Source organism: Protopterus annectens, chromosome 14.part0 (assembly GCF_019279795.1).
Source record: "Protopterus annectens isolate FY-2018-M chromosome 14.part0, PAN1.0, whole genome shotgun sequence".
In the NCBI taxonomy this organism is placed as follows: Eukaryota; Metazoa; Chordata; order Ceratodontiformes; family Protopteridae; genus Protopterus; species Protopterus annectens.
Window position 1 is genome coordinate 1095252567 of NC_056748.1, and position 144179 is coordinate 1095396745.

Consider the following 144179-nt stretch of genomic DNA (forward strand, 5'->3'; position numbering starts at 1 on the left):
TAGCGTAGCAATTGCCTCATGTACATTGACAACCCTCTACTAACAACCCACTCTAGTACCGAATGCAAGAGATGTATCTACACTAAAAATCTTGAATCCTTACTCTCTCACACTCAAACCAGTAGCACTGAAGAGGTTGTCAGCCCACCCACCACTATTCATGCATATAGTACCACTACTCATAGTATGCATCAAACACAAGAAACAACATACGTAGAGGTTCTCTCAAAAAACTTACCAAAACACCAGAGACCCCCAAAACACAAGACTGCTACAACTAACACAGCTCCCACAGCACCCATGACACTTAGCAATGCCAGTGTCTCACCTACCAAGCTTGTAAGGCGCAACACTCAAAAAACAAAATTTCTTGTCATTGCAGACTCCATAGTGAGACACATAGATGTCCCACTCGCCAGGGTGGACAAGGAGAACGTTACGATCAGCTGTCTGCCCAGTGCCAGGATTCATCAGATCATGCATGACCTCAGGTCTCTCAGCAACAAGTACCATTATAACTCTATCATAGTTCATGTTGGAGTGAATGATCTGAGACATACCTCACTGGACTATATGAAGAGAGACATGATTGAGCTCTCTGAGTATGTGTTCCAGGCAGGTATGTTCCTAGCCTTGAGCAGCATACTGTCCTCACCTAGAATGATGCCACAGTGTAAGCAAAAATGATTGATTTCAATAATTGGCTTAGTTTTTGGTGTCATTCAAAGGGGATCCAGTTTCTGTCAGCCTGGGAAGTCATGGTCGACAAACTTCGCTGCTTTGCCAGAGACAGTTTGCACCTGGCACCACTAGGCTTTCAGCTGCTGGCAAAGGCTCTTGCCTCCCCCATAGTGCCTTTTTTAAGCAAGGTCTTGAAAACAAACTTACCAATGTGAAATCTGCCAATCATAACAAAATAAGGGTCATGCTGCTTAATGCTAGGAGCTTAAACCAAAAACTATATACTTTGAAAGCACTTCTATCACTGGAAGATGCAGATGTCTGCACAGTCACAGAAACCTGGTTCAAGGACTTAGAGAGCACCCCGGCTTTGCAAGGCTACATTGCCTTCCACACCTGCAGACTCCAAAATAATCATCTGAGAACCAAAGTAGCCAAGGTGTCTATCTATATTAGAGATAAATTCACATCCTCTAGTTAAACTGGACAACTCCATGGAGTTACTCCAAGTTCAGATTACTGTGATAAGACCCCCCCCCATTCAAGTCATAACCAGTTATAGATCCCCCTCCATGGGTCATGACAAGCATGAAGCCTACTTGACCAAACCTGTGTCAATCCAAATATTCCTGAACACTCTGCTTATGGGGGATTTCAATTATCCCACCATCAACTGGGAAACCTACTCTAACCCAAGCTCGCTAACACAAAAGTTCCTTGATTTTGTTAACTCAAATGCCCCGAAACTAATTGTTCATACCCCAACAAGAGGAACAGACATACTAGATCTGGTCTTCACTAACATGACAAACAGATGCACTGCTGCAACTGTCAGACCCTCATTAGTTAAATCTGACCACAAATCAGTCACCATCGAGGTGGCACTAACAGCAGAACTCATAAATGGCAAAATTAGACTAAAAGACTTTACCAAGGCAAACTATATACTCCTAGGGGAAGGTATAAATGCATTCCAAGGCCCACTCTCAGCTGGAAGTGGTAACTACGCAAAAGCTTACATTAAAGCTCCGTACAATCACTTGCATAGGTGTATAGGCTCGACTGTACCAGAAAGAATCAAAGCTAGAGTCCCAAGTAAAAACAAGCTGCCATGGTGGGCATCCAACATCAACAAACTTTACAACAAATCCAAAAATATGCTGTCCAAGAAAACAAAGGTGAGGCCCCAAGTATGGAAAAGCACCCTCCTCAGCCTCAACAGACAAATAAAACAACATGTCAAATACTCTAAGGGTATCCTTGAGAAAAACTTAGCAAGCACAGCCAAGTATAACCATAAGGCCTTTTGCAGCTACATACATAGCTTAAAAGGTCGGACCCAAGCATGTGCTGAAGTAGTGACTAACGGTATCAAACAAACTGACCCCACAGAGATAGCAAACCTGCTAGTAGATATGTTTGATGAAAATTTCACTCTCTTATCCTCTCCAAACTTTTCACAAACCTTGTCCCAAACTCCCCCCTCTCCCTAACCTACATATCTGAAGATCAGGTCATTAAACTCTCTGAGGGACCATACAGCATCCCAGGCTGCCTTCTTAATAGGCTAAAGCATGAACTAGCATCACCATTAAGTACCCTTTTCAATCAAAGCCTAACCACTGGCTTTGTTCCTGCGGAATGAAAAACAGCAATTGTTATTCCACTTCACAAAAGTGGCCTAGTAACAGTCCTGGGCAATTATAGACCCATAAGTCTGACCAGCTTCATCTGTAAGGCCATGAAACGTATCATTATGGACCTCATAAATATATAGGTGATCTCGAAACCCTGGATCCAACCCAATTCAGCTTCATCAAGTGTAGATCCTGCCTGTTAAATCTGGTGGATTTCTTCAAAAATGTTACTAGGGCCATTGATGAGGGCAAATCTGTGTATACAGCATACCTCGATTTGGCAATAGCTTTTGACACAAACCCACACTCAGGCATTACCGATAAACTTAGCAGACTTAATGTAAACCCCTTTGTTGTAAGATGGGTTGCAAACTGCTCACAAACCGGACACACACTATCAAAGTGAGTGACTCCACATCAGTTAGCAGACCTGTCACCAGTAGGGTGCCACAAGGGTCAGTGCTAGGTCCTCTACTGTTTGGTATATACTTTTCAGAAGTTCAGGCCAAAACTAAGGGGTTGTGGCTGACCAAGTTTGCAGACAACTGCAAACTAGGTGCAATTATTGAATCCCCAAATGATGCCAGTATACTCCAGGAGGGACTTACACAGACCAACGACTGGTGTATTAATCAATGTGTTAAACTGAATGCAAAGAAATGCATCATTATTATCTTCGGCAAAAACAATGTCCCTTCACATTATCAAATCAACAACAATAACCTAAGTACCTATGAAGTGGTAAGGGATCTGGGATCACAAGTTGGCTGCGACCTTAACTTTGACCACCCTGTGTCTAAAGTAGTAAGGAAGGCTTTCTACATAGCACACTTGATTAGTAAAGGCATCACCTCGAGTGCAAAGAAGGTTATAACCCCTCTAAACTCAGCACTAATCTGGCCCATAATTGAGTATAATGCCCCATTCAGCATATATCTTACAAAGCACCTGCAGCCATTGAAGAGACCTCACAGGTTTCTAACTAAGAAGATCAAGGGAGTCCATCACATGCCTGACACAAACTGACTAAAGTTCCTGTCACTATACTCTGTATTATACAGACTTTTTAGAGGAGACTTATGCCTGGTTTACAGAGCAGTCTCAGACCCAAACCTAATGAACTTGCTGCATCTGTCCCATGGACCTAAATATGGTCTGTGACTTAAATAGGACATGCTGGAGGGACAGATCTGTCTGCCAGTGACTGCCATGTCTTTGGAATAGGCTACCAATTCATGTGAAACAGAGTACCTCTATGACACAGGTAAAAAGGAATCTAAACGAGTGGATGCAGCACAATAAATTCTTACCAGGGATAGCACCGGACATGGGCAGTCATTACTAAATGCAATCTTAGGTACTGACAGTGTATCTATGGTATTACATTGGGATGAAACGGCTAGGCTTGAAATGAGCTTGGGTCAATCGTCTAGTAAACTCCTACAATCCTATGATCCTTTTAAACTGAGTTTGTTGTTTGAAGACTTCTGATGATCTGATAAAGCTTCATTTGCAAAACAGATGAAAGTGCTTAACAACTGTAACATATTAAGTGTGCTATGGTTTACAAAATGGTGATTACATTTTTTATTCCCAAACATTGAGTGGTTCATGGTGTTTAATCTTGGTATTCAGCTCTAGCATTTTGATGCTTATTTAAAAGTACAACATCATATACATGTGCAAACGTCTGGGGAGGAATATTTGCAAATTAATGCACCAATTTACATAGTATAATTACTATCTTAAAAACTGTAAGGATGACAAAGAGAAGTTAGAATTTTATTTAAAAAGGCTTGTCATATATCATTAAAAGTTAAATTAATGAGTCACAGTCCATTGACATTGCAATAATTTCAGGTTATAGATATACAAATACATATATTATCATGTGTATATTTGTGTCATGGCTTAAGGCCCATCCAGTTATGAATTATATGCTATGATTTAAGGTCAATTGATAGTACTGGGTAATTTCAATAGCATTACAAATGCTAATGATACAGTTCCTCTGAACTCTCAACATTATTTATTTAAATCTGTCAATAAATAGACAATAAATCTTATCACAGGAAAAGTTTATATATATATTTACACTAAATCCTCATTATTTAAATACATTTGACTATTCACAAAACACACAGAATAATTTTTAGAGTTTTTAATAAAAATTTTCTAAAAAATATTTAGACTGTTTAAATATAATACAGGATGTTACTCTGAATCATCACTGTTTGAAGCCTAATGATTCAAGATAGCAAATGTGCTAAGAAAAGCTCAATTTCTTAAACACAGAATTTTTGAAAATCTGAGAAGGAAGGAAATTAAAGGTTTTGAAAAGATTCATGCATCACTGCCTTAAAGGCCATTCACTTCATGGGATATAGTAGACAGTTTATATACGGTGTCATTTACTGTGGTGACTCTGCATATTATTCACAAAGTGAATGGCTGGAGAAGTTTGCAGAGTGTTGAACTGGCTGAGTGTTTCACAAGTCAGAAGTAGGAAGATGTACTGAGCATGAGGAAGCTGAGTGTGTGTTTCGGATTGTAATGCCAAAAGTTTGGATAGACCAAATGTTGCACATGATGGGGTAGAAATCCTTATATGAGTATTTACTGTTAGAGTAAGAGTAAGTGCTAGGAGAATGGAACATACATCTCAACCTCTTAGAGCAAACAATCTAGACAAAGCCTAAAATGATGAGGGGACAGATAGGGACAGATTATAAATATTGCCGTTACAAACTTAGAAAGTTGATAGAATAATAGGTTTTGCATTAGCATGAATTTTCCGAAGAATGTGGAGTCTTAAACTCAAATGTTTGTCATTATTTAATGACTTCAATCTTCAGCTCTTTGCTAGAAAGGGACAGATTTTAGAGGGAGCACACCAAAAATATGAGGCAAAAATCTGAACATTCTGCGAAAACCTGTGCAGTCGAGAGGTATGGAATGGAAAGATTCAATGTTGTACTGATGTGCTGGTGTAAGTAGTTTTTGTGTTTTTTTAGGGTTAGCATGCATTAGTAAGGTGGTGCAGGGGGGGAAAGTATGTCTGAGTCTGGGGTATGAAGGAAAATACTTATTTCTTTTTGCAGTCTTTATTATGTATGCTGACAGAGATCAGCTGTGTCTTAATGCTTGTGTGTTTTGATAAATTAGCATATACTCATATATATATATATATATATATATATATATATGTGTGTGTGTGTGTGTGTGTGTGTGTGTGTGTGTGTGTGTGTGTGTGTATAAATGTTTACTATCATATTTTCGAAAATGTTTTGTACAAGTACTTACATACTAGAAAAACATTGTTGAAAGTGTACGATAATGACCGATAAAAATAAACAAAAAAATGTCAACAATTCAAAATCGAATTGTTCATATTTTTCAAACTTACCTCCACATCTGGTGTCATGCAATGCCTGCACCCCCATACCCCCTGCTACTTATATATACAAACTCTGAGATCTCACTACAGTGAGGGAAAGGGTACATTTCCCGATCCCAACAATAGCGCGGTCTGCATTTAAAATGTTGAATCCACAACAGTGATTGGTATTGTATATTCGCTGTTGTGACTTCAACATTTTTTTTGGCTCATTTCAAGTGTTGAAAACTTGTTTTCAGGATTACATATTTGCACATTGCAGCTGCAACATTTTGATTGTAACCCATATATATATATATATATATATATATATATATATATAGACTGCAAAGAACTATAAACAAATAGAAATATTATTTAGCTAAGATACAGAAAAAGTGCTTTTTCTTTAAAATGAAAATATATTTCATGTATGAATTCTAATGGGCTACCACAATAATAAGTCACCCAATACAACATTGGTTTTCTTCTACCTACTGTTTAAGTGGAAAACATGCAAACCAGTCTGCTACTTCTTAGGTAGCACATAAAGCTGAAACATATGTTTTGGGCATATTTGCCATAAAATATGCATAAAAAGGCTATTTGTTTTCAGCGTTGTAGTTTGTGTTGTCATAATATAGTAAAGAAAAGAATGTAGAGGCATTTATAAAAAAAAAAAGTTTACCCATATTATAACATTCTTTTTATTGCTGAAGATGTGTTAATATCTGTCAGATTTCTCATATAAGTGACATTCACAGTGTTTTCTAAATGACTAATGGTATGTTATAAACTCAAAGTACTTCATTTAAAAATGGTAACCAACAACATAGAGGCACAAAACTGCACAAACACTGACTTGAAAAACATCAAGTAGAATCCAGAAGTAGGAGCCTCCAAACACCAAACAGAGTTACACAGATAAAAAAACACTGTAATAAGTCACCAGTATAAAAATTGTAGGTCATAAAAAAATAAAAAAAAAGGTTAAGCACTTTCATCCTATACAAATGTCACTTTAGACTTCATCAGAATGATTGGAGGCTCCTACTTAAGGTGTTTTTTATTTAAAAATGGTGGCTATTTAGTTTTTGCAAGACCTTCTAATATTATTTATTTATTTTTATTTATTATTTGTTGACTGGGATAGTCTAATTGGATTTATGTCCATTTTCAGTAGAGTCCCAGGGAGATAAGCTCCAAGAGATTACTAGACTACTAACATACAGGTACTAGTTGTTATACAGTTAACTACTACAAATTTTAAACAGTTCAGGAATCTTCACAGTTTATACAAAAAACATGTTACAAGTGTTAGATAAGATATTTTAGACTTTATGTACAAGACTTCATTAGTAACTGAAAGTAATTGTTACACAAATGCATACTTCAAGTTTCAACAGTTCAGCAATGCTCACAGTTTAAACAATACTTGTTGCCTGCCTTAGGTAGGATGCTTTAGAATTATATGCAGAAGAATTTAACTATAGATAATTTAAAATACCTATTAGAATAAGATATGTTTTTGCCAAGGATAGGCCTTAATCTAAAAAGACACAGATAGAGCAGGAATTAGGTCTTAAGAGAGGGTATTTGGGATATAGTATGAGATTAGTCTGGATTTGTACAGGGACATAATCAATGGGTTTTAAGATAGAGTTTCAGATTGTGTTCAAAAAGTCTAAATGAAGATAGTGATGTAAGTTCATGGGGGAGTTGGTTCCAATACTTTCCAATTGCATTTGAGAACAGAGCATCTCCTGCCATGTTATTAGATTTACATGTTGATACAAGTAGTTTATTAGATGAGCGTAAAGTTGAAAGGTTCTTATATTGGGTAATGAGACTAGCAAGTATTGGGGTATTGGTAGGTTGGAAAAGGGTTTTGTGCGCAATGGTGAGTTGTTTAAAGTGAATCTGATTCAGAAGCTCTAACCAGCCTAATTGTTTCAGATTATGGCAGTGATGGGTCCTAAAGGAGGAAGCAGTAGCAAATCTGACAATGCTATTGTAAGCGTTGGCTAGCTTGTTAAGGTTATTTTTTGAAAAGTTAGTATATATGGAAGAAGCATAAAGAAGTGTGGAGATAACGTGGGAATAGGCAATAGTGGTTTTGGCTAATGGGGAGAGAAAGAGTTTTATCCCATAGAGGGAAGCCAGTTTCCTGTTGACAGTTTTTATGGTGTTGTTGATATGGGTTTCAAAGTTCAGGTTGTTATCAATGGTTACCCCTAGAAGTTTAGTTGTTGGATCAGGAGATATGAGTGTACCATTACTGGATAAGACTGAAAAGTTCATTGGGAGTGATTTACGGGTAGGAGTGAAGAGGAGGAGTTCGTTTTTTGGGGGGTTCAAGAGGAGGCAGCATTGTAGAAACCAATTTTCTGTTTTATTGAACATTGTCTGAGTTAGAGTCTGTAGTTGGGATTGAGATTTATCTGAGCAGATTATTGTCGAATCATCTGTGTATTGCACACAGTTAGTTAAAGGAATAGCTAGGTTGAGGTTATTGATAAATATTGAGAAAAGGAGGGGGCCCAATATAGAGCCCTGAGGAACACGTAGGGTAACTGGGAGATAGGATGAGAGGTTGTTGTCCCATAGCACTGCCTGCTGTCTATTATCAAGGTAGGACTGGAACCATTTTATAGTATTTGTGTCCAGAGACAAGGATTTTAAAATATTGAGAAGTAAGTGGTGGCTGACCATGTCAAATGCGTTTGAAAGGTTGATGAAAAGTGCTGAAGGGAGAAGATTGTTATTACGGTTTTTATTGATTCTGTTAGTGAAGGATAAGAGTGCAGTTGTTGTACTGTGGAAAGGCCTGAAGCCATGTTGAGATTTGGCCAGTAAATTGTTCTGGAGTAGGTGGTCTAGTAACTGTCTGTGGATGCACTTTTACATTATTTTAGCTAATGGGGAAAGTAGAGCTATGGGACGATAGTTAGAATATTCTCTGGAGTTTCCTCCCTTGTGTAGGGGGATAATGTAGGAGATTTTTCAGATGGTGGGAATAGTGCTTTCTTGTATGGTTCAATTTATCAGCAATGATACAGGATAAGCTATGACTTTGGCTTCCTTTTGCAGGTATTTAGCAGGTAGCTGGTCAGCTGAGGGGGTAGTAGGTTTTAGTTTACTTAAGAGGTTGCAGATGAGTGAAGTTGGGACAGGTTGCAGGTTTAGAGTTGGGAGAGAGTTAGTAGTATTGGTTGGAAGGGCAGAGCTATCGGCTGTTAGTTGATTAGCAAGTGTTTGGATGGTCTCAGTGAAGAAGGTATTAAAAGCATTAACAGTTTGCTTTGGATTGCTGGAATTTGATCCTATAGGGGGTGATGTTGTGGATTGGCCTGGTTGAAGTAGTCTGTTTATGCTAGCCCAGAACCTTTGTTGATTATTTTGGTTGGTCTGTTGGAGGTGGAATTAAAAGGTTTTTCTATCTTCGAGTATAGCTTTCTTAGTCTCATTTCTTTTTTGCCTGAATTGTTGTTGGTCTACAGGGTTTTTAGTTGTTCTCCATAGTGCCCAAACTTTATTTCTCTGTTGAATTTTCTGCCTGGTTTTCTTTGTAAGCCATGGGGCGGGTTTAGATTTAATTTTGATGGAACGCTTTGGTGCATGGTGGTTAAGGATTGTTAAGAATTTTGAGTTAAAGTAGTTTGTTGCTTCGTCAAATGGGAGGTATTTTATAGGTGACCAGTCACATTCTTTTAGTTCAGCTTGGAAGTTATTGGGGTTAAAGTTTCTGTTGCTTCTTATTGTTTTATATATGGTTGGGTTGTGTGAGCTCGATCTTTACCTGATTATGTAAGTGAGAGAATGGTCACTTACATCATCAGGGAGGGTCCCTACATTACAGAGTTGTTGGTGATTATTTATTAGAATCCAGTCTAGGATGGATTCTTTGTTATTGGGTTTATTAATTCTGGTTGGGGAGTTAATTGTTTGTGAGAAGCCATTAAGGTTAATATGGGAGGTTGGTGATTCAGTAGAGCAGTCCTTCCAGTCTATATTAAAGTCTCCAAGAATTATTGTCTCTTGGGGAATTTTTGCGGAGAGTTCAGCAAGGATACCTTCCAAAGTGGTGATGTTGTTACCAGGGGGCAAGTAGATACATATTATATTTAGGGGTTTGCTGGGATTAAGTTGAAGTTTGGTGCTAATGATTTCTGCATTGTTTTCAGAAAAGGAACCAAGATCTAGTATAGATATTTGTAGCCGTTCTTTATAGAGGATAGCAACACCCCCTCCTTTCTTTACTTTGCAATCTTTTCTCAAGATGTTGTACCCAGATGGAATAATTTCAACATCTTGTGTAGTGGGTTTTAGCCATGTTTCTGTTAAACAAAGTATATCAAAGGAATGAACATCCAGGAGAGCATGGAGGTGGGCAATTTTATTATTTATGCTGTGAATATTGAGGTGAGCTATATAGAGTGAGTTGGGAGATTTAGATGGGATATTTGGGGTAGCAGGAACATGAATTTGTGGTTCTGTGCTTGTTTTTTGCCCTGGTCCTGGGTTAGGATGAATGTCCCCATCTAGTAAGGAGAGGTGTAATAGTCTGTTTAAGGGATTGTGGAGGTTAAAGTAATGGTGAAGAAGTTTTTTAGGTTTTAGATAGTTGTATGTGATATGGGTCAGTCTGTATAATTTAGCAGGTAAATAGCTAGGTAAAGATGTTATATTGATGTGTTCTGGGGATTTAATTAGAGGTATAGTACTTGTTTGTGCATTAGGGAAGTTCAGCTGTAAATATTTTGACTGTTCATATGAGGTTAGCAGGTAGGTTCCTGTTAGAGAAAGTAGGAGAAAGACAATGATTAGGAGCCTTAGTTGGATTTGGAAAGGTCGTGTTTGCATAGTGACTAATAGGCTTACTGGTGTTCTTTAAAGGGGAGGAGTTATACTAGGGGTGATTAGAGAGATGTGTATATAGAATGTTAACAAGATGACTATTGTGATTGGATTGGAGAGGAAGAGGGTGTGGTGAGGATGTATGAGCTTAGGAATAGTAGGGGTGGGTGGGAATTGGGGGTAGGGGAACTGAGCGGGTAGAGACAAGAGATGTAAGGAACTGAAAAGAACAATCAGTTGAAGCAGGGATTACAGTAGGTAGGTAACCCTAAATACTGGAATAAAGTTAAAAGAGTAGATAATACAGCTATTTGGAGGGTGTGTGAGAGCTAACCATAAAAAGGAATAGATGTTATGGGCTACAGTTTAATAGTAGGTCTGTGGATAAACAGTATATAGTAAAGGTGTAGTACAGGTCAGGAGAAGGCTTCAAGGCCTGGAAGGGACATGTCTGCCACCTGGTGGCCCAAATTAATTTATTGTAAGCAGGGTAAAAAAGGAGGGAGTTTAGGTTCCTAATGCAAGAAAAGGAGTAGTGGTTCTGAGTGTCTTTAAATGGTGGAAAAAGTAGATTAGACTGGTTACAGAGTGGGGAGGGAGAAAAGCTGCTGGTTTTCCTGGCTAGCGCTTTATAACCACCTAGATCTAATAATAAGTTATAAGCTATACTAGCTGTGATAGTTTAGACACATACTTTCATGCTCCCTTTACAGAGAAAGTACAGGGATAGGTTGCTCAGCTGTAGAGACTGAAGGGTGTTTGGACAAGGTCCATGTTCTTCAGGTTGTTAATTTCTGTGTCCTAGAGCAGTGTACTCAGATTGGAGAGCTAGGTTTGTTTTAGGAGGAAAAGAGAGAGAGAAAAATAGTAGAAAAAAGATATTTAGTTTAGCATCAAAGGCATTGTAATTAAACAGAATATTACAAGCATATAATCATGTAGGACTGTACAAAAATGTAGTTCAGGCTATCAAGTTCTCAAGTTGTTTAGAAAGATGCATCACTCCTTACAAGTCTTCTAGGAATTTGGGGCAGGGTAGGGGAGTGAAGCCAAGCATAGTGTGGCTGAGCATGGTGGGCTTCCACATAGATTGGGTGGGAGGGTGGCCTAATGGTTAAGATGTTTGCCTTACAAACACAAGGTGCAGGGTTTGAGTCTCACAAGGGATAATTGGCTAGGCTTAAAATGGCTCACAAGGGCAGTTAGCTTAGTACTAATCCATGAACCTATGATGTTGTTGTTGTTGTTGTGTTTTTCAGCTTTTCCCGGTTAGGGGTCACCACAGCGGAACTCCGGTCCGCTAATGATTGACAGTAGATTTTTATGTGCCAAATTGCCAGCCCTGACGCACAACCTTGCTGGACAGGGGTCCAGGGAAGTAAATAGTGTGGGAAGAAATAGCCAGGGAATTGTTATGGCTAGGCTTGTATAGGCCCTAGGGCTGATAGCCTAGTACCAACCTATGAACCTATGAACCTTCAACGAAGGTACGCCCATTCACACATGTCTCCACATAGAAGACGCTCTAGCTGAGAATTGAACAGGACAACATCTTACTGTGAGGCAACAATGCTACCGCAGCAACACCACCGCAAAATAAGCCAGAAAATTTCTGGTCAAATCTTATTATTCTAACTAGGCTAGGAACAAGACTATAGGAAGCTACAAGGTATATATCCAGTTAGGTAACAATGATAGCTGTAAAGTTATCATTGGCGCTAACACTATAGAGCAATAACTATAACTATAGCTTAACTATAGCTTACATTAATAATGCATTTCACACTTTTTATAAACAGCTCATATATATAAATAAATAATGCAGATAGTAACTATATATGTAAGCCTATATGTGCTTAATGAACATAAGTATTGTAAAAGCATAGCATGGTTAAATAAGCATATACAATTATTCCTGTATGAATGCTATCTGCCAAAACATTTACAATTGTTACAGCACTCCCAATGTTTTTAATCATAGACCTGAAACAATAACCTTAGGTGGACATTGCAGAGAAGTAGATTTCTCTAACTTAATGCAGGGACCTTGGATGTAGTAAATATGTGGGAGCGTTAAGAAAAGTAAAGACTCAAGCATTAAAAATACTACATTAAATGACCACTCATATGGGGCATCTGATTTAAGGCGGTGCAGATTTTACATCAATGTTTAAGACTTAAGAACACCCTTCAGGTAGTGTACTATAAAAACAAATTCACTTAGTAATATTTAAAGTCAGTATGTCTAACGGTACACTAATTCATTGAGGACGAACCTGAATTCTAATGTAGAAGCTGTAGGTGTGGATAATTAGCTAAGACAAAGCTCAGGTTTAGAGTTAGCCTCTCTGTTCATGTTTTCTTTTGTTGTTATCTATATTGGCTAGTTGCGGTGCAGTCTTAGCTTTCTCACATATACCTCTTATCTTTGTTGAAATTTACAAATGCTACTTGTGTAAAAATCAGCCACGTTCGTACATTTCACATTAGATTAGCTAGTAGAGGTGCGGTTAGTGATTACAATAAGCACCTATTACTCTAGATGCAATCTTAAATGTAGGCATTATTATTATTAATCTTGAAAATCAAATATGCAAAACAGTAAGTCAACTAAAAACTTATATTTGACTATATATTTCTATACTTCCTGAAAAGCAAAAAACAGAATGTTACCATTTATTATTTTATCTGGCGAAGATGTTAGGTGCTATTAAACTAATTCTTCTAGACTTGCTTTCTATTCTTTATACATTTTTGCCACGTTATAATCTTTTAAAAATGGAATAAACATATCATGGGTCCCAGTGAAACCATATTTAGTTTTACCACATTATATTAATTTAAAAATAAAGGATGTTTGACTCTACCTTGTATTTATATGTATTTTCAAGCAACTGAACTTAAAAATATATTTCATTAGTTGGATTCAGCATATATAGCACCTTGGAAATATATATGTAAGCACCAGCCTGTACTCAGAGTAAAAAAGATCATTTTCAGTGGCATATATTTTGGCACAGGAAGTTTTGAGAACAATTGGCCTTTCTTTAAAAAAAATGACATAAGTAAATACATTTTACTTTTAAAGTTGCTGACATACATTTGACCATACCTAATTCCAGATTTTAGCTGTTTTTTTTCATAATATCAACAGAAAACACAGCACTAAGCAACTGGTATCTGTATGAATGCAGACTGAGATGTAAAGAGTAGTTTTGTTCCTGTTTTTCAGATAATAATATTCTATTATAGTCACCACAAATACAAGTGTACAAAAACATGTATTTGAGATGTATAGCTAGCATATTCAGTCACAGTCTGTGAAACTAATTGAAAATTAAGAAAACACTTGTGTTGCTCTTAGCTTTTCACTAAAGTGCTAACTGTTTCTGAATACCCCAATTAAAAAAGGACACAAAAACATCATTGGCAAGAATAACAAATCTTTGCAAGCACAAACTAATGCTTACATATGTAGAATTATTATGAAGAAGTAGAAGTAATACCACTCCTACAAAACTAACACTTTTTCGTGCTGACTAAAAAAACAAAACATGATTACTTGCATTACTGCTAAGACAAGCAAATTGCAAGGGTCACAAATAAAATATTCTAACAAATTTTGCTTCCAAATGTACGACTGGTAGGACTTCACTGCATGTAAAAGTATCATCATGTTTTGAGAAACAGATTAGAATGTGTTCAGAGATATGTTCTTCAAGTGAAGAGTACAGCAGGAACAATGAAAACTTAAAGATGCTGAGATATCCAAACGTGTAACTACAAACTGGAACAGCTGCAGTGGTTGAACCTGTTTATTCACAATACAAAAGTACAAAAGATAAAAACGTTACAGATAAAAACTTCAAGAAATATACTTCATGTGTTAAGCACTTTCTTTCCATAAAATATGGGACTTCTTCAGAATAATATACCAAATGTGAAACAAAAAACTATAACCAAAACCAAGAAAACCGGAAACTGATATGAACAAGAACGGAGTACAATACTGTATAAAATACTGAGTTTAATGAACCATTTTAGCGCTTTCATCTCCTAAGAGACTTCATCAGATCTTAGAAAAAGTAGAACACAGGCCTCAATTTGTTCATAAGGTGGGTTATAATATTAAACAACTATTAGAGAATAGAACAGAAAATTTTAGAGAGGTCAACAATGGTACTAGGCCGTGTGGCATGTGTTCATATTGTACATACATAATGAAGGAACCACAGGTTGTGTTAAACAATAGTGTTAGGAGTAAAGTTTTCTTTAAAAAGGGTAATTGCAACACTAGGGGGGTAGTCTATTTGGCTTGGTGTACAACCACTGGACATTTCTATGTAGGCAAGACAGAACGTATGCTTAAACATAGAATTTATGAACACCTAAATGACATTAAAAATAGAAAAACTACCAATGCCCTATATAGACATTCCTTGTGTTGTGATAATTTTGATAAATTCATGTTTGGGATTTTAGATATAGTACATATTAACCCCAGAGGAGGGGACTGGAAAAATATTTTAAAGAAAAAAGAGAGCCAGTGGCAACTTAGACTGGCAGCTATGTTTATGCCAGGTCTTAACGATTATGTTTCCCTGGCACCTATGTTACATGAAAAAGCCAACATTATATAGTTATAATAAAAAATTTTATATAATATAAAATTTTATATATATATATAAAAAAACAGTTTATAAAGTTGTTCCAAGGCTGTTTTATATAATTGAATTGTGTCAGTTATTCGAAAATTTTTTGTGTGTCACTGTCATTTTAAATTGATTAATTGTGATGTCATAGGACATTCAGTATTTAAATGTAAATTGAACAATGTTCTGGTTTTATTTCTGATGAAGACTTCTTCAGAACAAACTGAACTACAAACCCAGCCACTTAAATACATATTCCCGCGGGTGTATAAAACAGTTCCCTTGTAAAATGTGCTTACAGGCTTTACAATGTAGGCATGGATAAGTTCCCTTCTTCTTAATGCCTGAATTTTTAAAATACATAGGTTCTTGACACAAAATATCTTTCACATTTTTATTTCTTTTAAAAATAAATCTAGGTTGTGTCTCTACAACTCTAGTTATATCCTCATCTGTTAAAAGAATTCTCCAGTTGTCTCTAATTATATTACATATACCACCTATAGCATTACTGCATGTTAAACTTATTTTCAAAGCTTTATTAGCTTTTTGAACCTGTGCATCTACCTTATTAGGCCATTTTTTACCTCTATGTAGCCATGGTTTTGCACTTTGCTTTCTATAGAGACTGCTGTTGTCCATTTCCTTTTTCAGCAGATTTTTGCTATAACCTCGTGCTTGAAAATGATTCTTTAAAGAGTCCATTTCCTGTATGAAGGAATTCTCATTCATGCAAAGTCTGGATATTCTACAGACTTGTCCCTTGACTATGTGTTGGAATGCATGTCTAGGGTGTATGCTATCATATCTAAGCATGCTGTTGGCCCAACGAGGCTTCCTATATAGTGGGGTCTCCACCTCCCCATTTTCCTTCTTAATAATACTAACATCCAGGTATTCAATAACTGAACTAGAATAATTCAGTGAAAATCTGAAGAAGCTGGTAGTAGACTCTAGATACTTAACAAAGGATGTTAATTCTGATGTGGTCCCCCCCCACAAAAAGAAAACATCGTCCACAAATCTATTGTAAAAGAGAAGTTTGTCTTTCCAATCATGTGCTGCCTCAAATATCACTATATCTTCCCAGTATGCCAGGAATAGGTTAGCATATGTGTTCGCACAAGGCGTACCCATAGCTATACTTTGTCTCTGGCAATAATACTTTGTTTGACAAAGAAAAACATTGTTCTCTAACACTAGCCTTAATAAGGAACATAACCGTGTATTTTCATCTATATGTATATTCACCTTTTTGTTCAGTATTTCTTCTATGGCAGTAATACCATATTAATTTTCTATGACAGTGAACAAATTCTTTACATCTAGAGTAACAAACATATAGGAAATGCCACTTTTCTCTTGTTCATAGGTTCATAGGTAGGTACAAGGCTATCTGCCTGAAGACATTTATAAGCCTAGCCAGAATGTATTGGCTTTCGCCACCCCCTTAGATTAGTTCCCTGTGCCTCTGTCCAGCAGAGCCATTGAAGTGATCCCCGGAGTAAACTTTCTGTTTTCCATCCACTCGTCAAGGTTTCGCTTGAAGAGTGTTAGTGAGGAGCTCTGCCTAATGTAGATTGGAATCTTGTTCCAAAGCATGGGAAGTCTCTGGGACAGGAATCTATCCCTCCAGCACATCCTATTTATTGTTCTGGTGAGGGTTAGAGCCCTAGAGCGTGTGACCCGAGGGGATATGGTTTTCTTTAGGTGGAGCATGTCCATCAATTCTGGGTTGGACATGGCCTTGTATGTCAGACAGAGATCACCTCTGAGTAGGAAGTATGCAACCGAATACAGCTGGAGTTTCTTCAGGCGAGCTGCATAGGGCATCTGTCTGAGGCCAGTGATCCTCTTGGTGAGGTACTTCTGTGGTCTTTTCAGCTGTTGCAGGTGTCTTGGAAGGTATAGCCCAAATGGGGCATTATACTCTATGATGGGTCTGATGAGTGATGAGTAGAGGGGCACAATGACCTCTTTTGATCTGGATGCAAACCCTTTTGTGATTAGGTGGGCCACACAGAAGGATTTTCTAATCACTTTGGCAATGTGATTATCAAAGGAGAGATTACTATCTACTTGGGTCCCCAGATCCCTTATTACATCTTCCGTATTTAGGGGACTACCACCTATGTGGTAGTTTGTGGGTACTTTGCATTTTCCAAAGGGGATGACTATGCACTTTTTGCCATTTAGATTGAGGCCATAATTTTGACACCAAGTATCCATCTCAGTGAGACCCTTTTGGAGGATGTCTGTGTCAGCCGGAGAGTCAATTATAGCCCCTAGTTTGCAGTCGTCTATGAACTTGGTCAGCCATAGTCCTCCTGTGCTTGCCTGTACCTCTAAGAAGTATATGCCAAACAGAAGGGGTCCTAGGACTGAGCCCTGGGGAACTCCACTTGTAACCAGTTTAGAGTTGGACCTAGCTCCAACAACTCTCACCATGTTGGTTCTGTCCATGAGCCAGTTGGCAACCCATCTTGTGACGTAGGGGTTTATGTTCAGGCTGGTGAGCTTGTCTATAATACCAGAATGGGGAATTGTATTGAAGGCCTTTGCGAGGTCTAGGTAGGCTGTGTATACCACCTTTCCCTTGTCTATAGCCTTGGTAACTGTCTCAAAAAAGTCCACCAGGTTTAGGAGCATGATCTGCCATTAACAAAGCCAAACTAGGTAGGGTCCAGTGTTTGTTCCCAATGTCTCTGTTAATGAGTTCCATGATGATGAGCTCCATAGCCTTGCAGACCAAGCTAGTCAGGCTTATAGGGTGATAGTTCATGGGGTCTGTTGTGGCTCCACCTTTGTGGAGTGGAATAACCATTGCTGTGCACCACTCCATGGGTACATAGCCTGTTGAGAGGCTGAGTTTGAACAGTGTGTTTAGGTGAGGGGTTAGTCCGTCTTTGAGCTAGTGTAGGACGCAGCCTGGGACACCGTCCGGTCCCATTGATGCTGTGTTTTTGGCTTTGGAGTGAGCTGTTTTAGCCTGAGTGTCTGTGATTTCCGGGGCTCTACATTCTTCTGGTATGGTTATGGGCCCTTTGGAAGTTAGAGGGGGGTGAAGTTTGCACTGAACCTGTCTGCCAGGATGTTGGAGATATCGACCGGTTCAGTGTATTTTGTGCCATTCTGCACTAACTCTGAACAGATCTGAGCATTGCCACTTAGATTCTTGACATAGCTAAAGAATGCCTTGTGGTTATCTTTGGAGTCCTTGGCAACTTTTCTTTCGAACCTCGCCTTGGATTATTTTATGAGGGGGTCGTAGTTTCTTGATGATACTGATCAGGGATGTCTTCCTTTCTTGCGATTTTACTCTTTTCTGTACTAGTTTCCTCCTTCTATTGTATAGCTTGTTTATGGCAGGGGTCCACCTGACTGGTTTCCTTTTTTTGGAGGAGTGAGTCTTGGTTTTGCTTCTATAGCACGATCCATGCATTATTGTAGGTGCCCATAGAATGCATTAGTAAAGGATCTTGCAGCTTGGACAGCGTTATCCTTTAGCATGGGGGCTTTGAAACGTCTTAAGTAATGTGAAGTTTGCTTTTGAAAAGTTTTTCACGGTGGTTTCCTTGCCCGGGGGTGGGGGCGGAATGTGGATATCCAGAGTGATTTGTTTATGGTCAGATCTAACCAGCGAGGGGTTGACCTCCGGTGTGGAACACCGGTTGCCCATGTTGGTGATGACCAGGTCCAATATGTTGTCACGTCTGGTGGGAGTGTTGACCAGTTGATCCAGGGCATTTGAGTTTATAAATTCTAGGAAATGTTGGGCAAGGAAGTGAGTACTTGAGTAGTTCTCCCCGTTAACGTTTGGGTAATTGAAATCACTCAATATTAGGGTGTTTGGTAGGACCTTTGTTTTTCCCAGTATTTCCAGAAACCCGTAATGGGGGTCCTGGGACTTGGTAGGAGATCTGTAGCAAGCTACAATTTGAATTGCATTTTTGCCCATTGTTAGTTGCTTGTGGATGATCTCTGAAGCATCGTGCTGTGTCACTAACCTGGAGGTGTGGATTTTTTATTTATTTATTTATTTTATTTTACATTTGTTGACCGGGCTAGTCTAGCTGGATATATGTCCATTTTCAGTAGAGGCCCGGGGAGAAAAGCTCCACACAAAACATAAAAGAACAGACTTGTTAATAAAAACTTACAATAAAATAGAAATAAACATCAACTTGTTAATAAAATCAACATATGTTCTGGAACTCAAACAGTTAGAGATCATACATAAGTTAGATCAGATTCACAATAATTTTACCTAGCACATAAAAGGATGTACAATGTAGCAATTGCAATAGTGAATAAAGGTTTAAGCTCGGAGGGGTAGAGAAGTAGAAGGAAAAAGTGAGATAAATAATAGTGATGGGACAGGAGTCAGGATTGAGAGAGACAGTTAAGAGGAGGTGAGAGAGAAAGGTAGGACAGCAGGGGTGAAGAAGTAGGGTAGCAGCTAAATATTAAGCAAACAGAAGGGTTAAAGGTACAGAGTGGATGGGGAGAGGGAAGTTACCCTGGAGTAGTACAGGAACAAAGCCAGTGGTTATGGAAGTACAGTTTGATTTGTTTTTTGAAGAGAGGTAGAGATGAGATTGAAGTTAAGTCTTTAGGCAGCAAATTCCATGCCCTACCAACAGTGTTTGTGAAAAGGGAGTCACCAGCTACGTTATGGGCCTTTATGGGTTTGGTCATAAGTTTAGGACTTATGAATTTTGGTGAGATTGTTATGAATTAAGTATAAGTTGTGATAGAATAGGAGTGTTATTAGGTTGGTACAGTAGTTTGTGGGCTATTGTGAGTTGGAAAAGAACCTGAAAGAATATCTCAAGACACTATGGCTATGCCCTTGTCCTGAACCTGATTAATCTAATATATCATACCTTCACACCTTCACACCAAATCCATCCAGTCCCCATCTCCTAATTCTTGTTCCCTTATCACTTATCTTGAAATACATTTTTACCACAAATATAAGATGGTGACTCTTGAACTTGATATACTCTATTAGTATATAACATTTCCCTGTCATGTTTTACCAGACGAATGATCTTTGTCTCATTATACTTCTATGTAAATTGACTTTTTTTACTAACCTTGTAAATGTACAACGTCTACTTTTTTATACTTTTTGTAACTTGTATTTTTATAACCTGTATTTCTTTATATAACTTGTTTTGATATTTTGTGTTTGAAGATTATGATTGGAGCTTTTCTCCTCGGGCCCCTACTGAAAAAGGATATGCATCCAGTTGGACCAGCCCGGTTAACAAATGTAAAATAAATAAATAAATAAATAAGGTTATGAAAAGAACACAATGCACTGTACAAGCATATAGAATTACATAGTGATCATGTATTTGACTTTATGGTTATCTGTGTTGTAAATAGAAGTCAAAGAATGGGTGACTTGTATAATGAAACTGAATATAAAGAGATGCAATGGATTCTTAGAATGGGAGCTGACAAAGCCCCAGGCTTAAATGATGTTGTCCGTTTAAAACCAGCTCTAGCAAAAAGGAGGGTAAACTATTGATTTTCATTGGCTGTGTTGTACTATATTAGATACTATGTTTTATAATCTGATGAAGGGATTTACCCAAAAGCACTTATGATACTGCTTTTATTGTTTTAATAAAGTGAAGTTGCTTCATATACAGCGTGGTAGTACTTGCCTTACTTTTGGATTTACCCTTGAATTATATGCCATGGATCAAGAGATGATCCACACTTCTCTGATCAGGATTGTGCCTCCATTGCTTCCCTTAAAGAGAAACTCAGCTATGATGTGCCATCTCCTTTTTGGTAGCCTGGCATATGCTTTCTAGGAAGGATAAGTGTGACCCCTATGTAACTGGAATATTTCCTCCTCTTCCCCTATACGAAAAGAGAGGTCACTGACTCAGTTTCCCAGTTGTGGTCCACATTTTTCACACAGTACTACAAGTGAGTGTAAACTATGATGCTACAACATTTCACACCTTCAGCATTTCTCAGATGATCTCACCTACCACCACAGCCTCACAATAGTAGAATTGTTTTATTACCTTAATGATCTTATCTACCAAAATGGAGCTAATCACCCCAGTTGTTTTGGGCACTGCTTCAGCAGAATGTTACTTCTGTTTCATAACAATATCTCTCAATAAGGTCAGCAGTCCTGCACCACTACGGACAACAGCCAGACAAAGGGCAGCATTCCTCCTTCTCTTCTCTTCCATCAACAGTTGGTTTGCTGAAACATTTTTGAGAACATCCAAAACTGAACCTCTGTGGTAACACAAAACTCCTCTCAGTTCAGAAATACAACATAAATATACTTTTGTGGGTGTATAGCTGTCCAAGTCCTAATACAAAATGCTATGCTATGCTTCCCTTACCACCTCCAAGATTGCTACATCAGAGATAAAATGACTGATGATTTGGTTTGCTACCTTTTACTGAAACAGCACAGCTCAATCCACAGTTACTCTGTATAGCTTACATGAAACTGACAGCCCGAGTACATAAAGCATTGAAATGCACCTTTGAAGTTGGACAGATTTTGTGCAAAACCATTACACAGAAGGTTCATTCATTCTTTAGTTGTTTTTATTCTGATGCAAGTTCATTTAATAAAGTTCACTTGTTTTGTGGTTTCAGATTCTGCTTTAATTTTATTGGAGAAGGCTTTGTAATTTAGCCAGCATTATTCCAAGGATACTTGTGGTCATGTTGCTCCCTTGTAATACTCTTATACCTAATGTTTTACTACCCTTCTAGTATGACCTAAAAACTTGTATACCATAATTTTAATAGTGCAAGTGTAATGTATGCCACACGCAGTGTTACATGCAGTATATGTGTAATATATACAAAGTATGCATCTAACATGTAATGTATAGAAAGTATCCATGTAACATGTAATATATACAAAGTATATATACAAAGTATCAAAGTATCAGTGTAACATGTAACTTATACAAACTGTCAGTTTAACATGTAATATATACAAAGTATGTCTAACATGTAAGATATATAAAGTATCAGTCTAACATGTAACGTATATACCAGTTAACATGTAACATATATAAAGTATCAGTCTAACATGCAAAGTATACAAACTACCCATCTAACATGTAATGTATACAAAGTGTCAAAGTATACAAACTATCAGTCTAACATAATATATACAAACTAACGTAATCATTCTAACATGTAATATACAAAGTATCAGTCTAGCTCAGAATATATACAAACTAGCATAACATATACAAAGTATCAAAGTATCAGTCTAACATAATATATACAAAGTATCAAACTATCAGTCTAACATGTAATGTACACAAAGTGTCAGTCTAACATGTAATATATACAAAGTATTAATCTAACATGTAGTATATACACAAAGTATCAAAGTATCAGTCTAAAAAGTATACAATCTATCAATTCAATATGTAATATATACAAAGTATCAGTTTACTATGTAATGTATACAAACTATCAATCTAACGTAATATATACAAAGTATCAGTCAAACATTTAATATATACAAAACTATCAATCTAATTTACATACGCTGCACTATACATTTCAGTTATAACAGGAGAACGTTTCTTTCCTTTGTGAGAAACTTTGTTCTGAAAAGTTACATCACAATACGTCTTCTATATCTCTTGCTTTTATATGACTAATGGGGACCAGTTGTAAAACTAATTTTCTTTCAGATAAGATATGCCACTGTTGCCTGACAATCTATTTCATTTTTTTTCCAGAAAAAAATTCACATCTGTTAACAAAATACAAGGGAAACTCAGAGAGTTTACTTTCTATTCATCCACTTACAGTTATGGTAACTTTTTAAACTTATTTCCTCTCCTGATGGCCCATATTTGACTCTGCTTTTGGCTTCATATAATTCCTGCATAAAATATCCTGTCTTGAAATGGTGCTCACTGATCTCCATACTTTTCTAAAATATTCTTCATTATGGATATTCCATTTCCACTAAAAGAGTACCTACATGTGACAGAGGGATGCATACAACAAAAATAAAAGAATCTTACTCTCTTAAGCATCAAGTCACACACACACACACACACACACACATACAGACGGATATATGTAAAAGATATATAAATATATATATATATATATATATATATATATATATATATATATATATATATATATAAAAATGTGTGTGTATAATATATATGCATTTATACATATACATATATGAGTCTACTTTGGAAGCTCAAAGTTTCAAATCTTTGAACTTTATATGGTTGAGACCATAAGATCAAAGTTTTCAAAATTCGAATGGTTTAAATGGAGATTGCTATACAGTGCTTAATGGGAAATTTACCATTCTGTTCACTGCAGTGCGATCTCGGAGTTGGTATATTTAATTAGCAGGGGTGGGGGGTGCAGGGGACTTGCCCCCCACATAAATGTAAAAAAAAAAGTGCTTTTATTTGTTTTTTCTTGAAGTTTCAAACTTTCAAAACTTCAATATTATGGTCTCGAGCTTCCAAAGTATATATATATATATATATATATATATATATATATATATATATATATATATATATATATATATATAATTTTTTATTATTATTATTATTATATACACATGAATAGCTGTATCTTCCAATACAAAAGGACTACAGTAAATAAAATCAAACCCACCTAAAAGCAAACATAACCACCCAAGCACAGCCCCAACAAACTACACACCCAAAACGTGATTCAGAATTACTGTTGTTCATGCTTACCATCATTCACACTTACCTACATTCCTTCATTTCTGAGTGCCATTTGTGATTGAAACAAATTTGTACCATGAATAAATGCTCTGTCTAAACAGAAAATAATTATGCTGTCCTTTTTTCTCAGCTCAAACATATTGTGGGAGAAATAGAAATATTGGTTAGAACTGAATGAAAAATGGTAAACTTTCTTTCTTGCATGGCCTGAGCCAGAACTTTAAAGCTCTGTTTGTAGAGAATAGTCAAACACAAACTCCTGACATCAGATTTACTGAAGTGGCTTCCAATTCCCCAGTATAGTTTGGCAACTGTGCCTGTAGCAGCTTTAGTGCTTTCTACTACAAATAATTTCTGTATATATATATATATATATATATATATATATATATATATATATATATATATATATATACTTCTTCAAAGCTGAATTCAAGAACAAACCCACATTGTATTGAAAACATCAAATAACTGACACCTTGGTTTCCTTTGAGTGGGAATTATTTGATATTTGGTTATTTAGCAGTGTTATTAAAATACTTCACAATGAGAAACTGTACATAATCAAAGAAAAAGGGAAAAAAAGATAACATAAATGAGAAATTTTAAATAAGATACACATTTTCAATGCTGCTATACCTCTTATGCTGCAAAATTATTCATTTAAATATAAACATTTCCATTATCAAAACTATTTATTAAACATTTCTAATATTTTGGGTTTAACACATTATGAACAAATAAACTTTTTTATATTTTCTCCTGATTAAAGTTTTTTTTTTTGTTAAATCAATATATTTTCATATTTTATGGGATTTTTACTATACAATTAAATAAGCCTACTTGTTTTCCTGAAAAAAATGTTGCTTTTATGTTCTAAAAGACATGCAAGACTGTTTATTGATTGATTACTGGGAAAGTCTGACTTGGAACAAAGCCAATTTTCAGAGGAGGCCCAGGAAGAAATGCTCCAAATGCATGTCTTTGAAATGTGGGAGTAAACTGGAGCACCTGGAGGGAACCCACATGAACACATGGAGGACATGCAGACTCCACACAGAAGGAACACCAGCTGAGAATCAAACCAGAGATCCTCTTGCTGGGAAGCGACAATGCTACCGCTGCACCACTGTGTCATTTCTTCAGTTAAGAATGTTTTTTAAGTAAAACATCTTTATTTTTATTTTGATCTCTTGTATGTGAAATTCCCCTTTAATGTTATTCTTTTATGAGACATTCTCAAGAAAATGGGCTATAATTCCAAAACAGGCCACACTAGGTGGTAGCATGCTAGCCGTGGAAGGCTTACCTGTAAGCCCGCTCGTCTGCGAGCTGAGTGGGGTTGGAGACCGGGAAGCTGATTTCAGCTATTTTTTCTGAGCATATCCTGCTCTGTTTCACATATTTGGCAGTGGCTCACAGGATCCTGTCTGTGGTTCCCCCCTTCTTTTACACCCTGGATGTATTTCAGTGGCCTATCCATTATGGGCAATTTGGTTTCAGGATTAAGTCTTGCCCAATGTAAGCCGTGTTTGGTCTGGGAGGCAAGCCCTAAGGGTCTTTATAAGCAGGTCTGAGGCAACTTGGGTTACACAGCCAGAACTTAAACTTTAGCTGAAATGGGTTTGGCTGTGACAACTGACAAAAGGATAAAGTTTCAAAAGGGGTCATGATGTGGTTATTGTGTTTGGCTTCAATAATTTTGTCTATTTAATCAATAAGAAGTTGCATGATCATTTTGTTGACTTTCTTGTCTCAGCTTAGAGGGCAAGCATTTCCATAAACAGGCCTCTAGGATTCATCATGCTCTGTGGCCTAAGAGGAATCATGGGTGCCCAATGCTAACAACAAAACAGGAAGTGTCTTTGCTCTGCAACAACTAATAAGGAAGTTCGCTATTAGACTCAATTGGGCTGGAGAGTCAGCAAGATGGTGGCAGTACAGAGCATTAATCTCTGTACTGCTCTAACCTGCAAAAACTTACTAATCAGCTTAACTGGCATTTAAACATAGGCAATCATTCTTTTCTACCAAATTTAGCATTAAAAAGGATTCAGTTTAAAGGTCTCTAACAGAAGAACTTTACCAGAGAAACTACATGGGTAGGCAGAATGCTGATAAACTTATTCAAGGACAAATGCACACAGTATTCAATTGGGAACTCAAACCCATTAATAACTTTGGTAATTAATGTACTCAAGGGCAACATTTAGGTGCCATTTAGCTGCAAGATTTGTGTGCGCTAAGCCATTATTTATGATTCATACATACATATTTTCAAGGGCTTATTTTTATTGTGCTCTCTATCATTCTATCATGCATTCATATAAATGTCTTGACAGGCTGCAATGTCTCTCTGTCTCTCTTGGACTTTATTACACACAAATACTTCCCCACAGTACTTATTAGCAACCATGTATGTCTGAGCATGAAAGGGCTACTACGCCTGCCAATGTTTCTAAAAAAAAAGTCAATAGACTCTAAGGTCACCACTGCATTCACCAAAGAAAATTTAGGAAAAATGCAAAAGATCACACCCAAGACAAATATCTGATCAACGTTCAGATGGACAGAGACAATAATTATTCCATAATGATAAACGTTTCAGCAGACTAAGGCTTTCAAGAACACCAGACATTTCACCTTTGGTGGCAACTATATTGAAAAAAAAATAGCTCTTATTATGCACATCAATATGACATTTAGAAAACATTGTTAAAAAACTCAAAAGCACATAAGCAGTTATGGAAAATGCTTTTTGTAAAGGAGACTTTCAGTTTAAGAGGGTAGTCACAATTTGATAGCCCTCAAACTGAACTTTATGAAAGAGGTATTTGAATTGCTTTAGAGGGAAGGTCTCACTGAGTCATCAAAATTCATGCTCCAAGGAAAGCATATTCAAATGAAAATATAAATAAACAATAGTATTTTCAATCAAGCTGTAGGCCTGGCCTTCATACCACCTACATAGGTCTCAAAAATCTTTGCACCTCCCCACACCTTCACAGTGTCCCACCCTGTATATATGTATGTATGTATATATATATGTATGTATATATATATATATATATATATATATATATATCTATATATATATATATATATATATATATATATATATATATATACACATACACACACACACACACACACACACACACACACACACACACACACACACACACACACACACACATATATTCTGAAGAAGTTCTAATACTTAGTAAATGAACAAAAGTGCTAAATTTACACAAGAATATGTCTGTGTCCATGTCTTTTTTCATTTTTTTAGTTTTAATTTCGAAAGTTGTTTGTTTTAATTTGTGTTTGTTCTTCCAGTTTTTCTTGGTTTTCCATCATATATACATATATACACACATATATTTATATATATATATATATATATATATATATATATATATATATATATATATAAGCACTTTAATATCTTGAAATACTGAAATCTCGAATTTCAGTATCTCAAGATGAAAGTGCCAAAAATGCAGTTGAGCGAAACTGCACTTGATCAAATTTGAAGTGTCAAATTTGTGGTTGTGGTGGTGCAGTACGTGGGATTTGCTGTGTTTGTAAGGTGAGGTGTGCTGTGGGATATCGTTTGCCTACCATTGTGTGGATATATGTGGAAATTCAGGTAAGTGCTGTTTTTCTAAGGGTTTTAGGTAAGGATTTGAGTGTATGTGAGTGTGTTGGAAAGTTTTAGGTGTAGGTAAGGGTAGGTAAGTAAGAGTGTGAGTTTGTAAGTGTTGAGAGTGGTGGTGTTTGTATGTATGTGGTATGTGTTTGTGCATGGAGAATATAGAATATGTAGTGGAGGGTTTAGTGTCTTTGTCTTTTTAGTGCGACCTTGGAGTTAGTATAGTAGTGGTGAGGGGTGCGGGGGGCTGGCCCCCCTGCTTACATGTAGGGTAGGTGTGTGTATTTGTGTTGTGTTTGTGAGTATTTTGTTAGTTTGTTGTAGTGTGGGGAGGAAGGTGTATATATGTTTGTTTGTGTGGTGGGGGATGTATTTAAGAGTCGCGATTTTGAATTGCGCTCTTTTGGGGTTTCGATATTGTGAATGTTTGGCTTTATAGTTTCGAGATACTGAATTTCGAGATTTCAGTATTTTGAGATTATAAAGTGAATCCATGTGCTCACTACTAAATCCCGAATACTTACAATACCATAGACTGGAATCTCAAGACCAGATACCCGAAAGATGAGAAGACTGGAAGACCGGAAGCGGGAAATTTAAAATCCCGACCACACTAAACATACACCACACACATACAGATATACACACTTTCACCCAAAACACAAACACACAAACCTACACTACATAAGAGCAGGGGGGCAAGCCCTCATTGCACCCTCCCCATTTGGGGTGCTGCACAACAACACACCCCCTACTTAAATATTCTAACTCCAAGGTCACACTATACAGACAAACACATGAAAACACCACCATACACCTACATTCCCCTCACACACACAAAAATCACAGTCACAACACACACTTACACACACACTAAAGCCCCTAACCAACACAATCAAACATAGATACTTACCTGACCTTCCACCTATCCATTCAAAAACCACAACACCAGAAGTGCTACTTTAACATCTCAGTACTTCGCGATTTCGAAATTCACACTTCTGGTCTTCCGATCTTCTCACCTTTCGGGTATCTGGTCTCGGGATTCTGGTCTTTGGTATTGTAAGTATTCGGGATTTAGTAGTGATCCTATATATATATATATATATATATATATATATATATATATGGGTCTATATTATATATTCGAACTTTCAAAACTTCGAATCCCATATGTTCTACAACATATGGTCAAAGTTTCAAAGATTGAATATATAATAAAAAAAAAAAAGAAAAACTTACTTTAATGATGCGAGCAGGGGGGCAAGCCCCCCTGCACCCCCCCACACCACCCCTACTTAAATATACCAATTCCGAGACCACACTTCAGTACAGAAAAGGCAAATTCTCCCATTCTGCACCATATGACACCATTACATTTAACCTTCAAACTCTTGAAATGTCGATCATATGGTGTCAACCATATGACATTCGACATTTCAAGCGTTCGTTGTTCTAACAGGACCCCATATATATATATATACACATACACACATACACACACACACACACACACACACATGTATGCATATATTTATATATATATATATATATATGTATATATATATACACATATATATGTGTATATATATATATACACATATATATGTATATATATATATATATATATATATATATTATGTTTAACCTTCAAACTCTTGAAATGTCAATCATAAGAACTCCATTGCTTTTTTTAAGCTACCTCGCTATGTTAAACTCCGTTAACATAGCGAGTCACTTTCTAAAAAGCAATGGAGATCTTGCGTTCTCCGTTGCTGTAACAAAAAAAAAAAGACATACTAATGGAAAAAGTCTGGGCAACCGGACCATTTTCCATTAGTATACGTATGATTTACAATGAGCAATCAGTGTGCATGTTTTGGAATATTAATGGGGGGGGGGTCATTGTATAATTCATTTTATTATGTTCCCATAAATATGGGGATTGCTGAACCAATTCATGTGTGGGTACATAATTTACAGTTTAAGCCTTTGCTTAGTCTTCATTAATTCTTTTATCCTAAAAAACTTGAAAATGTTTCAAAATATTCCATAACACTGAGATGTCCTTTTCTGCTTTTATTAGGTACAAAATAATATTGTCTCCAAATATGTTTGCAAAATTATGCTTATAGAAGTTATTGTAGGTTGTTAAGCTTGATGTTTTTAATGAATTTCAGAATAAATTTAATATTGCATTATTTTTAATACTTTCAGTATGTATGAATGTAATGTATTATTTACATATATTTTTTAATTAATTCTTTAAGAATTTGTTTTTTTTAAAATACTGAGGGTGTCGTGATTGATTGATGTTCATTATTTAAGATTGCTTGTTAATTTGATTCACAGCTCTGATGAAGTCCTTTGTTTTTGGACAAAAGCATGTAACTGTGTACATCATTTTTTATTAAAACTGCAGAACCGTCAATCCTCATTTTTTGTGTACATGTGTTTAAGATGTCATAAGTTAACTAGTCCCAGAAAAATTGTTGTGACCTTATTAATTATCATATTTTTAGGAACAGAAACTAGTCTTGTTGCTTCCTTGTATGAGACCATGATCCTAGCTAATGATATTGACCATACACTGTTGAAAACTCCTGGTGTTCTTGCTGGTATGTGATTCTCAAACAATCTGGAAATATATCACTGATTGATAAGTATATTTCTTGGCATTTTAACCTTTCAGAGTTCTGCATTGTCTTAATTTTGCCTGACTGAATTATTTTATATATTTTTTGGCATTGTTTTCTGTTTCTCATCTGTCTTGAAACTGCTTCCCCCCTATTCCTGTGGTGAAGTTTATAAAACTGGTCTAACAGCTTTTGTGTTATTTGATAGCTTCAAGGCTTGCTGATTTAAAACTAGTTTCTGTTTGTTAATTCATGCATACACTGTTGGAAACTCCTGGTGTTCTGGCTGGTGTATGATTCTCAAACAATCTGGAAATATATCGCTGATTGGTAAGTATATTTCTTGGCATTTTAACCTTTCAGAGTTCTGCATTGTCTTAATTTTGCCTGACTGAATTATTTTATATATTTTCTGGCATTGTTTTCTGTTTCTCATCTGTCCTGAAACTGTTTTTTCTCCTCCCCCACCCTATTCTTGTGGTGTTGGTATAGTTGGTGGCTTTGCAGTTGCCCGCCCCTACTGTAAAGTTGATTTGGGACACCCCTCCCAGTCTGGTGTTCAATCTACTTAATACAGAGAGAACATTTGTGAAGGCCAACCCACTTAGGTTCTTAACCTTGAATTTTTCTTCTGCTCCTTCTTCCTCTCTCCTTGCACTTTACTAAAAACAATTGCACTTTATCAATTGTATTTATTCTGCTCCATTTATTACTGCTTGGTAGTAGCCTGATTAAATTGTAACAGTTATTCTAAGCCTTTTGGTTTAAGCACTTGGGCTCCAGACCAGTTATTTTTCATTAAGAAGGTTTGTGGTCTGCACTCTTGAAGGAGGAGAGGCTAGATTCTGCCCTTCTGAGTTGGGAATTTCTGGTTAAAGGCTTATTGTGCCTGCTTATTTGAACTGTTTCTTTCTGAAATTGGTGTGCCTTGTTTGCTGTAGCATAGACAAGATTCAGACATCCTGCTTTGTTTGTATAACTTGAGCACTAATCCAGGCCATCTTTTTAGGAGAAGGCTCCCCTGCACCCTAGTGGCAGGAGTGTGCAGTTAGAACTTGTCTGATTGAAGACTGCTGGAACAGGGCTCAGTTTTGAGCTTTTTTACTGGTTAATTGGATAATTTGTTTAAATCAGTTTTCTTGTTTTCTATTATATAAAAAAATGCACTTTATTCATCTGCTTTTACTGTATTTGTGTTTCTTCCCACTTTATTACTTTATTTTGCTTTTGCTGCTTGTTCTTAAAAGTACTCAATTGCATTTATTCTGCTGCATTTAATACTGTTTGTTAGTAGCCTGATTAAATTGTAACTGTTATTCTAAGCCTTTGGTTGACGCACTTGGGCTTCAGACCAGTTGTTTTACATTAAGAACGTTTGTGGTCTGCACTGCTGTGACAGGACAGGTAGCTTACATCCTTCTAAGTTGGGAGTTGCTGACTGAAGGCTTAGTGTCTGTTATTCTAAAAGTGTATTAGTTCTGGTTTAAGCACTTGGGCTTCGGGCCAGTTATTTTACATTAAGAAGGTGTGAGCTGCACTCTTGTGGGAGGAGAGGGTAGATTCTGCCCTTCTGAGCTGGGAGTTTCTGGTTAAAGGCTTATTGTGCCTGCTTATTTGAACTGTTTACTTCTGAAACTGGTACTAAATGCAGACCTGGTGAATCTAGCTTTGGTTGTATAACTTGAGCACTAATCCAGACAATCGTTTTTTGGAGAAGGTTTCCCTGCACCCTAGTGACAGGAGTGTGCAGTTAGAACTTGTCTGATCGATGATTGCTGGAACGGGGATCAGTTTTTCGCTTTTTATTGGTTAATTGATTAATTTGTTTAAATCAGTTTGCTCATCTGCTACTGTTGTATTAAAAAAAATACACTTTATGCATCGCTGCTTAGCTAGGGTTAAACTATTCCTGGTGCCATAAAGTCTGCTCTTCCAACTTTCCCTTAGAACTAGCCAATTTTTTTTTAGTTTTAGCACTCAAATCTGTTTCTTTGAGCTTAGCACTTGCTCAGAATTCATTGTAAGCACTAAATAAGCTACAAATTACTACAGCACTCAACTTTCCTCACTTATCTAGAGGAAAACAGCCAAAGTGGAAGCAAAACTCTCTTCACCCAAGACTGGACTAGACAGTCAAGAGGAGAAGGTAAACACTTACACCACACCACACTCATCACATAGCCCCTCAAAACCTACACCACCAAAACAGAAACATAGAAACACAAAACACACACCTACATTCGTGGAGGCTCTCAATAAAAATCTGCTCAAGCAACAGAGACCTCCAAAGCAGAAACACAAGCAACCTCCACCCCCAACACAACCCAAATGACACATAGCCCACAAACTCAGTGTGCCACTCAACCACAGCCCATAAGGCATAACAACGTACCCAACACTTTAGTCATAGGTGACTCTATAGTCAGACACACTGATGTTCCACTCACCAGGCTAAACAAGGAGAAAGTTATTGTCAGCTTCCTGTAGGGTGCCAGGATTCACCACATAACACATGTACTCAGGTCACTCCATGACAAGTACAAATATGACTCTGTCATTATCCATGTTGGTGTGAATGACCTGAGACGTACCTCCCTGGACTACATTAAAAGAGACATGGAGGAGCTCTCTGATCTTGTAGCCCAGGCAGGTATGACCCTAGCCCTGAGTAGCATTCTGCCATCACCCAGAATGATACCACAGTACAAGGACAAAATAATTGGCTTCAACAATTGGCTAAGCTTCTGGTGTCATTCTAAGGGGATCCAGTATCTGTCTCCCTGGGATGACATGATTGACAGACCATGATGCTTTGCCAGAGATGCACCTGTCACCCTTGGGATTCCGGATACTGGCTAAAGCTCTTGCCACCCCATATAGTGCCTTTTTTAGGCAAGATTCAAATGACAAATTCACAAGAGTAACAGGTACAGCAAGAAAAATCTGAGGGTAATGCTACTCAATGCTAGAAGTCTAAACCTCAAAATGCATTCACTCAAGGCACTCCTTAAAATGGACAACATCGACATCTGTGCAGTGACAGAGACCTGGTTTAAGGCTCCAGAGAGCACCCCTGCATTACCAGACTATAATTCATACTACACCTTTCGGCCACGTAACCTGGACCGAAACACTAAAGGCGGAGGTGTGTCCATATTCATTAAGGATATCCACACCTCCAGGCTAGTTGCTCAGCATAATGCATCTGAGATTATCCAAGTGCAACTAACTCTGGGCAAGACCGCAATCCAAATTGTAACTTGCTACAGATCCCTCACCATGCCCCAGGATTCCCACTCCTCATTTCTTGATACACTGGAAAATATTAGGGTACAACCCAACACCCTAATAATGGGTGATTTCAACTACCCCACCATTAACTGGGAAAACTACTCATGTAACAACTCTTTTGCTCAACGTCTTCTGGAATTTATAAATTCCATTGCCTTGGATCAGCTTATCCACACCCCCACCAGGGGCAGCGATATCCTAGACCTGGTCATTACCAACATGGGTGACCGGTGTTCCACACCAGAGGTCAGTTCCACATTGGTCAGATCCAACCTCAAGCTAATCACCCTAGACATCCACATCCTCTCCCCACCCCCCATTAGGAAAGTCACTATAAAAATTCCTCCAAAGCCAACTTCATGCTTCTTAAGACAGAAGTGGCAAACTTCATGACACCCATGCAGATGGACAATAGAGGTACAACTGCTGAATCCTACACAAATGCACTTTATAAGCACTTACAGAAGTGCAGGGATCATGCCTCTGTCTTAAGTAAGGTGAAGTTTGCTATAGAAAAGTTTTTCACTGTGGTTTCCTTGGTTGGGGGTAGTGGTGTGGTGTGGACATCCAGAGTGATTAGTTTATGGTCTGATCTAACCAGTGACGGGTTGACCTCTGGTGCGGAACACCTGTTGCCCATGTTGGTGATGACCAGGTCCAATATGTTTTCACCTCTGGTAGGGGAGTTTACCAGCTGATCCAGGGCATGTGAGTTGATAAATTCCAGGAAACGCTGGACCTGGGAGTTTGTACTTGAGTGGTTTTCCCAGTTAACAGTAGGGTAATTGAAATCGCCCAATATCAGGGTGTTCAGTAGGACCTTCATGTTTTCCAGTGTCTCCAGAAAGGCAGAGTGGTGGTCCTGGGTCATGGAAGGTGATCTGTAGCAGGCCACAATTTGCATTGCAGATTTGCCCGATGTTAGTTGCACATGGATGATCTCAGAGGTATCATGCTGCACCACTAACCTGGAGGTGTAGGTATCCTTGATGAATATGGATACACCCCCTCCTTTTGTGTTTTGGTCCATGTTCTGTGGTGGAAATGTGTGGTATGAGTTGTAGCCCGGTAGTGCTGGGGTGCTCTGTGGAGCCTTGAACCAGGTTTCAGTTACTGCACAGATGTCGACGTTCTCCATACTGTGGAGTGCTTCGAGCACATGCATTTTGAGATTTAAACTCCTGGCGTTGAGTAGCATAACTCTCATTTTTTTATTTGTGCTGTTTATGGAGGTGGGTTTGACTTTTGAGCCTTGCCTAAAAAAGGCACTATGGGGGCAGCAAGAGCCTTGGCCAGTATTCAAAAGCCTAGGGGTGACAGGTGCAAGCTGTCTCTTGTGAAGCAACGAGGCCTGTTGAGCATGTCGTCCCAGGCTGACAGACACTGGATCCCCTTTGAATGACACCAGAAGCTTAGCCAATTGTTGAAATTGATCATTTTTTCTTTATATTGCGGTATCATTCTTGGTGAGGGCAGGATGCTACTCAGGGTCAGGGTCATACCCACCTCGGCTACATGATCAGAGAGCTCTTCCATGTCTCTTTTCATGTAGTCCAGGGAGGTATGTCTCAGGTCATTCACACCAACATGAACAATGACAGAGTCATATTTGTACTTAGTCTGGAGTGACCTGAGTTCTTGTTTTATGTGGCAGATTCTGGCTCCCGACAGGCAGCTAACAGTAACCTTCTCCTTGTCCAGCCTAGTGAGTGGGACGTCAGTGCGCCTGACTATAGAGTTGCCTATCACTAGTGTGTTAGGTATGTTATTTCACCTTAAGGGCTGTGATTGTGCGGCACACTGATTTTGTGTTTTATGTGGTGTCTGGTTTGTGACGGGAGGTGCAGATTTTTTTGGATGTCTGCTTTGGAGGTCTGTGATGGTTTTGCAGATTTTTTTTAGAGCCTCCGAGTATGATTTTGTGTATTTATGTGTATTTTATGCCAGTGCTGGTTTAGTATGTCTATGTGAGGCTGGAGGTGTGGTGCAAGTGCTAACCTTCTCCTCATGACTGCCTGTTCCAATCTTGGGTGGAGAGAGCTTAGCCTCCAATTTAGCTATATAATTGCATCTCTCGCATATGTTAATGTTTTGCGATAGGAGGAGAGGGTTGTCTGTGTACATGAGGCAGTTGTAACATTCAGGATACTCAGGTTCACCAGCTGGACTGGAGAGTATACCTGAAATTGCCCTTTGGTCATGCCTGAATAGTAGGGTGAGCTGTTTAGTCACTTGGTTGGTGAGGGGTAAATAATGAGCTTTGCCCTGCTGGGCAATCAAGTGTCGGGGTATATTAGTGCTTGCTATTAGGTCTGATCAAGTGTTGGATGTTTGTATATACACCTTCTCAAAGGCCTCTCAGTCTTGCCTATGTAAAAACCTTAACATATTTGACAAATGCTGATGTAAACCACCCCCTTGCTGTTACAATTAAAATGCTCCTTAGCCCTCATCTTAAACTTCCTAGAAGGAATATTAATACTATGTTGTTCCAAAATATTAGTACATTGTTGGCAGAATCCACATTTGTGCATACCACAAATCTTTTGGGATCTGTCTGTCATATTTTCTGTTCCTTGATGTTCCAACATCTCTTAAATATTCATATCCCTTTTCTTTATAAACACGGGTATCGAGGGGATAAACTTGCTAATCTCATTACTTATAGTCAATACCCTCCGATATTTCTTAATAATTTATTTTTTATTTTATTTTATTTTACATTTGTTGACTGGGCTGGTCTAGCTGGATATATTTCTATTTTCAATAGAGGCCCGGGGAGAAAAGCTCCACAAATAAACCACACCAAACAGATTATTACAAAATTCAAGAAGGGTATAACAATATAAATTATGGTAGGCTATGAGACACAAAATGAGTTTGCAATTAAAGTATGGGAAGACTAAGAGACACATTATATTAACACATAATACATATGCAGATATTTTTAAAGTTAGAATATGTGGGGATAGCTCCAAGACATTGTTAGGAAAGACTTACAACCTTGATTACTGTAGTGTAATCCTGCCAGTCTATTTCCTAAGGGTTAGTCAGTAAAGGGAGAGAAGGAGGAAATGTAAAGACTTGACAGGAATAGTGCCTTCTGGATACATAAGAGGCTGTATTTTGAATAATTATAAATGAGCCACAGATAGCTTAAAGGACTTACAACATTCAGATGAGTATACAGCATAGAGGGGAGGACAGTAGCTAGTTAAGGGAAACTGCATAGTATTAGTCCGAGTAACAGCAAGGGCAAAGCCCGTTAGTTTTAAGGTGCTTTTAAGTCTTTGTTTAAAGAGTGGAAGGGAGGGGAGTGAGGTTAGGTCAGATGGCAGGAGGTTCCATTGTTTTCCTGCGGTATTGGAGAACAGTGAGTCACCAGCCAAGTTACTTGACTTGGTGGTGCTAGCTAAGAGTTTATTGGAGGAGCATAAATAATTAAGATTCCTATAGGGTACTATAAGGTTGTTGAGTATCGGTGTGTTGTTGGGTTGGTAAAAGAGCTTATAAACAATGGTAAGTTGAAAAAGTATCAGGATGTTTTTTAGTTCGAACCAGTCTAGCTGATGAAGGTTAAGACAGTGGTGAGTTCTGTATGGGTTTCCAGTGGCAAATCTAGCAATACTGTTATAGGAGTTGGCTAGCTTAGCAAGATTACTTTTTTTTAGATTAGTGTATATGGGTGCAGCATATAGAAGAGTTGAAATTAGGTGGGAGTGGGCAATGGTAGTTCTGGCTGTGGGAGTTAAGAATGGCTTTATCCTGTAAAGGGAGCCCAGTTTTTTATTAACAGATTTAATAGTATTATTGATGTGAATATCAAAGGTAAGGTTATTATCAATTGTGACTCCTAATAGTTTGGTGGAAGAGTCGGGGGATATCATAGTGCCATTATTTGATTGGATGGAGAAGTTTAAGGGTGAGGACTTGGTATTAGTTGTAAACAGTAGAAGGCACCATTTCAAGAACCAAGCCTCTACTGTGCTGAAGGATGTCTGGGTTAAAGATTGGAGTTCAGATATAGAGTTGGCGGAGCATATGATTGTAGAGTCGTCAGCATATTGTTTACAGGTGGCTTGTGGAATAACTGTCTGTAGGTCATTTATGAATAAGGAAAAAAAGGAGAGGACCAAGAATAGAGCCTTGAGGGACACCAATGGAAATAGGTAGGAGAGATGATAGTTGATTCCCCCAAAGAACTGCTTGCTGTCTATTACTAAGGTAAGCTCTAAACCAGAGAATTGCTTTTTCATCTAGAGACAGGGATGACAGATTGTTTAGGAGTAAGGAGTGGTTAACCATATAAAAGGCTTTAGACAGGTCAATGAAGAGTGCTGATGACAGGGTGTTATTATTACGGTTGTTATTGATGGTATTGGTGAAGGATAGGAGAGCTGAAGTGGTACTATGAAAAGGCCTGAAACCGTGCTGACCGTTTGCAAGAATGTTATGTTGAATTAAGTAGTTCATTAGCTGATGGTGAATACATTTTTCCATAACCTTGGCTAGAGGAGAGAGCAGAGCTATAGGCCTGTAGTTAGAGTAGTCATTAGCGTTGCCTCCTTTGTGTAATGGAATAATGTGGGAGATTTTCCAGAGATTTGGATGGTTCCTTCAATAATGATACGGTTTATCAGCATAGATATAGGATAAGCGACTACTTTAGCTGAAAGTTGTAGATATTCAGATGGTAACTGATTGGCAGAAGGGGTACTAGACTTAAGTTTGTGGATGGGTTTTTGGATGTATGAGGTAGATATAGGTTGTAGTTGGAATGGTGGCCAACAATCAGGTGGGGAGTTAGGTAGATCAGAGTTGTCTGAGGCTAGTTGAGTAGCAAGAGTTTGTATGGTGTTTGTGAAGAAGGTGTTAAAGGCATTGGCAGTTTGATGGGAGGTATTGTTTTCAGACCCTAGAGGGGAAGGTGTACTAGAGTGGCCAGGATGAAGGAGGTTATTTAAGGTTGCCCAGAATTTATGTGGATTATTGTGGTGAGATTGCTGTAGATTACAATGGTAGGTTTTTTTATCAGAAAGAATAGCTTTTTTTGTTGCATTTCTTAACTGTCTAAATGTTTGTTGTTCTGAGACCTTTCTAGCTGCTCTCCACTTAGCCCAGGATTTATTTTTAAGTAATAACATTTGTCTGGTATCTTTAGAGAGCCAGGGGGCAGGTTTGGATTTTATTCTAATACAACGTTTAGGTACATTCCTGTCAAGGATTGTCAAGAATTTGTTATTGAAATATGTAACAGCGTCTTCAAGAGGGAGGGTTTTTAGGGGATTCCAGTCACAGGCACTAAGTTCCTTTAGAAATAATACTGGGTTAAAGTTTTTCTTGGATCTAGAGATGATATAGTTGGGTGTTCTGTTAAAGTCATTCTTATGTCTTATGATGTAAGTAAGCATGTGGTCACTTACATCATCAGGCAAGGTTCCAGTTATATAAGTATGTTCTAGTTTATTGATAAGTATCCAGTCTAGGATTGTTTCTTTATTGTTAGGTTTGCTAATTCTAGTGGTGGTGCTGATAGTTTGGTGAAAGCCATGTAAGTTAATATGGGAAGAGGGATTGTCTGTTTTGATGCTATTCCAGTCAGAATTGAAATTGCCTAGAATAACAGTTTCTTGTGGGAAGGCAGTAGATATCCAGCATAGGGTATCCTCTATTGTAGTAATATTATTGCCTGGGGGTATGTAGATACAGATTATGTATAATGCTTTGTTTGGGTTGAGTTGAAATTTAGTGATTAACAGTTCCACTTTATTGACTTGAAGTGGGTTATAAGGTATAGAGGAGATGAGTAGCTCCTTTCTATATAATAGGGCTACTCCACCCCCTTTACATTTAATTCTGTCTTGTCTTAGTATATTGTTCCCTAGGGGGATTATTTCATTATCCTTTGTTGAGGGTTTTAACCAGGTTTCAGTAAGACAGAGGATGTCAAAGGAGTGAATATCAAGAAGGGCATGGAGATGGGCAAGTTTTTTGTTTATACCGTGGATATTGAGGTGACCTATTATCAAGGAGTTAGTGGGACTTGTTTGGGTAATAAGGGTGTTGGGAGAGGTGGAAGGTATAGGAGTAGTAGGGAGATTAGATGGGCCTGGGTTAGGGTGGATGTCGCCATCTTTTAAGGTAGGGGATTTCAGTGCAGAGAGTAGGTTAGAGTTAAGGCTGGGTAGGTATTTCAATTTTTTTATTGTAGGGTGGTTTAGTTTCATGGGTGTAAGACGATGATATTTAGCGAGCAAGTAGCAGGAAATAGAGGTAATATTTATTTGGGGATGGGTAAGGGCATTGTAAAATATAGTTGTTTGTTTCGGTGAGTAGTTGAGGTAATAGTAGTTCACCTTTTCAAAAGAGGTGAGAAGATAGGAAGTAGTAAGGATAGGTATAAGAGTGGCTAAGATTATTGCTAAGGATGGAATGGCTTTAATTGTTGTAGACATATTGTTAAGTAAGTGTAGATTATTATTATTTGGCAGGGTTAAGATGTAATAGTATCACACTAAAAGTTAAGGTAAGTTAGTAGTAAAGAGATATGCTTGTGGTAGAATAGTTTAATTAGGTAGTATTCTAGTAGGTAGCTTAGTAACTGGAATGAAGAATTGAAAAGGCTAAGGTTGTTTAATGTTAAGGAAGAATAGTAGCTATAAGAGGTTTTAAGGGTTAATAAGTTAATTAAGATAGTACTGAATAAAGAGTAGGATAGAAAAGAAGAAAATTGATAGGGGTGGAGAGGCTGATTAAAGCAATATAGGTGGAGGTAGTAAGAGACACAGTAATGAAATAGTAGTCTAGGATGGGTGTGGCTACGGTAAATTGAATTGGGTTTGGGATAGGTTGGAATAGAAGAGAGGGTGGGGTTATGTGAAGTATAATGTTAGGACCCCTGAGGTGGGTGAGAATTGGGGGTAGGGTAGGGGAGCAGAGTGAGCCCGCAGGGCGAATGGAATGGGTAGAGCAAAGAGGTGCTGAGAGGTAATCAGCTTTCCAGTGATCCTGTGATTTACAAGATGTTTAGTAGGTCTGTGGCATAATTCTGAGAGACCAATTTCTGTGAACTACTGGAGAGGATTCTTTTTGTCTACTTATTAAGGGAGAAATAAAAGAAGCAGTAAGATAGCAGCAATATTTAGGTAAAGTAAGTTAGTTTCTAGTCCTTCAGATTTACTGCCTGGCTAGCTTAAGGTTAAAGTCTTCTATCTCCTTTAAGAGGGGTTAGCTACGTGTAGTGTTAAACTTGGAAGGCTGAAAATAGGTTTCAGCAGTAACTCTAGGGAGGTTTAAAACTCCAAGTAAGATAAAGGGAAAAATAAGGGTTATGTGCTTTGCTGCCCTCTAGTGGCAAATAAAGGAAAGGACGCCTAAACTTAGTACAGGTTTGTAAAAGGGGAGAAAGTGGATAAGATGGCCCCGGGGCAGGTCCACGGGTGTGCTGGCCCAAAAACAGGAATATGATAAACAAAATTATTAAGAATTACAGTAAAACCCAGTAGGTTATCACCTACACAATGAATCAGTTGGAAGCACTTCTGGGTAGTCCAGGGTAGGTTCTACCGATAGGGTATGCTTTCAGTTAGTTGGGAAGTTCTTTAGAATGTTGGCTGTTGGAAAAGATAGCCCTTGACACAGCACAGGGCTTCAAGCTGAAAGAGAAAAGAGACAATTGAGATAACTGTGAAGAAAGCCTGGTTAATGTCCTAGCAAAAGTGGGAAAGAGAGGTGGGGATGTAGTGTGGAAGTAAGTGACTGAGTGAGAGTAAGAGAATCACTAGAGTGTAACACGAGAGGACAAAATATAGACACTAGAAAAGTAAAACAGAGGCACATTAATCATAAACTAAAATAAATTAAACATATATCAGTCTTAGTGAGATACAATACAGTTAGATGGGCTATAAGCACACAATTAGCTAGTGAGAGTATATCAACAGCATACAGTGCCAGACTCTAAAAGTAGGAATCTCGAACAAGGCTGCCTTACTAATTGAAATTAGAGAATTTACAAAGCAACCAAACACACACTGGCTACAGGGACTCTTCAGAGGTAGGAAGCACTTAGATAATCAAACATAGGACATAATAAAATGTAACATAAATGGGCTAAGGTAGACAGAAACAATTCATCAAGCACAGCATCAACATCAATCAAAGAGTACACATTTGGCACTGTTGTGGAGTTCACTACACTTGGAAATGCACATATTTTGCATATTTTGCCTCCTTCAGATCACCATTGCAATTTCTTAGCAGTTTCCCTGGTGTATTAGAATGGGCAGGAATAATGGCATGTAATTGTAGGCTGTATGTATTACTGCTACTTGAGCTGTTTGAGCTACAAATGTGGCTAGGACTGCAGTTTATACAGACAGAATAAGTTCATTCAGGAAATGCCGCTAAAAGCCCGAATGCTTTGAATTATATACCTAATCCAGGTAAGCAGGCAGTTATATACAGATAACGCTTTAAATTAAATGACAATCCGAGAAAGCAGGAAGGTTCATACAGATAGCATACAGTTCCTTCAAGAGATGTCGCTAAAAGCAGATACACTTTAAATAATATAACTAATCCAGGAAAGCAGGCAGTTATAGACAGATGACACTTTAAATTATATAACAATCCAAGAAAGCAGGCGGTTTTATACAGATGACATATAGTACCTAAATGAAATGTCGCAAAGGCACACCCTTAAATACTATAACTAATTTTGAAGAAGCAAGCCGGACATGAGGGAAATATTTCACTCTGTGAGCAGTTTAGAAAGCAAATGAGGTTCCAGAGCATTAAAGATGGTTAAAATATCACAGAGGAGTATTTAGTGCTAAGTAGTAACGCTCCGTGCCTGGGTACAACTCGAGCAGGTTACCTTTTGTATTGGTGCTCTGCACTAAAATATCTGAGCTGTCCAGGAAATAATGTTAGCACCAGAAAGCTTTATAGGAAGGCAAGAATATCACTAAATGTTAAAATATGTTAAAACATCAGCGCTCAGTTCTCAATTTCACTGGAGTAAGCCGTGTGCTTATGAATGAATGCTAAATCATATTGGAAACATTTCCTATCATCATTTCTGTTTGTGACGAATAACTCTTTCCCCAAAATTGGGTCATATCTCCCCTTTCTTTCCTTTTTAACTTCCATGATTGATCGAACCAGAGCTCTAGGGTAACCTTTCTCAATAAACAATTGTTTCATTAAATTCATCTCTTCTAAGAAAATCAAATCCTTGCTACCCATTCTCGAGGGTCTGATCAATTGCCTCTTAATAATGCCCTTCTTTTGATTATGTGGGTGCTCGCTCTCATAATGTAGGTATGCATTAGAATGTGTGGGTTTCTGGTAAATCTTGGAGTGGAATTTGTTCTCCCTATGGCTCTTGTATATTGTCACATCTAAATAATTTATTTTGTCTCTGGAAGTATGCCAAGTAAATTTCAAAAAAGGGGTTGTGGTACCTATGTACTCCAAAAACTGAACTAGCTGTACATCCGTACCCCTCCAAAACAAACAAATATCATCTAAAAATCTGGTGTATATTGAAATATTTTCATTCCATGAGGTTTCAAATATGTGTTTTCTCTCCCAATAATATAATACAAGATTTGCGTACAATGGGGGGCATGGGGCCCCCATGACCACCCCTTTCTCTTGTTTATAATATTCACTGGAAAAAAACATAAAATTATTCTTTAATATTGTTTCTATGAACTCCATTACTAGGTTCCTCTGCTCATTCCTTAAATAACTAACTTACATAAGAATGTCCTGGAAGCTGTCTAAACCCTCATCATGAGGAATACTAGGGAATAAATCTACAACATCAATTGTTACCATGCACAGGTCCTCTTCATACTTGTCCTGGGTTACTTTACTCAGAAATTCCCATTAACCCTTGGAAATGTGTTGCAAAGGTGTTGTATATTGTTTCAAAATGTGGTCTATGTATTTAGCCAAAGGTTCAAGTTTAGAGTTTGGTATACAGAGTAGGCAATAATGACGTCCAGGAATAGTTGTGCATTTTTGTGGCAGCTTAATTTCTCAGTTAATGGAAAAAACAGTTAAAAGTCATCCAGGAGAACAGCGTTGTACTCTGTAGTCAGGAATGTCAATTTGCTTAGATATGATTTGTGTTTTTTTTTTTTGTGTGTGAATAAGGGGATGAGGTAGGAGAGGTGACTATGGGGATGGTGGAGGGGAGCAGGGGATGGGGTAGGGGAGCTGGCTACAGGGATGGGTAGGAGAGCTGGCTAGGGAGATCTGTTAGGGTAGCTGGCTACAGGAATGGGGTAGGGTAACTAGGGATGAAGTAAGGTAACTGGCTACAGGGATGGGTAGGAGAGCTGGCTAGGGAGATCTGTTAGGGTAGCTGGCTACAGGAATGGGGTAGGGTAACTAGGGATGAAGTAAGGTAACTGGCTACAGGGATGGAGTAGGGGAGCTGGCTATGGGGATGGGGAGCTGGCTACAATGTGATACTGAGTTTTGTTTATCATAAGAAGGATGTGAAGTAATTCAAGGTCATTATCCACCACTATGAGTTTGCAGGTGAAATGGCTTCTTAGGAACACAGGCACACCCCCCCCAAACCTACACTGTCTAATTCAGTATTGTGCCTTAAGGACTAGTAGGCATTCAAACTCTGCACTGTGGGTGGTGTTTTCACTGTTCTGAAACCATGTTTCAGTAACTATGTCTATATTTATATTTTTATGGATTAGGAATGCCTACAAGGAGAACAACTTTTTGTGAAGGCTTCTGATATTGAGCAGTGATTTTGGTTGGCTATGTATTTAACTTGAGGAGACTGACCTTGTCTCAAACAGACAGTATGGAGAAAGATGCAGACTGGAGTTGTCAGCCATCTTGTCCTAGTATGACATATATGTGTCATCCCTCTTGAATGCCACTAGTAGCTAAAGTCAATTCCCTTTTGTTTCAATTAAGGCATCATTCTTGGTTAAAGCAGTAGGCGCACACCCATTTCAGAAGCATATTCCAAGAGATCCATCATGCCCCTCTTAAAATGATCCAGGGCGGTGTGGCTCAAGTCATTCACTCCCTCATGTGCAATGACAAAATCATATGTGCACCTGGAATGTAGGGACTGGATAGCCTTAATGACACTGTGCACATGTATGTACACAAGCACACCAAATGACATTGAAATTAAGCATTTTCCCCAATGAGCCCTTTAGAAGTCTGTCCATGTATAAACACAAACACCAAATGACATCAAAATGAATCATTTTCCCCAGAGATCCTTTCAGTGCTGTTCATGTATGTACAAGCACCGAATTGAATTGCCCCAAGGACCCCTTCAGTAGTGTGTCCATGTATGCACACAAGCACCAAAATTAAAACATTTCCCCCAAATGACCCCTTCAGTAGTTTGACTTGACTTTGCCCATGTATACACAAAACACAAGCAATCAGAATGATACAAAATGAAGCAGTTCCCTCCAACAATCCCTTCAATAGTTTACCAACTTTGCCCATTGTATGTCGAAGCAACATAGTAAATAACCCTACTACTTGCTTGTTTTTCTGTCCTCTCACTCAGTCTGTTCTGCTACTATTACTCAACAGTTCCAGTTCAAAGCTGAATCAGTTGATTTGGCCCAGTCAATGAATTTTACCAAGTTTATCCAAGTCTTAAATTTCTTTTGAATAAATAAATGCACCCCAATGAGATGAGAGATATCTTTTTTTAGCAACAGAAATCACTCACTGTGATCAGTAAAGATAAATCCCATAGAGAGAGAGACTGTCTTTATTGAACTGTGGCACCACCCCCTGTACCTGCTCAATCAATCACATGTTTTGGAGCAGTGCCCATGCAAGATGACATAAGTCGGGTTGGGAGGCATGCAGAAGCATCTCAGGTACCCATTTTGGATGCATGCATTTCTGCTTCCCTTAAAGGGAAATTAAAAAAATGTCATTAAAGGTATATATTTTTTATTTTGACATAGATGAACTGCACCCCACACAAGGCAACATCCAAAGCAACTGCCCTGTTCACCCCACCCTAGCGACGCTACTGACATTGTGGATCTTGACACCTGAGAGGCAGTTAACCATCACTCTGACTTTCTTCAGCCCAGTAAATGGAGTATCTTGTGTGCATGTATGGAATCACCTATGACCAGGATCGTACCAAATGATCTAGTTTGGTCTTGTTGCCTTCAGGTCTTCTGCACTGATTGTGTTTTCTGTAATGTCAGAGTATGAATGCTACGACCTCTTGATACATGATAACATGCAGGAGGTAGCTCTGTGGGATTAGGCTAATGCTTAGACTAAGAAGTTCAAAGAGGCTTATATAGAGAATTTTTAATCACATCAGCATAAGGCAGTTTTGAGTTTACAGTGTGTGGATGTTGCATAGATGTAGTTGGGGGTAAGGCAGTGTTAAGCTCACTGCACAGAATTAGCTGAGAGAAGGATTCCTTCAGTTTAGTTAAATATTTTCACTTTTTACAGAAGGAATCCTTTGGGTTTAGTAGGAGTTTATTTACAGCCAGCTTGAGGCATTAATTCCCACCACCTTAAGATTCAATGTGCTATAAGACTAGCAATAGAAGGAAGGCTTGGACTGTTATCCCTCCATGATGGCCAATAAAGGCATGTGAGGAACTGCAGAGGAGTTGAGGAAACAGTAGAGATAGGAAGTTTGTTAGACTGGTAATGTGTTCAGCATGGCTGCTACTGAATTGCTCAAATCAAAGCAGCAAACACAATCTTTTTAGCCAGTTTAGAAGTGGATAACAAACTCAGAGGATTTAGAGGGAGGCACCCTTCAGTAGTACAAAGACCATTAAATTTACTGCTGTGCACAAGCCACAATGGAGCCACAACTACTGCGGCACTGAACTATGTGCAACTACACATTCTACTTTAGAGAAGGCTTGCTGTATTATTTCCTGAAGATGGTGGAGTGTTGGGGCTGCACAAATTAAGGTAGAGTCATTGGTGTATTGTATTAACATGGCTTTATTAGTGGCAGTGTGTAGGCAGTGAACAATGTGAAGAGAAAAGGGCCAAGAATGGATTCTTGTGGGACCCCTAAGGTGACTGACAGCAGTGGGAGAGGGAGTTACACCATTTGACAGCTTGCTGCCTCCCAGTTTGATAGCTCTGGAACCAAGTGAGTGTGGAGAGGCTAGTTTTAAATTCTGATAGTGTGTTTAACAGTCTGGAGTGTGAGACTGTGTCAAATGCTTTTAGGAAAGAAACTTTCTGCAACTTCAATCTACACTTCACCAGCAGCCACCATATTTGGCAAAAAAAGAGCTTAGTGAAGGGACAAGCCATTAGCGCAGCATATTTGACCTCCCTGATGGATGACGTGTGGCTGAAGTTAGCAAAGGTAAGGCAAATATTTTCAGCAAGGGGTACCCTGGTCATATTCTAGATACTTTGTTATTAGCAATGTACAATGAGTGGGGGAACAGATATAAATCACTTCTAGGTACTGGACTCACTGCATCTACCAACAGTATGGAACATAAATAAGAAAGGGCCTTGGTAGTAGAACAAAACCAGTTCTCAAGGGAGATCAAAGACATCATTAAAAGAAATTGCATTTTTAACTCTAAAATATATCAGTTGGTAGGGAATGAACCCACTTTTATTACTAAACCAGCACCTAATTTCAAAAAAATTAATGGAGAACAAATATAACACAGTTTCAAAGGCAATTAAAAAGACTATGAGATGTGGGTATTGTAAACAGTATACTTCCATCACTAGGAACCAGACCTTAACATTAGGTAATACTCTGAATAGCAGAATAGCATTTCAGGATGGCAATTGCACCACTTCAAGGTGGTATATCTTGCTTACTGCATCGAATGTTTAGCATTTTATGCTGGCAACACTGAGCGTGCCTTAAAGACACACATATATATATAAACACACAAATTACATTGCCAGCAAAAATGAAAACAGTGCTCTATTCAAACATTCTCCTCTATGTCAAGGATTTAAGAAGTTTTACTTTTGTATCCTGGAAGAAAATAGGTAGGACCCAAGGGAGGGGATTAGAAATACTTTTTAAAAGTGAAGGAAATGAAGTGGTAGCTTATACTTGATGCAGTATCCCCCCCCCCCCGTGGTTTAAACAACAATGTTTCTATTGTTCCTATATTAAGTGCAAAAGCTAATTTATAAATTATAGGTCATTGAACCATCACTTACAATTAGAATGTGTATATGCATATACACAAATTATGTGTGTGCTTTTGTTATAAAAAGACTGATGTTTTCTATGCATTAACCGTCTCATCTCACACCCCTGGGTTCTTTAAGAGAAAAAAATGAGAAGAACTGGTTCAACTGACTCATTAGCTACAGACAATGAAAACTGTTCATAGATACTATATAATACCTTGGTGTTGGTTTGTAGCTATTTTGATGAAGTCTCTTTTGGGAGACAAATTCACTCAATGTTTTAATGGTATAACATTAAAATGTTTCTAAACCATTTGTGGACCCTCAATGGCATTTATTTTTACTATTTTCAGGTGTTTGTGGTTGACGCTGCACCTATTTTGTATCTTTCAATTTTAAAATTTATCAACAGCAACACTATAAATGTTGGTTTATAACTAGCCACAAAGGACAAATCTCTAGGCTATCCAGCATAATTGTATCCTTGTACCCTCATGGCTGGACTGTGCAGAAGTGGGCATGATCTGTGTGATTGGCATGCCAAATGGTCCTGATGTCACATGCAAATGATGCATGATCAAGTGACATGCAGATTTGCTAGTGGCATCATGCATGCATTATAAATTACAATAATCACAATTTTACCAAAAACACAAAAACGTGGAGAGAGTCTAGAGACAAGTTCTGAACCTAAAATAAAAGTTCCAGAACTTAAAAAATTACTATAACAAGTAATTCCGTATTATTTGTCAGAAAAAAACACACATTTTTATTAGGAACAGGCAAAAAAATATGATGAAATCCTGGACATCGAGCAACAACTGACATGTATACAAAGACTTGAGCCCATCTACAACCAATTCCAGCACCTCTCCATCCTTCCTGTGTATGGTATCCTTACCCAGCCAGCTAAACGTTACTGTCCATGTGTATCTCAGCATAACCTTTAAAGCTTTGATCTTTTCTCAATGTATTGTCATACAAAATACCTGATGGAATATTCATGAGGACAGTGACGACATCCCCATGAATATTTATTAAATATTCATACACATCAGCACATAGTCAGTGGGATTTAGGTGGCCTTGCTACTGTGCATCTGAGAGGAGTACTAGGATACAATTATTCTGGCTATCCTATAAATAGGATTGTCACCTTCTGTTGTGGCTAAAACCTAACCAGGGCCACACCCCTCACATCACCCATAACTATGCCCATTTCTGTCCTCTCTACCGTCCATGTTCCTCCCATTTTGTGACATATTCTTGACATCAGCTGATGGGGAGTGTCCTCTTTTTCCATTCCTGATGCCTGCTTTCTGTCGATTCACTATGCTTTTCTCTAAAAAAGTATAGAAAATCTGCTGATTTAACAAACTCCAATTGTTTTTTTTGAAATAGAATACTGGAGTTTGTACAGTGTTTTCCGGACTACCTGACAGCGATTTTGATAGGTGTTAACCCTATCTATAAATAGCAATTAAAATGAAAGAAAGGAACAAAAAAAAAATCAGTCAGCAAAATAGATATGCAATAAACCAGAAATATTACAACAGTGAAAATCTGTAGCAAATAACTTCCTCTTACAAAACCTATGTACTACAAATGTAGCAAGCCCAACAACTGTCTGAACAAACCAACTAAAAAAATTATGCACTCACTAGTAAAATATTTCAAAAACAATTCTTAGCAACAGAAATATTAGAACAAAACAGCAATACAGTGTTTTTTTTTATTTTTCTGATATACAGATACTCAAAGAAAATGCTCATTTCCTGGTTTAAAATATATCCATGGTAATGCCGTGAATACTGATTTAGAACTAACCACAAAGGACAAAATAAATACTAGACTGTGTTATGAATAGCAATCAAAAGGAAACAGCGAAACAAGAAGGCCAGTTAACAAAACAGATATTCAACAAGCCAGAGGTATCCAGACACTGAAAATATGTATCAAATTACTTCTTCTTACAAAGCATATGTAATGCATATGGAATTTAATCTACGAGTCCTTCATCAAGAGTATAACCTATGTTAATCAAATAAAAGGTATTACATGATGCCTGTGTCTGAGTTTTCTGTCAGTGGAACAACACAGCATTTCTTAGCTTTTCTTCCAATATCTTTCAAATTCTTACCGGAATAATCTTCCTTAACAGCTCATTCCTGTACTGATCCAGACATAAGACTGCATTTGCCTATATTTTGCTTATTTCCATTTTCTAAGTAACATTTATAGAACTGTGACATAGTTATTTATTTCTGATACCTTCTTTAAACTCATTTAAAATAAACAAAATTATATCTACTTTACTGGTATGCAATCTTCTGCCCCTGGGGAACTGCCCTCCTTCTTAATTTCCTTTTCAATTCTTTGGTATATTTGTCTTCCATTTCATAACATAAAATGTAATTTTTCCCTAAATGATTACAAATTTTCTAAAGTACACTCAGTTCCTTTTCTTATTGTTACTGTATATAAAATTATTTTAATGCTACCAACAGACTACTCTATTATGTAAATATTTTATTTCTAAGTGAATACTCCATAAATCTATAAAACTTTCCATTTTTCTAAAGCAAGATTTCCCTTAAACACTCCTTTATCAGTGTCTTAACTTTTAATACTAATTCCACTAAAATACTACATATTGCCTGGTGGTTTGAAAACCTCTCTTATTATTTCTTTTGCTAACCCTACAAATGGTGTAGCTTATATTTCCTGTGCAATGTTTGCACTCATTTTTAACCACTGCCCATATATCATGTTTTATCTGCTTCTTCTCTTCTTCAGATATTGGCCAGTATTCAGTATTAGGCCTGGATACAAGTAGTAAAGCTTCAGCAAAAAGAGTCTTTTAGCACAATTATTGAAACCAAAGATTCAGAGACTCATTGGCCATAATAAGAAAAGACTTTATTCATCTAACGTGCATGACTCTGAATCACCCCGTGATTACTGCAAGTGCTAACATGCCCTTTTTGCTGCCCTTTTGGTAATCACCACTGGCAGCTAATGCATCAGCCTGACAAAGGCACATATGCATGAATACACACACACACACACACACACACACACACACACACACACACACACACACACACACACACACACACACACACACACACAAAGCCATGCATCCTATCCATTACTGATGTCCCTTATTTGTCACTGTCTTTTGTAAATCAACAAAGGTTACAATCATTTAAAAATGCCAAAGTTTCATTCTTCTTTCTGCTCAGTAAATGCATCCAGATGCAAAACCTCTTACTCTGTTAATCTTTTATATGGATTACAATAATATTTTAAAAAGATTCCTTGCAGTCATATAGTTTTCGCCAGCTGTCTGGAAGTCTTGAGCATGGCCTTCTTAAGTCATGGGCCATTATAGTCAACAATAATGCCAGACATTAAAATTTGATGCTCCTTTGTGTCCAGCATTTTAGTGATGCAAAACCTGAGTTTTATTAACGTTTTAGGGAGATATTAGAGAGTATTGCTGGTGTTGAGTGCTCCCTCCCACACTGATTTTCTATTACTTTTTGACAAGACTTGGGGTAATGTTTGAAAGTTTCTACTGTCTAGTCTCACCCCTAATCCAGAGACATACATCCACATATCACAACACTTCCTTTCTGGCCCTTACCTTTAATGTAATGTGATCTCTCCTGTTGGGAGTAATGGATGGCGATAACCTTTTTGACAAGGTAACTAATATTGCTGGTGGTAAGGATTAACACAGCCAAATAGTTCTATGAATCATGCACCTGTTTAAATAACTTACTGCAGGCATTTCCAGTGAGAGCACATGGCTAATTATCATATGCCACACCTGTATAATGCCTCATTAGCATAGTAGTATGCCAGACAGACATCCCAGGTAAGCTCTGGTAGTAGGTTTGTCTAAAAATTGGAAACAGTTACCCTTCTGAATACTAGTCATTGTTTATTAATTTGCATTTGTATTCTGATTAGGTATTAAACCCCTTTTCAGAGGAGGTCTGGGGAAAAAAGCTTCATTAACATTAATCATAAACACACAAAGGGCATTCACATATCAGATCATAGTTAAGTAAACATTATGCAGTAAACCCGGTAATTATGCAATATACATACAGGCGTTATCTGTTATTTATGTGCAAGTATTAAACCATTAGTATAACTAATGTATAGGCCTTATACACTTGTTTATGTATTCAAATTAGTCACACTTCAAGAAGGATGTTATCATAAGTAAAGTGGACACAGTGTATTTCATAACTCTGTTAAATCAGTGCATCAAACATCATAGTGCCTTGGAAATAATGTATATACAGTGCTACTAATTATTAGTTTATGAAAGTATTATTCCTTAACTTCCCCTTAAACTTAGTTTCTCTAGGTAACAGTTGAAATTTCATCCCCACATCATCCTTGAATTTATATGAAATGATGTTCCATTCTATCAAATAATTATTCAAACCCTCTATTGTAAAGGCCCATATGTTCTCCCAGACTAAGATGTTCCCCTTCATACCATAGATATCTACTAAAGCTCGCCCACCAACCTTCTCGATTTTAACAACAAATAATTCAATGTCTCTTTCTTTTGAAGATAAAAATGCCATATTAGTAAATTCCTCTCCTGCTTTATCCCACAACACTTTCCCTTATTGCATAAATTCAAATGTGTTTCTGTCTTCCTTTCATATGTTCCAGACATCCTCACGACATACAATGTTGTGTTTGTGGCATATTAAGTAGTGAAAATTGTTGTATCTTAAAGCTATTTTTAGACTAGAAAATTAAAAATAACATTTTCAAGGAACTCATTCATTGTTCATTCATCTGTTACCTTTGTTTCCTCTTCATAATCCATTTACCTGTGTAATCTTTCTCTGACATTGTTGGTAACCTGAGGATAGTCATCACCAAATGCCCGTTTTGCTACACATTTATTGTATTCTGAATTGCAGTTAACCTTCTCTTTTGTATATATATATATATATATATATATATATATATAGCCTGCATCTTTTTTCAGCTACAGTCACTAAATAATGTTAAGAATATAGTGCAATTGTATATAATCCATCATCACATCAACAAAGTCTTCTTATCTCATTGTACAAATCACCACCATCCATCATCGTTCAAAATATGAAATTTATTAACAGTACTGGAACAATTCACCTTATGTCCTTAGATGTAAGTACATCCCTCACAAACTACAGAAATAATCTATTCCCTTAGGGTTAAGTTTTACCCAGAACAGAGTGAGTTTATTTAGTAGTTACCATAAAAGACAAAAGTATATTAAGAATCGCAATATTTTCAAATGAAATGTATAAAAGGCGTCTATCTCTAAATGTAATAAAAAGCAAAACTCTCGCATTCTGTCTTAAGCAGAACTTATAACAGTTACCCAGGACACCTGATATAGGTATCACTAATCATGCCCATACACCTTGTAGCCCAAACAAAATGATCTTGCACACTGAAAGCCCTGATAATCAGATCATAGGAAGCAACTTCAATGACATACAGCCTGCAAAACATGCCCATCAATTTATTTTACCTTACACAAAAAAGGAGTTTAATGTGTTTAATTATAGTGACTTGGTGTTGGATGACAGACACTTTGAATTACTTATAAAAAGTTTTACATTTGTCCATGCTGCCACCATCTTCTGGTGAAGGTACAAATTCAGTCATGCCCAATGCTTGTCTCAAATGTAAAAGCTCCACAAATCCTCCCCATTCATCCTATTGTATCGATTTTTAAAAATATGTGTATCCAGTACATCAGACAAGTACATGCCAAGTATCACTAGAATCAATTTTTTAATCTATCAAAAGATGAATGAACTTAGTTTTAACAAAAATATCAGGATCGTGAAACCTGATGGGGGTGGTTGTAAACAGTATAGATTATACAAATAAAATGTTTAATTTACTGAAAAATGAGCACGATTATACCAGGGTGTCCAAAAACATAATAAATATTGCATACAGAAAAATAGATTTGTTATTAGAAGATCAAATCTGTCAGGGCGTGATAGATATTAAGATATTTAGATTTTTAAAGGTACCACATCCCATTTTTCCCAGCATACCAAAAGTCCATAAGAACATCCAGGAACCACCTTTCAGACCAATCATTGCAGTGGGGGGGGGTCTAAGACCCAACCCCTTGCAATTTACATTGATGACAAAGTTAAAATCTTTGAATCTAAGTATTCTTACATTTTATAAGATTCCTGGGACTTTCCGGACCAAATTAAGCTGAACTTTTTTCATCCTGACTGGCTATTGGTAACCATTGTTGTAGAAACTTTTTTTACCTGTATCCCTCAAAACACAGGTCTTAGTTGGCTCCATGAAGTTAAATGTCAATTCAAATTTTTATCAGATGTGTAATCAATAATATCACCTTTGTGAAATTAATTTTGAAAACTAACTATATTTTCTTTGATGGAGAATATTACAGATGTGGCCGTGGGATCCACCTGAGCCCCTATATTTGCTGACCTAGTGATGTGGTACTGGAACAAACCTTTGTATTTCAATCCAAACATATGGCCAACAATGTGACTTTTTTCAATTAGTAATTTTATTAACTCTACTACCTTTTTTTTGAAATTCACATACATTTTTCCAAAGATAACATTAATTACTTGGATGTCTTGTTGGTTAAGGATTTGAAAGAGAACAGATATAAATCCAAAATTTACAGAAAAACTACATTTTCTAACAGTTATCTTCACTTTAATAGTAATCACTGCTTCATACAGAAAAAAAAAGTCTTATCAAAGAGCAAATGGTCAGAGTATCCTTAATTATATCAGACTATCCTGATTTAATAGCCCAGTTAGATATCCTGGTTAATATGTTTCTTGAAAGAGGTTACCCCCAAGATTTATTACAAAACATTAGAGAAGAGATTTTACAAGGTAGACCAATGAAATGCAAACCTATTTTGGGAACAGGTTTAGTTCTCCAAACAGTCCAGGAAAATGATGACTCAACTGTTATCAAAACAGCATGTGTATTAAATATAATAGGGGCTGTATAATAGGGGCTGTCAAAATATTATGGAAGTTATTTTCCATCACTGGAATATTATTTCCTTCAATAACATTTTGTGTCACAAACTAGGAAAACAGGCTCCGGTTCACTTTTTATAGGAACCTAAATATTAAGGAAAAACTAGATAGAGGAAAATAGAAGGGTACTAATAACAACAATATAGGCACTAGGAATTTCGGTGCCTGCAAACAATGTAAATACATCTTTGAAAGAAATGATTTTTATCTAAAAAGTATAGATCAGAAATTTACATTTAAATCACAGTACAACTGTAACAGTAATGGTGTGGTACACCTGGCTTTTTGTGACTTTTGTTACTGTTTCTATGTATGGAAAACAGAATGCCACTTCACAAAAGGTATACAAGAACATTATTATGACATACACGGTAAAAGGGAAACTACTGACCTCTTTAGGCACAAGGTGGGTTGCCGCAGTAATGAGTTGTTTTATTATTTTTTTTTTTTGTATTAGACCAAGTTAGTGCAAATCCCAGGGGAGGACCCTGGGAATACATTTTGGAGCAAAATGAATTTTGTGGCAATTAAGATTAAATGCCAGTGAATTTCCTGGTCAGAATGATACTATTTCTACGAACAGTGCCCTAAAACTTTGGGCTACAAGGTTGTGAATTTAAAAGTGTGAATTTTTAAAAATTTAAACTTTCCAAATGTCAGGTGTAAGTTAAATATTGTTGATACTCACAATTAGGTTCATATGGCCAAAACCTTCCTTTTAGGTCTTTGCATTGTATATACTTTTGTTCTTTAGAGGTCTCCTTTAAGTTGGGATTGATTAACTGGGACTTTAGTTAAATATTAGTATTGAACAATTCATTATGATCCCATCTATGAAACAGTTAGGGCTGATGTGCACATTGGTTCTGATGAAGTCTTCACACAAAAGTGCTTAACTGTTTTACTGAGACTTATTTTATACAATAAATTTATTTTTTATGCTCCACAATGTTCAAGTGGTTGGTTCTTCAGTCATTGTTTAGGCTGTGGATACCTCATTTTTGTGGTACTAATGTGAAGCACCTGATGTAAAGATGTTAAGAGTGGGCTGTAACCCAGTAAGACAGAAATGTTTGTGTCTCAGAGGAGAGGGATTATTATTAGAAACATTAGCTTCTTGGGGGAAGCATAATGTGGAAGAGACAGATGGCTCTTATTTGGATGATTTTATCAGGAGTAAAGACCCTTGGTAATTTCCCAGCTGGAGCATTTATTGAACAAAATGTGACTGAGGAGTAACAGGAAAAATACATGAAGACTGAAGTGAGGAAATACCTGGACATTACCAGAGACTAGCATTTTGCTGAGGGTAGAAATCCTACTGAAATACAAGACTTTGTACTTTCTTACTAACAAGTGAAATTTGTTTTTATTTTCTTATCATTTAAATAAAGTGCATTGAAACTAAGAACTTGGCCTCCACTGTGTGTATATTACACACACACACCTATTCCCACTGTCTCTGTCTATATATCTCAAATATGTTTGATGTGACTATCATGCAACAAAGCAATTCTATCTAAAAAAGTTTCATTATCAATACAGTTTTGTGTCCTTTATGTTTAAACAAGTTGTGTTAGTTGTAGATAGCGTAGTTTGCACAATGCATTACTGCTCAGGTGTTGTGCAATCATAGAGTTAATGCATTAAGTAAGAAGTGTACTGAGGAAATGTCCTCGATACAAACATGTTTACATTTTTTTTATTGTTTATCCAATGTGTGTATGATCAGACTGCTAGCTCTTCATATTAAAGGGATTTAGCTGGGCTGACTGATCACCAAACTAAGTAGTCTGACCATCAATTTAAAAAAATGGATTTCACAACTATTAACCCGCAAATATACTATTTTTAATTTACTGTCTTTTAATACCAATTTTCTGCCTTTAAACACTTCTCTTTTACAAATAACACTTTCAATGTTCCACCCTCCTTTTTTAATATTCCATGTTCTTCAGATCCTAAAATCTTTTACCATGGACCATATATCATTCATTTGTCTGACAATATGTTTTTTCTTTTGCCTTTGTCCCTATTGTTTCATGTTGCTTCTTGTTTTCCATTTTCCTTTCCCCTATCCTGTCTTTCTTTGGTGCACCCAGTTTTAAACAGCCCATGTATTTTTCCTTCTATGCCTTCTCTCTCTTCTTATCAGTTAAAATGTTGTGTCTCCATGTTACACCTGAAATGTATTTTTGCACATACTTTTCTCGATTTCTTTACTTTTATAACACATTTTAAGCATTTCTAACTGTTTAAAACTCTTTTTTTCCTTTTCTTGCAAGTGGTCTTTTTTCTCTGTTGCTGTTTATTTTGTATTTTACATCTTTTTCATCCTCTTTCTCTGGTTTATATTTTATTTTATATTCCATTTGGGCTAATTTCTATATCTTTCATTTCCCTGCTATAAAACCCACATTTGCAAGGTTTTTGTGCTAGTATACAGCTCAGCAAGCACCTGCCTGGTGCCCTGCAGAGTTCTACAGCAGCAGAGAGACAAAAGAGAGACTTTGGAGTGATTAAGTATCATTTTTCTGCATTTTCTTGCTGCCTTTAGCTAATTCCACCTAAAACGCTGATTTTCTAGAGATTCTGTGATTTAAAAAGCTTGTTTCAGCTATATATTTTACTTATTTTACTGCCTGCACTTTAACAAAGTCTTTTTTGTGTTTAAATTACCTGTTAAACTGTTGTAGGCTACACACTCAAGTGTGATAGCCATTTATGTGCATTTAAAGTGTTTTTTTATTGTATCTGCTTTATTTTCTGAAAAAAAAAACAAAAAAAGCAAAAAATATATACTTGTTTTCCCGCCTTTCTAAGCTAGTATACTCCAGTTTTCAGGTTAGTGCTGAATTCAGGGCTGTGTTACAAGTTTCTGTGTTTGCCCATACCTTACTTGGATAGAGGAAGTTTCTCTGTTCACGGTGAGAGAGGGAGCATTGAGCAGCCTATCTGTCCCTGGAGGAGTGGTTTCAGCCCAGAAATTAGTAGCTTATTGGCCATTTTGGGCTAATTTCTATCTCTTTCATTTCCCTGCTATAAAACCCGCATTTGCAAGGTTTTGCGCACTGGGCAGCGCCAGTTAGCTAGGGTATAACTATTTCCGGCTCCACAAAGTCTACTCTTCAATTTTTCCCTTGGAACTAGACAAACTTTCAACTTAAGCACTCAAACCATTCACTTCTCATCCTGGCACTTGCTCAAAACTCATAGCAAGCACTAATAAACCTTAGCAATAGACCCTCCTATACTGAAGAGAAGGACAAGGCTCTCTATTCAACCTTACCAGCCAATCAGTAAAACAGTTCACTGTACCTATCCAGGCATGTCCAAAGGGCAGTTTCAGGTGTACTCTCCAGTCGAACTGGTGAATCTGGGCATTTTGATGCAATGTTACAATTGCCTCATGTACATAGACAACCCTCTCCTCCTTCCACCAAACACTAATACATACGAGAGATGCAATTATACAGCCAAACTGGAAGCTAAGCTCTCTCAACCCAAGATTGGATCAGGAATTCAAGAGGAGAAGGGAATTGCTTGCATCACACCACCAGTCTCACATAGACCTATGAAACCAGCACCGGCAAAAAACACACATAAATGCACAAAAACATACGCGGAGGCTCTAAATAAAAATTAGCAAAAGCAACAGAGACCTCCCAAGCAGACATCCAAGCAACTTCCACCCCCAACACAAACCATGAAACACATACTTCACAAAATCAGTGTGCCACACAATCACAGCCCTTAAAGCAAAATAACATACCCAACACACTAGTAATAGGTGACTCTATAATCAGGCACACTGACGTCCCACTCACTAGGCTGACCAAGGAGAAGGTTACTGTTAGCTGCATGTCAGGTGCTAGGATCCACCACATAACACAAGCACTCAGGTCCCTCCAGAACAAGTACAAATATGACTCTGTCATTGTCCATGTTGGTGTGAATGACCTGAGCCATACCTCCCTGGACTACACGAAAAGAGACATGGAGGAGCTCTGTGATTATGTAACCCAGGCTGCTATGACCCTGACCCTGAGTAGCATCCTGCCCTCCCCAAGAATGATACCACGGTATAGAGAAAAAATTATCAGTTTCAACAATTGGTTAAGCCTCTGGTTTCATTCAAAGTGGATCCAGTGTCTGTCAGCCTGGGATGACATGCTGGACAAGCCACGCTGCTTAGCTAGAGACAGCTTGCACCTATCACCCTTAGGCTTTCGAATACTGCCCAAGCCTCTTGCCATCCCCATAGTGCCTTTTTTAGGCAAGGCTCAAAAGACAAACCCACCACCGTAAATAGCACAAGTAACAAAAAATTGAGGGTAATGCTACTCAATGCCAGAAGTCTAAACCTCAAAATGCATGCACTCGAGGCACTCCTCAGTATGGAGAAAATAGATATATGTGCAGTAACAGAAACCTGGTTTAAGCCTCCAGAGACCACCCAGCACTGCCAGGCTACAACTCATACCATACATTTCGGCCACAAAACCTTGACCAAAATACAAAAGACGGGGGAGTATCCATATTCATCAAGGATAACCACACCTCCAGGTTAGTGGCACAGCACGATGCTTCAGAAATCATCCACGTGCAACTAACAACAGGCAAAACTGCTATTCAAATTATAACTTGCTACAGATCACCCACCATGTCCCAGGACCCCCACTCCATATTCCTGGAAACACTGGGAAACATAAAGGTCCTACCAAACACCCTGATAATGGGTGATTTCAATTACCCAAACATTAACTGGGAGAACTACTCAAGTACAAACTCCCTTGCCCAACATTTCCTAGAATTTATAAACAGAAAACACCCTGGATCAACTGGTCAACACCCCCACCAGAGGTGACAACATATTGGACCTGGTCATCACCAACATGGATGACCGGTGTTCCACACCAGAGGTCAACCCCTCGCTGGTTAGATCTGACCATAAACTAATCACGCTGGATATCCACATTCCGCCACCACACCCAGTCAAAGAAACCACTGTGAAAAACTTTTAAAAAGCAAACTTCAAATTACTTAAGACAGAGGTGGGAAGTTTCAAATCCCCCATGCTAAAAGATAACGCTGTCCAAGCTGAAAAGTCCTTTACTAATGCACTCTACAGGCACCTACAAGAATGCATGGATCATGATATCCCAAACAAAACCAAGACTCACTCCTCCAAGAAAAGGAAACCTGTCTGGTGGACCCCTGCCATAAACAAGCTATACAATAGAAGGAGGAAACTAGTACAGAAAAGAGTAAAATCCCAAGAAGGGAAGACATCCCTGATCAGTATCAGCAAGAAACTACGTTCCCTCATAAAATAATGCAAGGCTAGCTTCGAAAGAAAAATTGCCATGGACTCCAAAGATAACCACAAGGCATTCTTTAGCTATGTCAAGAATCTAAGTGGCAATTCTCAGATCTGCTCAGAGTTAATGCAGAATGGCACAAAATACACTGAACCAACCGATATAGCCAACATCCTGGCAGACAGGTTCAGTACAAACTTCACCCCCACTCACCCCGAAAAGGGCCCATAACTATACCAGAAGAATGTAGTGCCCCTGAAATCACAGACACTCAGGTTAAAACAGCCCTCTCCAAAGCCAAAAACACAGCATCAATGGGACCGGACGGTGTCCCAGGCTGCGTCCTACATGAACTCAAAGATGAACTAACCCCTCACCTAAATACACTGTTTAAACTCAGCCTTTCCACAGGCTACGTGCCCACAGAGTGGTGCTCAGCAATGGTTATTCTGCTCCACAAACATGGAGCCACAACAGACCCTAAGAACTATTGCCCTATAAGCCTGACTAGCTTTGTCTGCAAAGCTATGGGGAGCTTCATCATGGATCCCATTAACAGAGACATAGGAAACCTCCAAATACTTGACCCTACCCAGTTCGGCTTTGTTAAGGGCAGATCACGCCTCCTAAACCTGGTGGACTTTTTTGAGACAGTTACCAAGGCTATACATGAGGGAAAGGTGGTCCACATAGCCTACCTAGACCTCGCAAAGGCCTTCGATACCATTCCCCACTCAGGTATTATAGACAAGCTCACCAGCCTGAACATAAACCCCTACGTCACAAGATGGGTTGCCAACTGGCTCACAGACAGAACCCACATGGTAAGAGTTGCGGAAGCTAGGTCTGACTCTAAACCCGATACAAGTGGCATTCCCCAGGGCTCAGTCCTAGGACCCCTCCTGTTTGGCATATACTTCTCAGAGGTACAGGCAAGCACAGGAGGACTATAGCTGACCAAATTCGCAGACGACTGCAAACTAGGAGTTATAATTGACTCTCTGGCTGACATAAACATCCTCCAAAAGGGTCTCACTGAGACAGATACCTGATGTCAAAACCATGGCCTCAAGCTAAATGACAAAAAGTGCATAGTCATCCCCTTTGGAAAAAACAAAGTACCCACAAACTACCACATAGGTGGTAGCCCCCTAAATATGGAAGACGTAATAAGGGATCTGGGGACTCAAGTAGATAGTAACCTCTCCTTTGGTAATCACATTGCCAAAGTGGTTAGAAAATCCTTCTATGTGGCCCACCTAATAACAAAAGGGTTTTCATCCAGATCAAAAGATGTCATTGGGCTCCCCGACACATCACTCATCAGACCCATCATAGAGTACAATGCCCCATTTGGGATGTACCTTACAAGACACCTGCAACAACTGGAAAGACCACAGAAGTACCTCACCAAGAGGATCACTGGCCTCAAGCAGATGCCCTATGCAGCTCGTCTGAAGAAACTCCAGCTGTACTCAGTTGCATATCGCCTACTCAGAGGTGATCTCTGCCTGACATACAAGGCCATGTCCAACCCAGAATTGATGGGCATGCTCCACCTAAAGAAAACCATATCCCCTCAAGCCACATGCTCCAGGGATCTAAACCTCACCACAACTATAAATAGGACATGCTGGAGGGAAAGATTCCTGTCCCAGAGACTTCCCATGCTCTGGAACAAGATTCCAATCTACATAAGGCAGAGCTCCTCGCTAACCCTCTTCAAGAGAAATCTTGATGAGTGGATGGGAAACAGAAAGTTTACCCCAGGAATTACTTCAATGGCTCTGCTGGACAGAGGTACAGGGAACTAATCTAAGGGGGCAGCAAAAGCCAACACATTCCGGCTAGGCTTATAAATGCCTTTGGCAGATAGCCTAGTACCTACCTATGAACCTATTCATTTGTAATCTCTCTGAATCTGATCAAAATGGACCTCCTTTTGGCATCTACTTTATCTCATCTTGATTAATATTCCTGAAGTTAGTACATACTTAAACTCTTTCTGCTAATGCACACATTTAGTACATACATGACATTTTGTTGACAGCCCTTTTCATTAAGTTAAGCACTTTTCCATTAATATTTAGATATTGTTTCAGAATTACTCATTTTCCCTTTGTGCAGTTTTAATTTCACTATAGTCTTTCTCTCTCCTTTCCAAATTCCATAGCTGTCACATGCTTTTAGTCTTCTCAAAAGCATTTCACTTAATAATTGCACTGTTTCTATTATTTCACATTCACCTCAAAACAAATCTCAAGTGTTTTCCTGTTTGCTCCACAGTTGTTACAAAAAACAAACCACAGAGCATATTTCTTTCATTTTGCAAACTACTCTATAAAATGCAATATTTTTTTCAACTTCAAACATCACATCACACCATCCTTCCTTTGTAATATGTATAGTTCTTCATATCTTATCCACAGTCAAATGCATCATTTTCAATAAATTAAGCCAAATCTAGTAATTATCTAGTTACTGTCCATGTAGTTGCATGAATTGCAGCCTAGCAATGCTCCTTTGCATGTAGCCTTATTTCATTTTTCCAGTACTTTCAGAAAAAGTAAACCGGTTTAATAAAAAAAGAAAAGACTTGAGCTAGCATGTAAAATAACACAAAGGCATCTAAAAATCACTTAAACAAGTAACTATAACTGTTATTTGAGTACTTTTGTCTTGAATGAACAAGGTGAAAGTAATCAACTTTAATTTGTGGGCCATGTTCATAGGTTCATAGGTGTGTACTAGGCTAATGGCCCTGGAGCCTTTACAAGCCTAGCCCATAGGATTACCCTGGCATTTGTTTGTGTTTTAAAAAGTTTTTATACACAAAGAAATCTGAATGTATTTACTTATATACTTGCTGAATTTGGATACTGGGAGGTCCATGATGTCATCAACTTGGGACTATTTAAATTGTAAATTGAGCTATTACAAATGAAAGGTGACAAAATCGCTAACAATAAATTTTAGTTTCAAAAGTACGGCATTTTTTCCGTCTGCAAGATTTCTTTTGTTTGTTTTTCCATTTTTTATTTAGTGGATAACCCTGGCATTGTGCCACCTGACCTTAGTTTCCAGTGCCTCTGTCGAGTAGAGCCACTGGAGTTATCCATGGGGTGAATTTTCTATTTCCCATCCACTCATCAAGATTTCTCTTGAAGAGGGCCAGTGAGGTGCTCTGTTTGACATGTATGGGAAGTCTATTCCATAGAATGGGCAGTCTCTGGGTTATGAACCTGTTACTCCAGCACATTCTGTTGATTGTGGTAATGAGGTTGAGGTCTCTGGAGTGTGTGGTGCAGAGGGATTGGGATTTCTATAGATGTAGCATTTCTAACAGAGCTGGGTCAGACATGGCTTTGTAAGTCAAGCAGCGATCACCTCTAAGTAGGTGATATGAGACAGAGAATAGTTGGAGTTTTTTGAGTCTGTCCATATAGGACAAGTGTTGAAGGCCTAGGATCCTCTTTGTGATGTACTTTTGCGGCCTTTCCACTTGTTGCAGGTGTCTAGTGAGGTACATGCCAAACGGGGCATTGTACTCGATGACTGGCCTAATGAGGGAAGAGTAGAGGGAGACAATGACCTCTTTCTTCCTGGATGCAAAACGCTTAGTAATGAGATGTGCCACATAGAAGGACTTTCTGACTACAGTGGCAGTGTGGTGGTCAAAAGAGAGGTTGCTGTCAATCTGTTTTCCCAGACCTCTTATAATGCCTTCTGTGTTCAGTGGACTACCATCGATGTTGGAAACTCAACGGGAAAACAGACTAGATAAAACCAAAAAACGATCGCAGCAGCAGTAGAGTAAACACCAACAATTTATTAAAAAAACTTAAAGTGCTTTTCGTTTGCTGAGTGTGCAAACTTCATCAGTCTTCTTCAGTCGATGTGGTAGTTCATGGGAACTGGGTTTTTCCCAAAGGGAGTTGTTGCTTAGATCTCCGTTGAAACTGTTTTCCCCACCATCCCCCATTTTCTGCCAAGTCTTCAGTTGGTAAAGTAACAGCTGCATTCAAATTGCTGGAACCTGTGTTCTAAGAGACTGCCTTACAGATTATCTGCAAATATACAGAGCTGAGTATATATTTTTTAGATATAGAGTTTGTTAATTGTTACTTAGGTCTCTTGTGAAACTGTTCTCTCATTGTTCTGAGAGACTGATCGGCAAATATACAGAGCTGAGAATATTGTTTTTGGTTTTAAAGTTTGTACTGTTGTTGCTTAGATCTCTGTTGAAACTGTTTTCCCAACCCTCCCCCATTTTCTGCCATGTCTTCAGTTAGTATAGTAACAGCTGCATTCAAATTGCTGGAACCTGTGTTCTGAGAGACTGCCTTACAGATTATCTGCAAATATACAGAGCTGAGTATTTTTTTTTTTGGTTATAGAGTTTGTTAATTGTAGCTTAGATATCTGTTTTGTTGTCTCACTGTTCTGAGAGACTGGTCGGCAAATATACAGAGCTGAGAATATTTTTTTTTTGGTTTTAAAGTTTGTACTGTTAGTTGTTGCTTAGATCTCTGTTTAAACTGTTTTCCCTCCCCTCCCCCATTTTCTGCCATGTATTCAGTTGGTATAGTAACAGCTGCATTCAAATTGCTGGAACCTGTGTTCTGAGAGACTGCCTTACAGAATATCTGCAAATATACAGAGCTGAGTATATTTTTCTTTGATTATAGAGTTTAATTGTTGCTTAGATCTCTGCTGAACCTGTTGTGCCACTGTTCTGAGAGACTGATCGGCAAATATACAGAGTTGAGAGTATTTATTTTGGATTTAAAGTTTGTACTGTTAGTTGTTGCTTAGATCTCTGTTGAAACTGTTGTCTCATTGGTCTGAGAGACTAATTGGCAAATATACAGAGCTGAGAATATTTTTTTTGGTTTTAAAGTTTGTACTGTTAGTTGTTGCTTAGATCTCTGTTAAAACTGCTTTCCCCACCCTTCCCAATTTTTTGCCGTGTCTTCAGTTGGTATAGTAACAGCTACATTCAAATTACTGGAACTTGTGTTCTGAGAAACTGCCTTACAGATTACCTGCAAATATACAGAGCTGAGTATATATTTTTTTAGTTATAGAGTTTGTTAATTGTTGCTTAGATCTCTGTTGAAACTGCTGTCTCACTGTTCTGAGAGACTGATCGGCAAATATACAGAGCTGAGAATATTTTTTATGGTTTTAATGTTTGTACTGTTAGCTGTTGCATAGATCTCTGTTGAAACTGTTTTCCCCACCCTCCCCAATTTTCTGCCGTATCTTCAGTTGGTATAGTAACAGCTGCATTCGAATTGCTGGAACCTGTGTTCTGAGAGACTGTCTTACAGATTATCTGCAAATATACACAGCTGAAAATATTTTTTTGGTTATGGAGTTTGTTAATTGTAGCTTAGATCTCTGTTGAAACTGTTGTCTCACTATTCTGAGAGACTGATTGGCAAATATACAGAGCTGAGAGTACTTATTTTGGTTTTAAAGTTTGTACTGTTAGTTGTTGCTTAGATCTCTGTTGAAACTGTATTCCCCACCCTCCCCCATTTTCTGCCATGTCTTCAGTTGTTATAGTAACAGCTGCATTCAAATTGCTGGAACCTGTGTTCTGAGACACTGCCTTACAGATTATCTGCAAATATACAGAGCTGAGTATATATATTTTTTTGGTTATAGAATTTGCTAATTGTTGCTTAGATCTCTGTTGAAACTGTTGTCTCATTGTTCTGAGAGACGGATTGGCAAATATACATAGCTGAGAATATTTTTTTTTTTTTTGGTTTTAAAGTTTGTATTGTTAGTTGTTGCTTAGATCTCTGTTAAAACTGTTTTCCCCACCCTCCCCAATGTTCTGCCGTGTTTTCAGTTGGTATAGTAACAGCTGCATTCAAATTGCTAGAACTTGTGTTCTGAGAAACTGCCTTACAGATTACCTGCAAATATACAGAGCTGAGTATATATTTTTTTAGTTATAGAGTTTGTTAATTGTTGCTTAGATTTCTGTTGAAACTGTTGTCTCACTGTTCTGAGAGACTGATTGGCAAATATACAGAGCCTAGAATATTTTTTTTGTTTTAAAGTTTGTACTGTTAGTTGTTGCTTAGATCTCTGTTGAAACTGTTCTCCCCACCCTCCCCCATTTTCTGCCATGTCTTCAGTTGGTATAGTAGCAGCTGAATTCAAATTGCTGGAACCTGTGTTCTGAGAGACTGCCTTACAGATTATCTGCAAATATACAGGGCTGAATATATTTTTTTGGTTACAGAGTTTGTTAATTGTTGCTTAGATTTCTGTTGAAACTGTTGTCTCACTGTTCTGAAAGACTGATCAACAAATATACAAAGCTGAGAATATTTTTTTGGTTTTAAGTTTGTACTGTTAGTTGTTGCTTAGATCTCTGTTGAAACTGTTTTCCCCACTCTCCCACATTTTCTGCCATGTCTTCAGTTGGTATAGAAACGGCTGCATTTAAATTGCTGGAACCTGTGTTCTGAGAGACCGCCTTACAGATTATCTGCAAATATACAGAGCTGAGTATATATTTTTTTGGTTATAGAGTTTGTTAATATTTGCTTAGATCTCTGTTGAAACGTTTGTCTCTCTGTTCTGAGAGTTTGATCGGCAAATATACAGAGCTGAGAAATTTTTTTTTGGTTTTAAAGTTTGTACTGTTAGTTGTTGCTTAGATCTCTGCTGAAACTGTTTTCCCCACCCTCCCCTATTTTCTGCTGTGTCTTCAGTTGGTATAGTAACAGCTGCATTCAAATTGCTGGAACATGTGTTCTGAGAGACTGCCTTACAGATTATCTGCAAATATACAGAGCTGACTATATTTTTTTTTTTGGTTATAGAGTTTGTTAATTGTTGCTTAGATGTCTGTTGAAACTGTTGTCTCACTGTTCCGAGAGACTGATTGGCAAATATACAGTGCTGAGAATATTTTTTTGGTTTTAAAGTTTGTACTGTTAGTTGTTGCTTAGATCTCTGTTGAAACTGTTTTCCCCACCCTCCCCGATTTTTTGCCGTGTCTTCAGTTGGTATAGTAACAGCTGCATTCAAATTGCTGGAACCTGTGTTCTGAGAGACTGCCTTACAGATTATCTGCAAATATACAGAGCTGAATATATTTTTGGTACTTACGTATTATTGCAACCAGATTTTAGCGATAATACCACTTGCTTCCCGATATCGACATCTGACCGTTAGTGGTTTATAACTGTCCTATAGTGTGTTTCCTTTAACAATACAGTTTTTTTCTGGGAGTGTTTTTAATAAACATGCTGTTATTCCTTTATGCACTTTCCTGCCAGCAGCCTGTCCCTTATTGAAAGTCAGCCTGTTGAACATTCCTTTTTTTTTGTGGAAGCAAATGCTGATGAATAACGGTCATAAGTGCATTTGGGTTTCAGGTATCACTGCCTTTCCTGAGACTCATACAACACAGTATTTTGCATAGTTTAAGATGCATTTCTGGGATTAAAACACACAGAGGGGCGCCTTCTCACTATTTGGAGTCCTACTGAATCGAAAACATGTATTGTGACTCGCACTTTGACAAGGAAGAGAGAAAAAAAGGACTGTTTTTGAGAGAAGGTGGTTTTAAGAAGGGTTACAAAGAACAGCGTAAAAAGTTACTGTGGCTGCAGGCACCATTAATGCACAAATGAGATAGCCTCACACATGCTGGTAGTAAAGTGCACACAGCCACAGTGACACACTGACTTTCTCCGTGTTTTTGACAACATGTCTTAAAACAACCTTCAGTGTGAAAGAAAAGACATTTGCTGACATTTATACAACAAAAAACAGTCAGATTTTGATATCGGGAAGCAAGTGGTATTATCGCTAAAATCTGGTTGTGATAGTACGTAAGTACCATTTTTTTTTTGGTTATAGAGTTTGTTCATTGTTGCTTAGATCTCTGTTGAAACTGCTGTCTCACTGTTCTGAGAGACTGATCGGCAAATATACAAAGCTGAGAATATTTTTTTTTGTTTTAAAGTTTGTACTGTTAGTTGTTGCTTAGATCCCTATTGAAACTGTTTCCCCACCCTTCCCCATTTTTCTGCGTGTCTTCAGTTGGTATAGTAACAGCTGCATTCAAATTGCTGGAACCTGTGTTCTGAGAGACTGCTTTACAGATTGTCTGCAAACATACAGAGCTGAGTATATATTTTTTTGGTTATAGAGTTTGTTAATTGTTGCTTAGATCTCTGTTGAAACTGTTGTCTCATTGTTCTGAGAGACTGATTGGCAAATATACAGAGCCTAGTATATATTTTTTTTGTTTTAAAGTTTGTACTGTTAGTTGTTGATTAGATCTCTCTTGAAACTGTTCTCCTCACCCTCACCCATTTTCTGCCATGTCTTCAGTTGGTATAGTAGCAGCTGAATTCAAATTGCTGGAACCTGTGTTCTGAGAGACTGCCTTACAGATTATCTGCAAATATACAGAGCTAACTATATATATATATTTTTTTGTTATAGAGTTTGTTAATTGTTGCTTAGATCGCTCTTGAAACTGTTGTCTCACTGTTCCGAGAGACTGATTGGCAAATATACAGAGCTGAGAATATTTTTTTTGGTTTTAAAGTTTGTACTGTTAGTTGTTGCTTAGATCTCTGCTGAAACTGTTTCCCCCACCCTCCCCCATTTTCCGCCGTGTCTTCAGTTGGTATAGTAACAGCTGCATTCAAATTGCTAGAACCTGTGTTCTGAGAGACTGCCTGACAGATTATCTGAAAATACACAGAGCTGAGTATATATTTTTTTGGTTATAGAGTTTGTTAATTGTTGCTTAGATGTCTGTTGAAACTGTTGTCTCACTGTTCCGAGAGACTGATTGGCAAATATACATTGCTGAGAATATTTTTTTTGTTTTAAAGTTTGTACTGTTAGTTGTTGCTTAGATCTCTGTTGAAACTGTTCTCCCCACCCTCCCCCATTTTCTGCCATGTCTTCAGTTGGTATAGTAGCAGCTGAATTCAAATTGCTGGAACCTGTGTTCTGAGAGACTGCCTTACAGATTATCTGCAAACATACAGGGCTGAATATATTTTTTTGGTTACAGAGTTTGTTAATTGTTGCTTAGATTTCTGTTGAAACTGTTGTCTCACTGTTCTGAAAGACTGATCAACAAATATACAAAGCTGAGAATATTTTTTTGGTTTTAAGTTTGTACTGTTAGTTGTTGCTTATATCTCTGTTGAAACTGTTTTCCCCACTCTCCCACATTTTCTGCCATGTTTTCAGTTGGTATAGAAACGGCTGCATTTAAATTGCTGGAACCTGTGTTCTGAGAGACCGCCTTACAGATTATCTGCAAATATACAGAGCTGAGTATATATTTTTTTGGTTATAGAGTTTGTTAATTTTTGCTTAGATCTCTGTTGAAACGTTTGTCTCTCTGTTCTGAGAGTTTGATCGGCAAATATACAGAGCTGAGAAATTTTTTTTTGGTTTTAAAGTTTGTACTGTTAGTTGTTGCTTAGATCTCTGCTGAAACTGTTTTCCCCACCCTCCCCTATTTTCTGCTGTGTCTTCAGTTGGTATAGTAACAGCTGCATTCAAATTGCTGGAACATGTGTTCTGAGAGACTGCCTTACAGATTATCTGCAAATATACAGAGCTGACTATATATTTTTTTTTGGTTATAGAGTTTGTTAATTGTTGCTTAGATGTCTGTTGAAACTGTTGTCTCACTGTTCCGAGAGACTGATTGGCAAATATACAGTGCTGAGAATATTTTTTTGGTTTTACAGTTTGTACTGTTAGTTGTTGCTTAGATCTCTGTTGAAACTGTTTTCCCCACCCTCCCCGATTTTTTGCCGTGTCTTCAGTTGGTATAGTAACAGCTGCATTCAAATTGCTGGAACCTGTGTTCTGAGAGACTGCCTTACAGATTATCTGCAAATATACAGAGCTGAATATATTTTTGGTACTTACATATTATTGCAACCAGATTTTAGCGATAATACCACTTGCTTCCCGATATCGACATCTGACCGTTAGTGGTTTATAACTGTCCTATAGTGTGTTTCCTTTAACAATACAGTTTTTTTCTGGGAGTGTTTTTAATAAAATGTAAAACAAAAAAACATGCTGTTATTCCTTTATGCACTTTCCTGCCAGCAGCCTGTCTCTTATTGAAAGTCAGCCTGTTGAACATTCCTTTTTTTTTGTGGAAGCAAATGCTGATGAATAACGGTCATAAGTGCATTTGGGTTTCAGGTATCACTGCCTTTCCTGAGACTCATACAACACAGTATTTTGCATAGTTTAAGATGCATTTCTGGGATTAAAACACACAGAGGGGCGCCTTCTCACTATTTGGAGTCCTACTGAATCGAAAACATGTATTGTGACTCGCACTTTGACAAGGAAGAGAGAAAAAAGGACTGTTTTTGAGAGAAGGTGGTTTTAAGAAGGGTTACAAAGAACAGCGTAAAAAGTTACTGTGGCTGCAGGCACCATTAATGCACAAATGAGATAGCCTCACACATGCTGGTAGTAAAGTGCACACAGCCACAGTGACACACTGACTTTCTCCGTGTTTTTGACAACATGTCTTAAAACAACCTTCAGTGTGAAAGAAAAGACATTTGCTGACATTTATACAACAAAAAACAGTCAGATTTTGATATCGGGAAGCAAGTGGTATTATCGCTAAAATCTGGTTGTGATAGTACGCAAGTACCATTTTTTTTTTGGATATAGAGTTTGTTCATTGTTGCTTAGATCTCTGTTGAAACTGCTGTCTCACTGTTCTGAGAGACTGATCGGCAAATATACAAAGCTGAGAATATTTTTTTTTGTTTTAAAATTTGTACTGTTAGTTGTTGCTTAGATCTCTGTTGAAACTGTTTTCCCCACCCTCCCCCATTTTCTGCCGTGTCTTCAGTTGGTATAGTAACAGCTGCATTCAAATTGCTGGAACCTGTGTTCTGAGAGACTGCTTTACAGACTGTATGCAAATATACATAGCTGAGTATATATTTTTTGGTTATAGAGTTTGTTAGTTGTTGCTCAGATCTCTGTTGAAACTGTTGTCTCATTGTTCTGAGAGACTGATTTGCAAATATACAGAGCTGAGTATATATTTTTTTGGTTTTAAAGTTTGTACTGTTAGTTGTTGATTAGATCTCTCTTGAAACTGTTCTCCTCACCCTCCCCCATTTTCTGCCATGTCTTCAGTTGGTATAGTAGCAGCTGAATTCAAATTGCTGGAACCTGTGTTCTGAGAGACTGCCTTACAGATTATCTGCAAATATACAGAGCTAACTATATATATATATTTTTTTTGTTATAGAGTTTGTTAATTGTTGCTTAGATCGCTCTTGAAACTGTTGTCTCACTGTTCCGAGAGACTGATTGGCAAATATACAGAGCTGAGAATATTTTTTTTGGTTTTAAAGTTTGTACTGTTAGTTGTTGCTTAGATCTCTGCTGAAACTGTTTCCCCCACCCTCCCCCATTTTCTGCCGTGTCTTCAGTTGGTATAGTAACAGCTGCATTCAAATTGCTAGAACCTGTGTTCTGAGAGACTGCCTGACAGATTATCTGAAAATACACAGAGCTGAGTATATATTTTTTTGGTTATAGAGTTTGTTAATTGTTGCTTAGATGTCTGTTGAAACTGTTGTCTCACTGTTCCGAGAGACTGATTGGCAAATATACATTGCTGAGAATATTTTTTTGGTTTTAAAGTTTGTACTGCTAGTTGTTGCTTAGATCTCTGTTGAAACTGTTTTCCCCACCCTCCCCATTTTTTTGCCGTGTCTTCAGTTGGTATAGTAACAGCTGCATTCAAATTGCTGGAACCTGTGTTCTGAGAGACTGCCTTACAGATTATCTGCAAATATACAGAGCTGAATATATTTTTGGTACTTACGTATTATTGCAACCAGATTTTAGCGATAATACCACTTGCTTCCCGATATCGACATCTGACTGTTAGTGGTTTATAACTGTCCTATAGTGTGTTTCCTTTAACAATACAGTTTTTTTCTGGGAGTGTTTTTAATAAAATGTAAAACAAAAAAACATGCTGTTATTCCTTTATGCACTTTCCTGCCAGCAGCCTGTCCCTTATTGAAAGTCAGCCTGCTGAACATTCCTTTTTTTTTGTGGAAGCAAATGCTGATGAATAACGGTCATAAGTGCATTTGGGTTTCAGGTATTACTGCCTTTCCTGAGACTCATACAACACAGTATTTTGCATAGTTTAAGATGCATTTCTGGGATTAAAACACACAGAGGGGCGCCTTCTCACCATTTGGAGTCCTACTGAATCGAAAACATGTATTGTGACATGCACTTTGACAAGGAAGAGAGAAAAAAAGGACTGTTTTTGAGAGAAGGTGGTTTTAAGAAGGGTTACGAAGAATAGCGTAAAACGTTACTGTGGCTGCAGGCACCGTTAATGCACAAATGAGATAGCCTCACACATGCTGGTAGTAAAGTGCACACAGCCACAGTGACACACTGACTTTCTCCGTTGTTCTTGACAACAAGTCTTAAAACAACCTTCACTGTGAAATAAAAGACATTTGCTGACATTTATACAACAAAAAACAGTCAGATTTTGATATTGGGAAGCAAGTATTATTATCGCTAAAATCTGGTTGCGATAGTACTTAAGTACCATTTTTTTTTTTGGTTATAGAGTTTGTTCATTGTTGCTTAGATCTCTGTTGAAACTGCTGTCTCACTGTTCTGAGAGACTGATCGGCAAATATACAAAGCTGAGAATATTTTTTTTTGGTTTTAAAGTTTGTACTGTTAGTTGTTGCTTAGATCTTTGTTGAAACTGTTCTCCCCACCCTCCCCCATTTTCTGCCATGTCTTCAGTTGGTATAGTAGCAGCTGAATTCAAATTGCTGGAACGTGTGTTCTGAGAGACTGCCTTACAGATTATCTGCAAATATACAGAGCTAACTATATATATATTTTTTGTTATAGAGTTTAATTGTTGCTTAGATCGCTCTTGAAACTGTTGTCTCACTGTTCCGAGAGACTGATTGGCAAATATACAGAGCTGAGAATATTTTTTTGGTTTTAAAGTTTGCACTGTTAATTGTTGCTTAGATCTCTGTAGAAACTGTTGTCTCACTGTTCTGAGAGACTGATCGGCAAATATACAGAGCTGAGAATATTTTTTTTTTGGTTTTAAAGTTTGTACTGTTAGTTGGTGCTTAGATCTCTGTTGAAACTGTTTCCTCCACCCTCCCCTATTTACTGCCGTGTCTTTAGTTGGTATAGTAACAGCTGCATTCAAATTGCTGGAACCTGTGTTCTGAGAGACTGCCTTACAGATTATCTGCAAATATACAGAGCTGAGTATATATTTTTTTGGTTATAGAGTTTGTTAATTGTTGCTTAGATCTCTGTTGAAACGTTTGTCTTTCTGTTCTTAGAGACTGATTGGCAAATATACAGAGCTGAGAATATTTTTTTTGGTTTTAAAGTTTGTACTGTTAGTTGTTGCTTAGATCTCTACTGAAACTGTTTCCCCCACCCTCCTCCATTTTCTGCCATGTCTTCAGTTGGTATAGTAACAGCTGCATTCAAATTGCTAGAACCTGTGTTCTGAGAGACTGCCTGACAGATTATCTGAAAATATACAGAGCTGAGTATATATATTTTTGGTTATAGAGTTTGTTAATTGTTGCTTAGATCTCTGTAGAAACTGTTGTCTCACTGTTCCGAGAGACTGATCGGCAAATATACAGAGCTGAGAATATTTTTTTTTTGGTTTTAAAGTTTGTACTGTTAGTTGGTGCTTAGATCTCTACTGAAACTGTTTCCCCCACCCTCCCCCATTTTCTGCCATGTCCTTAGTTGGTATACTAACAGCTGCATTCAAATTGCTGGAACCTGTGTTCTGAGAGACTGCCTTACAGATTATCTGCAAATATACAGAGCTGACTATATATATTTTTTTTTTGTTATAGAGTTTGTTAATTGTTGCTTAGATCTCTCTTGAAGCTGTTGTCTCAATGTTCTGAGAGACTGATTGGCAAATATACAGAGCTGAGAATATTTTTTTGGTTTTAAAGTTTGTACTGTTAGTTGTTGCTTAGATCTCTGATGAAATTGTTTTCCCCACCCTCCCCGATTTTTTGCCGTGTCTTCCGTTGGTATAGTAACAGCTGCATTCAAATTGCTGGAACCTGTGTTCTGAGAGACTGCCTTACAGATTATCTGCAAATATACAGAGCTGAATATATTTTTGGTACTTACGTATTATTGCAACCAGATTTTAGCGATAATACCACTTGCTCCCGATATCGACATCTGACCGTTAGTGGTTTATAACTGTCCTATAGTGTGTTTCCTTTAACAATACAGTTTTTTTTCTGGGAGTGTTTTCAATAAAATGTAATAAAAAACCATGCTGTTTTTCCTTTATGCACTTTACTGCCAGCAGCATGTCCTTTATTGAAAGTCCGCCTGCTGAACATTCCTTTTTTTTCGTGGCAGCAAATGCTGATGAATAACTGTTGTAAGTGCATTTGGGTTTCAGATATCACAGCCTTACCTGAGACTCATACATCACAGTATTTTGCATAGTTTAAGATGCATTTCCGGGATTAAAACACACAGAGGGACGCCTACTCACCATTTGGAGTCCTATTGAATCGAAAACATGTATTGTGACACGCACTTTGACAAGGAAGAGAGAAAAAAAGCACTGTTTTTCAGAGAAGGTGGTTTTAAGAAGGGTTACGAAGAACAGTGTGAAAAGTTACTGTGCCTGCAAGCACCGTTAATGCACAAATGAGATAGCCTCACACATGCTGGTAGTAAAGTGCACACAGCCACAGTGACACACTGACTTTCTCCATTGTTCTTGACAACCTGTCTTAAAACAACCTTCAGTGTGAACGAAAAGATATTTGCTGACATTTATACAACAAAAAACAGTCAGATTTTGATATCGGGAAGCAAATGGTATTATCGCTAAAATCTGGTTGCGATAATACGTAAGTACCATATTTTTTTTGGTTATAGAGTTTGTTAATTGTTGCTTAGATCTCTGTTGAAACTGCTGTCTCATTGTTCTGAGTGACTGATTAGCAAATATACAGAGCTGAGAATATTTTTTTTTGGTTTTAAAATTTCTACTGTTAGTTCTTGCTTAGATCTCTTTTTAAACTGTTTTCCCCACCCTCACCCATTTCCTGCCATGTCTTCAGTTGGTATAGTAACAGCTGTATTCAAATTGCTGGAACCTGTGTTCTGAGAGACTGCCTTACAGATTATCTGCAAATATACAGAGCTGAGTATATATTTTTTTGGTTATAGAGTTTGTTAATTGTTGCTTAGTTCTCTGTTGAAACTGTTGCCTCACTTTTCTGAGAGACTGATTGGCAAATATACAGAGCAGAGAATATATTTTTTTTGTTTTAAAGTTTGTACTGTTAGTTGTTGCTTAGATCTCTGTTGAAACTGTTTTCCCCACCCTCCCCCATTTTCTGCCGTGTCTTTAATTGGTATAGTAACAGCTGCATTCAAATTGCTGGAACCTGGTTTCTGAAAGACTGCCTTATAGATTATCTGCAATTACACAGAGCTGAGTATATTCTTTTTGGTTATAGAGTTTGTTCATTGTTGCTTAGATCTCTGTTGAAACTGCTGTCTCACTGTTCTGAGAGACTGATCGGCAAATATACAAAGCTGAGAATATTTTTTTTTGTTTTAAAGTTTGTACTGTTAGTTGTTGCTTAGATCTCTGTTGAAACTGTTTTCCCCACCCTCCCCCATTTTCTGCCGTGTCTTCAGTTGGTATAGTAACAGCTGCATTCAAATTGCTGGAACCTGTGTTCTGAGAGACTGCTTTACAGATTGTCTGCAAACATACAGAGCTGAGTATATATTTTTTTGGTTATAGAGTTTGTTAATTGTTGCTTAGATCTCTGTTGAAACTGTTGTCTCATTGTTCTGAGAGACTGATTGGCAAATATACAGAGCCTAGTATATATTTTTTTTGTTTTAAAGTTTGTACTGTTAGTTGTTGATTAGATCTCTCTTGAAACTGTTCTCCTCACCCTCCCCCATTTTCTGCCATGTCTTCAGTTGGTATAGTAGCAGCTGAATTCAAATTGCTGGAACCTGTGTTCTGAGAGACTGCCTTACAGATTATCTGCAAATATACAGAGCTAACTATATATATATATTTTTTTTGTTATAGAGTTTGTTAATTGTTGCTTAGATCGCTCTTGAAACTGTTGTCTCACTGTTCCGAGAGACTGATTGGCAAATATACAGAGCTGAGAATATTTTTTTTGGTTTTAAAGTTTGTACTGTTAGTTGTTGCTTAGATCTCTGCTGAAACTGTTTCCCCCACCCTCCCCCATTTTCTGCCGTGTCTTCAGTTGGTATAGTAACAGCTGCATTCAAATTGCTAGAACCTGTGTTCTGAGAGACTGCCTGACAGATTATTTGAAAATACACAGAGCTGAGTATATATTTTTTTGGTTATCGAGTTTGTTAATTGTTGCTTAGATGTCTGTTGAAACTGTTGTCTCACTGTTCCGAGAGACTGATTGGCAAATATACAGTGCTGAGAATATTTTTTTGGTTTTAAAGTTTGTACTGCTAGTTGTTGCTTAGATCTCTGTTGAAACTGTTTTCCCCACCCTCCCCGTTTTTTTGCCGTGTCTTCAGTTGGTATAGTAACAGCTGCATTCAAATTGCTGGAACCTGTGTTCTGAGAGACTGCCTTACAGATTATCTGCAAATATACAGAGCTGAATATATTTTTGGTACTTACGTATTATTGCAACCAGATTTTAGCGATAATACCACTTGCTTCCCGATATCGACATCTGAACGTTAGTGGTTTATAACTGTCCTATAGTGTGTTTCCTTTAACAATACAGTTTTTTTCTGGGAGTGTTTTTAATAAAATGTAAAACAAAAAAAACATGCTGTTATTCCTTTATGCACTTTCCTGCCAGCAGCCTGTCCCTTATTGAAAGTCAGCCTGCTGAACATTCCTTTTTTTTCGTGGAAGCAAATGCTGATGAATAACGGCCATAAGTGCATTTGGGTTTCAGGTATTACTGCCTTTCCTGAGACTCATACAACACAGTATTTTGCATAGTTTAAGATGCATTTCTGGGATTAAAACACACAGAGGGGCGCCTTCTCACCATTTGGAGTCCTACTGAATCGAAAACATGTATTGTGACACGCACTTTGACAAGGAAGAGAGAAAAAAAGGACTGTTTTTGAGAGAAGGTGGTTTTAAGAAGGGTTACGAAGAACAGCGTAAAACGTTACTGTGGCTGCAGGCACTGTTAATGCACAAATGAGATAGCCTCACACATGCTGGTAGTAAAGTGCACACAGCCACAGTGACACACTGACTTTCTCCGTTGTTCTTGACAACATGTCTTAAAACAACCTTCAGTGTGAAAGAAAAGACATTTGCTGACATTTATACAACAAAAAACAGTCAGATTTTGATATTGGGAAGCAAGTATTATTATCGCTAAAATCTGGTTGCGATAGTACTTAAGTACCATTTTTTTTTTGGTTATAGAGTTTGTTCATTGTTGCTTAGATCTCTGTTGAAACTGCTGTCTCACTGTTCTGAGAGACTGATCTGCAAATATACAGAGCTGAATATATTTTTGGTACTTACGTATTATTGCAACCAGATTTTAGCGATAATACCACTTGCTCCCGATATCGACATCTGACCGTTAGTGGTTTATAACTGTCCTATAGTGTGTTTCCTTTAACAATACAGTTTTTTTTCTGGGAGTGTTTTCAATAAAATGTAATAAAAAACCATGCTGTTTTTCCTTTATGCACTTTACTGCCAGCAGCATGTCCTTTATTGAAAGTCCGCCTGCTGAACATTCCTTTTTTTTCGTGGCAGCAAATGCTGATGAATAACTGTTGTAAGTGCATTTGGGTTTCAGATATCACAGCCTTTCCTGAGACTCATACATCACAGTATTTTGCATAGTTTAAGATGCATTTCCGGGATTAAAACACACAGAGGGACGCCTACTCACCATTTGGAGTCCTATTGAATCGAAAACATGTATTGTGACACGCACTTTGACAAGGAAGAGAGAAAAAGCACTGTTTTTCAGAGAAGGTGGTTTTAAGAAGGGTTACGAAGAACAGTGTGAAAAGTTACTGTGCCTGCAAGCACCGTTAATGCACAAATGAGATAGCCTCACACATGCTGGTAGTAAAGTGCACACAGCCACAGTGACACACTGACTTTCTCCATTGTTCTTGACAACCTGTCTTAAAACAACCTTCAGTGTGAACGAAAAGATATTTGCTGACATTTATACAACAAAAAACAGTCAGATTTTGATATCGGGAAGCAAATGGTATTATCGCTAAAATCTGGTTGCGATAATACGTAAGTACCATTTTTTTTTGGTTATAGAGTTTGTTAATTGTTGCTTAGATCTCTGTTGAAACTGCTGTCTCATTGTTCTGAGTGACTGATTAGCAAATATACAGAGCTGAGAATTTTTTTTTTTGGTTTTAAAATTTCTACTGTTAGTTCTTGCTTAGATCTCTTTTTAAACTGTTTTCCCCACCCTCACCCATTTCCTGCCATGTCTTCAGTTGGTATAGTAACAGCTGTATTCAAATTGCTGGAACCTGTGTTCTGAGAGACTGCCTTACAGATTATCTGCAAATATACAGAGCTGAGTATATATTTTTTTTGGTTATAGAGTTTGTTAATTGTTGCTTAGTTCTCTGTTGAAACTGTTGCCTCACTTTTCTGAGAGACTGATTGGCAAATATACAGAGCAGAGAATATATTTTTTTTGTTTTAAAGTTTGTACTGTTAGTTGTTGCTTAGATCTCTGTTGAAACTGTTTTCCCCACCCTCCCCCATTTTCTGCCGTGTCTTTAATTGGTATAGTAACAGCTGCATTCAAATTGCTGGAACCTGTGTTCTGAGAGACTGCCTTACAGATTATCTGCAATTACACAGAGCTGAGTATATTTTTCTTTGGTTATAGTGTTTGTTAATTGTTGCTTAGATTTCTGTTGAAACTGTTGTGTCACTGTTCTGAGAGACTGATCGGCAAATATACAGAGTTGAGAGAATTTATTTTGGTTTTAAAGTTTGTACTGTTAGTTGTTGCTTAGATCTCTGTTGAAACTGTTTTCCCCACCCTCCCGCATTTCCTGCCGTGTCTTCAGTTGTTATAGCAACAGCTGCATTCAAATTGCTGGAACCTGTGTTCTGAGAGACTGCCTTACAGATTACCTGCAAATATACAGAGCTGAGTATTTTTTTTTTTTTTAGATTTAAAGTTTGTACGGTTAGTTGTTCCTTAGATCTCTATTGAAACTGTTGCCTCATTGTTCTGAGAGACTGATTGACAAATATACAGAGATGAGAATATTTTTTTTTTTAGATTTAAAGTTTGTACTGTTAGTTGTTCCTTAGATCTCTGTTGAAACTGTTTTCCCCACCCCAATATTCTGCCATGTCTTCAGTTGGTGTAGTAACAGCTGCATTCAAATTTCTGGAACCTGTGTTCTGAGAGAGACTGTCTTACAGATTACCTGCAAATATACAGAGCTGAGTATATTTTTTTTAGTTATAGAGTTTGTTAATCGTTGCTTAGATCTCTGTTGAAACTGTTGTCTCGCTGTTCTGAGAGACTGATCGGCAAATATACAGAGCCTAGAATATATATTTTTAAAGTTTGTACTGTTAGTTGTTGCTTAGATCTCTGTTGAAACTGTTCTCCCCACCCTCCCCAATTTTCTGCAATGCCTTCAGTTGGTATAGTAGCAGCTGAATTCAACTTGCTGGAACCTGTGTTCTGAGAGACTGCCTTACAAATTATCTGCAAATATTCAGAGCTGAATATATATTTTTGTTGGTTATAGAGTTTAATTGTTGCTTAGATTTCTGTTGAAACTGTTGTCTCACTGTTCTGAGAGACTGATCGGCAAATATACAAAGCTGAGAATTTTTTTTTTTGGATTTAAAGTTTGTACTGTTAGTTGTTGCTTAGATCTCTGTTGAAACTGTTTTCCCCACCCTCCCCCATTTTCTGCCATGTCTTCAGTTGGTATAGAAACAGCTGCATTTAAATTGCTGGAACCTGTGTTCTGAGAGACTGCCTTACAGATTATGTGAAAATATACAGAGCAGAGTATATATTTTTTTGGTTATAGAGTTTGTTAATTGTTGCTTAGATCTCTGTTGAAACTGTTGTCTCACTGTTCTGAGAGACTGATCGGCAAATATATAGTGCTGAGAATATTTTTTTTGGTTTTAAAGTTTGTACTGTTAGTTGTTGGTTAGATCTCTGTTGAAACTGTTTTCCCAACCCTCCCCCATTTTCTGCCATGTCTTCAGTTGGTATAGTAACAGCTGCATTCAAATTGCTGGAACCTGTGTTCTGAGAGACTGCCTTACAGATTATCTGCAAATATACAGAGCTGAATATATTTTTGGTACTTACATTTTATTGCTACCAGATTATAGCGATAATACCACTTGCTTCCCGATATCGACATCTGACCGTTAGTGGTTTATAACTGTCCTATAGTGTGTTTCCTTTAACAATACAGTTTTTTTCAGGGAGTGTTTTCAATAAAATGTAAAAAAAAATGCTGTTATTCCTTTATGCACATTACCTGCAGCAGTATGTCCCTTATTGAATGTCCGCCTGCTGAACATTCCTTTTTTTTCGTGGCAGCAAATGCTGATGAATAACGGTCATAAGTGCATTTGAGTTTCAGGTATCACAGCCTTTCCTGAGACTCATGCAACACAGTATTTCGCGTAGTTTAAGATGCATTTCTGGCATTAAAACACACAGAGGGACACCTCCTCAACATTTGGAGTCCTACTGAATCAAAAACATGTATTGTAACACACACTTTGACAAGGAATAGGGAAAAAAAGGACTGTTTTTGAGAGAAGGTGGTTTTAAGAAGGGTTACGAAGAACAGCATGAAAAGTTACTGTGGCTGCAGGCACCGTTAATGCACAAATGAGATAGGCTCACTCATGCTGGTAGTAAAGTGCACACAGCCACAGTGACACACTGACTTTCTCCGTTGTTCTTCACAACCTGTCTTAAAACAACCTTCATTGTGAAAGAAAAGACATTTGCTGACATTTATACAACAAAAAACAGTCAGATTTTGATATTGGGAAGCAAGTCGTATTATCGCTAAAATCTGGTTGCGATAATACGTAACTACCATTTTTTTGGTTATAGAGTTTGTTAATTGTTGCTTAGATCTCTGCTGAAACTGTTGTCTCACTATTCTGAGAGACTGAGCGGCAAATATACAAAGCTGAGAATATTTTTTTTGTTTTTAAAATTTGTACTGTTAGTTCATGCTTAGATCTCTGTTGAAACTGTTTTCCCCACCCTCCTCCATTTTCTGCCATGTCTTCAGTTGGTATAGTAACAGCTGCATTCCAATTGCTGGAACCTGAGTTCTGAGAGACTGCCTTACAGATTATCTGCAAATATACAGAGCTGAGTATATTTTTCTTTGGTTATAGAGTTTGTTAATTGTTGCTTAGATCTCTGTTGAAACTGTGTCACTGTTCTGAGAGACTGATCGGCAAATATACAGAGTTCAGAGTATTTATTTTGGTTTTAAAGTTTGTACTGTTAGTTGTTGCTTAGATCTCTGTTGAAGCTGTTTTCCCCACCCTCCCCCATTTTCTGCCATGTCTTCAGTTGCTATAGCAACAGCTGCATTCAAATTGCTGGAACCTGTGTTCTGAGAGACTGTCTTACAGATTATCTACAAATATACAGAGCTGAGTATATATATTTTTTTAATTATAGAGTTTGTTAACTGTTGCTTAGATCTCTGTTGAAACTGTTGTCTCACTGTTCTGAGAGACTGATTGGCAAATATACAGAGCTGAGAATATTTTTTTTTTTGGATTTAAAGTTTATACTGTTAGTTGTTGCTTAGATCTCTGTTGAAACTGTTCTCCCCACCCTCCCCCATTTTCTGCCATGCCTTCAGTTGGTATAGTAGCAGCTGAATTCAAATTGCTGGAACCTGTGTTTTGAGAGACTGCCTTACAGATTACCTGTAAAAATACAGAGCTGAGTATATATTTTTTTTAGTTACAGAGTTTGTTAATTGTTGCTTAGATCTCTGTTGAAACTGTTGTCTCACTGTTCTGAGAGACTGATCGGCAAATATACAGAGCCTAGAATATATTTTTTTTTTAAAGTTTGTACTGTTAGTTGTTTCTTAGATCTCTGTTGAAACTGTTTTCCCCACCCTCCCCGATTTTCTGCCATGTCTTCAGTTGGTATAGTAACAGCTGCATTCAAATTGCTGGAACCTGTGTTCTGAGAGACTGCTTTAAGATTATCTGCAAATATACAGAGCTGAGTATATATTTTTTTGGTTATAGAGTTTGTTAATTGTTGCTTAGTTCTCTGTTGAAACTGTTGCCGCACTGTTCTGAGAGACTGATTGGCAAATATACAGAGCTGAGAATATATTTTTTTGGTTTTAAAGTTTGTATTGTTGGTTGTTGCTTAGATCTCTGTTGATACTGCTTTCCCCACCCTCCCACATTTTCTGCCGTGTCTTCAATTGGTATAGTAACAGCTGCATTCAAATTGCTGGAACCTGTGTTCTGAGAGACTGCCTTACAGATTATCTGCAAATATACAGAGCTGAGTATATTTTTCTTTGGTTATAGAGTTTGTTAATTGTTGCTTAGATCTCTGTTGAAACTGTTGTGTCACTGTTCTGAGAGACTGATCGGTAAATATACAGAGTTCAGAGTATTTATTTTGGTTTTAAAATTTGTACTGTTAGTTGTTGCTTATATCTCTGTTGAAACTGTTTTCCCCACCCACCCCCATTTTCTGCCATGTCTTCAGTTGTTATAGTAACAGCTGCATTCAAATTGCTGGAACCTGTGTTCTGAGAGACTGCCTTACAGATTATCTACAAATATACAGAGCTGAGTACATTTTTTTTTTTTAGTTATAGAGTTTGTTAATTGTTGCTTAAATCTCTGTGGAAACTGTTGTCTCACTGTTCTGAGAGACTGATTAGCAAATATACAGAGCTGAGAATATTTTTTTTTTTTGGATTTAAAGTTTATACTGTTAGTTGTTTCTTAGATCTCTGTTGAAACTATTTTCCCCACCCTCCCCCATTTTCTGCCATGTCTTCAGTTGGTATAGAAACAGCTGCATTTAAATTGCTGGAACCTGTGTTCTGAGAGACTACCTTACAGATTATCTGCAAACACACAGAGCTGAGTATATATTTTTCTGGTTATAGAGTTTGTTAATTGTTGCTTAGATCTCTGTTGAAACTGTTGTCTCACCATTCTGAGAGACTGATCGGCAAATATACAGAGATGAGAATTTTTTTTTTTGGTTTTAAAGTTTGTACTGCTAGTTGTTGCTTAGATCTCTGTTGAAACTGTTCTCCCTACCCTCCCTCATTTTCTGCCATGTCTTCAGTTGGTATAGTAGCAGCTGAATTCAAATTGCTAGAACCTGTGTTCTGAGAGACTGCCTTACAGATTATCTACAAATATACAGAGCTGAGTATAAATATTTTTGGTTATAGAGTTTGTTAATTGTTGCTTAGATCTCTGTTGAAACTGTTGTCTCACTGTTCCGAGAGACTGATTGGCAAATATACAGAGATGAGAATATTTTTTTGGTTTTAAAGTTTGTACTGTTAGTTGTTGCTTAGATCTCTGTTGAAACTGTTTTCCCCACCCTCTGCGATTGTTTGCCTTGTCTTGAGTTGGTATAGTAACAGCTGCATTCAAATTGCTGGAACCTGTTTTCGGAGAGACTGCCTTACAGATTATCTGCAAATATACAGAGTTGAATATATTTTTGGTACTTACGTATTATTGCAACCAGATTTTAGTGATAATACCACTTGCTTCCCAATATCGACATCTGACCGTTAGTGGTTTATAACTGTCCTATAGTGTGTTTCCTTTAACAATGCAGTTTTTTTCTGGGAGCGTTTTCAATAAAATGTAAAAAAAAAAAAAAACATGCTGTTATTCCTTTATGCACATTACTGCCAGCAGCATGTCCCTTATTGAAAGTCCGCCAGCTGAACATTCCTTTTTTTTCATGGCAGCAAATGCTGATGAATAACAGTCATAAGTGCATTTGGGTTTCAGGTATCACACCTTTCCTGAGACTCATACAACACAGTATTTTGCGTAGTTTAAGATGCATTTCTGGGATAAAAACACACAGAGGGATGCCTTGTCACCATTTGGAGTCCTATTTAATCGAAAACATGTATTGTGACCCGCACTTTGACAAGGAAGAGAAAAAAAAAGAACTGTTTTTGAAAGAAGGTGGTTTTAACAAGGGTTACAAAGAACAGCGTGAAAAGTTACTGTGGCTGCAGGCACCGTTAATGCAACAATGAGATAACCTCACACATGCTGGTAGTAAAGTGCACACAGCCACGGTGACACACTGACTTTCTCCGTTGTTCTTGACAACCTGTCTTAAAACAACCTTCAGTGTGGAAGAAAAGACATTTGCTGACATTTATACAACAAAAAACAATCAGATTTTGATATCAGGAAGCAAGTGGTATTATCGCTAAAATCTGGTTAAGATAATACGTAAGTACCATATTTTTTTGGTTATAGAGTTTGTTAATTGTTGGTTAGATCTCGAAACTGTTGTCTCACTATTCTGAGAGACTGATCGGCAAATATACAAAGCTGAGAATATTTTTTTGGTTTTTAAAATTTGTACTGTTAGTTCTTGCTTAGATCTCTGTTGAAATTGTTTTCCCCACCCTCCCCCATTTTCTGCCATGTCTTCAGTTGGTATAGTAACAGCTGCATTCAAATTGCTGGAACCTGTGTTCTGAGAGACTGCTTTAAGATTATCTGTAAATATACAGAACTGAGTATATATTTTTTTGGTTATAGAGTTTGTTAATTGTTGCTTAGTTCCCTGTTGAAACTGTTGCCGCACTGTTCTGAGAAACTGATTGGCAAATATACAGTGCTGAGAATATTTTTTTTTGGTTTTAAAGTTTGTACTGTTAGTTGTTGCTTAGATCTCTGTTGAAACTGTTGTGTCACTGTTCTGAGACACTGATCGGCAAATATACAGAGTTCAGAGTATTTATTTTGATTTTAAAATTTGTACTGTTAGTTGTTGCTTAGATCTCTGTTGAAACTGTCCCCCCCCTCCCCCATTTTCTGCCGTGTCTTCAGTTGTTATAGCAACAGCTGCATTCAAATTGCTGGAACCTGTGTTCTGAGAGACTGCCTTACAGATTATCTGCAAATATACAGAGCTGAGTACATTTTTTTAGTTATAGAGTTTGTTAATTGTTGCTTAGATCTCTGTGGAAACTGTTGTCTCACTGTTCTGAGAGACTGATTGGCAAATATACAGAGCTGAGAATATTTTTTTTTGGATTTAAAGTTTATACTGTTAGTTGTTGCTTAGATCTCTGTTGAAACTGTTTTCCCCACCCTCCCCAATTTTCTGCCATGTCTTCAGTTGGTATAGTAACAGCTGCATTCAAATTGCTGGAACCTGTGTTCTGAGAGACTGCCTTACAGATTACCTGCAAATATACAGAGCTGAGTATATATTTTTTGTAGTTATACAGTTTGTTAATTGTTGCTTAGATCTCTGTTGAAACTGTTGTCTCACTGTTCTGAGAGACTGATCGGCAAATATACAGAGCTGAGAATATTTTTTTGGTTTTAAAGTTTGTACTGTTAGTTGTTGCTTAGATCTCTGTTGAAACTGTTTTCCCCACCCTCTGCGATTTTTTGCCTTGTCTTCAGTTGGTATAGTAACAGCTGCATTCAAATTGCTGGAACCTGTTTTCTGAGAGACTGCCTTACAGATTATCTGCAAATATACAGAGCTGAATATATTTTTGGTACTTACGTATTATTGCAACCAGATTTTAGTGATAATACCACTTGCTTCCCGATATCGACATCTGACCGTTAGTGGTTTATAACTGTCCTATAGTGTGTTTCCTTTAACAATGCAGCTTTTTTCTGGGAGCGTTTTCAATAAAATGTAATAAAAAACCATGCTGTTATTCCTTTATGCACTTTACTGCCAGCAGCATGTCCCTTATTGAAAGTCCGCCTGCTGAACATCCCTTTTTTTTCATGGCAGCAAATGCTGATGAATAACTGTCGTAAGTGCATTTGGGTTTCAGGTATCACAGCCTTTCCTGAGCCTCATACATCACAGTATTTTGCATAGTTTAAGATGCATTTCTGGGATTAAAACACACAGAGGGACGCCTCATCACCATTTGGAGTCCTATTGAATCGAAAACATGTATTGTGACACGCACTTTGACAAGGAAGAGAGAAAAAAAGGACTGTTTTTGAGAGAAGGTGGTTTTAACAAGGGTTACGAAGAAGAGCGTGAAAAGTTACTGTGGCTGCAAGCACCGTTAATGCAACAATGAGATAGCCTCACACATGCTGGTAGTAAAGTGCACACAGCCACGGTGACACACTGGCTTTCTCCGTTGTTCTTGACAACCTGTCTTAAAACAACCTTCAGTGTGAAAGAAAAGACATTTGCTGACAATTATACAACAAAAAACAGTCAGATTTTGATATCAGGAAGCAAGTGGTATTATCGCTAAAATCTGGTTGAGATAATACGTAAGTACCATATTTTTTTGGTTATAGAGTTTGTTAATTGTTGCTTAGATCTCAAAACTGTTGTCTCACTATTCTGAGAGACTGATCGGCAAATATACAAAGCTGAGAATATTTTTTTGGTTTTTAAAATTTGTACTGTTAGTTCTTGCTTAGATCTCTGTTGAAACTGTTTTCCCCACCCTCCCCCATTTTCTGCCATGTCTTCAGTTGGTATAGTAACAGCTGCATTCAAATTGCTGGAACCTGTGTTCTGAGAGACTGCTTTAAGATTATCTGCAAATATACAGAGCTGAGTATATATTTTTTTGGTTATAGAGTTTGTTAATTGTTGCTTAGTTCTCTGTTGAAACTGTTGCCGCACTGTTCTGAGAGACTGATTGGCAAATATACAGAGCTGAGAATATATTTTTTTGGTTTTAAAGTTTGTATTGTTGGTTGTTGCTTAGATCTCTGTTGAAACTGCTTTCCCCACCCTCCCACATTTTCTGCCGTGTCTTCAATTGGTATAGTAACAGCTGCATTCAAATTGCTGGAACCTGTGTTCTGAGAGACTGCCTTACAGATTATCTGGAAATATACAGAGCTGAGTATATTTTTCTTTGGTTATAGAGTTTGTTAATTGTTGCTTAGATCTCTGTTGAAACTGTTGTGTCACTGTTCTGAGAGACTGATCGGTAAATATACAGAGTTCAGAGTATTTATTTTGGTTTTAAAATTTGTACTGTTAGTTGTTGCTTATATCTCTGTTGAAACTGTTTTCCCCACCCTCCCCCATTTTCTGCCATGTCTTCAGTTGTTATAGCAACAGCTGCATTCAAATTGCTGGAACCTGTGTTCTGAGAGACTGCCTTACAGATTATCTACAAATATACAGAGCTGAGTACATTTTTTTTTTTTAGTTATAGAGTTTGTTAATTGTTGCTTAAATCTCTGTGGAAACTGTTGTCTCACTGTTCTGAGAGACTGATTAGCAAATATACAGAGCTGAGAATATTTTTTTTTTTGGATTTAAAGTTTAAACTGTTAGTTGTTTCTTAGATCTCTGTTGAAACTATTTTCCCCACCCTCCCCCATTTTCTGCCATGTCTTCAGTTGGTATAGAAACAGCTGCATTTAAATTGCTGGAACCTGTGTTCTGAGAGACTACCTTACAGATTATCTGCAAACACACAGAGCTGAGTATATATTTTTCTGGTTATAGAGTTTGTTAATTGTTGCTTAGATCTCTGTTGAAACTGTTGTCTCACCGTTCTGAGAGACTGATCGGCAAATATACAGAGCTGAGAATATGTTTTTTTGGTTTTAAAGTTTGTACTGCTAGTTGTTGCTTAGATCTCTGTTGAAACTGTTCTCCCTACCCTCCCTCATTTTCTGCCATGTCTTCAGTTGGTATAGTAGCAGCTGAATTCAAATTGCTAGAACCTGTGTTCTGAAAGACTGCCTTACAGATTATCTACAAATATACAGAGCTGAGTATAAATATTTTTGGTTATAGAGTTTGTTAATTGTTGCTCAGATCTCTGTTGAAACTGTTGTCTCACTGTTCCGAGAGACTGATTGGCAAATATACAGAGATGAGAATATTTTTTTGGTTTTAAAGTTTGTACTGTTAGTTGTTGCTTAGATCTCTGTTGAAACTGTTTTCCCCACCCTCTGCGATTGTTTGCCTTGTCTTGAGTTGGTATAGTAACAGCTGCATTCAAATTGCTGGAACCTGTTTTCGGAGAGACTGCCTTACAGATTATCTGCAAATATACAGAGTTGAATATATTTTTGGTACTTACGTATTATTGCAACCAGATTTTAGTGATAATACCACTTGCTTCCCAATATCGACATCTGACCGTTAGTGGTTTATAACTGTCCTATAGTGTGTTTCCTTTAACAATGCAGTTTTTTTCTGGGAGCGTTTTCAATAAAATATAAAAAAAAAAAAAACATGCTGTTATTCCTTTATGCACATTACTGCCAGCAGCATGTCCCTTATTGAAAGTCCGCCAGCTGAACATTCCTTTTTTTTCAAGGCAGCAAATGATGATGAATAATGGTCATAAGTGCATTTGGGTTTCAGGTATCACACCTTTCCTGAGACTCATACAACACAGTATTTTGCGTAGTTTAAGATGCATTTCTGGGATAAAAACACACAGAGGGATGCCTCGTCACCATTTGGAGTCCTATTTAATCGAAAACATGTATTGTGACCCGCACTTTGACAAGGAAGAGAAAAAAAAAGAACTGTTTTTGAAAGAAGGTGGTTTTAACAAGGGTTACAAAGAACAGCGTGAAAAGTTACTGTGGCTGCAGGCACCGTTAATGCAACAATGAGATAACCTCACACATGCTGGTAGTAAAGTGCACACAGCCACGGTGACACACTGACTTTCTCCGTTGTTCTTGACAACCTGTCTTAAAACAACCTTCAGTGTGGAAGAAAAGACATTTGCTGACATTTATACAACAAAAAACAATCAGATTTTGATATCAGGAAGCAAGTGGTATTATCGCTAAAATCTGGTTAAGATAATACGTAAGTACCATATTTTTTTGGTTATAGAGTTTGTTAATTGTTGGTTAGATCTCGAAACTGTTGTCTCACTATTCTGAGAGACTGATCGGCAAATATACAAAGCTGAGAATATTTTTTTGGTTTTTAAAATTTGTACTGTTAGTTCTTGCTTAGATCTCTGTTGAAATTGTTTTCCCCACCCTCCCCCATTTTCTGCCATGTCTTCAGTTGGTATAGTAACAGCTGCATTCAAATTGCTGGAACCTGTGTTCTGAGAGACTGCTTTAAGATTATCTGTAAATATAAAGCACTGAGTATATATTTTTTTGGTTATAGAGTTTGTTAATTGTTGCTTAGTTCCCTGTTGAAACTGTTGCCGCACTGTTCTGAGAAACTGATTGGCAAATATACAGTGCTGAGAATATTTTTTTTGGTTTTAAAGTTTGTACTGTTAGTTGTTGCTTAGATCTCTGTTGAAACTGTTGTGTCACTGTTCTGAGACACTGATCGGCAAATATACAGAGTTCAGAGTATTTATTTTGATTTTAAAATTTGTACTGTTAGTTGTTGCTTAGATCTCTGTTGAAACTGTTCCCCCCCTCCCCCATTTTCTGCCGTGTCTTCAGTTGTTATAGCAACAGCTGCATTCAAATTGCTGGAACCTGTGTTCTGAGAGACTGCCTTACAGATTATCTGCAAATATACAGAGCTGAGTACATTTTTTTTAGTTATAGAGTTTGTTAATTGTTGCTTAGATCTCTGTGGAAACTGTTGTCTCACTGTTCTGAGAGACTGATTGGCAAATATACAGAGCTGAGAAAATTTTTTTAGTTTTAAAGTTTATACTGTTAGTTGTTGCTTAGATCTCTGTTGAAACTGTTTTCCCCACCCTCCCCAATTTTCTGCCATGTCTTCAGTTGGTATAGTAACAGCTGCATTCAAATTGCTGGAACCTGTGTTCTGAGAGACTGCCTTACAGATTACCTGCAAATATACAGAGCTGAGTAAATATTTTTTGTAGTTATAGAGTTTGTTAATTGTTGCTTAGATCTCTGTTGAAACTGTTGTCTCACTGTTCTGAGAGACTGATCGGCAAATATACAGAGCTGAGAATATTTTTTTGGTTTTAAAGTTTGTACTGTTAGTTGTTGCTTAGATCTCTGTTGAAACTGTTTTCCCCACCCTCTGCGATTTTTTGCCTTGTCTTCAGTTGGTATAGTAACAGCTGCATTCAAATTGCTGGAACCTGTTTTCTGAGAGACTGCCTTACAGATTATCTGCAAATATACAGAGCTGAATATATTTTTGGTACTTACGTATTATTGCAACCAGATTTTAGTGATAATACCACTTGCTTCCCGATATCGACATCTGACCGTTAGTGGTTTATAACTGTCCTATAGTGTGTTTCCTTTAACAATGCAGCTTTTTTCTGGGAGCGTTTTCAATAAAATGTAATAAAAAACCATGCTGTTATTCCTTTATGCACTTTACTGCCAGCAGCATGTCCCTTATTGAAAGTCCGCCTGCTGAACATCCCTTTTTTTTCATGGCAGCAAATGCTGATGAATAACTGTCGTAAGTGCATTTGGGTTTCAGGTATCACAGCCTTTCCTGAGACTCATACATCACAGTATTTTGCATAGTTTAAGATGCATTTCTGGGATTAAAACACACAGAGGGACGCCTCATCACCATTTGGAGTCCTATTGAATCGAAAACATGTATTGTGACACGCACTTTGACAAGGAAGAGAGAAAAAAAGGACTGTTTTTGAGAGAAGGTGGTTTTAACAAGGGTTACGAAGAAGAGCGTGAAAAGTTACTGTGGCTGCAAGCACTGTTAATGCAACAATGAGATAGCCTCACACATGCTGGTAGTAAAGTGCACACAGCCACGGTGACACACTGGCTTTCTCCGTTGTTCTTGACAACCTGTCTTAAAACAACCTTCAGTGTGAAAGAAAAGACATTTGCTGACAATTATACAACAAAAAACAGTCAGATTTTGATATCAGGAAGCAAGTGGTATTATCGCTAAAATCTGGTTGAGATAATACGTAAGTACCATATTTTTTTGGTTATAGAGTTTGTTAATTGTTGCTTAGATCTCAAAACTGTTGTCTCACTATTCTGAGAGACTGATCGGCAAATATACAAAGCTGAGAATATTTTTTTGGTTTTTAAAATTTGTACTGTTAGTTCTTGCTTAGATCTCTGTTGAAACTGTTTTCCCCACCCTCCCCCATGTTCTGCCATGTCTTCAGTTGGTATAGTAACAGCTGCATTCAAATTGCTGGAACCTGTGTTCTGAGAGATTGCTTTAAGATTATCTGCAAATATACAGAACTGAGTATATATTTTTTTGGTTATAGAGTTTGTTAATTGTTCCTTAGTTCTCTGTTGAAACTGTTGCCGCACTGTTCTGAGAAACTGATTGGTAAATATAGAGTGCTGAGAATATTTTTTTTGGTTTTAAAGTTTGTACTGTTAGTTGTTGCTTAGATCTCTGTTGAAACTGTTTTCCCCACCCTCCCCCATTTTCTGCCGTGTCTTCAATTGGTATAGTAACAGCTGCATTCAAATTGCTGGAACCTGTGTTCTGAGTGGCTGCCTTACAGATTATCTGCCAATTTACAGACCTGAGTATATTTTTCTTTGGTTATAGAGTTTGTTAATTGTTGCTTAGATCTCTGTTGAAACTGTTATGTCACTGTTCTGAGAGACTGATTGGCAAATATACAGAGTTCAGAGTATTTATTTTGGTTTTAAAGTTTATACTGTTAGTTGTTGCTTAGATCTCTGTTGAAACTGTTTTCCCCACCCTCCCCAATTTTCTGCCGTGTCTTCAGTTGGTATAGTAACAGCTGTATTCAAATTGCTGGAACCTGTGTTCTGAGAGACTGCCTTACAGATTACCTGTAAATATGCAGAGCTGAGTATATATTTTTTTTAGTTATAGAGTTTGTTAATTGTTGCTTAGATCTCTGTTGAAACTGTTGTCTCACTGTTCTGAGGGACTGATCGGCAAATATACAGAGCTGAGAATATTTTTTTTGGTTTTAAAGTTTGTACTGTTAGTTGTTGCTTAGATCTCTGTTGAAACAGTTTTCCCCACCGTCCCCCATTTTCTGCCATGTCTTCAGTTGGTATAATAACAGCTGCATTCAAATCACTAGAACCTGTGTTCTGAGAGACTGCTTTACAGATTATCTACTAATATACAGAGCTGAGTATATTTTTCTTTGGTTATAGAGTGTTAATTGTTGCTTAGATCTCTGTTGAAACTGTTGGGTCACTGTTCTGAGAGTCTGATCAACAAATATACAGAGCTGAGAGTATTTATTGTGGTTTTAAAGTTTGTACTGTTAGTTGTTGCTTAGATCTCTGTTGAAACTGTTTTCCCCACCCTCCCCCATTTTCTGCCATGTCTTCAGTTGTTATAGTAACAGCTGCATTCAAATTGCTGGAACCTGTGTTCTGAGAGACTGCCTTACAGATTATCTGCAAATATACAGAGCTGAGTATATATTTTGTTTGGTTATAGAGTTTGTTCATTGTTGCTTAGATCTCTGTTGAAACTGTTGTCTCATTGTTCTGAGAGACGTATTGGCAAATATACAGAGCTGAGAATATTTTTTTTTGGTTTTAAAGTTTGTACTGTTAGTTGTTGCTTAGATCTCTGTTGAAACTGTTCTCCCCACCCTCCCCCATTTTCTGCCATGCATTCAGTTGGTATAGTAGCAGCTGAATTCAGATTGCTGGAACATGTGTTCTGAGAGGCTGCCTTACAGATAATCTGCAAATATAGAGAGCTAAATTTATTTTTTTTTATTATAGAGTTTGTTAATTGTTGCTTAGAGTTCTGTTGAAACTGTTGTCTCACTGTTCTAAAATACTGATCAGCAAATATACAAAGCTGAGAATATTTTTTTTTTTGGTTTTACAGTTTGTACTGTTAGTTGTTGCTTAGATCTCTGTTGAAACTATTTTCCCCACCCTCCCCCATTTTCTGCCATGTCTTCAGTTGGTATAGAAACAGCTGCATTTAATTTGCTGGAACCTGTGTTCTGAGAGAGACTGCCTTACAGATTATCTGCAAATATACAGAGCTGAGTATATATTTTTCTGGTTATAAAGTTTGTTAATTGTTGCATAGATCTCTGTTGAAACTGTTGTCTCACTGTTCTGAGAGACTGATCGGCAAATATACAGAGCTGAGAATATTTTTTTTTTGGTTTTAATGTTTGTACTGTTAGTTGTTGCTTAGATCTCTGTTGAAACTGTTCCCCCCACCCTCCCCCATTTTCTGCCGTGTCTTCAGTTGTTGTAGTAACAGCTGCATTCAAATTGCTGGAACCTGTGTTCTGAGAGACTGCCTTACAGATTATCCGCAAAGATACAGAGCTGAGTATATATTTTTCTGGTTATAGAGTTTGTTAATTGTTGCTTAGATCTCTGTTGAAACTGTTGTCTCACTGTTCTGAGAGACTGATCGGCAAATATACAGAGCTGAGAATATTTTTTTTGGTTTTAAAGTTTGTACTGTTAGTTGTTGCTTAGATCTCTGTTGAAACAGTTTTCCCCACCGTCCCCCATTTTCTGCCATGTCTTCAGTTGGTATAATAACAGCTGTATTAAAATCGCTGGAACCTGTGTTCTGAGAGACTGCCTTACAGATTATCTGCTAATATACAGAGCTGAGTATATTTTTCTTTGGTTATAGAGTTTGTTAATTGTTGCTTAGATCTCTGTTGAAACTGTTGTGTCACTGTTCTGAGAGACTGATCGACAAATATACAGAGCTGAGAGTATTTATTGTGGTTTTAAAGTTTGTACTGTTAGTTGTTGCTTAGATCTCTGTTGAAACTGTTTTCCACCCTCCCCCATTTGCTGCCATGTCTTCAGTTGTTATAGTAACAGCTGCATTCAAATTACTGGAACCTGTGTTCTGAGAGCCTGCCTTACAGAATATCTGCAAATATGCAGAGCTGAGTATATTTTTTTGGTTATAGAGTTTGTTAATTGTTGCTTAAATCTCTGTTGAAACTGTTGTCTCACTGTTCTGAGAGACTTATTGGCAAATATACATAGATGATAATATTTTTTTTGGTTTTAAAGTTTGCACTGTTAGTTGATGCTTAGATCTCTGTTGAAACTGTTTTCCCCACCCTCCCCCATTTTCTGCCATGTCTTCAGTTGGTATAGTAACAGCTGCATTCAAATTGCTGGAACCTGTGTTCTGAGAGACTGCCTTACAGATTATCTGCAAATATACAGAGCTGAGTATATATTTTTTTGGTTATAGAGTTTGTTAATTGTTGCTTAGATCTCTGTTGAAACTGTTGTCTCATTGTTTTGAGAGACTGGAAAATATACAGAGCTGAGACTATTTTTTTTTTTTTGGTTTAAAAGTTTGTACTTTTAGTTGTTGCTTAGATCTCTGTTAAAACTGTTTTCCCCACCCTTCCCAATTTTCTGCCGTGTCTTCAGATGGTATAGTAACAGCTGCATTCAAATTGCTGGAACCTCTGTTCTGTGAGGCTGCCTTACAGATTATCTGCAAATATACAGAGCTGAGTATATATTTTTTTGGTTATAGAGTTCGTTAGTTGTTGCTTAGATCTCTGTTGAAACTGTTGTCTTACTGTTCTGTGAGACTGATCAGAAAATATACAGAGCTGAGCATATTCATTTTTGGTTTTAAAGTTTGTACTGTTAGTTGTTGCTTAGATCTCTGTTGAAACTGTTTTCCCCACCCTCCCCCATTTTCTGCCATGTCTTCAGTTGTTATAGTAACAGCTGCATTCAAATTGCTGGAACCTGTGTTCTGAGAGACTGCCTTACAGATTATCTGCAAATATACAGAGCTGAGTATATATTTTGTTTGGTTATAGAGTTTGTTCATTGTTGCTTAGATCTCTGTTGAAACTGTTGTCTCGTTGTTCTGAGAGACGTATTGGCAAATATACAGAGCTGAGAATATTTTTTTTTTGGTTTTAAAGTTTGTACTGTTAGTTGTTGCTTAGATCTCTGTTGAAACTGTTCTCCCCACCCTCCCCCATTTTCTGCCATGCATTCAGTTGGTATAGTAGCAGCTGAATTCAGATTGCTGGAACATGTGTTCTGAGAGGCTGCCTTACAGATAATCTGCAAATATAGAGAGCTAAATTTATTTTTTTTTATTATAGAGTTTGTTAATTGTTGCTTAGAGTTCTGTTGAAACTGTTGTCTCACTGTTCTAAAATACTGATCAGCAAATATACAAAGCTGAGAATATTTTTTTGGTTTTACAGTTTGTACTGTTAGTTGTTGCTTAGATCTCTGTTGAAACTATTTTCCCCACCCTCCCCCATTTTCTGCCATGTCTTCAGTTGGTATAGAAACAGCTGCATTTAATTTGCTGGAACCTGTGTTCTGAGAGAGACTGCCTTACAGATTATCTGCAAATATACAGAGCTGAGTATATATTTTTCTGGTTATAAAGTTTGTTAATTGTTGCATAGATCTCTGTTGAAACTGTTGTCTCACTGTTCTGAGAGACTGATCGGCAAATATACAGAGCTGAGAATATTTTTTTTGGTTTTAATGTTTGTACTGTTAGTTGTTGCTTAGATCTCTGTTGAAACTGTTCCCCCCACCCTCCCCCATTTTCTGCCGTGTCTTCAGTTGTTGTAGTAACAGCTGCATTCAAATTGCTGGAACCTGTGTTCTGAGAGACTGCCTTACAGATTATCCGCAAAGATACAGAGCTGAGTATATATTTTTCTGGTTATAGAGTTTGTTAATTGTTGCTTAGATCTCTGTTGAAACTGTTGTCTCACTGTTCTGAGAGACTGATCGGCAAATATACAGAGCTGAGAATATTTTTTTTGGTTTTAAAGTTTGTACTGTTAGTTGTTGCTTAGATCTCTGTTGAAACAGTTTTCCCCACCGTCCCCCATTTTCTGCCATGTCTTCAGTTGGTATAATAACAGCTGTATTCAAATCGCTGGAACCTGTGTTCTGAGAGACTGCCTTACAGATTATCTGCTAATATACAGAGCTGAGTATATTTTTCTTTGGTTATAGAGTTTGTTAATTGTTGCTTAGATCTCTGTTGAAACTGTTGTGTCACTGTTCTGAGAGACTGATCGACAAATATACAGAGCTGAGAGTATTTATTGTGGTTTTAAAGTTTGTACTGTTAGTTGTTGCTTAGATCTCTGTTGAAACTGTTTTCCCCACCCTCCCCCATTTTCTGCCATGTCTTCAGTTGTTATAGTAACAGCTGCATTCAAATTGCTGGACCCTGTGTTCTGAGAGACTGCCTTACAGATTATCTGCAAATATACAGAGCTGAGTATATATTTTTTTTGGTTATAGAGTTTGTTTATTGTTGCTTAGATCTCTGTTGAAACTGTTGTCTCGTTGTTCTGAGAGACTTATTGGCAAATATACAGAGCTGAGAATATTTTTTTTTTGGTTTTAAAGTTTGTACTGTTAGTTGTTGCTTAGATCTCTGTTGAAACTGTTTTCCCCACCCTCCCCCATTTTCTGCCATGTCTTCAGTTGTTATAGTAACAGCTGCATTCAAATTGCTGGAACCTGTGTTCTGAGAGACTGCCTTACAGATTATCTGCAAATATACAGAGCTGAGTATATATTTTTTTTGGTTATAGAGTTTGTTAATTGTTGCTTAGATCTCTGTTGAAACTGTTGTCTCATTGTTTTGAGAGACTGGCAAATATACAGAGCTGAGACTATTTTTTTTTTTGGTTTAAAAGTTTGTACTTTTAGTTGTTGCTTAGATCTCTGTTAAAACTGTTTTCCCCACCCTTCCCAATTTTCTGCCGTGTCTTCAGATGGTATAGTAACAGCTGCATTCAAATTGCTGGAACCTCTGTTCTGTGAGGCTGCCTTACAGATTATCTGCAAATATACAGAGCTGAGTATATATTTTTTTGGTTATAGAGTTCGTTAGTTGTTGCTTAGATCTCTGTTGAAACTGTTGTCTTACTGTTCTGTGAGACTGATCAGCAAATATACAGAGCTGAGAATATTTATTTTTGGTTTTAAAGTTTGTACTGTTAGTTGTTGCTTAGATCTCTGTTGAAACAGTTTTGTCCTACCCACCCTCTCTATTTTGGTTTATAGTTTAAATTTCGTGGCTTTTGCAGTTGCCCGCCCCACTGTAGATTTGATCTGGGATAGTCCCCCAGTCCCATCTCTTTACCACATTCTACCTAATAAACTCTTTCTGCACTTGCTTTTAGTCCTTTTTTATTTAATTCCATTTTTAAACTGTGTATGGTCTAATATTGCTGCATACTCGTGTGCTAGCTTGCACTGCATGTGAATTGCTTTTACTACTGTTTTTGCTACTTTTCTGTAAAAAAAAAAAAAAACTGTAAGCCTGTTTCCTACCTTTCCTGTAACTAGTGTTTCAGATGCAGATTTGCTGTATCCAGGACTATATGTAAGCTTCTGAGCCCCCCAAGCCTTTCTGTGCTGGAGGGAAGCCTTCTAGCTTATCAGTGGGAATGGTAAGCACTAGGTAACCTGTCTACCACATAAGGAGTGGTTCTGGCCCAGAAATTGTAGTTATTGGTCATTTGGGCAATCTTCCATCTCTCTCAACTTTCTGATTTGAAAGCCTGTGTTTGCACTTGTTTCTGTCCTGTAACTCATCTAGTGCACATACAGATTCTTAGTTTTAGCACTTAAATTTGCATATTCATGCTCAGCACTTATTCAAAACTTGTAAGCACTAAATAAGCTACTAATTACTATAGCACTCAATCTTCCTCATTATCTAGAGGAAAACAGTTTTTGTACTTACTTTTCTCACTTGCGTAGAGAAAAACAGCTCTTGTACTCACTTTACTCACTTATGTAGAGGAAAATAGTTTTTTATTCAGGCATGTCCAAGGGTCAGCTCCCAGTGTTCTCTCCTGTCTATCTGATGAATCTGGGCATCTTGAGGCAATGTAGCAATTGCCTCATGTACACAGACAACCCTCTCCTCCTACCACCCAACACAACAACCTGTAAGAGATGCACTTATCTAGTCAAACTGGAGGTAAAGCTCTCTCCAACCAAGACTGAACTTGACAGTCATGAGGAGAAGGTAAACATTTGCACCACACCACACCACACTCATCACATAGTCTCACTAAATCTATGCCACCAAAATCCACACATAGTAACACAAAAACATTCGCGGAGGCTTTCAGTAATAATCTGTCTAAGCAACAGAGACCTCCAAAGCAGAAACGCAAGCAACCTCCATCCCCCAACACAACCCAAATGACACATAGCCCACAGACTCAGTGTGCCACTCAACCACAGCCAATAAGGCAAAACAACGTACCCAACACACTAGTCATAGGTGACTCTATAGTCAGGTACACTGATGTCCCACTCACCAGGCTAAACAAGGAGAAGGTTACTGTCAGCTACCTGTCAGGTGCCAGGATCTGCCACATAACTCATGCACTCAGGTCACTCCATAACAAGTACAAATATGACTCTGTCATTGTCCATGTTCATGTGAATGACCTGAGACATACCTCCCTGGACTACATGAAAAGAGACACGGAAGAGTTCTCCAATCTTATAGCCCAGGCAGGTATGACCCTAACCCTGAGTAGCATTCTGCCATCACCCAGAATTATACCACAGTACAAGGACAAAATGATTGACTTCAACAATTGGTTAAGCTTCTGGTGTCATTCTAAGGGGATCCAGTATCTGTCTGCTTGGGATGACATGGTCGACAGACCACGATGCTTTACCACAGATGGCCTGCACCTGTCACCCCTGGGATTCCAGATACTGGCTAAGGCTCTTCCTGCCCCTATAGTGCCTTTTTTAAGCAGGGTTCAAATAACAAATTCACCACCATAACAGGAACAGGCAAGCAAAAACTGAGGGTAATGCTACTCAGTGCTAGAAGTCTAAATCTCAAAATGCACTCACTCAAGGCACTCCTTAAAATGGAGAACATCGATATCTGTGCAGTGACTGAGACCTGGTTCAAGGCTCCAGAGAGCACCCCTGCACTACCAGGCTATAACTCATACTACACTTTTCAGCCATGTAACCTGGACTGGAACACCAAAGGTGGAGGTGTGTCCATATTCATTAAGGATATCCACACGTCCAGGCTAGTTGCTCAGCATAATGCATCCAAGGTTATCCAAGTGCAACTAACTCTGGGCAAAACTGCAATCCAAATTGTAGCTTGCTACAGATCCCCCACCATGCCCCAGGATTCCCAGTCCTCTTTTCTTGATGTACTGGAAAATATTAGGGTTCACCCAAACACCCTAATAATGGGCGACTTCAACTACCCCACCATTAACTGGGAAAACTACTTGTGTACCAACTCCTTAGCTCAACGTTTTCTGGAATTCATAAACTCCAATGCCCTAGATCAACTTATCCACACCCCCACCAGGGGCAACAATATCCTAGACCTAGTCATTACCAACATGAGTGACCGGTGTTATACACCTGAAGTCAACTCCTCGTTGGTCCGATCCGACCATGAGCTAATCACCCTTGATATCCACATTCCGCCCCCACCCCCCATTAAGGAAACCACAGTAAAAAATTTCTCTGAAGCTAACTTCATGCTTCTTAAGACAGAAGTGGTGAACTTCATGACACCCATGCAGATGGACAATGCAGTTACAACTGCTGAATCTTACACAAATGCACTCTATAAGCACTTACAAGAGTGCATGGATCGTGCTATCCCAAACAGAACCAAGACGCTATCCTCCAAAAAAAGGAAGCCAATCTGGTGGTCCCCTGCCATAAACAAACTGTACAACAGAAGGAAGAAACTGTTGCAAAAGAGAGAAAAATCCCATGAGTGGAGGAGCTCCCTGGTCAGCCTCAGTAAGAAGCTGAGATCCCTTATAAGATCCTCCAAAGCTAGCTATGAAAACAAAATCGCCACTAAATCCAAGGACAACCACAAAGCATTCTATAGCTATGTCAAGAATCTAGATGGCAACACCCAGATCAGCTCTGAGTTACAGCACAAAGGCACGAAAATTATAGAACTAACTGATATTGCCAACATTCTGGCAGATAGGTTCAGTGCTAACTTTAGCCCCCCCCCCTCACCCCCTAAAGGGCCAATATCTATAAAGGAAGAATGCAGATTCCCTGTAATCACAACTATGCAGGTAAAAGCTGCACTCTCTAACACCAAAAACACAGAATCCATGGGACCGGACAACATCCCAGGCTGCATTTTACATGAACTTCAGAACGAACTGGCTGCCCACTTAACAACCATGTTCAATAATAGCCTCGCATCAGGCTTTGTGCCCAGTGAATGGTACACAGCAACAGTTATCCCACTCCACAAAGGGGAAGCCATCACTGATCCCGGGAACTATCGACCTATTAGCCTGATGAGCCTGGTCTGCAAGGCCATGGAACGTATCATCATGGAACTCATAAACAAAGACATTGATAACCTCCAAACTCTGGATCCCACCCAGTTCAGGTTTGTGAAAGGCAGATCATGCCTCCTGAACCTGATCGACTTCTTTGAGGCAGTCACCAAAGCAGTGGATGAGGGTAAGGTGGTTCACACAGCCTATCTTGACCTCGCCAAGGCTTTCAACACCATCCCCCATTCTGGAATTATAGCTAAACTCACTAAACTAGGTATAAATTCCTATGTCACAAGATGGGTTGCTGACAGACCCCACACTGTAAAGGTTGCAGACTCCAAATCTGACCTCAAAGCAGTGACAAGTGGAGTACCACAGGGTTCCATCCTGGGACCTCTCCTATTTGGTATCTACTTCTCTGAAGTACAGGCTAACAAAGAAGGCCTCTGGCTAATGAAGTTCGCAGATGACTGCAAACTAGGAGCCATAGTCAAGTCCCCAAATGATGTGGACATCCTACAGAAGGGCCTCACTGAGACAGATGCCTGGTGTCAGAGCCATGGCCTCAAGCTCAATGCCAAAAAGTGCAGTGTCATCCCCTTTGGTAAAAACTCTGTACCCATGAACTACCACATAGGCAGCAATCTACTTAACAGTGAATGTGTGATAAGAGACCTTGGGACCCAGATAGACAGTAGTCTCTCCTTTGATAGTCACATCACCACATTAGTCAGGAAGTCCTTCTACATGGCACACCTCATCATAAAAGGGTTCTCATCCAGGAAAAAAGAGGTCATTGTTCCCCTCTACTCGTCACTCATTAGACCCATTATAGAGTACAACGCCCCTTTTGGAATGTACCTCACAACACATCTGCAGCAGCTGGAAAGGCCACAGAAGTACCTCACAAAGAGGATTACTGGCCTCAAACAAATGCCCTACACTGACCGCCTCAAAAAACTCCAGCTTTACTCTGTAGCATATCGCCTACTCTGAGGTGATCTCTGCCTAACATATAAAGCTATGTCAAACCCAGAGCTGTTGGACATGCTACACCTAAAGAAATCCCAATCCCTCCAAGCTACACACTCTAGGGACCTAAACCTTGTCACCACAATAAACAGGACACACTGGAGGGATAGATTCCTGTCTCAGAGACTTCCTATACTCTGGAAAAAGCTACCCATCTATGTCTTCATTAGCACTCTTCAAGAAAAATCTTGATGAGTGGATGGGAAATAGGAAATACACCCTAGGGATCACTTCTGTGTCTCTGCTGGACAGTGGCACAGGAAAATAATTTTCTTGGGTGGCGTAAGCTATGGAATCTTGCTGGCTAGGCTTACGTAGGCCCTTAGGATGATAGCCTAGTACTTACCTATGAACCTATGACACATTTTTTGGCATTGAACTTAAGGCCATGGTTCTTACACCAGTCGTTGGTCTCACTGAGGCTATTCTGTAGGATGTCAACATCACTTGGGGAGTTAATAATGGCTCCCAACTTGCAATCATCTGCGGACTTTGTCAGCCAAATTCCCTTCATGTTGGACTGGACATCTGAGAAGTAGATACCAAACAGGAGAGGACCCTGGACCGATCCCTGTGGGACTCCACTCATGATTGGTCAGCAATCTGACTTGGAGTCAGCTACTTTCACACTGTGGGTTCTATCTGTGAGCCAGTTTGCAACCCACCTAGTGATATAGGGGGTTGATGGCTAGCTTTGTGAGTTTTCTATGATTCTTGAGTAGGGATTGGTATCAAAGGCCTTGGCCAGATCAAGGTAGGCTTTATGAACTGCCTTACCCTCATCCACAGCTCAAAAGAGTCAACCAAGTAGAGCAGGCATGATCTACCCTTCACAAAACCAAACTGTGCGGGATCCAGAGTTTGGAGATTCCCTATATCCTTGTTTATTAGGTCCATGATGATTGTTCCATAGCTTTGCATATCAGACTTGTCAGGCTAACGGGGTGATAGTTCCCAGGATCTGTAGTCGCTCCTCCTTTGTGGACAGGGGTGACTATAGCAGTGTGCCATTCAGCTGGGACAAAGCCTGAGGTGAGGCTTTGATTGAACAGGACACACAGGTGAGGTTCCAGTTCACTCTGTAGTTCATGTAGAATACAGCCAGGGATATTGTCAGGTCCCATAGAAGCTGTATTCTTTCCCTTGGACAGTGCTGTTTTAACCTGTGCAGCAGTAATACTGGGTGCCTGGCAATCTACTTGTATTGTGATTGGTCCTTTGGGGGGGAGAGGGGTAAAGTTGGTACTGAATCTGTCAGCCAGTATATTGGCAATATCTGTTGGCTCGGTATAGTAGGTACCATTGTGCAGTAGCTCAGAGCAAATCTGGGTATTGCCATGGAGGTTCTTTACATAACTATAGAAGGCCTTGTGGTTGTCTTTACTATCTGCTGCAATTCTGTTTTCATACCTAGCTTTAGAGGATTTGATGAGGGATCTCAACTTTTTGTTGAGGCTTATAAGGGAGTTTTTCCAGTCTTGGGACTTCACCTTATTCCACATCAGTTTCCTCCTTCTGTTGTAGAGTTTGTTTATGGCAGAGGACCACCAGATTGGCTTCCTTTTTTTGGAGGAGAGTGTCTTGGTTCTACTGGGTATAGCGAGATCCATGCATTTGTGTACGTGTTCGTACAGTGCATTGGTGTACGATTTGGCAGTCATGCAACTTTTCCATTTGCATGGGTACCATGAAGTTATCCACCTCTATTCTTAGGAGGCCAAACTTAGCTTTGGAGAAGTTTTTCATGGTAGTTACCTTTTGCAGGGGGGAGGGGGGGATGTGGGTTCCCAAGGTGATTAGTTTGTGGTCGGATCTAACCAGGGAGAAGTTGACTATTGGTGTAGAGCAACGGTCGCCCATGTTAGTAATGACTAGGTCAAGGATGTTGCTACCTCTAGTGGAGATAAGATTGAGCTGGTCCAGGGCATTGGAATTAATGAATTCCAGGAAACATTGGGCAAGTGTATTGATACATGAGTAGTTTCACCAGTTAATGGAGGGGTAGTTGAAGTCGCCCAATATGAGTGTGTTAGGTTGGACCCTAATAATCTCCAGGGTGCTTAGGAACGTGGAGTGAGTGTCTTAGGACATGGCTGGGGACCTATAACAGGCTATGTCCTGAATAGTTAGCTGCACTTGAAGTATCTCTGATGCATTATGTTGGGCTACCAGTCTGGAGGTGTGAGCATCCTTTATGAATATGGAAACACCACCACCTTTGGAGCTTTGGTCCAAGTTCTGGGGTGAAAGGTTTGGAATGAGTTATAGCCTGGTAGTGCAGGGGTGCTTTCTGCTGCCTTGAACCAGATCTCTGTTACAGTACAAATGTCAATGTTCTCCATTTTAAGGAGTGCTTCAAGTGAGTGCATTTTGAGATTTAGGAGCAGCATGACTCTCAGATTGCATTTGTTTGTAGCTGTTACAGTGGTAATTTAGTCTTTGGAACACTGCCTAAAAAGGCACTATAGGGGTGGCAAGAGCCTTGGCCAGTATCCAGAAGCCCAGGGGTGACAGATGCAGGCCATCTCTGGCAAAGCATCGAGATCTGTCAGTCATGTCATCCCAGGCAGATAGATACTGGATCCCCTTTAAATGATACCAGAAACTTATCCAATTGTTGAAATCAATCATTTTCTGCTTGTATTGTGGTATCATTCTGGGTGATGGTAGGATGCTGCTTAGGGCTCGGGTTGTACCCGCCTGGGCTACATATTCCGAGAGCTCTTCCATATCTATTTTCATGTAGTCCAGGGAGGTATGTCTCAGGTCATTCACACCCACATGTACAATGACAGTCATATTTGTACCTGTTGTTGAGGGACCTGAGTGTGTGCATTATATGGTGGATCCTGGCACCTGACAGGCAGCTGACTGTTACTTTCTCCTTATTCAACCTAGTGAGTCAGCTATGACTAGTGTGCTGGGCATGCTGTTTTGCCTTAGGGGTTTTGGTTGAGTGGCACACTGTTTAGGAGAGTTATGTGTCTCGTGATTAGTGTTGTGTTGTGGTAGTCGAGTGCATTTCTGCCTTGGAGGTCTTTGCTGTTTGGATAGATTTTTATTGACAGCCTCCACGAAGGTGGGTGTGTGGTTTGCATTTTGGTGTGAAGGCAGTGCTGGTGTGTGTTCTGGAGAGCTATGTGTTCCATGAGGTGTGGTACAAGTGTTGACCTTCTCCTCTTGACCAGCTATTCCGGTCTTAGCTGGAGAGTGCATGGCTTCCAATTTGGTTATATATGTACATCTCTCGCAAGTCTGAGTGTTGGGAGGTAAGAGGAGAGGGTTGTCAGTGTACTTGAGACAGTTGCTACACTGCCTTAGGATGCACAAGTTCACCAGGTTAACAGGAGAAAGCACAGGGAACTGACCTTTAGACATGCCTGGAGGGGTGGGCATTAATAATAAGTACTGGAGCTGTTTCCTTGTAGAATGTTTATTGCTGGTAGCACTTTTGTGTGCTACAATAATTGCCACAAGAAGTCTGGTATGGTAAAGTGCTAGACTAATAAGCTAGTAAAAGTGCAGGAGAGGAGAGAACTATCAGATCTAAGGGAAAAATGGAAGAGCAGACTCTAGTTACAGGAAAGGTGGGAAACAAGTACAATGCAGGCTTTTAAACCAGAAAGTTGAAAGAGATGGAAAAACTGCCCAAACGGCCAATAAACTACAATTTCTGGGCCAGAAATCACTCCTCTTGTGGTAGATAGGCTACCTAGTGCTTACCACTCCCACTGATAAGCTAGAAGGCTTCCCTCAACACAGAAAGGCTTGGGGAGCTCAGAAGCTTACATACAGTCCTGGATACAGCAAATCTGTATCTGGACTAGACTAGTTACAGGAAAAGCACAAACGTGGGCTTTTAGACCAGAAAGTTGAAGTTGTTGTTTAAGAGTGTCTTAAAACTTCAAATGTATCCATGAGTCATGCTTCATATTTCCTCTTGTAGGATTTAGTGCCAGACCTTATCTGACATCATTTCATATCACTTGGGTTTCCTGCTGCACTAAGTTCCACATTTATACCATTAAAATTCAACATGTCTAATTTACCAATCAATACAGATCACATGATTTCTGGAGTACGTGCCTAGAAATCTGTAATTGTATCCCACTTCTTCAAAGGGTCATCAAAGAGACAGATTTTTAGATGGATCACTGACTATCACTTCAGTGCCCTCAGACTTCACATGGTGCATGCTGTTGCCCTAAAGAGCCTCTGCTTGATTGCTTTTTCCTCCATTTTCCAGCCAATGTCCTACTGTCCAGAGAGGTACCTAATAATGCCTCCACTGCTGAGTATGGGAATTTCCAATGTACAAGGACCAAATTGTCATCTGTGTAAGTGAACATTGGTCTTCCTTGAAAATAAATCGCAGACTAACTAGAAATAACATTGTCAAAAAATATCATACCATTTATTATTTCAACACTGGCTTGATATCAGTGGTACAGATGGATGCATTTTATAGTCCAGAGTCATACTAGAATATAAGCAAATTTTATGTTTTGAGGATGTCAGAATATTTGAAATGTTTGATATAGACTAAACAGTAGATCTTTCAGCTAAGTCAAATTGAATTTCTCACTAGACAAAAAAAAAAAAAGAGATGCGGTATTTTTTCAAGGAATTCATATCCAGCTATTCAAGGCAAAACAGTATATTTTATGTAACACAGAGTGAAAAATGTCATAAGCTTTTCTAACTTCTTTTGCTTGCCAGTTCATGAAAATTAAATGTGAAGGGAAACGTACATTATGAATGCAGAACAGGCAGGTGTTGTCATTAAGAGTATGATAAAGCAATTGGGACTATTTTTTTTAAGACAAATTGAGTGAAGGAATAAGTAATAGAGTATGTGACCAACTTCAAAGTGAAACCTTGAAGGCAAATTCTTTGATGTATTAGTTTTACATTTATTAACTAATCACTAGAATAAATGAAACGGTGTATATTATATATTCAGTCTGCATACAGTATCAATGTCAGAGTTCTACCTAAGATAATATACTGAGGAGAGAAAAGCATAGCGAATAGAGAAGAGCTACAGTCATTCCCTTGCATGAGGTACTGAGGAAAGATGTAAAAACACATTTTATTGTGACTGAATTTAAACTGTAATCACTGTAAGTGCATTTTTCTCTTATTTTCTTAAACATTTCAATAAGTATCTCCTCCAGTCAATAAATAAATACCACTATTTCCAATATCCACCCAAACTATACATAATCAAAACAAGGGAGCAGATCTCTATGTAATATGTCATGTGAGGAGTACAGAATTTGCCACATGCTAAGACAGATCTTGTGATTTTAATTGAAACTGTAACCATAGTAATGTCATGAAGTTCCATGGTTTGTACATTAGTTTTTTCTGTTACCTGAAATTCAGATTGCACGAGACATATCTAAAACTGGCTAGCCTCCCACTACCAAACAATACCAAGTCCTAAAAGCGCTGTCAGAAGTTAAAAAATCATCGTTGTGTCCTGACAATATCCCTAGATAAATCTTAGTAGCATGGGAAACATGATTTAAACATCCCCTTAACACTGTTCAGTCTCAGCCTTTGTACAGGTTTTGTACCAAGTGAATGGGGAACAGCCAAAGTCATTCCCTTGCATGAGGGATACCTTCCACAGACACAGTCAATTAAAGACTCTTTAATCTGACCAACTTCATATGCAAAGCCATGGAAAGACTTATTATGACACTAACCAGTAAGGACATAGGAAACCTTCAAACACTGGATCCATCTCAGTTTGGATTCATAGGTTCATAGGCTCATAGGTAGTTACTAGGCTATCTGCCCGAAGGCATTTATAAGCCTAGCCGGAATGTGTTGGCTTTCGCCGCCCCCTTAGATTAGTTCCCTGTGCCTCTGTCCTGCAGAGCCATTGAAGTGATCCCTGGGGTAAACTTTTTGTTTCCCATCCACTCGTCAAGGTTTCTCTTGAAGAGGGTTAGCGAGGAGCTCTGCCTAATGTAGATTGGAATCTTGTTCCAGAGCATGGAAAGTCACTGGGACAGGAATCTATCCCTCCAGCACATCCTATTTATTGTTGTGGTGAGGTTTAGATCCCTGAAGTGTGTGGCTCGAGGGGATATGGTTTTCTTTAGGTGGAGCATGTCCATCAATTCTGGGTTGGACATGGCCTTGTATGTCAGGCAGAGATCACCTCTGAGTAGGCGGTATGCAACCGGGTACAGCTGGCGTTTCTTCAGTCGAGCTGCATAGGGCATCTGCTTGAGACCAGTGATCCTCTTGGTGAGGTACTTCTGTGGTCTTTCCAGTTGTTGCAGGTGTCTTGTAAGGTACATCCCAAATGGGGCATTGTACTCTATGATGGGTCTGATGAGTGATGCATAGAGGGGCCCAATGACCTCTTTTGATCTGGATGCAAACCCTTTTGTGATTAGGTGGGCCACATAGAAGGATTTTCTAACCACTTTGGCAATGTGATTATCAAAGGAGAGGTTACTATCTACTTGGGTCCCCAGATCCCTTATTACGTCTTCCATATTTAGGGGGCTACCACCTATGTGGTAGTTTGTGGGTACTTTGTTTTTTCCAAAGGGGATGACTATGCACTTTTTGGCATTTAGCTTGAGGCCATGGTTTTGACACCAGGTATCTGTCTCAGTGAGACCCTTTTGGAGGATGTTTATGTCAGCCAAAGAGTCAATTATAGCCCCTAGTTTGCAGTCATCTGCGAACTTGGTCAGCCATAGTCCTCCTGTACTTGCCTGTACCTCTGAGAAGTATATGCCAAACAGGAGGGGTCCTAGGACTGAGCCCTGGGGAACTCCACTTGTAACCGGTTTAGAGTCAGACCTAGCTCCTGCAACTCTTGCCAATATGGGTTCTGTCTGTGAGCCAGTTGGCAACCCATCTCATGACATAGGGGTTTATGTTCAGGCTTGTGAGCTTGTCTATAATACCTGAGTGGGAAATGGTGTCGAAGGCCATTGTGAGGTCTAGGTAAGCTGTGTGGACCACCTTTCCCACATCTATAGCCTTGGCAACTGTCTCAAAGAAGTCCACCAGGTTTAGGAGGCATGATCTGCCCTTAACAAAGCCGAACTGGGTAGGGTCCAGTGTTTGGAGGTTTCCAATGTCTCTGTTAATGAGATCCATGATGATGCACTCCATAGCTTTGCAGACCAAGCTAGTCAGGCTTATAAGGCAATAGTTCCCAGGGTCTGTTGTGGCTCCACCTTTGTGGAGTGGAATAACCGTTGCTGTGCACCACTCTGTGGGCATGTAGCCTGTGGAGAGGCTGAGTTTAAACAGTGTGTTTAGGTGAGGGGTTATTTCATCTTTGAGCTCATGTCGGACGCAGCCTGGGACACCATCCGGTCCCATTGATGCTGTGTTTTTGGCTTTGGAGAGGGCTGTTTTAACCTGAGTGTCTGTGATTTCAGAGGCACTACATTCTTCTGTTATAGTTATGGGCCCTTTTGGGGGTGAGGGGGGGGTGAAGTTTGCACTGAATCTGTCTGCCAGGATGTTGGCTATATCAGTCGGTTCAGTGTATTTTGTGCCATTCTGCACTAACTCCAAGCAGATCTTAAAATTGCCACTTAGATTCTTGACATAGCTAAAGAATGCCTTGTGGTTATCTTTGGAGTCTATGGCAATTTTTCTTTTGAAGCTAGCCTTGGATGATTTTATGAGGGAATGTAGTTTCTTGCTGATACTGATCAGGGATGTCTTCCCTTCTTGGGATTTTACTCTTTTCTGTACTAGTTTCCTCCTTCTATTGTATAGCTTGTTTATGGCAGGGGTACACCAGACTGGTTTCCTTTTCTTGCAGGTGTGAGTCTTGCTTTTGTTTGGGATAGCACAATCCATGCATTCTTGTAGGTGCCTGTAGAGTGCATTAGTAAAGGATTTTGCAGCTTGGACAGCGTTAACCTTTAGCATGGGGGCTTTGAAACTTCCCACCTCGGTCTTAAGTAACGTGAAATTTGCTTTTGAAATGTTTTTCATGGTGGTTTCTTTGACTAGGGGTGGTGGCGGAATGTGGATATCCAGAGTGATTAGTTTATGGTCAGATATAACCAGCGAGGGGTTGACCTCCGGTGTGGAACACCAGTCGCCCATGTTGGTGATGACCAGGTCCAATATGTTGTCACCTCAAGTGGGAGTGTAGACCAGTTGATCAAGGGTGTTTAAGTTTATAAATTCTAGGAAATGTTGAGCAAGGGAGTTTGTACTTGAGTAGTTCTCCCAGTTAATGTTTGGGTAATTGAAATCACCCAATATCAAGGTGTTTGGTAGGACCTTTATGTTTCCCAGTTTTTCCAGGAATGCAGAGTGGGGGTCCTGGGACATGGTTGGTGATCTGTAGCAAGCTATAATTTGAATAACAGTTTTGCCCATTGTTAGTTTCACGTGGATGATCTCTGAAGCATCATGCTGTGCCACTAACCTGGAGGTGTGGGTATCCTTGATGAATATGGATACTCCCCCGACTTTTGTACTTCAGTCCAGGTTTTGTGGGCAAAATGTATGGTATGAGTTGCAGCCTGGTAGTGCTGGGGTGCTCTCTGAAGCCTTAAACCAGGTTTCTGTTACTGCACATATATCGATTTTCTCCATACTGAGGAGTGCCTCGAGTGCATGCATTTTGAGGTTTAGACTTCTGGCATTGAGTAGCATTACCCTCAGTTTTTTGTTACTTGTGCTATTTACGGCGGTGGGTTTGTTTTTTGAGCCTTGCCTAAAAAAGGCACTATGGGGATGGCAAGAGCCTTGGCCAGTATTCAAAAGCCTAAGGGTGACATGTGAAAGCCATCTCTAGTTAAGCAGCGTGGCTTGTCAAGCATGTCATCCCAGACTGAAAGACACTGGATCTCCTTTGAATGACACCAGAAGCTTAGCCGATTGTTGAAATTGATCATTTTTTCTCTATACCGTGGTATAATTCTTGGTGAGGGCAGGATGCTACTCAGGGTCAGGGTCATACCGGCCTGGGCTATGTGATCAGAGTGCTCCTCCATGTCTCTTTTCATGTAGTCCAGGGAGGTACGGCTCCAATCATTCACACCAACATGGACAATGACAGAGTCATATTTGTACTTGTTCTGGAGTGACCTGAGTGCTTGTGTTATGTGGTGGATCCTGGCACCTGACAGGCAGCTAACAGTAACCTTCTCCTTGTTCAACCTAGTGAGTGGGATGTCAGTGTGCCTGACTATAGAGTCACCTATTACTAGTGTGTTGGGTATGCTATTTTGCCTTAAGGGCTGTGATTGTGTGGCACACTGGTTTTGTGAAGTATGTGTCTCATGATTTGTGTTGGGGAGTGGAGGCTGCTTGGATGTCTGCTTTGGAGGTCTGTGTTGCTTTTGCAGATTTTTATTTAGAGCCTCCGAGTATGCTTTCGTGTATTTATGTGTGTTTTTTGCCGGTGCTGGTTTCATAGGTCTATGTGAGACTGGTGGTGTGATGCAAGTAATTCCCTTCTCCTCTTGACTGCCTGGTCCAATCTTGGGTTGAGAGAGCTTAGCCTCCAGTTTGGCTGTATAATTGCATCTCTCGCATGTATTAGTGTTTGGTGGAAGGAGGAGAGGGTTGTCTGTGTATATGAGGCAATTGTAACATTGCCTCAAAATGCCCAGATTCACCAGTTGGACCACAGAGTACACCTGAAACTGCCCTTTGGACATGCCCGGATATGTACAGTGTACTGTTTTACTGACTGGCTGGTAAGGTTGAATAGAGACCCTTGTCCTACAGTATAGGGGGGTCTAGTGCTAAGGTTTATTAGTGCTTGCTATGAGTTTTGAGCAAGTGCCGGTATAAGAAGTGAATGGTTTTAGTGCTTAAGTTGAAAGTTTGTCTAGTTCCAAGGGAAAAATTGAAGAGTAGACTTTGTGGAGCCAGGAATAGTTATACCCTAGCTAACCGGTGCTGCCCGGCAGGCAAAACCGCACAAATGCGGGTTTTATAGCAGGGAAATGAAAGAGATAGAAATTAGCCCAAAATGGCCAATAAACTACTAATTTCTGAGCTGAAACCACTCCTCCAGGGACAGATAGGCTGCTCAAAGCTCCCTCTCTCACAGTGAACAGAGAAACTTCCTTCTATCCAAGTAAGGTATGGGCAAACACAGAAACTTGTAACACAGCCCTAAATTCAGCACTAACCTGAAAAGTGGACTATGCTAGTTAGAAAGGCAGGAAAACAAGTATTTTTTACGTTTTTTTTGTTTGTTTTTTTTTTCAGAAAATAAAGCAGATACAATCAAAAAAAGACTTTAAATGCACAGAAATGGCTATCACACTTGAGTGTGTAGCCTACAACAGTTAAACAGGTAATTTAAACACAAAAATGGCTTTGTTAAAGTGCAGGCAGTAAAATAAGTACAACATGTAGCTGAAACAAGCTTTTTAAATCACAGAAACTCTAGAAAATCAGCATTTTAGGCAGAATTAGCTAAAGGCAGCAAGAAAATGCAGAAAAATTATACTTAAGCACTGTAAAATCTCTCTTTTGTCTCTCTGCTGCTGTAGAACTCTGCAGGTCACCAGGCAGGAGCTTGCTGAGCTGTATACTAGCACAAAAACCTTGCAAATGTGGGTTTTATAGCAGGGAAATGAAAGAGATAGAAAGTAGCCCAAAATGGCCAATAAACTACTAATTTCTGGGCTGAAACCACTCCTCCATGGACAGATAGGCTGCTCAAAGCTCCCTCTCTCACAGTGAACAGAGAAACTTCCTTCTATCCAAGTAAGGTATGGGCAAACACAGAAATTTGTAATACAGCCCTGAATTCAGCACTAACCTGAAAACTGGACTATACTAGTTAGAAAGGCGGGAAAACAAGTATATTTTTTTGTTTTTTGTTTTTTTTTTTCAGAAAATAAAGCAGATGCAATCAAAAAACACTTTAAATGCACATAAATGGCTATCACACTTGAGTGTGTAGCCTACAACAGTTAAACAGGTAATTTAAACACAAAAACGACTTTGTTAAAGTGCAGGCAGTAAAATATCAAGGACAGGTCATCTTTACTCAATCTGGTTGTCTTTTTCTGAAAGGGTCACCAAAGCAACAGATGAAGGTATAACCATATACACCACATACCTTGACTTGGTCACAGATTTTGACACAATACCCCACTCTGGCATAACAGACAAGGTTAATAAACTGAATAAATCCCTACTTCACCTGCTGGCTTGTAAGCTGGCTCAGGTGATTAAAAAAAGGAAAACTACCTCCACGAAGAGACCAGTCACCAGTGGTATCCACCAGGGTTCAATGCTGGTACCTCTGCTGTTTGGCATCTACTTCTCTGAAGTAAAACCAGTACCAAAGGGCTCTGAGTGACCAAGTTTGTGGATGACTAGCTAGGAACAGTCATTGAATCCCCAGATGACTTAGCCATCCTGAAGGAAGGTTTGTCTCAAATAAATAACTACTGCCAAAATCATGGACTGAAACTAAATGCCAAAAAATGCATTATTGTATCCTTCATGAGATCATCTATACAGGGACCTACCACACTTACAATACAGCCCTAATAGCTGACCCAGTTGTTCAGGATTTGGTAAATTATGCGGACAGAGACCTACATGTGTCCACTGTTGAAAGAAATTCCTTCTATATTGTACAGCTTATAACCAATGGGATTGTGTCGAGATCTAGGGATGTCATTGATCCCCTTTACCCAGCACTCAGGCCAGTCATTGAATACAATACCCCCTTTGACATGTATCTGTCCAGACACATGCATCAACTGGAACACCCACAGACCTAACTTACTGAAAGGATACAGGGCCTAAACAATCTAGGCTTACAGGTTCATACATTAGTACTAGGCTAACTGCCCTTGGAGGACATTTTAAGCCTAGCCAACTACCCCATATGAAAATCAAACCCTGCACTTTGTGTCTGTAAGTTAAACACCTTAGCCCTCATGCCAACCTCCCATCTTTGTCCTACATAGACTGACTTGAAGCCCTGTCACTATACTTTGCATTCTACACACTGATAAGAGGTGACCTGTGCTAAAATACAAGGCATCCTCTGACCCATTACTGATGGATTTAGTGCACATCAAAAAGTCAAATGGCATCAGAAATACTTGGCCTAGGGATCGAAACCTCTCAGCATCATCAACAGTACAGTTTGGAGAGGCAGGCAGATTTGGAACTGACACCCCATCCATGTAAAGCAAAGCTCCTCCCTGTCTATATTCAAGTGCAACTTGGATTTGTGGATGGGTAATAGAAAAGATATCCCAGGATTGCCCCCTCTACTACTAATGGACAAAAGTAGCTCCTAAATGCTTTATCCCACCCATGAATTCCCTCAAAATATCTGTGGAATGATCCCAGTTATTCTCACTAGCAGTAATATATAATTATCAACCCTGTGATGGGTAAGGCCAATTTAACACCAAAAGGCATACGTTAATTCAAACACCAAAAAGGAAACTGGCCAGGCTTAAAATAGCTTGCAAGGGCAGCTAGCCTCGTACTTACCTACAAACTCATTTTAAGAGACATTAACCAGTATAGTTCAAATATTTTTAATTTAACTGAAACATTATTTGCAGTACTAGTAGAAATCATGAAAAACATACAAAAGGAATAATGCATAGTACAGGTAAATGACAACCTAATAATTTAAATGCAAACAGTGATTTAGAGTTGTATCAACACCATAGCATTCTCAATTCTAAATCCCCCTGTGATTACCAACTTTAATTAGTGAATATTGTATATATATTGTACATAGGATCAATATACAACTTTATACACTACATCTAAAAGTGTTTAAAAATAATGTGCTGAACTGACATGCATCTTTCGTAGGTAATCTACACATTATCAGCGTGAATGTCTTACTTTGTACACAGTATTACATCGGTCTAAATGTTTTTATAAATAATGTCAGTCTCATGCTGTAGGTGATATGGCTCCAGATTAGATCTGTGCACTACCCCCAATTAGCCAAATAAACAGATATATTGCTTCAATGCAAATTTACATGATCATGCAATGGAAAATAATTTCTTGCATGCAAGTCAGGGTAAGGCATGTTGTGACTGAGTAGCAAGGTGTGTGTGTATGTGTGTATGTGTGTGTGTGTGTTACTGCTGAGAAAAGATTATAGCAAAGAACTAGAACAATACACATGAAGTATATATAACAACAGCAGCATCAGTACGATAGGTACGTGGCTGCAGTCTTTCAACCAAGAGATTAAGTCAAAGCAGAATGCAGACGATAAAAAGTAAAGATGGCACTCGAGTTTAACGATCTTTTAAACTCTTGTCCACAAAGCTCATGTCACTCACTGTGCATTTATATGGCTTCTGCCTTTTTCAATTTCTCCAAGTCTTTTGGGTTTCTAATACCATGATGGGAATGGACCCCATTCCTAATTCAAAGTGTGATTAAAGTTCATGAAATCAGTATTGTTTCACTCTTTGATGTCAGCCAAAAGTGCTCTTCACAGCACCCACACTGTGCCCAGTAATGACTCCTTCTGCAATTCGTACGGTGTTACATGAATTGGTAACATATCTAAATACGATTGTAAACTCTTTTTTATAAGACCCATTGCTCCTACTACTATTGGAACTGTCTGGGTATCTTTCTTCCACATTGCTCTCATTTCTGCCTGCAGATCCTGGTATTTTATGACTTTGTGTCTCTCTGTACACAAGACACTGTAGTCACTGGGTGTGGCAATTTCAATGATCAATGCTACTTTTGTCTTTTCTTTGACCACTATATCCGGTTTTCTAGCATCTATCTTTTGAACTGTTGGTATTGGGTGATCCCATGTGATATAAACTTCATAATTTTCTATGATTCTTTGTGGCTCATGTTTCCAGTGTTTTTCAGCCACTTTGATACCATAATGTTTGCACAATCTCCAGTGTAACAGTCTCGCCACATTATTATGCCTTTCAGTATACAGTCCTTCTGCCATTAGTATGTCGCAACCAGCAACAAGGTGTGTGACTGTTTCCAATTCGGTTTTACAAAACCTACATATGTCTGTTTCTCCCACGTGTTCAATGGACTTTGTAAACCAACATGTACATAGTCCATTATCTTGGGCTGCCAATATTAACCTTTCATTTCTTGGTTTGAATTTGCCTCTCCTTAACCATTCCTGTGTCCGTTCTTGATCAACATGAGAATCTTCCAGATGTTTTCTACATTTCTTGCTTTCTCATTATTTATTTATTGACATTAGTTAACCAGGTTTGTCCAACTGGTCTTGTGGCCCATTTTCAGTGGAGACCCGAGGAGAAAAGCTCCAGTAGTACATTTTTAAACAAGTACAATTTTAAACAATATTGATATAATAGCAGTCATAGCAAAAAGATTCACATATGTTGGGTTACATGCATAAAGTTAAAGTTGAATTAAAAGGAAGCTTAGTAACATAATTTTACATTGATATATTCAATAGGTCAACAATAAAATTTTTCGTTTGTATAAAATTATGCAAATGCATAGTAGACACACTGGAGAGAGATGTGTAATGAGGCACTAAGTATGATCCTTTTGAGGGTATATAAAGGGAAGGAAGACTAGGTGGGGGCATGGCAAGAGCAGGTCCTGGAATTGAGGAAATAAGATTTTAGTTCACTTTTAAATTGTGAGGTGTGGGAGATTGAACGTAAGTCAAGGGGAAGTTTGTTTCAAGCATGGGCAAGGGAGTGTTTGTAGAGCAGTTTGCCTACTGACCTTTTTGGGTGGTAGATATCAAGTAATTGTTGGTTAGATTTACGGAGGGTCCGGGATGGGATGTAGATGGAGACTAGGGAAGATAGAGATGGACAGAAGGAGGTTTTATAAAGAATAGAGTGTAGCATATGAAATTGATAAGATAGCAGAAATTGTGGAAGTTCAAGCCATTGAAGAGTGTTTAAAGAAATGCAGTGGTGTGAGTTGTATGGGGAGTTAGTAATGAATCTGGCTATTTGGCTCATCTGATCCTTCACCTTATATTCTTTCTTTTGTTTTTTTTGGCACCTTCAGTTGCTGTCTGGTTTTTAGCCACTTCTGGTTTGATTTCCATTCCTGCTTGACTTCAATATGCTTCTGCTAAATTAAGCAGAGACGTCATCTTAGATTTATTCTTCTCATGTTTCAAAACTTTCACTACATTTGGATCTTGTGAGGTCAGTAGATATGTGTGGAGTCCCACGACTGCAGATTTATACATGTGATCAATTTCAAGGAAGTCCATCCCTCCTTCGGAACGGGGAATATATAATCTTGGTATACACTGATTTTTATAAATCATTTGGTGAGCATGAAGCATCCTTCTTGTTTTTATATCCAATCTATCCAACACGTTTTGGGGCCAGTCAGTCACTCCAAAACTATAAGTTAGGACAAGAAGAGCAAATTGATTTATAGCTTGGATCTTGTTCATAGATCTCAATGCTGTTCTAAGGATTAATTTAAGTCTTCTAAAGTATTCCTGAGTTTTATTCACATTTGTTCATGCTTTATTGCTGATCCTTCATCAATTCCCAAGTATTTATACACTCCCTCTTGCTCAAGTTCTTTTATATCACGTTCTTGTCCCAAACTGATGTTTTCCTGATGCTGCATTTTTCCTTTTTTAAAGGTTGCTTTTGCACATTTATCAAGACCAAATGATATTCCAATATCATCTGAAAAAGTTTTGACAACCTGCAGCTGTGCTTTCAATTCCTCATCTGATGAGCTATACAGTTTTAAATCATCGACAAAGAGAAGATGAGAAGTCATTAGACTTTGTTGTTTTCTAGGAGCCAAATTGTGGCCATGGCCTACACTGTTAAGTAAAGAGCTTAATGGATTAATGGTAAGGCAGAACAGCAATGGTGACAGAGTCACCCTGGAATATCCCCCTTTGGATTTTTATCCCTGGGATAATAATATGTCCTTTATCACGGCTTAATTGCTAAATGGTCTGTCATTGTTTCATGGTTACTGTAATGCAGTCGATCAGTGTAGGATGTACCTTATACATTTTTAAGCACTCTTTTTTCCATGAATGTGGGATACTATCAAATGCTTTTTTTCATAGTCAATCCATGCCATACTTAGATTCTTCCCCTTTTTACAGTTCTCCACTATAACTTTATTTAACAACAAATGATCCTTTGTTCCATATGACTTTCTTTTATTGCCCTTTTGTTCTACTGCCATGATTGAGTTTTCTTCTAAATGACTATAAACTCTGTCGGCGTCAATTTCCGTGTATAGTTTATACGTCGTTGGAAGACAAGTTATTGGTCTATAATTTTTAGGGTAGCTTGCAGGTTCATTCTTAAGTAAGACCATTGTTGTTGTTAACCATTGCGGTGTCTGTTCGGGTGTGCATATAAATAGTTCTTACTCATGGCTAAGTCCTCATGCAAAGATGTTAATACTTTCAGCCAAAATTTAGGTACTGCATCTAGGCCTGGGATTTTCAAATTAGAGGCTTTTCTTAAATTTGTTTCAATCTCTCTGGCTGTTACTTCATCCTATTTCATATCCTGTACCTTTAACCCTCTTATTCTTTCTTTTACTTCTTCTATCCATTTAGCATCTTATATTCCACAGGATCTTCATAGATACTTCTCCAGAATGTATCTATTTCTTCTTTTTTTGGTGGTCTTTCAATTCCTTTTACCTTATTTCCCAATTCTCTATAAATTTTTTTGGATCATCAATAAATTGCTTATTTTATACTTTTCCTTTATATTTATCTTCGTATCTTCTATGTCTTTCCACCTGTGCTGAAATTTTTAGTTTATTTGTGATAGTACATGATAGATCCTGGTCTGTTCTAATACTGCACATTGCTTTTATCACATCTATCTTTCTTAGTATTTTTGTTGATCTGTTCCCTATTCCATAATCTTCTAAAAGTTATACTTCTTGTCTTAGCTGCTTTATAGTTTTCTCTCGTTTTTAATTTCTCCAAGTCTTTTGAGTTTCTAATACCATGATGGGAATCGACCCCATTCCTAAGTCAAAGTACGATTAAAGTTCATGAAATTAGTATTGCTTCACTCTTTGATGTTAGCCAAAAGTGCTCTTTGCAGAACCCGCAATGTGCCCACTCCTGCAATTTGTACTGTGTTACATGAATTGGTAACACATCTAAATACGACTGTAAATTCTTTTTTATAAGACCAGTTGCTCCTACTACTATTGGAACTGTCTGGGCATCTTTCTTCCACATGGCTCTTGTTTCTGGCTGCAGATCAAGGTATTTTATGACTTTGTGTCTCTCTGTACACAAGACACTGTAGTCACTAGGTGTGGCGATTTCAATGATCAATGCTACTTTTGTCTTCTTTTCTTGGACCACTATATCCGGTTTTCTAGCATCTATCTTTTGGACTGTTGGTATTGGGTGATACCATGGGATGTAAACTTCATAATTTTCTATGATTCTCTGTGGCTCATGTGTCCAGTGTTTTTCAGTCACTTCGATACCATAGTGTTTGCACAATCTGCAGTGTAACAATCTTGCCACATTATTATGCCTTTCAATATACAGTCCCTCTGCCATTAGAGAGTCACAACCAGCAATAAGGTGTGTGACTGTTTCCAATTTGGTTCCACAAAACCTACATATGTCTGTTTCTCCCACATGTTCAATGGACTTTGTAAACCAGTGTGTATGCAGCCCACTATCTTGGGCTGCCAGTATTAACCTTTCATTTCTTGATGTAAATTCACCTCTCCTTAACCATTCCTGCATTCATTCTTAATCAACATGAGGCTCTTCAGAAGTTTTCTATACTTGCCACTATATTTATGTTTTTTTTCACATTTCTTGCCTTCTCATCTGGTCCTTCATCTTATAGTCTTTCTTTTGTTTTTTAGCACATTCAGTTGCTGCTTGGTTTTTGTCCATTTCTGGTTTGACTTCCATTCCTGCTTGACGTCAATATGCTTCTGCTAAATTAAGCAGAGATGTCATCTTAGATTTATTCTCCTCATGTTTCAAAACTTTCCCCACATTTGGATCTTGTGAGGTCAGTAGATATGTGTGGAGTCCCACGATTGCAGATCTATACATGTAATCAATTTCAAGGAGGCCCATACCTCCTTCAGAATGGGGAATATATAATCTTGGTATACACTGATTTTTATAAATCATTTGGTGAGCATGAAGCATCCTTCTTGTTTTAATATCCAATCTATCCAACACTTTTTGGGGCCAGTCAATCACTCCAAAACTATAAGTTAGGACAGGACGATCAAATTGATTTATAGCTTGGATCTTGTTTCTAGATGTAAATGCTGTTTTCAGGATTAATTTAAATCTTCTAAAGTACTCCTTACTAAGCTTTATTCACATTTGTTCATGTTTTATTGCTGATCCTTCATTAATTCCCAAGTTATAGTTTTGTCTCTTTTTTGATTTCTCCAAGTCCTTTGGGTTTCTAATACCATGACAGGAATGGACCCCATTCCTAAGTCAGAGTACGATTAAAGTTCATGAAATTAGTATTATTTCACTCTTTGATGTCAGCCAAAAGTGCTCTTCTCAGCACCCGCAATGTGCCCAGCAATGACTCCTTCTGCAATTCATACAGTGTTACATGAACTGGTAACATATCTAAATATGATTGTAAATTCTTTTTTATAAGACCAGTTGCTCCTACTACCATTGGAACTGTCTGGGTATCTTTCTTCCACATGGCTCTCGTTTCTGCCTGCAGATCAAGGTATTTTATGACTTTGTGTCTCTCTGTATGCAAGACACTATAGTCACTAGGTGTGGCAATTTCAATGATCAATGCTTTTCTCCATAGTGGGTATAGTGATGTGTCAGCAAATCACTCCTCCTGACCCCTTATTGACTTCCCAGATGGACCTTAAGTTTTGATTGTCCTACATCAAGTGCTACAGGTAGCCAACACACTGGTTGCACCCTGTCACCCTAGCAACTAGTACCATCTTAGCCACAGCCAATTCACTATGGTACTGAAGAGCCACTATGCACACACTCAGCCTAACAGATTTAAGATTGGGTGAGTAAACATTGATATCAGATTCCATCTCTCACACAGGAACACACTTTGGGCAAGCAATCATGGGTCTATATTACATTATCAAAGTTTCAAAACTTTGAATCTGATGTGGTCGACACCATATAATCGACGTTTTGAAACACTGAAAATGTAATAAAACACAACAACCTACAAAAACAAACAATTTTAATGCTCTAAGCAGGGGACCAAGCCTCCCTGCACCCCCCCTCAACCCCCGCTACTTAAATATACCAACTCCGAGATCACACTACAGTGCATAAAAGGGAAATCGTCCCTTTCCATGCTGTACAGAGATCTCCGTTAAAAGATTAGGAGTTTCCAAACTTCGATCAAATGTTGTCGACCATATCAGATTCGAAGTTTTGAAACTTCGATCTTCTGATATAGACTCGCAATCACAGGGACCATAAGATGCCAAGCCATGTATATTTTTAAGCAGACAAACTTATGAGTTCCTGACTCCCTTTTCAAGCACATAATACTGTTTACCTCCCAAATTGAGGATGGCTGTACATGATAAGCTTGTTGTAAATTTGTGCCTACCCATTCAATCATCAGGACTTTCCTTAAAGGTAGCTAATAACTTATTCCATAGGCTAGGAATATGTTGAGTTAGGAGCTTATCTATCCAGTGAGGCTTATTTGTTTGTGTAGATTGAGGTGTTTAGTGTGGGTGTTTGTAGAGCCACTAGTTTTTTGGAGAAATAGCAGGCCAAATAGGACTGGATCTTTTATGGTTGTAAAAGTGAGATACAGGTCATCTTGCAGCAACCTGTAGGCTATAACTGGGGTACTTGAAGGATTTAAGACTTTTAATTTTCTTGGTTAGAAATATTTGGGTCATTTCTAGTTTAGCAATATTCTTAGATTTCTACATACCAAAGAAGGCACTGTATTTGAGGATGGGTCTGATAAGGAAAGAATGCAGTGGTAAGATGGTTGGAAATTAACTAGACCAGATAGAAGGATTTCCTGACTGTGGTGGAAACATGATGAATTAATGAGAGAAAGCTAACCACTTATAACTGTATCATTCTAAAGAGGAGTACCATTAGTAATATATGAGGTAGGAACAACCTTTCTGACAAATGCTACTATACTGCAGTTTTTCCATTTAGTTTTCAAACTTTTTTTTAAAACAACATGTAGATATACAGTCCACCCCTTACTAGAGATGTTTTCTACTAGTGGATAAGGGGATAACAGTGACCAGTTTGCAGTAATCGGTAAACTTGGTCAACCACACTTCTGGGACACTGGCTTGGATGCCTGCAAAATAATTACCAAACAAGAAATGACCCAGAAATGATCTCTGTGGCATCCCACCATTTGCAAATTTACATTCAGAGAGTAAACCAGCATTTTTCACAGTTTGGGATCTATTGGATAGGCAGTGGATAATGTTGAGGTTTGCATTAGGTTTGTCTAAATTTACAATAATTCCAGCATGGAGACAATGCCAAAAGCATTGGCTATGTGCAGATATGCAATGTGCACAGAATAACCACTATCACAGTCCCTATAACCATTTTAAGGAAGTGTACTAGGTTCAGGAGGCAGGACCTGCCATTCCCAAAACCATACTGATTGGGATCTAGATTACCTATGTCAGCATTAATGAACTCTGCAATGATATAACCATAGGCTTTGCATATAAGAGCAGTGAGGCTGATTGGTACCCAGGTCTGAAGAGGGGCCACCCCTGTGTACAGGAGACACAGCAGCTGTCCTCCAGGCATCAGGAGCAAACCCTATAGATACACTGAGGTCGAACAGTTTCAGCAGAGGCTTAGATTCTGCATACCTGGCACTGATAAGAATACAGCCTGGCATATTGTCAGGTTCCATGGAAGTGTTATGTTTAGCCTTTGACAAGAATTCAGTGACTTGTTCCAAGGTGATTACAGGGGAAACTGAATTCTCAGGGACAGTGTGACAACAATGTGGGAAGGAGGGTAAAAGTAGGATGAAATCTGTCTGCTAATATATTAGCTATTCTCTTAGGGTCAGAATGGGCGCCATTATTATGGATGAACTAAGTATAGTTTTGGACATTCCTTAATTTTCCTGACATAACTGAAAAAAAATTGTAGTTTCCTTTGGAAACTGCAGTAACCTGAAATTCCTAAACTGTTTTAGATTTTCCAATAATGTTTTAAGTTCTTTTGTGGCATCCAATCCATTTCATTCTTTTAAAAAAAGATCTCTGTGGAGTGTAACATAGTGTGATGGCAACACCAGGAATTGCATAGCAGATGGTAGCAGTAGGCAAGGGCAGGATCATTAGGCATATTAGTTCATGTAAGGTATGTTCAGTAGCTGTGAGTTTCACAGAGAAGAAATTTGAGGCTGGCCTTTTAAGGGAATTACATGGGATAGCAGGTCTTCAGGGACAGCCAGAGGTGGGTGCCTACCTAAGGCAGGTTCACTGACACTATGACACATGTTAGTGTAGGATCAATTGTTCCTGAACTGAATGGAGTTAAGAGGGTTTTTCCTCTAACATGCAATGCAATTAGACTGAACAATGACTCCAGGATGGGAATCTTATCCTGAGTTTTGGAAATGCCATTGGAAGCCCTGATGGTTGGGATCCTGAACCAGATTGCCTGTGAAAGAGTAATGACATACAGACCTTCTTGCCCTCGACTCTTAAGGTATTTTTTGAGATGATTCTTACTGGAAACTTTTGCTTACCAGAGACTTTTTTCACCATTGATCTCAGCGACACAACAAAGATTTTGTTTTATGTGTCAGAGACGTTTACTTGTGTGACCAGTAAGGCATGGTTTACTGGAACCATTCATTAGTGTGCCCTATTTGCTGGTTACTAATCTGGAAGGCACAAACAAAGAGTACTGGCAATCTTATTAGCAGGAGGGATGGTGAAAAAGGTTAAATTGCTTCCCTTAATTTAGGTGGACTGATCAGAGACCCTTTTCAGGTACGACCCGGCCTCAGAGGCAATAAACAATGCAAGTAAGCTTAAGTTATACACTTCAAATAAGACAGATTATTGGGTATACATAGTTGCAAAAGTTTAGAAAGTTCATAAACAGTTACTATGTAGTTTTTTATAAAATATAATGTTCTGGAATTCTTATGCATTGCTAATGAAGTAGCAACTTTATATTAGGTTTTATCAGTTTGCCTGGGTTTCGTTACAGTTTGCCTACATGAAATTGCTTCCTAAAATTTTAAAATTGAATTTTCTTGAAAAAGCTCATTACTGCTGATTAGTGCAAGACCTGGTTAGAGAGACTTGTTTTCATTTCTTCTCCTTTACAAGTGTAACCACTCACCAGTGTGAGACCAGAGAAGAGAAAGAGACAGACTTTGCAATTAACTGTTGTATTTTGACTATTGCTTGAAAAATTTAATTTGTATGTAAAAACAGAGAACATACAAAATCTGTTTTTTGTTTAATCAAAAGCAACAGTAAATTAACATGTTCCCACAACAGTGCATTATCTGTTTATTTAGAAGTCCTGGCCATACCTCTCAACCGTCCAGATTTTGGCATTAATCCAAATTTGTTCATATTTTTGGTCTGCTTCTCATAAGATTTGTGGTTTTCTAGTAAATCTGCACTAAAACTCACTATATAATGACATTCATTATTGTTTAAGACTTCATATCCATCTCAAAATGCATGTTAACACAAATCATGTTATTCTAACAACTTTAACTTTATAAGAACAATATTTAAAATCTGTCCCTATATTTGGGCCTTTGTCCAGATTTCTTGTGCTAAGAGGTTGAAAGGTATGAGCCCTGCCAGTATTTAAAATGTAAATTTACATGACTCCACCATTTTCTGAATAGTACAGCAGTATATTTAATTCTTATAGTTTAAACTACACATTTCATTTAAGCCATGTATATCTGAACTCTTAGTCATCACAATCCATCTATATTCTGCATTCTCTGTACAACTTACTATATCACGCCCCTCAATACTCTTATTCACAATGTGAAGCACTTCAAATTTGAATTCAGGTGTTCCATCTATCTCAACAACCACTCATTCTGGCTCTTAGATGAGTGATGATTTTCCCTTAGTATAAAAAGGTACATTTTGTATGTCAACAATCAAAAAGCAAATGATGCTAGTAAACAGTTCCTCCAGCAATAAATCCAAGTTAAAAAGCAGGTAGAGGAGGCTCCAGACCATGGTTGTACAACGCATAAAAAGGTTTATTAAAATATCAGTCAAGTACCAGGTGAGCGCTTTCGTGGCCCAAGCCACTTCATCAGAAAATACAAGAATGCTGCTCTACAAAATTTATACTAAATACTTCAATTAATTATGCAAAACATCCTTGTCCTTTAAACAGATTTAAAGTCACATAGTAGTGAATAAAAACCACTACATAAAAGGCAAGTCAAACCACATATCTAAACACTGCCCTACAAAAACATACCTGCAGACCTCATAAAAATATTAACAAATGGGTTCCAACGTGTAGCTCGCAAGACAATTCCCTGCGAGCTACATTGCCAAAACCAAATGGCTGCAGCAGCACTTTGCCGTAGAGTAATATGTATAGCATAGCCTTTGCATTTATTGTATTATTTATTTATTTTATTGTCGGACGTCCGACAATAAAGTAAATAAATAATACAATAAATGTATTCCTTGTATGAGAATACAGAATGTGGTATACATCTAGTATGGCTGTCCCTGCTAGAATATAGCCGGGCAGCTGTCTGGAAGGATCACCACCAGTTGTAATATTTCCGTGCGTACTTTACAGTTTCAGCGAAGTAGGTCGCAGGGAATTGTCTTGCGAGCTACATGCTGGAACCCATTAACAAACACAATCCCCCCCAAAATTAATTCATATTCATATGACATATAAAAATATATAAAAAATAAATGTACATCTAAAAATGAACAAATATTTATAAACATTCCTACATGTATTGATACAAATGCATACAAACATACATATAACCTACTAAATACACATCTAACTAGCTTAGTTATGAATTTATAAACAACACTTAGGATTGTAGTATAATAATATATCAAGCCATATTAAATAGGACCTAAATATTGAATCTTGTCCCACACAGAGTACCTCCAGGTTAATATACTGGAGATCAATATGGGTCCAATTCCAATAATACTTGGCATAATTACTTCTGTATGTCCCTGTTCATCAAGATTGGTTTGATACTAATTTTGTCATTTAAGCCTTTTCCCATATTGGCCCGTAACCTTACAATACACTCCAATTCCTTAGTTTCTATTGTGATTTTAACATCTCCCCCTCTATTGTTGATATATATACCTTGTCTATCACCAAGAATTTAAATGTGTGTGCATCTCCAATCTCCCTAACATGTCTTGCTAGGGCATTAGTATCTGCCCGTCTTGCAGTTTCATACAGGTGTTCCCTCATGCGATCTCTCAGTCTCCATGTGGTCATACTCACATAGAAGGAGGTACAAACTGAGCAGTGAGCTAACTAGACAATATTCATGCTATTACAGTTGGCTGCCAACTTAAATGTAAAAACTCTGTTTGTATCTGGATGAATAAATTCCCCATCAATATCTATATACATACAAAATTTACATTTTCCACATGGGATTGTACCAGATTTATTATTCTCTATGTCTTCTGTGGTCCCGGTGATCATTTGGGGTCCACACAATAGTCTTTTTTAAAAGCATATTTCGGATTTTCCCCTACCAACTGTCTAACATGATCATCTGCACAGATTATATTCCAGTTCCTACGATACACATCTTGAAGTAACCTAACATTACTGGAACACGTTATAGGTATTCTCATTGGTTTCCAGGCATTATTCTCTACCAATGGTGGGGTGAACCCCTCAGAGAAATAAGGTCTCCCTTCTTTCTCCCTCATCTCTGTCAGGCCAACAAGGGCCTTATGGATCTCACCCTCACTATATCCTCTCTGTAGGAATCTATCCTTCATGTTACTAAGTTCTCCTTTAAATTTCTCATGATTGGCTGTCAGTCTCGACATCCTAAGTCTCTGCCCTTTCACCGTGTTCTTAAAAATGTGCTGAGGATGCATGCTCTGTCTATGGAGATAACTATGAATATGAATTCATTTTGGGGGGATTGTGTTTGTTAATATTTTTATGAGGTCTGCAGGTATGTTTTTGTAGGGCAGTGTTTAGATATGTGATTTGATTTGCCTTTTATATAGTGTTTTTTATTCACTACTATGTGACTTTAAATCTGTTTAAAGGACAAGGATGTTTTGCATAATTAATTGAATTATTGAGTATACATTTTGTAGAGCAGCATTCTTGTATTGTCTGATGAAGTGGCTTGGGCCATGAAAGCACTCACCTGGTACTTGACTAATAGTTTAATAAACCTTTTTATGTGTTGTACAGCCGTGGTCTGGACCCTCCTCTGCTTGCTTTTTAACTTGGATTTATTCCTGGAGGAACTGTTTACTAGCATCATTTGCCTTTTGATTGTTGGAATACTTGTCTGTTGAGAGTGGTGCATAGACACGGCTGAAGTTAATACACCTGTTATTGAACTAGGTTATGTTTCTGACACCAGAGATGGAAGGGGTCTTAAACAGAGCAATCTACAGAGCCTACTTGAAGTCAAGTACAATCGTTTGTTGGTGCTTGAACCTGTGCTACATGGGGTGCGACAGGAAGTGAACAGTGAGCATAATGTGACTGCAATGAAACAAGATTTATTTAAAATAGAGAATGATCTACGCAAGTTCAAATAACTGCAGTCACAGAGATTATATTTTGAAGCCTGTTTGAAACTGCATATTATTCCCTGTGGTTTATGGGTGTTAAATATGCCAACATATGGTACTGTTTGTGAAGATTTGCTGTTGAAATGGCAACAAATCAATATAGACATTAGTCGTAGTTACATGCAGCTTTTAATTGATTATTTTTAAGCCGAAAGAGGCTAGTTTGTCATCTAATGTATGTAAGTTACAAATGGATTTGTATGAGAAATATCCGCAGTACATTGTAGATTTAAAACTTGACTATATTGAAGAAATAGTAGCTGCCTATGAACAACATATTATGGGCTACAAGAATAAGAAGATACAGAGAGACCTACAGGATTTTTCTAATGGGTGGGTTTTTGCCTGACCAGAGAATGGAATAATAATAATATGAACACTCAAAAAACTAATCCTTCTGGCTCACAAGCCATTAAACAGCCTTCAGTAACTACGGGCAGCCCTACAACTAATAAAGAGGTGGGGATTGCTGATACGGCAGTTGAGTTACAACCCATGCCCCCATCTGAATTTTTGGCAAACACTGCCAATTCAACTAGGGAAGAAACCCTTAATGCACGAGCATAAAGAGGAGCTCGCAGCAAACATGGCGACCAGGATGTGCACCTTCAAGGGGAGAGCAGCTGTTTGTTACCTGTTGCATCTACCAGTGCAAGTTTAACGACACCCTACCCTATTCTCTCCACACATTTTCAGGACCGCTCTCAAAACAGGGGTCGGATGAAACAGAAGGCTTCCACAGAGGAAGAACAGCCTCTGACAATCAAGAAAATGTGGCAGCATGTCAACAGACGTTAGTGTGGAATATTTCTCACCGAGTACTAACAGAAGATGAAACCAATGTGTTGGATAAAGGTATGTCTTTCATACCGGCAAGTAAAATTACTGTGACAAGACAATATTTCAGAACTTAAAATATTTACACGTAATTTAATGCTGAAAGTACAGTTTAATGATGCAGCTGGGAATAATGCCCAAAGAACTGTTTTTAGAAGACCAAGTAGTTATATTCCAGTGAATAATGCTGTTATTGAAACTTTTGAAAGGGCATGTATGAAAGAGATTTATAATTTATATGATGAAGGTACTTCTAAGAAATGTTTTAGGAATTTGAGTAAAGAGGAAAGGGCAGCTTTAGATTTTTTTATGCCATGACTGTTCTATCTCTTTGAGACCAGTGGATAAGGGGGGACCACTGGTAGTGATGGATTATATGTTTTACAAAGAAGTCATGTTTAATATGTTGAATGACCCTGCATTTTATCAGAAAGTTCATTTTTAACAAGTACATAAAAGTAGCATGTTGATTTACAATGCCTTATTTGAATGCCAGCAATGCCATATTATTAATTTAGAATTGTTTAAGTATTTTATTGTGGGAAAACTGGTTTTACCTATCATATAGGGACTTCTCAAGATCCATAAGCACCCAGTGCTACCCCCTATGAGGCCTATTGTATCAGGGAGGGGTTGGAGCATGGAACCCCTATCTATTTTTGTTGAACAACATCTTAAATCTGCATTAAGGAAAAATACTAATATATTAGTTGATACGAAACAATTTCTAAAGGATTTATATACCTATACAAAGGCTTCAACAATAGATGGGAGATGGCTTATGGTCATCTTGGATGTACAATCTCTGTTTATGGTCATCTCCTAATAGGAAAGGTATAGAGTTCATCAGACAATATTTGGAGGATGATGGTTCATATAATGCACAGCTTAATGATTTGCTTTCATTACTGATGGAGTTGATTCTATACTGCGGTGGTGGTGCTGCGGTAGTGTTGTCGCCTCATAGCAAGACATTGTCCTGTTCGATTCTCAGCTAGAGCGTCTTCTGTGTGGAGGCATACATGAATGGGGCATGCCTTCATTGAAGGTTGTGCGTGAGAGCTGGTAACCTGGTACGTAAAAATCCACTACCAATCATTAGCGGACTGGAGTTCCGCTGTGGCGAGCCCTAACCGGGAAAAGCCGAAAAACCCAAACAAACTGATGAAGTTGATTCTAGAAAACAATATTTTTATGTTTGAGGATGTACTGTATAGACAGATGGATGGCGTGGCCATGGGCACTTCTTGTGCCAATGGCTACGCCACCATTGTCATGGCCATGTGGGAGAAGGAACATCTATTAAATAAGATGCAAGGATCTCTGAGAATCTATAGGAGGTTTGAGGATGATCTTTTTATTCTTTGGGAAGGTGATGAAAATTCGTTTGCGCCGTTCTTTCAAGCTTTAAATAAGAGCACAAGCTTTCTTAGATTCTCTATGAAAAGTTCATTTACTACTATGGATTTTTTGGATGTTAAAATTATCTAGAAGGATGGAGGTGACTTTGAAACAGAGATCTATAGAAAAGAATGCTATAGAAATAGCTATCTCCATAGACAGAGCATGCATCCTCAGCACATTTTTAAGAACACGGTGAAAGGGCAGGGACTTAGGATGTCGAGACCGACAGCCAATCATGAGAAATTTAAAGGAGAACTTGGTAACATGAAGGATAGATTCCTACTGAGAGGATATAGTGAGGGTGAGATCCATAAGGCCCTTGTTGGCCTGACAGAGATGAGGGAGAAAGAAGGGAGACCTTATTTCTGTGAGGGGTTCACCCCACCATTGGTAGAGAATAATGCCTGGAAACCAATGAGAATACCTATAACGTGTTCCAGTAATGTTAGGTTACTGCAAGATGTGTATCGTAGGAACTGGAATATACTCTGTGCAGATGATCATGTTAGACAGTTGGTAGGGGAAAATCCAAAATATGCTTTTAAAAACAAGAAATCTTTAAAAAGACTATTGTGTGGACCCCAAATGATCACAGGGACCACAGAAGACATAGAGAATGATAAATCTGGTAAAATCCCATGTGGAAAATGTAAATTTTGTATGTATATAGATATTGATGGGGAATTTATTCATGCAGATACAAAGATAGTTTTACATTTAAGTTGGCAGCCAACTGTAATAGCATAAATATTTTCTAGTTAGCTCACTGCTCAGTTTGTACCTCCTTCTATGTAGGTATGACCACATGGAGACTGGGAGATTGCATGAGGGAAAACCTGTATGAAACTGCAAGATGGGCAAGCAAGACATGTTAGAGAGCTTGGAGATGCACATATGTTTAAATTATTGGTGATAGACAAGGCATATATAAACAATAGAGGGGGAGATGTTAAAATCAAAATAGAAACAAAGGAATTGGAGTGGATTGTAAGGTTACGGGCCAATATGGGAAAAGTCTTAAATGACAAAATTAGTATCAAACCAATCTTGATGAGCAGGGACTTACAGAAGTAATTATGCCAAGTATTATTGGAATTGGACCCATATTGGACTCCAGTATATTAACCTGGAGGTACTTTGTCTGGGACAAGATTCAGCATTTAGGTCCTATTCAATATGGCTTGCTATGTTATTATATTACAACCCTAAGTATTGTTTATAAATTCATAACTAAGTCAGTTAGATGTGTATTTAGTAGGTTATATGTGTGTTTGTATGCATTTGTATCAATACATGTAGGAATGTTTATGAATATTTGTTAATTTTTATATGTACATTTATTTTTTTATATATTTTTATATGTCATATGAATATGAATTCATTTTGGGGGGACTGTGTTTGTTAATATTTTTATGAGGTCTGCAGGTATGTTTTTGTAGGGCAGTGTTTAGATATGGGGTTTGACTTGCCTTTTATATAGTGTTTTTTATTCACTACTATGTGACTTTAAATCTGTTTAAAGGACAATTGTGTTTTGCATAATTAATTGAAGTATTGAGTATAAATTTTGTAGAGCAGCATTCTTGTATTTTCTGATGAAGTGGCTTGGGCCACGAAAGCGCTCACTTGATACGTGGCTGATATTTTAATAAACCTTTTTATGTGTTGTACATCTGTAGTCTGGAGCCTCCTCTACTTGCTTTTTAACTTATATTTATATGTTGCTGTACACCCCAAACTACAATTTGAGTAGTCAGCACAGAAATTATGTTTATAGCATTTCCCTCTTAATTTGGAACAAAGCTGTCACTGTTACTGATGTGCTTACATAGAAGAGACTTTCTACATGAAGAGGTACCTTGTCTAGCTGAAGATAATGTTTTACTAGGTGCTCAGTGTTCATAACAAAACAATCTTTTCAGATTTTTCTAGTTCTTAAAAGTGAAACTAAGTTGGATACCTACAATGCCTGCAGTGCCACAACTGGTAGTTAAAATCTCCCAGGTGTTTCTAATAATTCACACATTTCTTCCATATCCTTAATATCTACTGATGATAACAGAGTTGTATTGCTAGAACATCTTGTTTACTTATTTCTTTGCTTGACGCATTTGGTAATACAGAATGCCAACCTAGGAACTCCTGTTTACTGCGAAGCCCTGGGGAGAAAACTCAAAGACAATGAAGGATAATAAAACTTATTACAAATAGTCACAAATGTGGTATGTCTTGAACAACTTGAAAACATATAAAGTATCATTGTGCAAACAACATACATACAGATATGAGCATATAACCACAACAAACTCATCATGTATTAAAGTGGAGACCTGCAGTAACATAAATTTCAATTGTTTACAGGATGTAAAATATGTCACAACTCTTGCCAGTAAAAAATAGCAAACACAAACAGTACAGATGATCTTCAGTGACTCAATACCGTAAATGAACATAAGTGAGAAACGGGACCAGCAACCACAATGCACAGGAGACATTTAATAATTTAATGGTATAGTTCTAAGAAATATGAATCGGGTAAAATTATAAAAAGTAACTGACCATCATAACTAACTTAATTAAATTTAAGACCATTTACTTTTGTAGGGTATTTTTTAAGACTGCATTCAATGTGCATATCTCTCTAGTGCACTGTATGTTATAAGGATGTGACATGAAGAGAGACATTGTTGACATTTCTGAATGTGTGTCTCAGGCAGGTACATGCCTTACAATTACCAGCATTGTACCTTCACCAAGGATGATGCCACAGTAAGAATAAAAGATGACTGACTTCAAAAATTGGATTAGTTTCTGGTGTCTTTCCAGAGGGACTCGATATTTGTCAGCATGAGAGGACATGGTTAACAAACCACATTGCTTTGCGAAGGATGGTCTGCTCCTGTCTCCCCTAGCCTTCCAAATATTAGCTAAAACTTTATCCACCTCCTTAAAGCCTTTTTAGGAAATGCCAAACTGACACTCCTACAGACATAGCAAATAAAACCCAAAGAAATCTAAAGGTGTTACTGTGTAATACTAGCAGCCTAAACAAGAAACTCCAGTCTCTACAAGCTTTCTCACAGACATCTGTGCCGTCGTTGAGACATGGTTTGAATCCACAGAAATTACTTCAGTAGTGCACAACTACAGTGTCTTTCAAATATTTATACCATCAGCTGTACAGACAAGGACAAAAGGTGGAGGAGTCATAATCTCTATTAGCAAAAAGTATAACTTTATTTTGGTTAAATAGGATGATGCCCTGGAATTTATTGACATGGAAGTCACCATAGACAATACCATATCCTAGTGGTCACCCTCTATGTCACTAGAATCCCACAGATTATAACTAGACCTAGTGGAGACACTCACCATTAAACCAAATTATTCATGAGAAGCTAACTGGCCCACGAAAGACTGGGAAACATACACTGCCTCATACTTGCAGGCTCAATGACTGCTGGACTTTATTAAAACAAATACCTTTGACCAGATAGTGAGCACACTCACCAGATGTTCAAGCCTTCTGCACCTGGTATTCACCATTATGAGAGAGTGCTGTAATAACCCCACCCCCAGTGTCACATCCTCACAGGTGAGGTCAGACATCAAGGTTGTCTCCTTCAAAATAAAAATCAACTCAGTAAACCCAGCAAACCCTGTAATAGTTAAGAACTATTACAAAGTAAATTAAGTAATAGTTTGTCAAAATTTAATGCCCCTCCCAACCCTAAGTTCACAGCAACCTATGTAGAACTGTTCACAAAGACCCTGTACAAGCATCTATAGAGGCTGCTATACCTACTAGAAGTAAGCCGAAAATAAATTCTAAAAATGACGACACTAGTAGAATCCTAACTTTAATAGCGTACATAGAAAAGGAAAAAAGTCAGGATTAAAATCAGGAACAGCAACTCACATAATGACATGAGTGCTCTAATTAAACTAAACAGAAAACTAAGAGGTCTAATTAAGTCCAAGGCCAATTATGAGATCACGGTAGCCTCACAGGCTAAAGACAATTACAAGGCCTTTACAGCTTTGTCTGAAACCTCAAAGGCAGCAAATATTAGTGTGCTGACCTGGTGGTCAGTGGTGCCATCTTCACTAAGGAGAGTGATATAGTGAATCTGCTGGCTGACAAATCCAGTTCAAACTTTAACCCTCATTGCCCCCTGCCTCCCCTTCGTCATATAGTGAATCTGCTGGCTGACAAATTCAGTTCAAACTTTAACCCTCACTGCCCCCTGCCTCCCCTTCATGAAATACTTACTAGCATAACCCCCCCCCCATTATTAGTAAGGAGCAGGTCCTGGCAGCACTCACTAAGGCCAAAAACACAGCCTCAGTGAGTCCCGACAATATCCTGGGGTGCCTCCTACACAGATAGCAACATTACCTATCAGGACCAATTAAGTCACTTTTCAGTTATAGCCTCAAAACAGGCTTTCTGCCATGAAAATGGAGGACTGCATCCCATTTCACAAGGGTAGACCAGCAACTGACATGGGAAACTACAGACCTATAAATCTGACTAATTTAATATGCAAATCCATGGAATGAGTTATTGTGCGAATGCTCAACAAAGACACAGGCAACCTTCAGTCACTGGACCCAATGCAGTTTGGCTTTGTCAGTAGAAAGTCATACCTACTAAACCTGGTGGACTTCTTTGAGAAGGTCGCCAAGGCAATGGATGAGAGGAAAATGGTGCATACCTACTATCTAGACCTGGGTAAGGCATTCACTACAAATGCCTTACATAGGTATAATTGACAAACTCACTGAACTGGGCATAAATCCCTACATAGCTTGCCAGATTGCCACTTAGCTCACAGACAAGACTGAGGATGTCAGAACTGGTGATACCACCTCCACTAAGAGACTGGGCACCAGTGGGGTACCTCACGGCTCCATGCTGGGAAAGCTCTTATTTGGCATCTGCTTCTCAGTGGTAAAGGATAATGTCAAGGGTCTTTGTCTGACTAAGTGCACAGATGACTGCAAACTTGGAGCTACTATAGATTCTTACAAGAGGGTCTACCATAGAAAAATGTCTTGTCCACAGTTACAGAATAAAACTCGATGCCAAGAAATGCATTATAGTGCCTTTAGAGAAAACTGCCACCCAAGCTAATATCACCCGATAATCAGGGATGAGGGAACATATATGGACAGTAATCTGGCCTTTGAGCAACATGTGGCAAAGTTAGTAAGAAACTCATACTATGTCACCCAATTTATAATTAAGAGCATGGAATCCAAGTCCAAGAAAATCATAGTGCCACTTTATTCAGCCCTTATAAGACCCATCATTGAGTATAAAATCCGCCTTAACATGTACCTGACCAGACATATGCATCAGCTGGAATGCCCATAAATTTTATTTATTTATGTGCTTTTGTTAACCAGGAAAGTCCACTGGGCTGAAATGAGCAATTTTCAGTAGAGGCCTGGGGAGAAAAGCTCCAAAAACAATATAGATAATAAAGTATTTGTTTAGAGAGTTAATAACAGCATTTAACAATATACAATAGAATAATATAGGAGTCAGAAGTAACACAGTAACAGAGAATGTATGGCTAGATTTTGTGGAAGACTCGGGTGCTTGGCAGGAATTCAGTAGATCAGACAGACAATGATAATCTGCACTTACCCCATGTGAGGCAGGGTGAGGCACGCTGTGCTGTGATTAAGGGTGAGTACTACCATGTGAGGCAGGGTGAGGCACACTGTGCTGTGATTAAGGGTGAGTACTACCATGTGAGGCAGGGTGAGGCACACTGTGCTGTGACTGAGGGTGAGTACTACCATGTGAGGCAGGGTGAGGCGCACTGTGCTGTGACTGAGGGTGAGTACTACCATGTGAGGCAGGGTGAGGCACGCTGTGCTGTGACTGAGGGTGAGTACTACCATGTGAGTCAGGGTGAGGCATGCTGTGCTGTGACTGAGGGTGAGTACTACCATGTGAGGCAGAGTGAGGCATGCTGTGCTGTGATTGAGGGTGAGTACTACCATATGAGGCAGGGTGAGGCACGCTGTGTTGTGACTGAGGGTGAGTACTACCACGTGAGGCAGGGTGAGGCATGCTGTGCTGTGACTGAGGGTGAGTACTACCATGTGAGGCAGGGTGAGGCATTCTGTGTTGTGACTGAGGGTGAGTACTACCATGTGAGGTAGGGAGAGGCACACTGTACTGTGATTAAGGGTGAGTACTACCATGTGAGGCAGGGTGAGGCACGCTGTGCTGTGATTAAGGGTGAGTACTACCATGTGAGGTAGGGTGAGACATGCTGTGCTGTGACTGAGGGTGAGTTCTACCATGTGAGGCAGGGTGAGGCACACTGTGCTGTGACTGAGGGTGAGTACTACCATATGAGGCAGGGTGAGGCACACTGTGCTGTGACTGAGGGTGAGTACTACCATGTGAGGCAGGGTGAGGCACACTGTGCTGCAACTGAGGGTGAGTACTACCATGTGAGGCAGGGTGAGGCACACTGTGCTGTGACTGAGGGTGAGTACTACCATGTGAGGCAGGGTGAGGCACACTGTGCTGTGATTAAGGGTGAGTACTACCATGTGAGGCAGGGTGAGGCACTCTGTGCTGTGACTGAGGGTTAGTACTACCATGTGAGGCAGGGTGAGGCACGCTGTGCTGTGACTGAGGGTGAGTACTGCCATGTGAGGCAGGGTGAGTACTACCATGTGAGGCAGGGTGAGGCACGCTATGCTGTAACTGAGGGTGAGTACTACCACATGAGGCAGGGTAAGGCACACTGTGCTGTTATTGAGGGTGATTACTACCATGTGAGGCAGGATGAGGCATGCTGTGCTGTGATTGAGGGTGAGTACTACCATGTGAGGCAGGGTGAGGCACACTGTGCTGTGATTAAGGGTGAGTACTACCATGTGAGGCAAGGTGAGGCACACTGTGCTGTGACTGAGGGTGAGTACTACCACGTGAGGCAGGGTGAGGCACGCTGTGCTGTGACTGAGGGTGAGTACTACCATGTGAGGCAGGGTGAGGCACGCTATGCTGTGACTGAGTACTACCATGTGAGGCAGGATGAGGCACACTGTGCTGTGATTAAGGGTGAGTACTACCATGTGAGGCAGGGTGAGGCACGCTGTGCTGTGACTGAGGGTGAGTACTACCATGTGAGGCAGGGTGAGGCGCACTGTGCTGTGACTGAGGGTGAGTACTACCATGTGAGGCAGGGCGAGGCACACTGTGCTGTGACTGAGGGTGAGTACTACCATGTGAGGCAGGGTGAGGCACACTGTGCTGTGACTGAGGGTGAGTACTACCATGTGAGGCAGGGTGAGGCACACTGTGCTGCGACTGAGGGCGAGTACTACCATGTGAGGCAGGGTGAGGCACACTGTGCTGTGACTGAGGGTGAGTACTACCATGTGAGGCAGGGTGAGGCACACTGTGCTGTGATTAAGGGTGAGTACTACCATGTGAGGCAGGGTGGGGCACTCTGTGCTGTGACTGAGGGTTAGTACTACCATGTGAGGCATGCTGTGCTGTGACTGAGGGTGAGTACTACCATATGAGGCAGGGTGAGTACTACCATGTGAGGCAGGGTGAGGCACGCTGTGCTGTAACTGAGGGTGAGTACTACCACATGAGGCAGGGTGAGGCACACTGTGCTGTTATTGAGGGTGAGTACTACCATGTGAGGCAGGGTGAGGCACGCTGTGCTGTGATTGAGGGTGAGTACTACCATGTGAGGCAGGGTGAGGCACACTGTGCTGTGATTAAGGGTGAGTACTACCATGTGAGGCAGGGTGAGGCACACTGTGCTGTGACTGAGGGTGAGTACTACCATGTGAGGCAGGGAGAGGCACACTGTGCTGTGACTAAGGGTGAGTACTACCATGTGAGCCAGGGTGAGGCACGCTATGCTGTGACTGAGGGTGAGTGCACAATAGGGAGAGTGAAGAAGAGTGTGGGTATCTGAGAGATGAGTCAGGTTAGTAATCAGGAGACTGAGGAATTGGGGATGGTGCAAGGGCATAGCCAATGAGAGGAGAGATGTTGGTAAAGTGATTTTTTGAATAATGGGGCATTATTTATAGTCCGGAGAGAAGGTGGAGGGGAATTCCAGAGTTTAGCTACAGTGAAAGAGTAAAGGTATTGGCCTACAGGGAGTTTAGGTCTCAACTTGGATAAGTGATTGATTTTCAGGTCTTCAGATCTTAGCAATCGGTTTGGTTGATAAAGAGTCAGAAGTGAAGCAAGGGCTGGACATTTGGAGGACTTATAGATGAATTTGTGCACTGTGGCTAGTTGTATGTAAGTTAGGTGTTGTGGGAGTTCTAGCCAGTTCAGAGAATGTAATAAGTGACAGTGGTGGGAGGAATATTTTGCTCTAGTAACAAATTTAGCAATTTTGTTATAGCAGCTCTCCATTTTAGTTTTTAATGAGGATTGGATGTTTGTCAGAATGGGGGCACCATAGAGGAGAGAAGGTAGGAGAAAAGTGTGGGTGAGTGTTTTTCTAGTAGAGTAGTTTAAAAAAGTGTTTATGTCGGTAGAGGGTACCAAGTTTTTGGTGTGTTTTTTTATGGTGTTGTGGATGTGTTGGTCAAAGGTTAAGTTGTCATCTAAGGTTATGCCAAGTAACTTGGTATGGGAAACTACCTCTAAGGCAGCATTGTTGGAGGAGAAAATGATGAAATCAGATTTATTAATGGTGGCACTTTTTTGCGGCATAAGAGCAAGAGTTTTGTTTTATTTGGGTTGAGGGTAAGGTGATTATTTGTCATCCAGGTTTTGGTAATAGAGAAAGCATTCTGGGTGATGGTCAGAAGTTCGGTTTCAGAGTTACCAGAGCAGATAATAGTAGAATCATCCACGTATTGAACTAGAGATGCATAAGTGAGAGTGGAGTGAAAGTCATTAATAAAAATACTGAACAGGAGGGGTCTAAGATGGATCCTTGGGGAACTCCGGTGGAAGTAATGAGAAAAGGAGAGAAAGAGTCAACCATTTGGGGGATTGGAGTCTGTTTGTGAGGTAACTGGTGAACCAGTTAAGGATAGGTGTGGACAACCAAGGTGTGAGAGCTTAGAAAGGAGGAAAGGATGGGAGATGGTGTCCAAAGCTTTAGAAAGATCAGGAAAGAGTGCGGAGACAAGTTTACCATCATTGCGGCTGTGTTTAACAGTGTCTAGGAAGGGTAAGGAGCGCAGTTGTAGTACAATGGCCAGGGCGGAAGCCATGCTGAGTTGTGGAAAGTAGTTGGTTTTGGGATAGGTAATCCATGAGTTGAATTTGAATACATTTTTCCGTTATTTTAGAAATAGGAGATAGAATGACTATAGGGCGGAAATTTGAGATATCTGAATTATTACCGCCTTTGTGTAAGGGTATGATGTAAGCTTTCTTCCAAATGGATGGTACACAGGCTTCTTGGATAGATCTATTTATGAGAATGCTTATGGGGTAGCTGATGGATTTGGCTGACATTTGAAGGTATTCTGGGGGTAAACTGTCTGGGGCAGTGCTACCGGGTTTGTGTTTTAGCAAGAGTTTAGAAACAGTAGAAGTGGGAATGTGAGAGAAGGAGAAAAACTGGTGGGAAGGCTTTACTGGGGTATGGTGTGTAGAAGTGGGGTTGCTGTTGTGAGTAGCTGTAGGAAAGGTGGAAGCAAGTTTGGATATAGTGTCTATAAAGTAGGAGTTGAAAAGGGTAGCTTATTCAGCAGGGGTTTTGTCAGGGTTTGGGCAAGGATTGATTTTGGTGCCAGGGTTTAACAGAGTGGAGACTGAATTCCAGAACTGTTTTGGGTTATAGTTGTGTTTGTTTTGGAGATGGAGGTAGTATAACTAGACACTTTACTTAATTGTGGAGTTGTTTGAAAAGCTGGAGATCTATGAGGTTTGTACTATTATGTCATTTTTCCATACTCAGTCTCTGGTATTCATACATTTTTTTTGTTTCGCTAGAAAGCCAGATTGTGTGATTTGCTTTTATTCTCTTATTCCGGGGGGGGGGGGTGTTCTATTGAGTATACTGAGGAAAGTTGAGTTGAAAAATTCAACTGCTTCATCTAGAGGCAAATACTTTAGAATGCTCCAATTGATTTTGCTTAATGTTTCATTGAAGCTTATGGGGTTGAAGTTAGCTAGCAGTCTGGAGGGTCTGTACTGGTGATCATGTAAGGTTGAGGAGATGGCACGTGTTATATAGGTGGGCAGATGGTCACTGATATTGCAGGGTAGAGTTCCTGCAGATGTAATTTTGTTGGGATCGGACACTAAGACCCAGTCAAGTAAGGTGCCATTGTTAGTGTTATTGCTAGGCCTGGTTATAGTAGTAATGAGCTGAGTGAAGTTATAGAGGTTGATGGAAGCATTTGGAAAAGGATTTGTATGGTCTAGCCAATTCATGTTGACATCCCCTAGGATTATAGTTTCACTGTGGATATTATTTGCGGTCCAGGCTAACATTTCTTCTAAAACAGAAACATGGTTGCCGGGTGGGATGTAAATGGCTATCAGGCACAGACTTTTGAAATCATTAGGTTAAAGGTTGCTTACCATGAGAATCCAGGGTATAAACACATTATCCTATACACATTGCCTTAAAGCCCAATCTCTATACTCTGTCTCCTACAGATTACTGAGAAGTGGTCTATGCCTGACATACAAGGTATCCTTGGATCCAGTTCTGATGGACTTTTTTGCACATCTGCAAAATGAACAGTATCAGAATCACTAGATTCAAGGATTTAAATTTTGCTTGTGACAATAATAGGATATGCTGGTGAGACAGATGTGTGTCTCAGAGGATCGCCATTCCCCAGAATAAACTCCCCATCCATGTAAAGCAGAGTCCATCCCTAACTCTAAGTATAGTTTTACCCAATAGATGGAAAATCTGAAATTCACCCCAGGTCTGGCCCCAGTGTCTCTGATAGACAGAGGCAGACAGTAATGCCCAAACAAACATACCCTTCGTAATAACTGCACCTGATACAAAGGGACAAAAGTGGGTTGAATTGCATGGCTAGGCTTATAAAGGCCCTGTTGGTCATTAGCCTAGTATATACCTATGAACGTATATGGGTCCTAGTATATATCTATGAACATATATGGGTCCTAGTATATACCTATGAACGTATATGGGTCCTAGTATATACCTATGAATGTATATGGGTCCTAGTATATACCTATGAACGTATATGGGTCCTAGTATATACCTATGAACGTATATGGGTCCTAGTATATACCTATGAACATATATGGGTCCTAGTATATACCTATGAACGTATATGGGTCTTAGTATATACCTATGAACGTATATGGATCCTAGTATATACCTATGAACGTATATGGGTCCTAGTATATACCTATGAACGTATATGGGTCCTAGTATATACCTATGAACATATATGGGTCCTAGTATATACCTATGAACGTATATGGGTCCTAGTATATACCTATGAACGTATATGGGTCCTAGTATATACCTATGAATGTATATGGGTCCTAGTATATACCTATGAATGTATATGGGTCCTAGTATATAGCTATGAACGTATATGGGTCCTAGTATATACCTATGAACGTATATGGGTCCTAGTATATACCTATGAACATATATGGGTCATAGTATATACCTATCAATGTATATGGGTCCTAGTATATACCTATCAATGTATATGGGTCCTAGTATATACCTATGAATGTATATGGGTCCTAGTATATAGCTATGAGCGTATATGGGTCCTAGTATATACCTATGAACGTATATGGGTGAGTGAGAATGGAGGTAGAATGAGCAGCAAAGCAAATTCACACAAAATATGGCTGAGCAGGTATAACCCCCTCAATCTCTCCAGAAACAACATGAGAAGTGAGACAGAGAGAAAGGAAGACAAGAACGTTTTACAAGAAGAAAGCAAGTAAATGAAAAAAAAAATCAAATAAGAGGTACATGGAGATACCAGAATGTGGGAAGCAGTAAGTGTTAGCTTCTTCTATGGCTGCACTTTTTGATGGTTATTGTTTTCATGGAAACAAAGTCACAGTGTGGAAACATTATTTTATTCCTCAGGTGGGCATGGAAATTACCTGTCATTTTAGGAAAAATCCCTATTAATTTTCAGAGTCACTCTGGCTCTTGTCCCAGACTGATTTTGCTTCCTACCCAGAAAAATGGAAAGGAGGGAAAGCATAGTAGATACTACTAAATAATAAGGTTGAATGACTTCAACACTGCTTCCATCAGTTACCTACAGTAAAGCTGAAGAATTTAAGGAAAGACAGATATCAGCTCATGAAATCTGACTGCCTACAGTAGGGAGCTAAAGCTGGGTGATGTGTCCAGCAAACTGTTTGCTTCTATAACTCTAGTTTAGAAGTTGGACAGAACACAGGCAGTAACTGTAGGTCAGTAGATAGATAGGCAGATAGATCTAGATAAACGAGTCTGTGTATGTCGGGCTGGGGTCTACTTTACAAGACTGAATTACCATTACACTGGCTTTCATAATACAGAGACGAGAAAACCGAAATTTTAAAATCCTGGCAACTGAAAAAGCCAACATCCACATGATCAAACTTGTAAAAGACTGACTGACCTGCTTTAAAATACAATTAGGAAACTGTGAAGATATGTCATATAAACAGTGTCCTTTAATTTTAAATCCTCGTACTAGGTACTGGACACAGCTGAAAAGATAGCGGAAGTGTTGCAGAAAACATCATTACGACACTAATCACTAACACTATAGCAATAGTACACTACCCTTTTAAAAACCCAAACAACATAGCTAAATTCACCCACACCCCGCCCACCAACCAATACCAGCATAGCCAAAATAATCTCACTGAATATTCATGATGGTAGCTATAGCACCTACATGAATATTCATTACAGACGCTAAAATTCAATAAAAGCAAGTATTAATTTTTACTTTTACATTTTTGCAGGAGGGATTGCAAGGGGTATGCACCCACCCCCCCAAACCTCTTCAGATTAAATATACTAGTTCCAAGATGGTAGATTGCATTACAGGGTGGAAAGGACTGGATTTTTTGTTCTGCTCAGCTTAGAGTCAAGATTTGAAACATTTAGTCTTCTGAACGTTGGTAAGGTGAAGTTTCACTCAAATTAAACTTCAATTTTTTTGGTCCCAGTGTTGTGAAAGTCGGTCTACTGACATTTCGGTCACTTCAAATAGACCTGTGTGTGTGTGTGTGTGTGTGTGTGTGTGTGTGTGTGTGTGTGTGTGTGTGTGTGTGTGTGTGTGTGTATACACACACACATATATATATATATATCTATATATATATATATATATATATATATATATATATATATATAAGAAAAAATCAAAGTCATTGACAAAATTCTCGATGGGGCAAGATACTGACTAAGGATTTTGCTTTTGATTAACTAACAGAATTTTACTTTCAGTGGTGGAAGCGAGATGAAGTGGACAACGGACCGGTGGATCATCTCAAATGGAGGGCTTTGGACCTACTAAACCTAATCTGCATTAAGCTATACTTACTCCCAGGGCTGGTCTTGGTCAAGCCATAATCTAGGACATACATGACACGTGTGCATATCTACAGTCTCCTGGATCACAATACATGCAAATGAAAGGCCAAAGGATCATGGTCAGAAGCTTTAATCTCAAACTCTGATTTTATGGTATAAGATCATGTCTTAATTATTACTGATATCTGCTGAAGTATGTCTGAGTATTAACAGCAGAAGGAATACCAATTTAACCACAGCAGTACTATAATGAAGAAAAAATGTGGACAGTTGTTACTCCCCTGGTACTTATCACTGAAAAAGGAACTCAACAAAATCTGCCCTTTGTAATGACAGTTACATTGTTGCAGTATTGACTGAATTACGCTGTGGATCAGTTGTTAAGGTGGCAGTATATAAGCACACCCCCAGTCAGGACAGCTTAACCGTTTTGGTGATTAATGCCCCACCATGACATGAAGCAGGTTACCCATTCTGCAGGATAATGCCCCAACACCAGATAGGAAAAGATAGCCATGCTACAGACTAATACCCTGTAATCACATAGGAAGCATAGTAATGCTGCCAGCTAATGCCCTGTCATCACATGAATCAGATTACCATTCTGCAGGGTACTGACATAACACCAGATGGTACATGTTAGTCATGGTTTAGGGTAATGCCTTATTATCAGATGGGGCAAGTTATCCATAATCCAGGATAATGCCCTTTTATCAGATGGGGTAGCTTTGGCATGCTGCAAGCTAATGCACTATGATTAGGTGGGGTAGGTTATCTGTGCTGTAGGCTAATGCCCTATCATCAAATAGAGCATGTTAGCCATGTTGCAGGTGAATGCCATATCATCATACCTAACAGGTTAGCCATGCTGCAGACTCATGCGTTATGATCAG